This window comes from Engystomops pustulosus, chromosome 2 (assembly GCF_040894005.1).
Source record: "Engystomops pustulosus chromosome 2, aEngPut4.maternal, whole genome shotgun sequence".
In the NCBI taxonomy this organism is placed as follows: domain Eukaryota; kingdom Metazoa; phylum Chordata; class Amphibia; order Anura; family Leptodactylidae; genus Engystomops; species Engystomops pustulosus.
The window spans coordinates 176,126,413-176,247,174 of NC_092412.1; the positions used below are offsets into that span (position 1 = coordinate 176,126,413).

Genomic DNA, 120,762 nt, shown 5'->3' on the forward strand with positions numbered 1-120,762 from the left:
GTCTGATGTGGCGTGCGGCCTGCAGCCTCTCCTCCGGCTTCTCTGGCGCCGCTGCAAATATACCCAGGCTCCTTATGCGTTTTGTCGATATTTCTCAGGGGATTTAGCGGTATAACTCCCTCAGCTCTTCACCTTCACTGGAGGGCTAAGATATGAACAAGAATGTCAGTCCACACTAATGGCCGGAGACCAGCATTGTTGTTCCCCTGGTCAAACATGGGGGGACAGGTTAATATATTTGCGTCAGGGACAGAATAGCCACCTACAGGGACAGATTCTGGGTACTTTTAAGGGCAGGAGTCATTGGGTCTGTAAGGGCACAGAAAATAAGGGATAGAGACAGAGCTCACTGGTATACACCTTCTCCCTGAGACTCCTAACCAAGTGGCTTTACGAGGCTGTGGTAAGACCAATCCTTTTTTACCATGCACAGGTATTAAGGGTACACAGACTTTTTAAACACATTTTTGTTTGTATATGATGCATATGCAAAATTTTAATGATCAGAAGTAAACGTTAAGTTTTATTAATGGAAGTACTGTGCTTCACATATATGATATGATCGAAGATGCTGAGAACAGGGGAAGGAGAAACAATATTCAGGTACGGGGAATTCCGGTATCAGTTGGGCCTAACCAGCTGGATACCACCCTCCGGCATGCGTTTAAAGGAAACCTACCACTTGTAGTGGCAGGTTTCCGATGGCAATACCGAGCACCAGCTCAGGGTGAGCTGGTGCCGGAGCTTATTTTAGTTAGTGTTTTAAACCGCGGTATCGCGGTTTAAAACACTTTTTAAACTTTATAGCCGGCGCATGGAGGTACGCGCTCGGCGCTTACCATGCGCGCGGCTCTCATTCACTTCCTATGTAGCCGCGCGCACGGTAAGCGCCAAGCGCGTACCTGCCTGCGCCGGCTATAAAGTTTAAAAAGTGTTTTAAACCGTGATACAGCGGTTTAAAACACTAACTAAAATAAGCTCCGGCACCAGCTCACCCTGAGCTGGTGCTCGGTATTGCCATCGGAAACCTGCCACTACAAGTGGTAGGTTTCCTTTAACAACATCCTGGAAGTGGCTGCAGACTCCCTCCTGGAGCTGGATTGTGCTCACAGGTTATTAGGTACCAAAACACCTGACTCAGGCCCACCACCAAGAACTGTAATATGCAGGGTGCACAGGTACCAGCATAAAGATACCATTTTGCACAGGACATGGTACAGGGGCCCAATACCTTTTTGGGGCAGCTTCCTTGAGCTCCTTCCACATTTCCAGACTTACTGTAATGGCAGGACACAAACAAGGACAGTGAGCCCTGACACTGAGACACCCAATCTGTCCCTACCTACTTATTGGGTCCCCCCTAAATGGAGGCCAATAACTGAGCGACGTTCCCTCCCTGGGTAAGGTGTGAACACGTAACAATACAGACAAACAAACACAATAAGGCGAGGTAAACAATCCAAGTTGGCAACAGCGGGGAATAACAATAACCAATTCACAATCCAAATAGACTAGTCAATAAAGAGGCAAGAATTCAGAAATCAGAAATACAAGAGAGCTAGAAACACAGCAAGATAGCAGTTTGACCAGCAAGGAGTCAAAGCAACACTGGACACTTATAGGGAACTCGATCAATAAACGCTACCTACGGTAGCGCAAAGAGATGCCCATATCCGGACAGAAAATTGTAAAACGTCACTTTTATTAGTAATAGAAAATAAAAAGTGGTAGTCCAATAGATATAACTACTTCACTTGAGAAACTGTGCATTAAAAGTACAGGTGCCTGTGGCTCTTAGAAAGTCTATAGTAGGCTGTGGCGAACACATGTAGGGAAGGAAATGCGCTTGTAGTTGGGAGAATATGTGCGCTCCACAAAGTGTAAAAGAAACTAAGGGTACCCCAAGTGGCTAGAGGGACTAGTACAGTACATTCCTTGTGTAGAGGGTTATTATATTTAAACCCAATACAGCAGGTTCAGTAGTGGGGGGATCAGTTGAGATCCCTTCACCTACCGACCAAAGCTAAATCCCTCGAATCGAGGTGTAACTGTGCTCACACAGGGCTAAGTGCCAAGCCTCTATTATTGTAGCTTAGTTCTCACGGAAGTACCAGTATAGTCTCTAGCTGGACCCTATATTTGACCTGTCCTACATACTCGCTAAATAGCAGAAGGAGTAATAAGAAGAGCCTAGGTGATCCTGATATTAAAAACAACAAAGAATTAGCCCCCCTTTATAGGGAACTCAGCCCTGCCACAGGTGGAATGAGCAAGGAATTACAGATCCACAGTGATAACCCTTGCAAGACAGAATCAGTGAGGGGAGTGGCAGACATTAGGTCAGACAGCCATAGAACCTAGTTCACACTGCAGGATGATGAAAAATTCAGTGTCTCCTAATCCTACCAGCACGGTTAGAGGACAGCAGGCGCAGACGTGACACTTACCCTCCAGAAGCAGAGAGCCCTCCGTCCACTAGTGGAGCTCCTACAACAGCTCAACATCCCTTACACCTGGAGCTTTACCTTTCGCCTCCAAATTCGCTGGGCCAGGACATCCTGGAGAGGTCCCGACTGTTACCCAAGCCTTGGATCTACCACCTATAGAGATCACAGAATAGCCGACTCTCCCAGCTGCTGCCTCCGATATGCAGTGGAGACAACTGCCTCGTCCCCAGAGAGGTCCTCTGAACTTAAACAGGAACAGAGGGTGCCTGAGACCAGAGAGGGACCCCCTCAGATCCAGACCCACAGCCATGAGATTACCTTTGTTTCATCTGGTGACTATCTTGTGTTGTTCCCTGCAAGGGACTTATTGGGACACATTTACTTACCCTTACGAGTCTCGATCCCCGATCCGGACTGTCCGTTGATGATGCACTGTGCCGCAATCCACGTAGATCGTGCACCCAATATCCTGCATGCGTCGCTCCGCGCTCAGGTCCGCCGGAGTTCACCGTCTTCTACTCGGTGTATGTAAGTGCATGTCTTGCAACACAATTTAAAAGTTAATTCTTAATCACTTAACAACCCAGCCTTTCCCCCGGGGATAGGCAGACAATGAAGTTAGGATGGGCCGGGTAGTCGTTGATGCACAGCTCCTCTCCTAGGACTAGCTAAGGACCTCAAATCCTGACATGACTCTGTCCTGGATGGAGTATCAGCAATTGGCCTCCTTTGTAAGGACTGACCCTTGTGCCTGACAGTTTGGCTCCTCCATGGAGTTTGAAGGCTTTCTTAGTCTCCCAACCCCACCAGAACATGCTCTCTCCAGATTGTATAACATCCTACTGGAAGACTCTTCCCCAGGAAAGCCAGGATTTGTGGGAGCGAGGGAATCCGACTTGTCTCTTACTGGTGGGGCTGCTCTGTGCTCCAGCCTTTCATGACTAAGAGCGACCAGTTCGCTCGAAACGCGTAGGAACTATGGATTAACACTGTGGATAAATGAAATTTGACAAAATAAAAGTCTGAAAGATCACCACAGTTGGCTGGACCATCAAATTTATTTTACACAGTTTTTGACACCTATAGGTCCAGTCTCTACACAGTTGGCACTTCTCTTGGTTACGCCTGACACCATCACCTCCACCATTGCCTTTCATGATCCGCATCAGTAAAACATACATACAAATCTCTTTGTATCAACCCATCCTGTGTACTCTTCCCATCTGTTATTCAGCAAACACCAGGTACCAAGCTAAAGGCTTCTTTGCACTCCCACTGTTGAATGTCCTTAGCAGTTCTTGATTTGACAAGAAATGCAGAGAGTGAGCTCAGATAAAATATAAGAGTTTAAGTTGAATAAAAATGGTTTAATTAGTACCAAAAGAGAAAAAATATTACAAAGTATTAAAAGGATAAAATAACACAGCAAAAAATAAGAGACAATAAGAAATTCAAAAACAAAATAAAATAAAGTTTCCCAAAATACAAAAATGTATGAGTGATGTGTGAAGAGAGCTCAGTGTGTGCAAGGTAAAGCTCTCTCGACCCTTTGAATAGGACCCCTTTTTAACCCCTGAACTCACATAGACTTGTATTGTATGCCACATTCCTCCATTAGACTTGCTCACATGTCTATATGGTAACATCCTTTGGTAATTTCCTTTATGGCTGCTAACACAAAGAGAACTTCATATGGTAAAGGCTACCTCTTGTCATGTGAATGTGGTATGATGTGGATATGGTCAGATGCTAACACAAAGAATACTGTATATGGTAAAGACCAATTCCTGTCATGTGAATGTGACATGATGTGGATGTGGTAGGGTGTTTGTTATTTCCATTATTCTTTATATATGTCAAGAATGTACATACAACTCGAGTGCTGGCCATATATGATCCTGATCTTTCACTCAATCTATATGATTAGTATTTTAAAGTATTAATATATTATTTTACATTTCCCTCTGGTTATGATTTGAAATATGGATTTTCAATCATAACCTTCTAGTTTGACACATTTACTCACCATTCGTATCACATTCATATCACACGCACTCATGGACCATTATGTAGCACTTTTGTTGTTTGATCAATTCTTGAGTCAGTATTCAGAGCCGAATTAGAATACTGCAATCTTTTTAACATTTCTTTTACAATTTTGTCACCCTTGTTAATTTCTGATTTAGTATTTCTATACATCTTTCTTAATTTATACATAACAAACACTTGATATATAATGCAAAAAAGTATAATAATGAATATAATAATGATAGGATTAGATAAAATATTTTGCATCGCTATTTGAGTAGAAGATTTTGACCACATGTTTATAGATCTTTTTAAGTTTCCCCACCAAGATGTTCCCGACATTTCATTCCATTCATGTTGTATTTCAGCTAATTTCCCTTGTTCATGTTTGAACACAATTTCTGCCTTCTTTATTTGTTCACTTAATACTTTTAACCCCTTAACGCTCTGCGCCGTAGCTCTACGGCGCAGAGGTATAAGGGATGTATGAAGAGGGCTCACGGGCTGAGTCCTCTTCATACAGAGGTGGGGGTTTTTGCATTTTGCACAAAACCCCCACCGCTAATAACCGCGGTCGGTGCTTGCACCGATCGCGGCTATTAACCCTCTAAACGCCGCCCGCAAAGTCGCGGGCGGCGTTTAAAAGACGGCGGCGCGCGGGCGGCGCCATCTTTTTTTCGATCGCCACGCCCCCGAACGTCATCGGGGGGCGGCGATCGGTTACCATGGTAGCCTCGGGTCTTCTCTTGACACGAGGCTACATGGTTTATGCAGGTTCGTTACAATGAGCCAGTGGCTCATTGTAATGTAAGACCTGCAAAAACGCCATATATTGCAATACTGTAGTATTGAAGTATATGGTAGGAGCGATCTGATCATCTAGGGTTATTGTACCCTAGATGGTCTAAAAAATAGTGAAAAAAAAAAGAAAAAAAAAAGTTTAAAAAATAAAAAAAATTAATAAAATATTAAAAGTTCAAATCACCCCCCTTTCCCTAGAACGGATATAAAACATAACAAACAGTAAAAATCACAGACATATTAGGTATCGCCGCGTCCCAAAATGCCCGATCTATCAAAATATAAAAACGGTTACGGCCGGCGGTGACCTCCGAGGCGGGAAATGGCGCCCAAATGTCCGAAATGCGACTTTTACACCTTTTTACATAACATAAAAAATGAAATAAAAAATGATCAAAATGTCGCACAGACCTCAAAATGGTAGCAATGAAAACGTCGCCTCATTTCGCAAAAAATGACCCCTCACACATTTCCGTGCGCCAAAGTATGAAAAAGTTATTAGCGTCAGAAGATGGCAAAAAAATTTTTTTCTTTTTTGTACACATTCGTTTAATTTTTGAAAATGTATTAAAACACAATAAAACCTATATAAATTTGGTATCACCGCGATCGCACCGAACCAAAGAATAAAGTAGGCGTGTTATTTGGAGCGAAGAGTGAAAGTCGTAAAAACTGAGCCCACAAGAACGTGACGCACGTGCGTTTTTTTTTCAATTTTTCCACATTTGGAATTTTTTTTCAGCTTCGCAGTACACGGCATGTTAAAATTAATAACATTACGGGAAAGTAAAATTTGTTACGCACAAAATAAGCCCTCACACAGGTCTGTACACGTAAAAATGAAAAAGTTATGGATTTTTGAAGTTGGAGAGCGAGAAATGAGCCGGAAAACCCTCCGTCCTTAAGGGGTTAAAAGACCTTGATCCTTTTTGATTTCTTCTGTCCACATATTCCAAGGAAATTTATCAATCTGTGTAAGATTATATTGTATGGGAAGGATTTCCAAATGATTTGTCCCTATGGAAGAAAAATTAAGTCTTCCCATAGCCATGACGAGAGCCTTTACATCTCCTTCCATGCAATATAATCCTCTTGTCAACATTTCTGAATGTACACAAGTAGGAAAGAACACTGACACCATTTCTTCCTTGGCCATTGCTTGTAAGCAAATTTTGTTTTGACCCACTTGTGTTACCAAATCATGGATTGAATTTACATTTTCAATCCGTGCATGACAAGATGTCTGATTATGAAAACATGAATGATAAATCACCTTATCTTGTTGTGGTAAACAGATTATTTTGGAAACAAAATGTAGACATGAAGAAAGATCCAATTGTTCGATATGGGAACCATCATATGCAAATTCAACATATTCTAATTGATAATGAATAAGTTGAGTTTTGCTGACTGGAACCCCCAAAACAGTCACTGGAACAGCCATTTGTTCTCTCCCGGCTACTGGAATCATTGAAGTGGCTATACACATGTTCTCATTACACCCTAACCACTTATTTACCCACAAATCTATATGTCTACTGTAATTATATTTTTTGGGTAAATTTTCCAGTAGACCGAGTGGAGTAACTCCACTTTGTAAAGCCTGAGCCATAATTTTTAGATTGGTAGAATATTCTATCTGAATTTCCATGCAGGCTCTGGCTACTTGTGACTCTTGCTCACTTTCAATCAATCCCAGTGCACTGTCTTGGAGATGCGATACAGATGATCCTAATACAATTACTGAATTTACAATCATACTTTCTAGGAGTTGATTAAGACTCTTTTGAACTTTAATTCCCTTTTTACCAAGGTAACCTATAGTTTTTAGATCTGATTGTAATGAATTAACGTTCATTGTATTAATCAAACTTCCTAAAGTCCCAATTCCTCCTAAAATACCCTCTGCAATTCCTCTCTTAGCTCTTGATTTAGTTGCAATACTCTTCCTAAACCACCGTTCTAGACCTTCTTCCATGTTAACAAGATGTTTTCCACACTCGGGATACCTAGAGGATATTTTCCAGTCTGAGATATTATAAGTCCACATTATTGTTACAAATTTTCCATCTCTTAAAAGAGGCTTAGATTGGAAGTGGTTAATCTGGAAAGGACTAGATGGATTAAATGTAACCCCTGTACAAGCTCTATCTGTGGATGACCACACAGTGACATTCACAGATGCACATTGCTTGTTATTATTCATAATTAATATGCAACACTGATATATCCCTGAATCACTGGGAGATGGTTGATCTTGATAAAATATAAACTTTTTATCAAGCCATTTAACATTCCCATTTTGACCTTTATGGATCACCTTTGTTGGACCATTAGAAAAACTACCCAAAAATACATTTCCTTTGGTCCAAGTTAGAATTGATTCAGAAGGTATATCTAACCTTGTGTTGCATTTTAAATATAAATTATCTGTTCCTTCCTGCATATTAACCACTTTAGGGACAACTTGTACTTCTGGCCTAATTGTATTGGAAACTGTAAAACTTATGGATATATCAACTTTGACAGGTTCTCTTATAATTTGAAATTTCCAACTTGTTACCCAATCTTCCTCATCCTTTCCTGTAATTGGAAGAATTAATGGATCCATAATTTTTACATAATTTTGAGTATAGAACCAAATTTCATTACGAGATCTTCCCACTTTTCCTGGAGAAATCATATTATTTGTGATGTCTCCATTCCATATAGCTGATTCATTCCCTCTTATCAGTATACTCCATGATAAAACATCTGTTAACGTACATTCCCATGTACCAGTCCTATTGTTGTGTATAAATGTTCCCTGCAATTGTGTAAACATTGGTTTGGGACCTGCTTGTGCATTGAGTTGTATGTGTGTATCATGTACAAAATGTATCTCAACACAACATTTTGCCCCAAAACCCATACAAAGACTGCCGGAAATGTCTCTAGTATCATCTGGGGTTCGTTCTTCGATAAAATCTTCCAAATTGTATCCTCTTCTTTCTCTTTTTATCAATGAAGTGTCCTGATTGTAATTGATGAAATTAGTCTTGAAAAGTTCCATGTGGACAGCAACAGTGAAACACATCAGCAGTAGCGATGATCCAATTATGAAACAACTTCTTTTCCGGACCCATCTTTGGATGATACAGATTTCGGGTTCCATGAAGAGTTTCATTCCCTGCAAAGACAAGCAGTATCATTATTTAGGCACATACAATTTACATTGATCAACATGTACCCACAATTTCTGCTGCCTGCGAGTATTTTTCACTGCATTTGGAGCTCTTTGTACTAGAATCATTACATGACCCATGGTATCGATGATTTCAAAAGGACCTTCCCAATTACTTTGCCAAGGTCCACTCTTCCTGAAAGTCTTAATCATCACTGAAGCACCTCTTACAAATTTGGAAGAGTGAGGTGGTACCATGCGTTGCATTTTGGATGCTGCATGAGGAAGAATTGTGTTTAAATTCTCCTGCAACAATTGTAACCACCTGGACCTGGTTATTGCATCCTTTTGAGGGGTGGACAAAAATGGTTCATTTGGGAAAATCAATGGCATTTTCATCCCAGTCATTAGTTCAAATGGAGTGTATTGGGTTGTTGAAGAAATGGATCCCCTTATGCTCATCAGAACAAAGGGTACTGCATCAACCCAAGTATTCCCTTTATCTAACAACAACTTTGTAATTCTTGTTTTTATAGTTCTATTCATTCTCTCCACAATTCCCGCAGATTGTGGATGATAGGGCACATGAAACTGCTGTTGTACCCCTAGAATAGAACAAACAGTTTGAAAAATCTTCCCTGTGAAATGAGTCCCCCTGTCTGAAGTTATAATTTTGGGGATACCCCAAGTACAAAATACATGATTCACCAACGCCCTAGCTGTAGAAAGAGCGTCATCTTTCCTTACAGGAAGAATCTCCACCCACTTGGTAAACACATCAACCACCACCAATGCATATCTGAGTCCATGTTTACCTGTAGGTAAAGGACCTATATAATCAATTTGCAATGTAGACCATGGCCCATCTGCAGGTGCAATCCGTAAGAGTGGAGGCTTCTGCCCTTTAGGTCGTGGGTTCACTTGTGCACAAATAAGACATGACTGAACAACATCCTGTACAGTCTTTTCCATTTTTTCCCTTCCCAGTAAAACTTCTCTTTGAGAATGTCCAACAACTTTTGCTGACCCAAATGACCCAAACTCTCATGATTGTATTTGGTGAATTCCATTTGTAAATGTTTTGGTACAACAGGACGCAAATCCCCATTAAAGTCATGACACAAAACCCCGTTTTCACAAACAAAGGGAGGTTTTGGATCAACCTGAGAAGCAGCAAGGGATGGATCCTTTGCTTGTTCTTCTGCAAAAGAAGGCAAGTGCGTATCTGTTTTCCTAACGGGTAATGCCTGCAAGGAGTCGGTCTCTTCAATCAATTGTCCTGTTCTAGCTGCTTCTTTCGCCAATTCGTCTGCAATGTTGTTTCCTATTGTTAGTTCATTTGTACCTTTCTTGTGTGCTGGGACTTTCACTACAGCATAGGTGTTGGGATTCTTTTCTGCTAACTCAAATATTGTTTTGAGTGTGTCACTGTGAACTAACACTTTGTTAGAGGAATCTACAAAACCTCTTTTCTCCCACACTTGTAAGTAGTCTGTGAGGGATCTCACCACATATGAACTGTCGCTGTAAATGACCAAAGGACTTTTGTTTTCTTTCTCATCAATCATCAAAACAGCCTTGACAGCTTCAAGCTCTGCCCTCTGTGCTGAGTAATGTCCTGGTAATCTATGCTGAACTGCATACCCTCTTTCTGGAAACCAAATTGCATAACCTGAGTAGCACTTTCCCTCAGCATAGTACCTGGAACCATCCACAAAAACTGGCTCATCTGTGTTCTCTGCCTCTCTCCTAAAGAGAGAAGGACAAGGCTCATGAAATGTGTCCAGACATTCATGCTTCTCTCCCTCATATTGCATCAGTTGAGGAAGGACGTATTTAGCCTTGTGGTCAATCTCAATCTGTTTTGATGACAATGACAATAACCAATGTGCAAATCTCTGATGAGACACACCCGGGACATTTTTCTCAAGGAGAATTTTTAGTGTGGAATGAGGAGTCTGCAAAATGATTTTGCTAAAACCAACAATATGTTCAGTGGCCTTAACAGCAAAATGCACTCCCACCAAATGTCTTGCACAAATTTCAAAACCCTTCTCAACAGGTGTGAGGATCTTGGAAAAATATCCCAAAATTCTCCACTCTCCCCCTTGCAACTGCAAAAGGACTGCTGTCACTGCTGTCTCAGAAGTATGCACTTGAATCGCAAATGGAGCCGACCTTTCAACAGTAGCAAGTGCTGGTGCTGATTGTAAATCTCTTTTCATGGTATCAAAAGCTTTTTGTTGTGCCTCTTCCCATGGTCCAAAAGAATCATCATGATTTGTTTTCAAGAGATCATAAAGAGGTTTGGCTTTTTCTGCAAAACCTTCAATGAATTCTCTGGAAAAGTTGACAAGACCCAAGAAATGTCTTAAAGCCTTGTGTGATGTTGGAATTGGAAGGGAAGTCAAAGCTGAAATTCTTTCCTGCAGGGGGCTCCTCTTTCCTGGGCTAATAAGCACACCAAGATATCTCACTTCAGTTTGCAATAGCTTCACCTTTTTGGTGTTCAATTTCAGTCCTGCTTCATGCAACAATGTGAACAACTCTGCCAACAAAGACAAATGCAATTCTCGATCCTCAGTTGCTAACAAAATATCATCCACATATTGCAGTAAACAATCTGGTCGTGAAAATTTTGATAAAACCTTCGATAATGCTTGATGGAATATCGATGGTGACAAATGAGCCCCCTGGGGTAGTCTACAAAATGCGTATTGCTCATCCAGGTGAATAAAAGAAAACTTGTATTGACAACTCTTTGCCAGACAAATGCTGAAAAACCCATTGCTGATGTCTAACACAGAAAAAAACTTTGCCTTAGCATTCAGTCTTGCCATCATGTCATGTGTATCTGCCACAATAGGTGTCACATTTGGCGTATACTTATTCAACATCCTCAAATCCAATAACATTCGGTATGAGCCATCAGGCTTCTTCACACACCAAAGAGGGTTGTTTGTCACAGAATTAGTTTTTCTTATAACACCTTGTTCCAGCAATTCCTGGATAATTTTCGACATGGCATCAACTGATTCAGGTGGTAACTTGTATTGCCTTTGTGGAGGAGGGTCTCTCCCTTCAATATTTACAAGTACATCCTTCATTGTGCCCACTTCATTCCTGAATTGCGCCCACAAAGAAGGAGTACGCTGTACAATTTCTTTCAAAACCTCATCACCACCAGTATCAGGCCACAAACGTTCAGAGGGTACTGCTTCTGTCAAACAAATTGTTCCAACCTTACTGTAATCAGTGGGATCAATGACTACAGGATTAGATCCATTAACATCTTTCCAAATCACTTTATTTCCCAAGTCAATGACCCAACCCCATTGTTTCATTAGGTCAGTCCCTATAATGTTCTCAGAGTTAGTACAATGCCAAATATCAATTTTAGTTTTCAGAAAACCTGGAATTTCAAAGTCAACATTCTGAGCTAAAGAAGCTTTTGTGCCACCTTTCCCACTAAAACCAATAATTGTACAAACTGGTGCATTAGTCAATAAAGGCAAATCCTGATTAGTTACACTCAATTGGGCTCCTGTGTCAATGAGGAATGTAACCTCTTGACCTTGTAAGGATCCCCTTACAAACGGTCGTCCACAGTCATCTGAAAAAACACAAGTCACCAATTCCAAGGAGCGAGAGGTCAATTTCTTTTCTAGTCATGGAGAAGCTAGCAAACCCGCTGCCCCATCAATTTTATCACCATGTGTTCTTCCTTTGTAAGATGTGTTGCTATGTGTTAATTCTCTAATTTGTAGTATTAGAGGTGCATATGGTGATTGTGACTGATTGTGTTCTGGTGGAGGAGCTGTAGGCACAAACCCATTTTCTTTCCCTAGATTTTGTCCCTTATCAAGAAATTTTCGACACTGCCACTTCAGATGTCCTGCCTTATTGCAATAATAGCAATTTACAGGTTTCCTCTGAAATGTAACTTTCCCTTTTTGCTTTGTGACATTTTCCTTCTGACTATCTTGATTAGATAAACTTGCCTGTTTTTCCTTACCTTCTTGGACAACAGCAACTTTTCCTTTTGTGTGTGTCTGCTTCATTGATCTTCTTATGTGATCAATGAAGGTTGCTGCTTCCTCCAAAGTAGGTTTCTCTGCAGCTATCTCCTTTGAGACAGGTTCTAAGTATTTGAAACGTTTAACAAAATCCCTAATCATAGCTTTGGTTTCTCCATCTGGGACATTTAAAATCATTCTATAAGCCTGCTCAAATTTAATCAAGAATGCAAAAGGGTCATCTTGTAAGGTAGGCTTCAACATATCAAGAAGTTCAACAGTAGGTTCAGATTCCCCAGTTGTGAACTGTATTAACTGTCTCAACCTATCTCCCTCGTTGCTATGAATAATCTCACCATCTTTCACTGTAGGGGTAACTTGCAATCTCTTCCCCATAAATGATGGTAAAAAGACTTTAAATATTTTATTTTTCTGTTCATTGTTAAGATTGAACTTATCTGTATTTGATTCAAAGATATCAGCATTGTGAAATGCATCCATCTTATCGTTATAAGCTGGAATATCTTTGGCTATCTTCATGAGCTGATCATGTATTTTTAAATTTAATTTGGCTGCTCTATCATGTAACTTCCTCCGCCTTATCTCTGTAGCCTCTATGTCTTCATCTATATCAACAGACGTAGGGTCTGGGACATAAGATGCTTCTGTATCTACACCACTCTTTGTAATAACAGAAACCTTTTTCATGTTGTGGCGCAAAGTTGATATAAGTCGCCCTGGTTTCCAAATTCTCCTCCATCTCCTCCATGTGTTGTGCCAGGATTTCACAATTAGGACAATTGTTAAAATCCTCTTCTTCTTCATGTTCGTGTGTATGTGTGCTATGTGTGTCTTTGTTATTTACACATATACTATGTGTCTGAATGTGTGTTTGTCTGTCTTCAATAATTAATGTGTTATAAAGCTTAACCATGTGTAATACATTCCTTAGCTTCTTCTGTAATTTATCCATACACATCAATTTCTTATCAATTTTCTTATTCTCCTCTTCACATTGACTATACAAACTAGCCCAGAGCTGTGCATTGGTATGACTACTCACAACATTAAACTCTAATTTACATTTATCTGAATAAGAATTAATAAATTCCATGACTTACTCAGTTACAACGTCCTCTTCACTTCTCAATCCCAGTCGGTAACAGGATCCTTGTGCCTTTGTCTTTCACAGGCCGCCGTCTGTAGTACGTCTGGGAAAGAACACGTGTAACCAGAGTGTATGGCTCACTCTTTCTTCCAATTAAGCTCTTCTTTTGTTTATTTCTGACACTTGCAGAAAACAAGAGTGTCAACTGGATAACCCCCCTTTGCAAGTGTTTGAGAGAAAAAAAAAAAACAAAATCGTAGGCTGGCTCGCCAATATGTTGAATGTCCTTAGCAGTTCTTGATTTGACAAGAAATGCAGAGAGTGAGCTCAGATAAAATATAAGAGTTTAAGTTGAATAAAAATGGTTTAATTAGTACCAAAAGAGAAAAAATATTACAAAGTATTAAAAGGATAAAATAACACAGCAAAAAATAAGAGACAATAAGAAATTCAAAAACAAAATAAAATAAAGTTTCCCAAAATACAAAAATGTATGAGTGATGTGTGAAGAGAGCTCAGTGTGTGCAAGGTAAAGCTCTCTCGACCCTTTGAATAGGACCCCTTTTTAACCCCTGAACTCACATAGACTTGTATTGTATGCCACATTCCTCCATTAGACTTGCTCACATGTCTATATGGTAACATCCTTTGGTAATTTCCTTTATGGCTGCTAACACAAAGAGAACTTCATATGGTAAAGGCTACCTCTTGTCATGTGAATGTGGTATGATGTGGATATGGTCAGATGCTAACACAAAGAATACTGTATATGGTAAAGACCAATTCCTGTCATGTGAATGTGACATGATGTGGATGTGGTAGGGTGTTGGTTATTTCCATTATTCTTTATATATGTCAAGAATGTACATACAACTCGAGTGCTGGCCATATATGATCCTGATCTTTCACTCAATCTATATGATTAGTATTTTAAAGTATTAATATATTATTTTACACCCACTAAGCTTGGACTCTGTATGTAAGATAGCGGCTGATGGCTGGTTCAAGCAGCAGCATTTTATTTAATTATTTTTAGTCCATTCCCTTATGAAGAATGGCTGGTCCATTATACAAGCTCTTATTCCTCTTGTGTCACCCCTTCATCCTCATAGACTGTAAGCTCTTGCGAGTAGGACCCTCACTCCTATTATTTTATAGGACTCTGTAATGGCTTATTTTAGTTGTATATGTTTTCCATAATCTGTAAAGCGCTACAGAATCACTAAAGGTCATTATAGAAGTACAATTTTCACCTCTAACTGGGTAGATGTCAAATCCAGAATGGAAATTAAGTAATTGCAGGTGCCGGAGCTATTTAGATTTGTTCAGGTATGTTTACCAAATCACAATTGCAAGCAGGGCCATCACTTCTATTGTTTCATATGAATATTTATTACTGTGATGTCTTATTTATTTGTTTGTGTACCCGATGATTTGTAAAGTGCTGCGGAATACAATGCTGCTAGAGGAATATATTATTATTTGTAGGCTGTTTCTATTAACCCCTTCATGTTCTGCAACGGATATATCCGCCGCAGAGCTATGAAGGGTGTATGAAAAAGGCTCACGGGCTGAGCCCTCTTCATACAGAGATGGGCTTTGCTGCATATTGATTGCACCAATCGCGGGTGCTAACCTCGACTTTGCTGGCGGCACTTAAAACGTTTTTCCTCCGATCGTTGCTCCCCTGAACGTCATTGGGGGGCGGCGATCGGTTGCTATGACAGCCTCGGGTCAGTGGTTCATTGTAACGAATACTGTGCAGAAATGCCATATACTGCAATACAGTACATCAAAAAAAGAATGCGTTTTTTGAAAACGCATGCGTTTTTGACCAGTTTCAATTAAGATAATTGGTCAAACCTGTCAAAAATGGATGCGTTTCCAAAAAAACTGCTTAAAAACAGGCTAAAAATGTGTTCAAAACTCCACGTGTGCCATCACCCTTACTTTGTGGCCCTAGTCAAAAGCCTGTTAAGGTGCGTCCACATGTTGTGTATTTAAACGCATTTGTTATGTTATTGAAATGGAAAACGTGTTGCTCATTCCATACCCATGTGTTTCAGTGGATTTGTGCCAAGCTATTCCCACTCGCATTTTGAAAACGTTTAAAAACGTATCAGAAATGTAATGTGTGTTCCCTATACTTTACTGAACATATGGAACCACATCAAAACAGTGCTGTCTACACTTGAGAATTATTTCCTTTGGTTTTAATCCCACATCATGTCATTAGGCTTCCTGAAAGTCATGCATGGTGTTTAGAGGGCTGCCTAAGGCCGACGGCACACGTGGCGTTTTGAACCCGTTTTTAAGTAGTCCGTTAAAAAAAACACATGCATTTTTTGAAAATGCATCTGTTTTTGTCCGGTTTTGCCACCTAATTTAAACGGGTCAAAAACGGATGCGTTTTCAAAAAACGCTTGCCTTTTTAAAAACGCATTTGGTTTTTAACTGACTGCTTAAAAACTGCTCATAAACTGGTTCAAAACGCCACGTGTTCTGCCGGCCTTAGGCTGCGGTCACACGTGGCGGTTTGAACCTGTTTTGGGCCCGTTTTTGTTATCAGTCCGTTAAAAAAATGCATCTTTTAATTAAGATAATTGGGAAAAATGGTCAAAAACGGATGCGTTTTTCAAAAACGCATGTGTTTTGTAACGGACTGCTTAAAAACGGGTTCAAAACACCACGTGTGATCGCAGCCTTAGGGCTCTTTCACATAGCCATTGATGTTCAGCTTCAGTTGCGCATCCATTGCATTTCGTCTCCGTTGTTTCTCAGTTTTTCTTCCGTTGGCTTTGTTTTTCATGTTCGTCGTTCAGTGATTTCCACAGATGCTTCACAAATCCGTTGATTTCTATGGGTGTTTTCACATTGGCTTGTATTTTCACTGATCTGTTGGATCAATATGTTTGACACTGGAACTCTTGGAACTGGAACTCTTGATGTTGGAACGGAAATATGATATAGTGGGTATCAGCGAGACATGGCTGGACAGTAGCTATGACTGGGCTGTTACTATAGATGGTTATAGTCTTTTTAGAAAGGATCGTATAAATAAAAAAGGGGGAGGGGTTTGTTTATATGTGAATTCTTGCCTCAAGCCCGTCTTGCGAGATGACATCAGTAACGCAAATGTGGAGTCCCTATGGGTGGAGATAAGAGGAGGGAAAAATAAAAATAAAATATTACTAGGGGCTTGTTATAAGGCTCCAAATATAATGGAGGCAGCAGAGGAAATGCTGATAAGTAAAATGGATGCGGCTTCAAAGCATGGTGAAGTACTTATCATGGGGGACTTCAATTACCCAGATATTGACTGGGGGGCAGAAACCTGCAGGTCCTTCAAAGGTAGCAGGTTCTTGTCAACAACAAAAGACAATTACCTGTCGCAACTAGTCCTGGAGCCAACAAGAGGGGGGGCAATGCTGGACCTTATCCTTACCAACAGACCTGATAGGGTATCAAAACTACAGGTTGGGGGGAACCTGGGGAATAGTGATCATAATATCATTGATTTTGTATTACGCTTTACTAAGCACGTTAGTGAAGGGGCAACCAACACTCCAAACTTCAGGAGGGCAAATTTTCATCAACTAAGGGAAGACCTTAAAGGCATAGACTGGGATAATGCTCTCAAAGACAAAAGCCCCCCCCAAAAATGGGACTTTTTCTCATATATTCTGAAAAAGTCCTGTGAGAAACACATACCTTATGGGAAAAAGCATAAAAGGAACAAGAAAAAGCCTATGTGGCTAACTAGTCTTGTAAGGAAAGCAATAAGCGAGAAAGATAAAGCGTTTAAGGTGCTAAAACGTGAAGGTAGCGATGAGGCATTACAGGATTATAGAGAGAAAAATAAATCCTGTAAAAAACAGATAAAGGCCGCAAAAATAGAGACTGAAAGAAATATTGCCAGGGAGAGCAAAAATAATCCCAAATTATTTTTCAAGTATATAAATGATAAGAAACTAAAAACAGAGAGTGTGGGACCCCTTAGAAATAACATGGGGGTCATGGTGGAAGGAGATGATGAAAGGGCCAATCTACTGAATGTCGCCTTCTCAATTGTCTTTACCCAGGAAAATCCCCTGGTGGAAGACACAATGAGGAATAATGTAAATTCTTTTTATGTCAACAGTTTAACCCAGGAAGAGGTACGGCGCCGCCTCGCAACCACTAAGATAGATAAATCACCTGGGCCAGATGGCATACACCCCCGGGTTCTGCATGAATTATGTACGGTGATAGACAGACGGTTATTTTTAATATTTGAAGATTCACTGAGGACTGGTTATGTTCCACAGGAATGGCGCATAGCAAATGTGGTACCAATATACAAAAAAGGATCAAATAGCGATCCTGGAAACTACAGACCCGTAAGTCTAACTGCTGTGGTGGGGAAAATATTTGAGGGGTTTATTAGAGATGCTATCCTGGAGTATCTCACTGTGCACAACCTTATAACCCAGCGTCAGCATGGGTTTATGAGAGATCGGTCCTGTCAGACTAATCTGATTGGTTTCTACGAGGAGGTAAGTTCAAGACTGGATCTGGGGGACGCTGTGGATGTTGTATATCTGGACTTTTCAAAGGCATTTGACACTGTGCCACATAAAAGGTTGGTATATAAAATGAGACTGCTGGGAATAGGAGAAAATCTGTGTATCTGGGTAAGTAATTGGCTTAGTGATAGAAAACAGAGGGTGGTCATTAATGGCACATTCTCAGATTGGGTTGATGTTACCAGTGGAGTGCCACAGGGGTCAGTATTGGGGCCACTTCTTTTTAATATTTTTATTAATGACCTTGTAGTGGGTTTACACAGTCAAGTTTCAATATTTGCAGATGATACTAAGCTGTGTAAAGTAATAAATACTGAGGTCGATAGTTTAGCATTACAGAGGGATTTGTGGAAGCTTGAGGGATGGGCAGAGAAATGGTTGATGAGGTTTAATGTAGATAAATGTAAAGTTATGCACTTGGGCCATGGAAACAAAAAGTATAATTATGTTCTAAACGGTCAATTACTTAGTAAAACTGAAGCTGAAAAGGACTTGGGCGTATTGGTGGATGGTAAACTTAATTTTAGTGACCAGAGCCAGGCGGCTGCTGCTAAAGCAAATAAAATAATGGGATGTATCAAGAGAGGAATAGATTCTCATGATAAAGACATAGTTCTGCCCTTATACAAATCCCTGGTCAGACCACACATGGAATATTGTGTACAGTTTTGGGCACCAGTATATAAAAAGGATATAGTAGAGCTGGAACGGGTGCAGAGGAGAGCAACCAGGATTATTAGGGGAATGGGGGGACTAGAATACAATGACAGATTACAAAATTTGGGATTATTCAGTTTAGAAAAAAGAAGACTGAGGGGAGACCTCATTACAATGTACAAATACCTGAACGGACAGTACAAGGATCTCTCCAAAGATCTTTTTATACCTAGGCCTGTGACCAGGACAAGGGGGCATCCTCTACGCCTAGAGGAGAGGCGATTCTACCATCACCATAGACAAAGGTTCTTTACTGTAAGAGCAGTGAGACTATGGAACTCTCTGCCGCAGGAGGTTGTTATGGCCGACTCTATGTACATGTTCAAGAGAGGCCTGGATACCTTTCTGGAGAGAAAAAATATCACGGGTTATGGGGATAAAACATTTATTTAATTCTTGAAGGTTGGACTTGATGGACTTGCGTCTCCTTCCAGCCTTATATACTATGATACTATGATACTATGACACCATCAGAGGATCTCAAGGCTGGACTGTGTTTTCATATATCCAAGATAACTGGCATCACTTCCTGTTGGTCAACAGTGGGCGCTTTTGCCAAGGCTGAATGGTGTTTTGGTGAAGTGTGCAAATAAAACACTTTATTTGGACTGTGACCTGCATGTGTCCCTGCTTCCTGCACTTCCACATACGGTATCATCTGCCAGAGCAATTCCCCACAATATACATGGGAGATCAAATTAAGAGAACAAATACAAAATATTCAATTGGGTTCAGATCAGGACTTAGCTGGCCATTTCATTGTTTCAAAGAACTGCTTTACCCCTTTTGCTTTGTGACAGGGGCCTGTATGAAAATTAAGTGAAGAATGCAAGGAACCACGTGTTGTTGAAGGAGGTTCTAATACACACTTGCTATTACTCCATTTCTGCCATGTAGCTGCATGAAAGGTCCAACTCCACCTGTAGAAGGTTACTCAAACCATGACACTTTGTCCACCACCTTCACTGTCTTCTTTATACTTTAGGTTCAGTCTTTTTTCAGTTTGTTGACAAACATGTTTCCCATAATAGCCCACAAAAATTAAACTTGCTTTCAACACTAAAATAAACTGTGGACCACTTATCCTCTGTCAACACAACATGCTCCTCAGCAAAGGTGAGTCTAGCCTTTTGATTGTGTCTGCTAATGAGATGTTTGGTCACTGCAAAGTGCTTCCAGTCCAAATACTCTTAAGTCAAGACACTTATGACGAAATTTACTGTGTTCAATGTTGAAAGTTGAAATTATTACCCAGGGAGATTCTTCACATTTTCTGTCCTTTTGTCTTTTGAGTTCAACCAGCCTTCTTGTGCGACTTGAGTTTGTGATGTTATAAAGGTGCAATATTCTAGAAATCTCAGCCTTGGAACCACCAACTTCTCTGGCTATGGCTTCATTTGGACAACCTGCTTGTGGAGGGTTCAATTAACTTGTGAACGACGCACCATTTTGCTAAACCAATGGAAACTGGCTGGAAAGTTAGGCTGCCAGTTAAATAAAGTTTGTCAGATATTTAAGAAAATTAGCACCAGCTGCCGGATTAACATCAATAACTTGCAGGTATCTGAAAGTGTTCTTTGCATTTTTATTCTGTACTCTAGAATATATACAATTTATTAAAAATCCTATACGCTCGAGTATAAGCAGACCAGAATATAAACAGAGGTACCTAATTGTTTTTAAAAATAATTTTATTAGAACAGTGATGCAAAAAGTTGCAGCACATGAAGTTATCTTGCGCGAGTCAATAACATTTTGTGAAAATATAAACACCTTCTTCCTGCATTTACTTAGGGCAGTGTCACACGGGACGTTTTGGCTGCGTTTAAAGTAATGCAAAACACCGGCGGCTTGTTCCCGATCGCAAGGCGTTTTCATAGAAACACCGATGCGATCTGGCCGCCACCCGCCCCGGTGGGTGCGGTTTGGTCTCCGTTTGCAAATGCAGCCAAAGCATTCTGTGTGACCACGCCCTTAAAGTCTCTACCCCTTCCTCTTGTACAATACTTGCTTCTCAAAAGCCAATGCACAATGTATGTCTTACAATACAATAGGCTTGTATCATTATACAATGCAACATAAATTACCGTATATATTCGAGTATAAGCCGACCCGGGTATAAGCCAAGACCCCCAATTTTAACACAAAAAAACTGGAAAAACCTATTAACTCAAGTATAAGCCGAGGGTGGGAAATGCATTGGTCACAGCCTCCCCTGTATATAGCCTGCCAGCCCCCAGTTGTATACAGCCTGCCCACAGTAGTAAATAGCCTGCCAGCCCTTAAAAATAATAAACTCAGTACTCACTATTCCGACAGCCCGGGCAGCTCCGCTTCCATCTTCATGTCTGCGGCAGGTCCACGGCAGTGCCTCTTCTTCTTCAGGCCGGTTTTAGGACCGCGACATCTCCTGCGCACAGCCTGGCCAGGACACAACTGTGACATCACAGTTGCTGACGTCACAGTTGTGTGCCGACTGGGCCGTGCGCACGGAGATGTTGCAGTCCTAGCGCCGGCCTGAAGAAGAAGAGGCGCTGCAGACTGAGCTGCCGGGGAGCTGCCACGGACATGAAGATGGAAGCGGAGCTGCCGGGCTGTCGGAATGGTGAGTATTGAGGTTTTTTTTATATACCCGAGTATAAGCCGAGTGGGGAATTTTCAGCACAAAAATTGTGCTGAAAAACTCGACTCATACTCGAGTATATACGGTACATAGAAATCAAAACGAGTGAAGTGATTCAAGAAACTTTGGTTCTGCAGGTGCTATTCAAAGAACATTAATATGTATCAAAACATCTAGCCTACTATGTGTCATGCTGTTAAGCTAAGGTCCTGGTACCTTTCCCCTGTATCTGAGGATCCTCTCATGTGAGAGACCTAGCCGTTTACACTGTAAAGATGTGACCTGTCATGGGTCTATATCAAGCTGCGGACAGTTCCTGTGTCTATATTTCATTGCTTCATATGGAAGCATTTAATTAACTTATGCCTTCCACATTTGAAATGTTGACAAGTTTGAATCATACCACTATAGTGCTATACATTTTCTTACTATGAATAATGCGACTTGTAGGAAAATGCTGTGGTAATGAGTCCATTCCTCCTCCAACAAGATCTCCAGGAGGCATACCTCAGGTACACATGGGATGGGCAGTGCAATGGGTCTAGTGAGGAAATCTGTTACACTCTTCCAGAACTGTACTATTGGCTTTGAACTTCATAGCCAGGTGTATCCAATCATGAGAAAAGGTATTTAAGGTGGCCACTTGCAAGTTGTTCTCCTATTTGAATCTCCTCCGAGGAGCGGCATCATGGGCTCCTCAAAACTCTCAGATGATCTGAAAACAAAGATTGTTCAACATAGTTGTTCAGGGGAAGGATACAAAAAGTTGTCTCAGAGATGTAACCTGTCAGTTTCCACTGTGAAAAACATAGTAAGGAAATGGAAGACCACAGGGACAGTTCTTGTTAAGCCCAGAAGTGGCAGGCCAATATCAGAAAGACAGAGAAGAAGAATGGTGAGAACAGTCAAGGACAATCCACAGACCTCCTCCAAAGATCTGCAGCATCATCCTGCTGCAGATGGCGTCACTGTGCACCAGTCAACAATACAGCGCACTTTGCAAAAGGAGAATCTGTAAAGGAGAGTGATGGGAAAGAAGCCATTTTTGCACGCCAAAACAGTCACGTGAGGTATGCAAAAGCGCTTTTGGACAAGCCAGTTTCCTTTTGGAAGAAGGTCCTGTGGACTGATGAAACAAAGATTGAGTTTGGTCATACAAAAAGGCATTATGCATGGCGGCCAAAAAACAAAGCATTCCAAGAAAAACACTTGCTACCCACTGTAAAATTTGGTGGAGGTTCCATCATGTGTGTTGCCAATGCTTGTTAACCCCTTCCAGACGGGTCCGGGTGCATGGAGAGGGCTCGCGGGCCGAGCCCTCTCCATAGCCGGTAAGTCTTTGCTGCATATTGCAGCAAAGGCTTACCGGTAACACCCGCGATCGGGTGCTTTCACTACGATCGCCGCCGCCGGAGGCTTCAGAAAGATGGCGTCACGGGGAGCGATGATCCGTTGCCATGATCCGTTGCCTCACGGAGGCCCGAAGCGGTCTCGTTTTAACCCATTCATTACAATGTGCTATCATTACATTGTAATGAATGAGGAGTAAAATCCCCATATACTGCCATATTGCAGTATGGCAGTATATGGTAGGATCCATCAGACAACCTAGGGTTAAAGTACCCTAGGGAGTCTGAAAAATAGTAAAAGTAAAAGTAAAAAAAAAGTTAAAAAAAAGAAAAATTATAATAAAAAAACCCCTAAAAATTCAAATCACCCCCCTTTCCCTAGAACTGATATTAATATTAATAAACAGTAAAAATCATAAACACATTAGGTATCGCCGCGTCCGAAAATGTCCGATCTATCAAAATATAATAACGGTTTTTCGCTGCGTTTAACCCCGTAACGGAAAATAGTGTCCAAAGTCAAAAATGAAATTTTTTTGCCATTTTGGAAAATATAAAAAAATTAATAAAAAGTGATCAAAAGGTCGCACAGTCCTAAAAATGATAGCAATGAAAACACCATCAAAAGTCGCAAAAAATGACACCACCCACAGCTCCGTACACCAAAGTATGAAAAAGTTATTGCCGCCAGAAGATGGCAAAATAGAAAAAAAGAAAACAGGTTTTAATTTTTTTAAATGTATGAAAACATTATAAAACCTATACAAATTTGGTATCCACATAATCGTAGCAACCCAAAGAATAAAGTAGACATGTCATTTGGGGCACACAGTGAAAGCTGTAAAATCCAAGCCCACAAGAAAACGTCGCAAATGTGTTTTTTCACTGCATTTGGAATTTTTTTCCTGCTTCCCAGTACGCACCATGGAATATTAAATACGGTCACTACGAAGTGCAATTTGTTACGCAGAAAATAAGCCATAACACAGCTCTTTATGTGGAAAAATAAAAAAGTTATAGATTTTTGAAGGTGGGGAGTGAAAAATGGAAGTGAAAAAACTAAAAAAGGCCAAGTCGTTAAGGGGTTAAAGTTGAGGGTTGCATGGATTCCTTTCAGCATCAGCCGATTCTTGAGAATAACGTTCAAGAATCAGTGACAAAGTTGAAGTTACGCCAGGGATGGATATTTCAGCAAGACAATGATTCAAAACACAGCTCCAAATCTACCCAGGCAATCATGCAGAGGAATAATTATAATGTTCTGGAATGGCCATCCCAGTCCCCAGACCTGAATATTATTCAACTGTGGGATGATTTGAAGCGGGCTGTCCATCAAACTTAACTGAAATGGAATTGTTTTGTAAAGCGGAATGGTCAAAAATACCTTCATCCAGGAACTCATTAACCCCTTCACGCTCCGTGGCGGATATATCCGCCACGGAGTGCAGTGACTTAGCGCTCAGTGGCGGATATATCTGCCACGGCGCTTATGCCGGCTCGGCTCTGGATCAGAGCCGAACCGGCATCGGGAAACACGGGGTGCCGGCTGTAACTAATAGCCGGCACCCCAGTGTAACACCCGCGATCGGAGTTGTCTCCGATCGCGGGTGCTTAACCCGTTAAATGCCGCGGTCAGCGCGACCGCGGCATCTAACATGCATCTGGGGGGTCTTTCCCCCACGATCGGCCCCCCCGAACCGTTTTCGGGGGGCGCAGGTCGTTGCTATAGCAACTCTGGGGTCCGATCTGGACCCCAGAGTTACTTGCAAGAATTGCCAGTAAGATGGCGTCTGTGACGTCATCTTACTGGCACAGTGCCAGCCTATGCAAGTGTATAGGCTGACACTGATAATACTCTGCAATACATCAGTATTGCAGAATATTATCATGAAGAAGCAATCAGAAGATTGCTTGTTCATGTCCCATAGTATAAAAGTGAAAAAGTAAAAAAAAAAAAAGTTATTCAATAAAAAAATAAAGTCATAAATCACTAAAAATGCCCCAAACTCCCAAAACATATAAAGAGACATATAACTCAAAAAAAGTCTAAATCATAACACAAACCCCACATATATAGTATCACCGCGTCCGTAACAACCCGTAGAATAAAAGTAAATCATTATTGAACCCCCACGATAAACGCCGTAAAAAAAAACTGCTATAAACCCTCCCAAAATTATGATTTTTACCTTTTCAATCCCACAAAAAATGCTATAAAATGCGATCAAAAAACCATATGTACTCAGACATGATACTGGTGCAAAGTACAACATGTCCCGCAAAAAACAAGCCATCAACCAGCTCCGTAGCCAAAAAAGTAACAGTGTTATGCCACTTGGAAGACGGCAATACATAAATGATAGATTTTTCCCCACATTAGGGTTTTGTTTGACAAATTTAGTAAAACGTAAGAAAATATATTCATGTCTGGTATCCCCGTAATCGTATCAACCCATAGAATAAAGATAACATGATTATTAGTCTATACGGTGAACACCAAAAAAAAAAAAAGTAAAAAATCCAGTACAGAATTGATGCTTTTCTACTTCTGCCCTCAAAAAAAGTTCCTAAATTTTCAACAATAGGTGATACCAACCCCAAAATGGTAACAATGGAAAAAGCATCTCATCCCGCAAAAATAATGCCGTCACATGGCCCCAATAACGAAAAAGCGAAAATTTTATAGCCTTCAAAAGGGGCCAATGAGGAAACTAAAATCCTGGCAGCTGCAGCGCCCTCCTTCCCTTCTGCACCTCGCTGTGCCCCCATAAAACAAGTAACGGCCACATGTGGGGGGTCTTTGTACTCAGGAGAAATTGCAGAACAAATTGTATGGTGGGTTTTCTCTTTTTATATTTTGGAAATGTGTAAATTTTAGGGCTAAATGAACGTATAATGGAACAATTTGACCATTCTAAATTTCACCCCCATTTTGATTCAATTACTATGAAGATCTCAAGGGGTTAACAATCTTCGTAAAAGCTGTTCCTGATAGCTTGAGGGGTGCAGATTTGAAAATGGGTTGGTTATATAGGGGGTTTTGATGCTAAATATGTAAAATTTCATTCAAAACTGTATTTATCCCCAAAATAGTCAATTCTGAAAATCCGGAAAAGCGATATTCGATTTGTAGGCCGCGTGACATCAAAATAAATTATCCAGACATTTCAGAAATTATGAAAATGTAAAGTAGACAAATGGGAAATGTTATTCGGCAAGTTATTTAGGTGGTAAATCGATCTGCCTGAAAACGCAATGATTTAGAATTTCAAAAATTTTTCAAAAAATTTATCATATTTTCTTTTTTTTTGTAAATAAACGCAAAACTTATCTGCCAAAATTTACCACTAAAATGAAGTACAACATGTGGGGAAAAAACAATCTCAGAATCGTTTTGATAAGTAACAGTGTTCAAAAGTTATAACCATATAAAGCGAAGCAAGTCCGAATCCAAAAAATCGGGCTGAGCCTTAAGCTACAAAATGGCTGCGTCCTTAAGGGGTTAAAAGCTACAGGAAGCGACTAAAAGCAAAAGGCGGATCTACTAAACATTAATGTCACTTTTCTGTTGAGATCCCTATACCTTTGCACCTGTCAAATTTTTTTTAATTTTGCACATTTTCTGTTCGTACAATAAACCTAATTTCAATCCTGAAATATTACTGTGTCCATCAGTTATCAGATATATCAAACTGAAATAGCTGTTGCAAAAACCCAAATTTTGATAGCTAAAATGATTAAGATTAATAGGGGTGCCCAAACTTTTTCATATGACTGTATATGCTGTATGTATATGCAGGAATGGTGATATTCATCAGGGCTTCTGTGCCATGGCAATTTTAGTTTTATATTACATGACGGCAAGCTGTACGCATTTTACACTACATGGCGGCATGCTGTACGCATTTTATTCTACATGGCGACACGCTGTACGCATTTTACAATACATGGCGGCACGCTGTACGCATTTCATTCTACATGGCGGCACGCTGTACACATTTCATTCTACATGGCGGTACGCTACATATATGGGGGGGGGGTCTCTCTATGGCTAGCCTCAGGCAGCAGAAGACTTGGTTCACCCCTGGGGACCAGGAGACTTTCCCTCCTTCTTGACAGGGAATTTTGGTGGGCATCCCCAAGTATAGAAACAGGATACCACCTGTCCTGAAATCTTATTCTCAAATCATAGGCTGCGGACAGGTATTCAGAAAGATCCAAGAAGTTCCTCCTGACTCTGCGATACTGCCCATTTATAATGACATGCTTGAGTGGCCTAGGATGCAAACTCCTCCATTCCAGCAGACTGTTCGTACCCATGGACTTTCTGAAAATCTTGATTTTAAGCCCACCCTGTACCGATTTCTCCATCAACACATCGAGGAATGACATTTTGTTAGAGTGAATCTCTGACGTCAAAAAAAGTCCTATAGTATTGGTATTGAGGACTGTAACAAATTCCTTGAATAAATAAATTCTCCAAAGGATCAGGACATTGCAATGTATAACACTCCAACTGATCATTAACCCCTTAAGGACGGAGGGTTTTCCGGCTCATTTCTCACTCTCCAACTTCAAAAATCCATAACTTTTTCATTTTTACGTGTACAGACCTGTGTGAGGGCTTATTTTGTGCGTAACAAATTTTACTTTCCCGTAATGTTATTTATTTTAACATGCCGTGTACTGCGAAGCTGAAAAAAAATTCCAAATGTGGAAAAATTGAAAAAAAACCGCACGTGCGTCACGTTCTTGTGGGCTCAGTTTTTACGACTTTCACTCTTCGCTCCAAATAACATGCCTACTTTATTCTTTGGTTCGGTGCGATCGCGGTGATACCAAATTTATATAGGTTTTATTGTGTTTTAATACATTTTCAAAAATTAAACGAATGTGTACAAAAAAGAAAAAAAAATTTTTGCCATCTTCTGACGCTAATAACTTTTTCATACTTTGGCGCACGGAAATGTGTGAGGGGTCATTTTTTGCGAAATGAGGCGACGTTTTCATTGCTACCATTTTGAGGTCTGTGCGACATTTTGATCATTTTTTATTTCATTTTTTATGTTATGTAAAAAGGTGTAAAAGTCGCATTTCGGACATTTGGGCGCCATTTCCCGCCTCGGAGGTCACCGCCGGCCGTAACCGTTTTTATATTTTGATAGATCGGGCATTTTGGGACGCGGCGATACCTAATATGTCTGTGATTTTTACTGTTTGTTATGTTTTATATCCGTTCTAGGGAAAGGGGGGTGATTTGAACTTTTAATATTTTATTAATTTTTTTTATTTTTTAAACTTTTTTTTTTCACTATTTTTTAGACCATCTAGGGTACATTAACCCTAGATGGTCAGATCGCTCCTACCATATACTTCAATACTACAGTATTGCAATATATGGCGTTTTTGCAGGTCTTACATTACAATGAGCCACTGGCTCATTGTAACGAACCTGCATAAACCATGTAGCCTCGTGTCAAGAGAAGACCCGAGGCTACCATGGTAACCGATCGCCGCCCCCCGATGACGTTCGGGGGCGTGGCGATCGAAAAAAAGATGGCGGCGCCCGCGCGCCGCCGTCTTTTAAACGCCGCCCGCGACTTTGCGGGCGGCGTTTAGAGGGTTAATAGCCGCGATCGGTGCAAGCACCGACCGCGGTTATTAGCGGTGGGGGTTTTGTGCAAAATGCAAAAACCCCCACCTCTGTATGAAGAGGACTCAGCCCGTGAGCCCTCTTCATACATCCCTTATACCTCTGCGCCGTAGAGCTACGGCGCAGAGCGTTAAGGGGTTAAAGACCAGTTCTTTCTCCCCCCCAGCCCAGGACGAGGTTAACATATGCGGGAACACGAGTGCTCCCCATAGTAACCCCCTGAGCTGGTGGTAGAATTTGCCGTCAAAGGTAAAGGAGTAATGTTCCAGCACAAAGTGTATCAAACTGATGGTAAATTCGCTGTGTTTCTCAAGAGTACCCCTTGTACGCAAAAAGGATGCGACAGCATTGCAACCCACACCATGAGGTATGCAGTTATACAAGGCCTCCACATCCAGACTGGCCAGGTAAGTATCCCGGTCAACCTAGATCCCCCCGATCCTCTTCAAAAGCCTTCAACCCCTTAACGACCTGGCCCTTTTCTGTTTTTTCATTTGCATTTTTCACTCCCCACCTTCAAAAATCTAACACTCCTCTTTATATTTTTACATGTAAAGAGCTCTGTGAGGGCTTGTTTTTTGCATAAAAAAATTGCATTTCATAGTGACGGTATCTATTTTTTCACACCGTGTACTGGGAAGCAGTTTGAAAAAAAACCAAATGCAGTGAAAATGGTGAAAAAACGCATTGCAGCGTTTTCTTGTGGGCTTGAATTTTAGGTCTTTCACCAAATGACATGTCTACTTTATTCTTTGGGTTGGTGCGATTACGGGGATAAAAAAAAATTGTATAGGTTTTATAATGTTTTCATACATTTAAAAAAATTAAAACCTCCTGTACAAAATATTTTTTTTTTTATTTTGCCATCTTCTGGGGCCAATAACTTTTTCATACTTTGGTGTACGGAGCTATGGATAGTGTCATTTTTTGCGAATTTTGATGCCGTTTTCATTACTATAATTTTTGGGACTGTGCGACCTTTTGATCACTTTTTATTAATTTTTTTACATTTTTCAAAATGGCAAAAAAATGCCATTTTCGACTTTGGACGCTATTTTCCGTTACGGGGTTAAACATAGTGAAAAAACATTATCATATTTTAATAGATCGGGCATTTTCGGACGCGGCGATACCTAATGTGTTTATGATTTTTACTGTTTATTTATTTTTATATCAGTTCTAGGGAAAGGGGGGTGATTTGAATTTTTAGGTTTTTTTATTATAATTTTTTTTTTTTTTAACTTTTTTTTATTTTTACTTTTACTATTTTTCAGACTCCCTAGGGTACTCTAACCCTAGGTAGTCTGATCGATCCTATCATATACTGCCATACTACAGTATGGCAGTATATGTGGATTTTACTCCCCATGCATTACAATGTGCAATTAGCACATTGTAATGCATGGGTTAAAACGAGGTAGCCTCGGGTGTTCGGAACACCCGAGGTTACCATGGCGACGGATCGCCGCTCCCCGTGACGTCATCGGGGAGCAGCGATCCACGACAAGATGGCGGCGCCCATGCGGCGCCATCTCTTTGAAGCCGCCGGCAGCATTGCCGGCGGCGATCGCGGAGAAAACACCCGCGATCGGTGCTAGCACCGATCGCGGGTGTTACCGGTAAGCCTTTGCTGCAATATGCAGCAAAGACTTACCGGCTATGGAGAGGGCTCGGCCCGCGAGCCCTCTCCATGCACCGGGACCCGGCGCGCGCCGTACTAGTACGGCGCGCATCGGGAAGGGGTTAATCCTAGGTTGTCTGATTGATCTTACCATATACTGCCATACTACTGTATGGGGATTTTCCAACTCATTAATTACAATGTGCAAATCGCACATTGAAATTAAATGGTTAAAAAGGGAAGGGAAAAGGTTAAATGATTGCTAAAAATTCTATAATTTTTTTGTTCGAAATATTTTTTTCAAGTTTTATAAATAATTTCCACAAACCACATTTACAACTTTACCATTGCAGAATTTGGAAAAGTATTCTGTATCTAAATTGGTATGTCAAAACCAGAAGTGCGTCAAAAGTAACAGCAGAGGTGTAAATGCTTCCATTACATTCTCTCCCAGTAATTTTACTGCAGGATCTGTCCAACATACAAAGTACTGATCAAAATACCATTGTGTTAAAGGGCTTGGCAACGCAACATTCTGGAAAACCTTAAGAAGTCCGGTGCATACATCAAGACTTCTTTTCACATCACAGGTGGAGGTGCCGAAGTAACAATGCTATGAGCCACATTGTTTCTTTTCGACACCTCTGCCCCCACAGTGTTTTCCACAATAACTTTAAATCACCAATGCCTCTTAAACTACAGTGCTTCACTTTTGTTAAGCCTTGAAGCATATGAAGTGGAATTAATAGACGACAAGTAAAAGTGAAATAAAATGAAAATTTTATTGTATTTATTCTGCAATAAATTACCATGAAACTTTATGAACAAATTAGAAATATGTTTTATGTGCACAGGATAAAAAGTTTTAAAAATACCACCTTCAGCCCCACCCCAGTTGAGTTCAGTGCGCACTGCTATGTATTATTAACAAATTTATAAAGCTCCATTAATCCAGTGAAGGCCAAAAGAGTGCAGACATCACCCTTTCCCGTAAAGGGTGCCAACCACAAGTTATTAAACATTTATTTGTTACTGTTGGACTTCATGTGTGGACATGTTGTAGACAAAAGTTTCCATGAAAGAAAGCACTGGGTCCTAAAAGAGTTGTCCAGTTTCAGAAATAAATTGGGAGGATTTACAAGACCAACATACAGGGGGAGATTTATCAGAAGTGTCTGGGAGCAAAACTTCTAGTTGCTCATGACAACCAGAGCTCAAATTTCATTCTCTCACCAATAAATCTCCCCAGTTGAATCCCTCAATGCTGCACTACATGGTGCCCAATGTTGGTTAACGTGCACAAGTCAGCAGCACATGACATCAACATCTGCAGCCCAGTTGACTTGACCTCACTTATTCAGCAGGTAAATATTGTTTGTTTGTTTTTTGTTTCAGGTATAAAACAGGTGCAGGCAGTAAATAGAAAAAAAAACAAAGAATCCCTTTAATGATGAAAAAAAAAAATCATCCAATGCTCATCTTGAGTATTTATGTAAAATATTAAAAAATGGTATTTTATAAATATGCAATTATAATTTTAAATACTGGTAAAGAAGGGAGAAAGTTTCATTTCATTTATATATGTGTGCGTGTGTATGTTTTATGTACCAGCTTACTTTACTTGTTCTACCAAAACACTGGTTATACAGCTTATTCACAAGTGAAATCAGAGTTGAACTAAGTAGGATTTGAAGGGAACCGGTCACCATGAAAAGCAATCTGCATATGGCATGTAAAAGAGCAGGAGGAGCTGAGCAGTTTTATGGGAAAAGAATTATGATAACTTGTCACTTAAAAGCTTGGAGGTGGTTCCATCAGTGATTAACAGCCATCTTTATAAATACAGCCACACAGGTCCTCTCATCACTGACAAAAGCACCTGCTTAATTTCGCAACATAACAAAAAGCAAATATATAAAATCAATATATCTTCCCACAAGAGTATATTGACCATCTGCACAGCTTTCTTCTGTTCTATAACATGCTGCAAATTATAAGTGTTGTTCTGCTGGCACAATTTCATTCATACATTGGACTACTATGTAACTATTAACATCATCCAGCTTTTATAAGCATTGTGGCTTTTGTAGAAACCGAAATGGGAAGACGTTAACAAACATAACATGGTATATTTTGCAACAATTAGCACAGTAATTTACATAATTGGCTGTTCTGTAAAGTCACATGCTTACTTTTTAAGTGCTATATTTGTACATAGAACTCCTGACCACAAAAAGGGGCATTGCTTTCAACAAACAAAAAAATCTAAAAGAAAAAAAATAATTTATTCAAAAAAATGTAGGTGATCATTGATTAATGCCCCACAGTGCATATTTATCAGAACAGTTCATGTTTGTAAGAAAATAAAGGCTTTTATGTGACCTGAGCCAGAAATTAGTGCATTAAATATGTTGGAATAAAAGCAGCTGGATATTACCACACCATATACTATACAATTTTTTTTTCTTATCCACCAAATAACAGTTACAGAAGTATGTTGCAAAAGAGAAGGAAAAATAAGATATAATACACTGCTAAAGTCAAGGTAAGCCCAGAACTTTAGAACCCAAGCAAGTTCTACATTTCCCAGTATTTTACTGCGATTATTGTGCAGAACACAACTTCACTGACATCTGTTTACCCAGCAGTGGATGGAACATGGAGGATCCTTAATTTGTACTGTAACAGTAGAGTCAGTAAGCCTATTCAGGAATAACTGATTGGAAACATGTACATGGTACAATTATTTTTCAGCATCACTCCAAAAGATCCTAGAAAATAAGAAAAGAAAAAAAGGCAAATGTGACACTTCTCAAAACAGTCACTAGGATACAAAAATTAATGATCGGACAACATATACAGTGAGATTAAAGGAAATGTCCACATTCTCCAATACATAAAAGCTCTGAATAATAGAGGGAAAAAAGGTGCATGTGTTCTGAGAAATTATGGCTTAAAAAGTACCGTATATTCCGGCGTATAAGACGACCTGGTGTATAAGACGACCCCCCTACTTTCCTGTTTAAAATATAGAGTTTAAGATATATTCGCCGTATAAGACTACCCCTTTTCCAACGCATACAGTAGTATACAGCACAGCCCCCAGTAGTATACAGCACAGGCCCCAGTAGTATACAGCACAGGCCCCAGTAGTATACAGCACAGGCCCCAGTAGTATACAGCACAGGCCCCAGTAGTATACAGCACAGGCCCCAGTAGTATACAGCCCAGCCCAGCATTAAAAAAAAAATAAATAAACTTATATACTCACCCCGATGCTCCCCCGATGTCCGCGCCGTCTTCTTTCTTCTGCCGGGCGCCGCCATTGATCTTCCCCGGCAGGCGCCTAGTATGACGCGCCGCTGCTGACGTCATACTAGGCGCCGACTCGGGGAAAGACATGGCGGCGCCCAGCAGAAGAAAGAAGACGGCGCGGAAGACTGAAGACAGCACAGCGCGGACATCGGGGCCAACGGAGGGCGAGTATGCGCCCCGATGCCTTTTTGAGGCTGCCGGCAGCTTTTTGAGGCTGCCGGCAGCCATCGCTGTGCAAACACCCGCGATCGGTGCTAGCACCGATCGCGGGTGTTACCGGTAAGCCTTTGCTGCAACATGCAGCAAAGACTTACCGGCTATGGAGAGGGCTCAGCCCGTGAGCCCTCTCCATGCACCGGGACCCGCCGTATAAGACGATTACCGGCGTATAAGACGACCCCAGAGAAGACAGAAGATTTTTCTGTCTTCAAAAGTCGTCTTATACGCCGGTATATACGGTATTTAAAACTTTAACACATGTTTTTGTAATGTGCGTGTAAGTGTGGGCAGTACATTAGGCCATTTACCAAAATACATCCAATAAAAATTCTGCACTGTTTTCCTGTAATAAAATTTAATGTAAACCCCCCTGGTTCAGAAAAGTCTTTTACCTCATCAGCCACCATTCCGGTCTACAATATATGCACATAAATGTCATGTGATCTCTTACCGTCTGTTACAGGGGAACACTGTTCCTAACTGGACACCCTGCTCTATAATTACATATATTTCCTATAGGGTAAATGGATACCATATACACTAACCGCAGTCACTGATATTCTGTGGTGAGATGTCAGGGTGTAGGGAGGCCATTTGGTCATTAACATATCAAAAGGCTTTGAACAGGAAAAAGCCACCATGAACCAGGTGTGAGATTCTCTTTCTACACACACTGGGGTCTATCTTAGGGAGGAGTTATGGGGGTAGGCAGGAATATTCACCCCACAGGGATATTTAGGCTGGCGAAACCAGAAATCTTGCTCTTTTTTTGTTTCCTGGCGTGCTGGATAGAAAGAAAGCGGGATTCAAAAACGCACTTCTCAAATCGGACAACTTGTTTATTTCAAATGGACAACAATATAGGATGGAACGACATAAATGGTTGGACTATGGGTTTCGGGGCGAATTGCACCAGGTGAGGTCTGTATGCGATGCGAGAGATCAGAAGATCTATCCTTACGTATAGTTTGGGTGTAAAACCTGTAGGTCTGCATATTTATCCCTGAGCTCAGTAACTTCAAATATCTAGGCCTGATTAGTAGTAGTCCATGTGGAAGATCGTACAGACCTCAAATATAAAAAGGATTTTACATTGCATTTGAAAGGCTTAAAACAAAGCCCGCTTGAAAATGCCTCTTCTTACCTCATCAGAATCATCATGGTAACCATTTCTTCTGCCAGGTTCCCCAATGTTGGTATCCAGGCGTTCATCACCGTGTGTATCTGCATGCTGCCTCAGAACAGAATATCTGTGTACAAGGAACCTGCACAAGAAAAGAATTTCAACTTAAAACGTAATCAAAATTACATGAATTTACCCACTGAAGTAAAAGGACTTAAAGGACACCTGTCATCATGTCTCTATTATCAATTCTGTCACTACTACCTGTTGGAGCAGCTCACAAGGATTCCACAAGGAGCCTTTATCTAGTCAATTCATACATTAATCAAAAATATTTTCTTTATTATGTAAATGAGGCTGGGCACATGGAGAGAGAACATTACCCCTCCCCCTGCTCATGTCTGTGTGTAATGTATAGTAAAGCATTGCTAGTGCATGTGCTTTATCTTCTGCCTGATAGAGACACAGACATCAGCTACAGGTAGTGTATAGGAGTTGCAGGGGGCACCAGCACCTGGAGTGTCACATCATTATACAGGCTGTCAGTCAAGCACTGGGGCTGTGCCACACACTCATGAATAAGCTAGACCGCCAAATATGAACATGGCTCAATGGACCCATCTGAGGTCATTTGCATACAGCTTTAGGACCTGAATGTTTAAGTTTATAGGCATGTTGAGAGACAATGCAGGGGGATAGGGAAATAGTTTCTAAGGGCAGTTTATGAGAATATATTTAGCTATGGGTGGTTAATTTGTCCAACACGATCTCCAACATCAAAAACAGTGAATGTTTGTGCATTTTCTATTTTATTAGGCCAATTAATTGGTTATCATGTTCATGGCTCTATTGTATCCTGCCAAAAAATTAGCTGAGAGTTCTAGAGAATGCACCTGTTGATCTGAAAATATGTCACATGTTAAACCATTTGGCCAGGAATTATTTTTGCAGTGAAAACACCAGGCAAAAAGCAAATAGAATTGCAGGACAAGGGACAAAAAACAAACTGTGTGTGGCCCTGTGATCTGTGTTTTCATGGCAATGAACAGCTGATTGGTAAAAGAGTAGGGTGTCTGCCCCCCCCCCCCCCCACGACAAACCATTGATGGCCCATTATAAACACAGGCCGTAAATCTTGCCCAAATTGTAAAAAAAAATGAATAGAAGAAAGAGTAGTGCATAAAATAAACATGAATCCGAACAACTGTAAGCCACATACACACGTTACACTTTTTTTCTTTTTGGAAGGTGGAGGGGCTCAGCTCTATCATATATGCGTTTCAACTTGATAATGAGTACCCAGTGTTTTGCATTGTTTACATGTCATTAATGATCGCATGGGTTTCAGTTGAAACATTTGTGCAATAAGACCAAGCCCCTCCCTGATCTATCTGAACTGCGTTTTGAAATGCGGAATGAGTAAAGTGCTTTTACAGCCTCGGTTTGCACTTGAGTAGGGCTAGTGAAATTGGTATTTCTATGCTGTGGTGGTTGTGAGGCATGTGAACCTCTCTACATACACTTTCATGGAGGTTACAAGAATAGTCAAACTATCCTCAGGAACCCCATAAAAGTTATTGATGAAAGCTACACATACATGACCATCCCTAGGATTCATAGAAATTTCTCAAACAGGGGCCACACTCAAACATTCCTTATGTATCTTGTGCATACACTATAAAAGGTCTGAATATGTATTTAATGGGTGTATTCACTGTTATGACTATTCGGGCATCACACCTATGTACATATTTAAGAGATTTATCATGACATGCTCTTACCTTCCGCCACAAACATATTTCTTTATAATCATGATTGCCGCAGCTACAGCAACTAGAAGCACCACTACTACAGATAGGATCAGTGGGACTGAGGAGCTTGTTGGCTTGTTCTCCTAGAAAAATAAATAAGAAAAGGCAGTCAGTACTCCTTGGTCCATTCATTTTAAAATGGAAATTTAATGAGAAGTCTTATAGCAAAAAGGTCAATAACTGTCAATGTAGCAATATTGTGTGCTTTGTTAAGCATTTTTAACCCCTCAAAATTGATGCCATGTCCCAGAGGCTGCGTTGAGACCATGCATTTTGAAACGCATTGCAAATCAATCAGGATGCGTTCACAAGTAGCGTTTTGAAGCACAGAATCACAATCACAAATATTTCAGTTGAAACTTCTCTAGCCCCTACCTGCAGCCTTTGAATTGGGCTTTTCAAACATTGGGTGTGAACACCAAATGAATACCCGATTTGCCTCAAATGCAAACGTTTGTTAAAGGACAGCTGTCATCAGCAGCTCACAAGGATCCATCCCAGCCTTTATCTAGACAATTTATCCATTAATCATTATAAAATAATCTTTTATTTATTATGTAAATGAGGCTGCTCACATGGTCAGAGGCAGTGATGTCACAGCTGTTAAACCTCTCCTCTCCTCCCCCTGCTCATGTCTGTGTGTAATGTATAGTAAAGCATTGCTAGTGCCTATGCTTTATCTGATGACATGCTCTCCCTCCTATACACATGTGTGATCAGCTACACAAGTACCTGACATGTTCTGCTATAACATGGCTGCCTGGAGATGTTATATCTCTCCTACACATATACACAGGCTGCAGGGGGTGTGGCCGCCAGCACCAGGAAGCATATGGATACATCATTATACAGGCTGTCCTTCAAGCACTGGGGGGGGCGTGGCTATGCCTCCCACTTATGAATAAGCTGTACAGCTGACTCATTGGACATCAATCAGGGCATTTGCATAAAGCTTTAGGAGCTGATTGCTTAAGTTTACAGGCATGTAGAAGGACAATTAAGGGATAGGGGCATTGCAGTTTATAAAAATATATTTAGTTTTGTGGGTTAATTTGCCTAATTTTTTCTCTTTAAGTATCAACATTTGTTTTGCATTGTTAACCATTATCATTTATTAATGATGTTACTTGCAAAACTTGTGTATTTAGGTAAAAACACATATGCATATTACAGTATTATTAAGTTCAACCTATAAATTCTAATTTTGATCCAAAGGAAGGCAAAAAAACCCCCAAAAAAACAACATACAAGGTTGATGCCAATTTGTCCAAGTTGGTGATTAATTCCTTCCTCATGGCAGTAACGCCCAGGATCAACATCAAACTAACAAAATGCTTTGTTCCTGTTTAAGAGAGGCCTGGATGCCTTTCCTAAGGGCAAGAATAACATATGCAATGGGAATGAAGTATATGCCTACACATTATTCTGCGGCAGAGAGTTACAAAGTCGCACAGTAAAGAATCTTTGTCTATGACAATGATAGAATCACCTCTCCTCTGGATGTAGAGGATGCCCCCTTGTCTTGGACACGGGCCTCCTAATGCAGTTTAAAACACAAATGCAAATGCCTCATGTCTGCATATCTATGCAGCCCCATAACCCAATTTATATACAACTAAGAAACATCTTTAGATCCCATTAAAAAAAAAAAATAAGCTGTTCATAATCAAACTATTTACAGTATATGGTATTACCTCCCACATTTCCCCAAGCAAGTTATAAGTGACAACAAAACCATGCATAGCATGGAACCTCATATTCCTTTACCAGATGCCAGCAGTGAAGGAATTACAGAAACTGTCTGTAAATGTGCTATGACCATGTAACTTTAATTTTTATTTAACTAAAAGTAAAACATTTTGCACTCCCCACCTCCTTCAAAAGTAGATGGGAAGGCCTCAGCATTCAGATGATGATATGCACTGTAATTATAATGGCCCATTAATATTAGTTACACTCTGGAAGCACCCACATGACTACAGAAGGCCATCATATCATTAAAATTTCTGTACTGTACTGAACAGAAGTTGTTATTGTAATTACCTGGGGTTTTGGAGAACTTTCAGAAAGGTCATTTGTACATTTTTTTTTCAGGTCCACTTCTTCTCGAACAGGATTAATTCCTCCAGTGCATTTATCTCCAGGAATCTTACGGTACCTGTCAGCAAGTAGCATAGTAATAATTATTGCTAGGTTTACATTATGATGCCTCCCTACTCGAAACAGGTTTTCTCCTACGCATATCCAGGCTGGCAGGCTGCACACATATAATAATGCTTCAAGAGAAGCCAGATCTGAATCATTTATCTGTTTGCAGAGTGAATGTTTGAAGTCCCATAGTGAGCCCACCAATCTTAAAGCATTGTATGATTGTGTGAGTTTCATCTTCAGCCCAGAGTGCTTCCTGGTCTGGTGAATGAGCCCTAAAGAAACTTATTTTTACTTACATTACTTTCCCATCTATTCTGCCTTGGGTGCATGAAGAAAAGAAAATGAGCAGCACCCATCAGATACTGATGATACTGCAGCGCCTGCCATGCATTACAAATAGTAGCAGTCATAGAAAATTATTATTACTAGATGACGTATAGTAAGATCTTTATTGTAAATCAAAAACAAATCATCAATTAATATCTTATCACTTCATTAGGGGATGATCACTTATAATTACAGTAAAAAAAATATGAAACTGCACTACTGAGAGGTTTCGGTCTATCTCTCTCAGTGATGTGGCTACCAAGACCCTCCCACATATTTTTGAATTGCATTTCTACATGGTGTGAAGGAGAGAAACACTTTTCTACTAGAATGTAATTTTATGACACCACATGTAAAGGTATGACACCACATACAGCTGGCTTAAATTGTGCAATGCAATGTGAGAACATGGGGTTTGGGAATTTTTTTTTGAAAAGACAGAATAAAAATATTGTCATCATACACTCTACAATAGGGCTACCAACAACTATAATACTCTATATAAAATATTTAAAGCACTTTGCACATTTTCTATGTACTGTACACAAATGTTTTACATTTTACTGCAAGTCTCCATTAAGTAAAGTAATCGTGGCAGCTGCTCTGCACAATAATACTAACCCATTTGTGTTAAGTTTCTCCTCTTCTCCATTTATGCACAGATCAAGCTCATGTCCCCGGAGTTCAGGCTGCTCCTCACATGTCGACTCATTTTCCTTACGAAAATATCCAAAGTCACTACAATAGAAAGCATAGTCATAATCATTCATCCATCATCATCATCATGTTTTTGATCTTCATCAGGCAAAAAACACAAAATGCCAGCATATGGAGATATTAGTGGATTGTTGACATTACCACATATAGTCATCCAAAGTGCATACACAGTTCACCGATTCCCGGCTCACTAGAAAATCCCTGCCATTCTGGCACATTGACAGTTTCCGAAGGCGTTGATAATGTTCTTTATAACCCAAGACACAACCATCAGATGTGGCTCCTGGGTCTGTAGAGTGTGCCAACCATGTGATATAATCCTTATCTTCACCTAAAAAAAAAAAGGCAAAAACACAAAACATATAACGAATGTAAAAATTCTTGGAAAGATAAGAATATTGTAAACAACAGGGGCTATGCCATGATCCCACTTACTTTACAAAGCACCTACACTAGCTTAAATATTTACAAATGGTTCATAATGGTTTCTTGAATAAAAATGCCATTTTTCTTGATGCTTCTTCAGCCTCTATTCTGAGCTACACAAGAACAAAACTGGCAGGGGCCTTGAGACGAATGCACAGCACAGAAAGAGGCAGGTTTACCACAGGTCCCACAATGCTTTGCAGGTGCATTTCTCTCATTGGTCCTCTAACAGCTCTACGTCACGGCTTTCAAAAGTCTCCTTCCACCGAGCGGTGTTCAAACAGTCCCTGCTCTTTCAGCGCGACTGAGGCATTTAACATGCCTTCCGGGGGTCTTTCCCCCACGATTTATTGTTGATCCTTGCTGATGGTCAGCCCCAAGCACAGGTAACCATTAGAAAACAAGACAAGGCATGACACTCAAGATATGATGCAAACCAGTAATTTTACTAGTAAACAACTCCAAAACGTAGTCATAGAAATGCGACCATGCCACAATTACCTGTAACACTTCAGTGACAGGACCTTAAAAGGGGTATTCCCACAAAGAAAAGTTTCTTAAATGTACTCAGGACAACAAAAAAAATAACACATTCTCTATTAACAAAAATACAGCATTTCTCAGATAATTCCAACCTATCAGTTCTGGTGTATACAATTTTGGTTGTCCCTGGTCTACGACCCTGGATCTTCTGACTAAGGGCACATTTACACGAACGAATGTCTGCCGTGCCGTAGTCGAGCGAACATTTATCCAGATCGATGGAGAGGAGGAAGGTTGACTCCTCCCCTCCATGTAGAGATACACAGTGCCATAACACGGGGAAAGATGAGACATGTCCAATCTCTCACCACTTCTTATCAAAAATGATGTAAATGTTATCGATCACAAATAAACCAGTTGCTGGAATGTTGTATCAAATAGGAACCCACAAAATATCAGTAAAATAGAACTTCCATAGATCAGTAGAGACATTTCTAAATTTCTGCTTGACCATTGACAATACACATATTATTTAGACTTACAGCTTTGGCTGAGAAGAGCAGCAAAGTCTATCGTATAGGACATCCATATGCGATGTAATAAGCCAGGCTCATAGCCCCAAACAGTCACATTTAGAGAACGGGCACCTGGCTCCGAGGCCAAACCAGTGAACATCAGAGGGTTTTTAGTGAAGTTATAGGAGAGCCAACATTGGCCTTCATCTGTTGAAAACCTGGAGGAATTAAACAGATTTGGTCATGCTATATGTTAAAATGTAGGCATTTGTGAACAAGGAAAAAAAAAGTTCCTTTGCAAATGCATGTGTAAGAAAGATAGATAAAGAGCAGTGGCTAAGCAATATGGTTTCTGGGGAATCTTACAGACATCGATTTTCATGATTGCTGAAAAACCCCAACAATAAGGAATCAATCCCTTACCATTTTAAAACGCTTTTAATATGTTGTTACTTTTCCTGAAATAATAGATTTTTTTTACAGGGCAAATTGTGTACTGCTTCAATGAATGCGAGTAAGTGATCTCAAGTGCAGAGTGTAGGAAGTTTGTCATCCACCTGTGGGATTTTTTTTTTTGAGCAGTATATTAAATGGAAATTCCAGCAAATAATTGATTGTTTGTGAACTGAAAAGTTTACTTCCTGTGGATAAACATAACTTCTGTATTTTTCTGTTGACAGATCTGGTTAACGGTTAATTTTTTGAGAAGAGTTCTTTTCAGTCGTATCATATTAAAGTTTTTTGAGCTCTTTTTAGAACATTTTGTGTGATGGTATTTCATGAAAAATGGTATATTATGGGAAGTTTTTCGTGTTTTTTTTTTTTTTTTTTTTTTTTTTACTTTGCTTGAACGAGCATTCATCCAATCGCTTGTTACACTTGTATTGCAGTGTAGTTTGCAAGTAATTGAGCATGCTGCGCAAGCTCAGTTACTTACAGCCGAGTCCTGCCAGGAGGAGGAACCCGATGTGAAGAGGAGCCGGAAGTCTTGGGTCACTCACCAGACCCAGAGGCTGTGACAGGAGCAGGGCCTGTTTCTAGGTGCTATGGATCCAGAGATATTCAGGTTTAAAGTGAGAATATTAGGTGCCATTTTTATATATAAAAATCACTCCCAACGGCAGTTCAACAGTTATTATCTCCATTTTCTTAAAACTTAGAAACACAAATTTAGATTCATATAAAAGAGGAGACTCTTCTTTCATAGGAAAAAAGAAGTAAGGTTCTACGTGTCACAGAGCCAGAGATACAGCCCCCTGAAATTAAACCACCCAAATCCAGATTCTTAGCCATCAGGCTGCAGGGAGCATTTGCTGGACACAGGAGCTGCTGCACCTCACAGATAATGCAAATATTCACTTTATATGTTACTACATTTTGAGAAGGGATAATATCAACTAATATTAATGTTTTTAACCATTCTCTATGCAAAACTATCTAAGAACACACTTTCTCTCTTATTCCCTTTGATTTTGTGATAGTTTTTTTGTTGTTGGGAAAATTGACTGATACAATGAACATTCAAACCCAGAACATGTCCATAAAGTTATATGTAACACCAAAAACACCCACATGTCCTGGAATAAAGTTTTTATTTCACACCATCCTCCATTATTACACCTATGTTATGATGTTTTCACTCTCATTCTTATGAAGCGCGGAGGGTTCTGTTATTGTGCAACTAATACAATGGCGCACATCTAAACATGACTTTATTATCTCAATAGCTTGGTTTATGGATATATAGTTATTTATTTGGGTGACCATTATGTAAGGAACATACAATGATGGATTTGTGTGAATTTTCTAGCTGAAAAGATGATATCCAGTTATTACAGTTTTAGTGATTATGTGGATTTATTTATTTATGTGAACATATGAATATGGGACATTTGTGAACTCTACACATGTCTATCTATTACATTTAGGAGATGTGAAGGTAAATAGTTTCTGTTTGGAGCACATTTTTTGCCATCAAAGTCAAATTTTAAGTATTTTTTTGTAAAATGTTTCATTTCGAATCAAAGTTGCATGAAGGCGCCTATGTCTATAAACTCTTTGATGCTATTTTGAAAATGGGGCAAGTGTCTGCTTTCAGAAAATATCGGTCCCTCTTCCCAATGGGCCTCACAAGTCTAATCAGCCTACCAGTAATTTTTTGGAGTGTGGGAGGAAACCGGAGGACCCGGAGGAAACCCACGCAGATGTTGACCAGCGCTGCAAGGCTGTAGTGCTAACCACTGAGCCACCGTGCTGCCCATCAATCTCCCTATCAGCTATCTATCTCCTATAAAATTCTCCTAAATTACAGTTTGTTTTACCATACTAAAGGGCGCCTCTTGCTGACCGTGACTGGTCATAAAATACTTTTATTTTGGGGCCCCACTTTTAGTTTTGCCCAGGGCCCCACTTTGTCTAGAACCGGCCCTGGACAAGAGGGATCCGATCCCCCGCTAAGCTCACCGGGGTGGGGCGGGAATTGGGATGTTTCCACAGGGACAAACTTACACGTCGTGGTCATGCTTGACCGCAGGCTGTAACGGGTTAAACACCCGGGATCTGAGTTTTCCCGGGTGTTCGTGTCGAGTCTGGGCTGTGATATCACAGCCCAACACCGGCACTTGCAGGACCCGATGTCCCAAAATCTTCTTCTGACACGCCGCCATGGAAAGGCATCAACAATTTTATCCCATGAATTCTTCTCCCATGTCACAACTTTTTGCAAATCTATGAATGCAAATATATGATGTGGGGGTAGCTGTAGCAAGGACTGCCGCTAGATCTTATTTTCATGGGAGGCCTTACATTTCTAAATGTGGAAAAAAAATAAAATAAATGAATAAAATTGTACTAGGTCTAATTTCCATGGAGGAAGGAGCAGTGGTGGTGAATGTTGTATTTTAGGGGAAACCGGGTATACATTACATGTAGCATTCCAGCTACTCATTAGAGCTGGACAACCTATAGATAAAAAGGATGTAACCTAAAGTGTCTCTACCATAATTTTTTTTTCCCCAGAAATAAATACATCTTGTCACATTGTACAACTATTATTTTGTCATTATTTGTAAGCACCAATTCATTTGCTATACTCCCCCATGTAATTTATCAGAGCACCAGTCTGATTTTTTTTTTCTCCTCATCCTGTGCCGATTATCTGCTTTGAAGCTCCTTCTGTACAAAGATATGGATACTGTATCTATGGTGTCAATGTGGAGGTGCTGAGGAAGATTTTTTACAAGTAGCTTTAGAACAGAAAACATGCCATAACATTGAAAAGTAAAACGTAAGCAAAACAATATAGGCATCATTCTGTTTGTTTTGAAAGGGGGAATCAGACACATCCTGTTTTGAAACAAATTTACGTAACTGAAAGTACACTTTTATTCCTAGTTTCTTCTGTGGACATCTAGGGGCCAACAATATAGAAGGTTACATGTATAGATTTAAAACATATTACAATAATCTCTTATGTACTTTCTAATTTACATATTGAATCAAAACAGTTAAAACCATTTGTTCTTACTTGATGGTGTTGACAGGCATATCATAGCTTTGTTGTATTGCCACAATAAGTCCTCCAGAATCCAAAATTGCATAATGGTGAGGACCATCCAGCACCCGGGTCCACGAATAACCACCATCATCTGAGAGGTACACACTCGGTCTAGCGACAGACACAGCATCTCCGACACTGCCTGTGACAAGGTAATAAAAGGGATTTTAAAACCCAAAGCAAAACATTTAGGGTATACCTTACCTATCCAATAATCTTACTCAATACAGTGCAGTGTATTTAAGGAGCTATAGCAATTCTGGATACTACTGAAGGCATATATATTTTATGTACAGCAGATTTCCACTCTATAGGTCCTCTTTCTAAGGGTATGTTCACATAACTTTTGAAACAGATTTTCCCAACAGAAATCATTAAAGGGGTCTTCGCATCTGGGCATTCACTTTTAATTAAATTAATTTGCCATTTGTAAACATTTCTTCAATTGGATGTTAATTAAAAAAAAAAAAATTTCCTGTGCGAAGATAATTTCTCATAAAATGTAGTCATTTATGCTTCCTCGGATAAGACCACCTCACATTTTGGCAGTGCAGTGTTTTTTTTTCTCATGGAGGCGGATCATGAAAGTCAATAGAAGTGTAAAGGTCCGCAAAAAAACAAAAACTGTTGACAGGGTTTTTTTTGTTTTTTTTTTTAAACTAATGAGGCAGCGAAATCAGGTGTTGTGTTTTGTAACCAATGTTAAACCTTCATTTTTTTTTTTGCGGATGCAGAAACAGAGACCACATGCAATGGACATGCAACACACATGCCAATGTGAATCTGCCCTAGGTTTGAAGGGGGGAGGGGTGTTATATTCTCAATTCAATTGACTCTTTATTAAGCTTTCTTATAGTCACTTGTACTATCAATTTATGCAAAGTTTGTTGAAAGGCTAAATTATTTGTTTTTGTAAAAGGTACTTACCGTGAGCAATAACTATCCCTATAGCATTTGGCTCAGACATTGGTGGTAGTGGGACTGCAAGATTCTGTGACATGCTGTACTGGGCATGTATATGCAAACTACACTGTGGCACAGACAAAAAAAAATTAATTTAAATAAAAGGAAATTGCAGCCAAGTGTCATTACCAAGCACAGTTATTCCTGACATCTAACATAAAAGCAAGCATCAATTAGCATTAATGTAATAGTGGGTGCAGTTCACAAAAACATTAACTACAACACATCATGAACGTGGCATGTAAAGGGCTTTTTCCTGCTTTGCCCTATGATTAGAAACCCTTGTGCAACTTTTAGGGGATCCCAGGTAAGGCCTCTTATTCCATGTGTGTATGTCACATATATCCTGCTTCTGGCTTTTGCCACTGTATGTGCGCTATTAAAACTACGTCAAAGTTTTATTTGGGTTATTAGATCTATGAACAGAGGAGAAGGGATGGGCCGAGAAGGAGAGACATGGACACAGGGAAGTGCTGCATCAGAAAACAAATGTTTTTCAGATTTCAAGCATTTCTGCAGTAAAATTCTAGCAGGTTTTAACAGTGCAGTAAGCAGGGCCACATCTGTCATAAAACACTACGCCTCAGGCGGCAAATGGCAGAGCCCTAAGGGTGGCAGCCGTGGTGGAGGTAGAGAAGGCAGAAGTAGTCTCCGTAGCAGAAGTTCAGTTGCGTTAGGTTGCCTTAATAGGAATGTGTTGTGAGCTTCCTGCAGGCATCAGTGCTGTCTGACTAGGCTCCTACCTGCCCATTGCCCTGCTCCATTCTGCTTCCTGGATTGCTGATGATGAGGTGTCTTGGGACAGCAATACGTTTAGATGAGGATGGGCAACATCCCCAAAAGCTCAGCATCCTTCAGCTGTCGGAGACGATCAGAGAAGAGGTGGGGGAGGTGAAACTGCTTGGAGACTGAGCAGCATGTGGAAAGCCGGAAGCTATGATCCTGTGTGTGCTTTCTCTGCTGTCAGAAGTGCTACCAAGTCCTGAACCCGACCATTGCTGCAAGTACTGGATGTCTGTAAAGTGAAGACCTCCCTGACAGACCATAGGAGAGAAGGTAAGTATATGTATAATTGTGTTACATATACTTACTGCATTACTGTTGGTTTATAAGTGCATGCTAGTGCACAAACATTTCCATGCTAGAATACATGATTGTATACAGTTGTGTTCCCTATGTGTATATTTCAATGATTCAAAATGCATATGAGAGTTTACTCCTAAATTGGATTTCTGACATACATTTAATATAAAAACACAGCTACAAATAAAGGGTTTGTCCAGTCACAACAAGTTACTCCCTATCCACAGAATAAGGGATAACTTGCCAACACTGGGACCACCAAGGACGGTACATTACAAAGTTTCATATAGTAAGCTAATCAAAACAGTATCCCTCATGTATGTAGAAAACCACCAAATACAACAATAAATTGAACTTTACATAACCAGCAATAATTCTGTAAAAAAGGGCAAAATTGCAGGGCTTTTTTAACTATTAAAATGCTCAACACCATGAGGAAAAAAAAAAAAAAAAGAGTGCATTTACTAAGGTGCTTACACCAGTTTTCTGTCAGACTTTGAATGTTATTTTCAGTGCAAACTGCTTGCACATATATTTAAGAAGTGACTGTGCCACATAAGTGTCGCACAGGACACTTTTGTGTCGCGGCTACACAGAATTGCAGTCCGGGAGAATTGTGTTGCACGCTCCTTGTTAAAGGTGCACCAAAAAAAAAAAAAAAAAAGGTGATGCACTCTGTCGGGACAGTGCAGGGAGCGCCAGATTAATGAAGAAAGTGCGCCAAAAATCCCAAACCTGTCGCACCCTGCACACTTCAAAGGTAACTACACATAATGCAGTTTTGCCCACATTTACTAAAATACTGCAGAGTCTTTTTAGTCAATTGAGTCCGTCATGATCAATCCAGCATTTGAGGAATCCGCTCCCATCAGGGCTGTAATTTTCTGGCTTCTACAATAGGAACAGAATAAAGGAAATCCTAACTAAATCAGAACCTACCTTTGCCTTATCTTTAGCCGTTGAGTCACAGTCTGCATTTTCAGGCTTATTGAGGCGGCTCCATTCCCCTCCTTGATCAAACGTGGTAACAGAATAGATGGAGTTGTCTAGAAAAGTCAATTATGGAATCCATTATACTTATACACAAAAAACATTGACCGGCAAACATGTAAACTTGATAGACTTCGAACCTTCAGAGAGCACACTGGTAATATAAACACCACGCAGGGATGTTACATTAGTGAAATCTGTCTCGCCTCCCGTCTTTGTGTACAGATGTCTCTCCAGAGATTTAGAATAAACAATACCTCGATCGTCAGATGTGTAAATGGTTCCACATCCCGTGTCTACAGAAGATTATTAAAAAAAAAAAAAGATAAATTATAGCTTTTATTCTAAACAACTGTATAAAATTATCCATTAAGGTTGTACACTATTAATGAGCCTTTGTTGTCACAGTACAGGCAGTCCCAGGGTTATGTACAAGATAGGTTCTATAGGTTTGTTCTCAAGTCGAGTTTGTATGTAAGTCGGAACTGTATACTTTATTATTGTAACCCCAGGCAAACTTTTTTTTGGTCTCTGTGACAATTGGATTTTAAAAATGTTGGGTTGTCATAAGAACCAGGATTAACAATAAATCTTCATTACAGACACCATTGATAACTGCTATAGCTGTTTATTGTAGCCTAGAACAACCAAAGTACAGTAAATTACCAACATCCAGAGGTCCGTTTGTAACTAGGGGTCGTATGTAAATCAGGTGTTCTTAATTAGGGGACCGCCTGTATATGAAAACTAAAGTGCTATATCATCTTTATGGACAGTGACAACATTTTTCTACTTTTGCTTCTGTCCATTACCTCAATGAATTGTGAATAAAATAATTCAGATGCAGTTGAAGTTCAGCATTTCAGCTTTCATTCAGTGGATTGAACAAAATGACTGCATAAAAATGTGAGGAATAAAGAATTTTTTTTAAACACAATCCCTTCATTTCAGGGGCTCAAAAGTAATTGGATAAATTAAATTGTAAATAAAATGTTAGTCTGTTTGTGGGTCAGAAGTTTTGTCTTTAAAGGTAATCAACCACATGGATTTAGTAGTTTTTAACCCAAGCGTACGTACACGACGGCTGGTGCCAGGAGTTTCGACAGCACAAAGCTGGTGGGTAGCAAGCCCTGGAGATCTGTGTACTCAAACCATTATGTTGGCTACCCAACACTCACTGCATTTTGCAAAGTTACAGCGACTTTAACAGTTTTGATCATACAAAGCTGCATATACCCACCTCCTTCATCATCCACATGTATAAACACCATGTCATCACTGGCTGCCAATACAGAGTAAAACTGCTCATGTGTAACAGACGGGAGCTGAGCAACGTTCCATGTGTCTCCTTGGTCCCGAGATACATGGATTCTTCTCTTAACTCTGTCCTACAATATCATTAAACACATTGAAAACAAAATGTTATAATTCCCTTTCATAAATGCAGTGCCCTTAAATAATACAATCGTAACAACAATAAAGAGGAGTCTACCAGCAGTTTTGACCATACAAAGCTGCAGACTGTTAGGTAGCAGCCCATTAGAGTTATGTACTTTATATATTCGAGAATAAGCCGACCAGAGGAAAAGCAGTCTTTAGTAAAAGCCAAGGTACCCAATTTTACTACCAAAAACTGTGAAAACCTATTGACTGAGTATAGGAAGAGGGTGGGAAATGCATTGGTGACAGCCCCTTGTAATATCTAGCCAGCCAGGCCCATCCATGCACACTATGACATAACCGCATCTTAGCGTGCACCAGCCGGAAGAGCACATGGAAGCGCCTGTGCAAGATTATACAGCAGAGAGAAGAAAGAAGAGGAGCAGCGGGGAGTCACACGGAGCATCAGGGAGCCATGCCGAGCATCGGGAGTGCCAGGTGGAAGGTATTAAGTTTTTTTTTTTTTATAGACTTCCGTTTAAGCCAGGGTGGGGTTTTTCAGCACATTTTTTTGTGCTGAAAAACTCTGCTTACACAAGACTATATACGGAAACCATACATTTGTGTATGTTGTTATTAGAAGGAGAATAGATTAAAATGCATTCATATCCCAGCATTGTATATTTATTTACCGCATTCCTATGCAAGATCTCTTTCATGAGCAAAGCAAAGCCCAGCCCCTTCCCTATGCTATGAATAAGAGCAGTAGCAGGCATCCTGTTAGATATTACAGCAGAGGGAGGAGCTGTGGAGAAATTTAAATGACTAAATTCCAGCTCCTGAAATAAAAGTAATTTTTTCAAAGTCCTGCTGCTACTAGCACAAAGAAAGGTATCAATCAAAATGAATAGACAAATATAATTCACAGTAATTTCATTTACTGGTGACTAATGCATATGTTTGCAGCAATCTTACCTCTTCCATCACAGATGCCAGTAGAAATTGACCCCATAAGCCAAAAGAATGGACATGTTCCTTTAGCACCTTGAATGTTTTACCAAAATCTGATGTCCTTTTCATGGTTAATGAGGAGGCCAATCCAGACCAGTCCGCTTTAATTGGTCAAACACAGTTACAAAAGCAAAATATCAGATGATACAAGCAAATAACAAAAAGCCACTCCCATTGAACCCTACTTACAACACGTTTCATTAGACGTTGTTGCTGTGAGTAAAATCATGTTCCTGGGTCCCCTAAAACAAAATCACAGCAGTTTAACAAGCATTTCTAAAAGCAAAGGACAATTGTTGCCTCTTTGTAATCGGTTTACCATTTGGATGAACACACAGATTTATGTATCATCGTCCACGTTTCTCCAAAGTCTTTGGAAATCCACAGTTCGTACTGCGTGAATAAGAAGCAAAGTTAGTTTTATTGCCAAGGTTATTCTTGAGTAATACCTGTTGCACTCTAACAGAAATAGGTACTAGATGTAGAAATTTTACATGAAAATGTTCATTAACAACCACACCTGCGGCAGTGTCAAAATGTGATTTTATTGGGACATTCTTAATAGGAATGGGATCTGTGCATCGGTTCTTATGAAGTCAGAGCTAATGTAGAAATCCTGACAATTCACTTCAAAGCTTTAGTTACACTCACGTGTGGTTGATGACCAGCATGAAAATGTTTGCATTCTGGTTTGGGGGATCTCTAAGGGAGATGGAGTAAACCCGAGAACAAGGATGTGGAGGAAGGAACATTTTATCATGTTATCATCCAGGGCGTTTTCACAATGTACCGGGTGTCATCTTTCAGAAAGCATATGTGTAGTATTTGTTGTTTTTCTTTAAAGGAAATCTACCATTTGTTTTTATGCATTGGGAACCAAACATACCCTGAGAATGCTGTAGCTATACTTATGCAGAAACATATCTTGTTTAATCCATTATCCAAATGGTTTTGCTCAAAAACAACAATAAAATGCAGGACCTTTGGAAAGCTGGGTGCACACTGGCTGCAGTGTTTCATGGAGTTTCCTGAACTGTCTGGACAGGACTAATCAACCTGAGCTAGATGACTCAATCACTGCACCATCCCCTAGCTCAGGGGTAGGGAACCTATGGCTCGGGAGCCAGATATGGCTCTTTTGTTGGCTGCATCTGGCTCTCAGACAGATCTTTAATAAATAGTGATGGCTGCTGTGTGTCTTAGACTGATCACTATAGCCCCGGTACCCCTGAGGACGCCACGTGTAGTGGCGAAACATGTTCGGGGGGGCTGTTTTGTACTTTTTAGATTCCGCAGTGTGTTAAGCGCCTCGCAATCTAGCGACTGCATAAGTTATATGCTTGTATGTGATGGAATGATTGGAGATTAAGCATCAGGGCAAGATATAGGAATTTTACTCCCCCTTCCCCTCTGCCCCTTAGCTGGTTGAGGCTATGTAATAGGAGTAGTGTTGGGCTTTGAATGTGCCGTACCATAGCTTACATATTGGAGGTTTGAGAGTCACACTGGAGTGAGACTACCCAGCTGAGAAACAAACTGAGGACCCGGATGGTTCATATATAGACCTCTACCTAGACCCTATTGCCATTTGCCCTATATGCTCCATCCGCTGAGCACGACTGTTTGTTAGTTTTAAATTTCACGTATAGTCAAATGATCTCTGATCCATCCCTTTACTTTTTAAGATAATTAGTAATAAAAGTTAAATTTTATGTGACAAATGGGTGGTATTGTCCCCATAGGACAAACCTTTTTCTCTGCAGGGAGTAAGTGAATATTCTTTTTTTTTGCTGTGACTGCCTATCTACTTAGGGGTATGTGCTGTGGCTACCTATCTCCTGGGAAGCATGTGCTGTGGCTACCTATTTACAGGGAGTATGTGCTGTAGCTACCTGTCTACTGGGAGGCATGTGGTGGGTGTCAGGATTTGGTGTAGTGAACCCCCTGGACCACTGCAGATGATGATGATGATGATGTAAGCAGACACCTGGGACCGGACTCTAAGTGGCAACCAGTCTTCACCAGAGCCCGCCGCAAAGCAGGATGGTCTTGGTGCAGCGTGGTACCACCGTCGTTCCACAGGTGCGACTTATCCACGGTGGCAGCCAAAGTCGAGGTACAGGATCACTAGGCAGTCTCATGGTCAGGGACAGGTAGACGGTCAAGGTCAGCGAAGGAGCAGAATAAGGAACAGGTCCAGGGTCACAACGGGAGGTCAACACTTGGGAATGCTGAGAGCTGCCGGTCTTCATAGGAACCGGGGACGTAAGCAGCGAGAAGCAGCAGCGCACTGGCTCATCAAATCTGCGAGTGCCAGCGCGGGAGCAGGAACGTAGAGAGGTGAGGGAGCTTGGAAAGGGGCACCGCCACGGATAGGGGCACTGGTGTGCCTGCGATCCAATGCGTAGATCGCAGGGGCACCCGTGACGCTGGGACTACCCATCTACTGGGGGGCATGTGCATATGGTACGGCTCTTACAGAATAACATTTTAAAATATGTGGCTTCATGGCTCTCTCAGCCAAAAAGGTTCCGGACCCCTGCCCTAGCTGCTGTGTATAAGTACTTCTGCCTGTCAGGGACAACACAGTGAATACAGCATTCTCTGAAGAAGTGCAAAATTAGGGTAAGAGGAGAAGTCCCAGAATAGCCACAGGAGTGACAGAGCCTCATCATAATTGTATCGTTTTTTTTAACAAAACCACTCAGTTCAGGGATTAAACAAGATAGATTTCTGCATCAGTGTAGCTACGACAGTCTCAAGGCAAGTTTAGTTCAGAATGCATAAAAGCAAATGGTAGGTTTCCTTTAAAAGGAGAGAAATAAAAAAAACCATTGCTCCTGCAAGCCTCTGCCCTTGTACCCCATGAATCTGCGCTAGCTGCTTTACCCAATTCTGACCAAACAAGGTGGGACTACGCACAGCCATCACACTACTACTCCACATGTAAATCCCACTTAATTCCTTTTGTGCATCGCCTCCCCTACCCTACACCTAGACCAATCTTAGCCATATACTCTCTTTACCTAGACATTTGAGCTGAATGTGAGATGCAATATGTGAAGGCATAGGAGCAGGAATTTGACAAAGGCAATTTCATGCAAAGCCCAAGAAACTAATATTAAAATCTTATCTAGGAGGTACTGCGTCACTGCAAGATTACACACCATCTACCCAACCTGCCTTTCCGAGTGCTGAAAGTGAAGGCTGCTGGTACCACACTGATCAGGACCTTGACTGGTCATGCCCTCGCCAATGATCCCATGGTTTTACTACTTTCTCTACTCTCGGATCCCCTTCATCACTGACCTCTTCAGGGAGCTGCTACACCTTCAGACAATAGTGAAACTCAACAAAGATGGGAACCGTCCTGGTGAGAACAACCTTGTGATGTTAGGACCTTGAATTGACTTCAAACAGTCCCCAGCCTACGCTACTTTTGACTAAAGGTGGTGATGTGCTGTCCACTTATATCCGCTCAGAGCTCATCTTTCCCCGTTTGATATCCCCCTTCCATTGAGCTTGTTGCCCATTACCAACCTTCTACCCTTTACCTGGTATGATTTGTGTGTTTTTTATGTTGAGGTTACCGATGGTAAACCCATCTTCTCTACAACACATGCTTACCCCGTCTAGGTGCCAGTTCTTTTAGCCGTATCAGAGTACATTTAAATTACTTTGTGTAGACCGTAACTCAAGACATGGACTGCTCTGTTCTCTCTCAATCGTCGCGACCGAGCACTTGGGCTACGCTGTAAACCCTGGACTTTCGCTACTGATTTTGTACTGTGTAATGTACAATTGTGCTTTCTTTCTACAATCTTGAATAAAGAATATAGAAATCAGGGGCCACTGGAAAGACATTTCATAAGAAATAAAAGGAGCTGCTGATCTGTCAGAAACTGGCATAATGCAGTTAAAATCATATGAGGCATAATGATTAATTACTATGGAATTCTTATAGGTTATGTTATGTTAAGTCGTTTGTTCTGGGGGACATTTTTTTTCCATCACTCTTATTATCATGTGATCCTTTCCCCTGCCTACCTCCTGTAAGGCTACATTCACACACATACAGCCGATATACGTCCCCAATACACTTCTATGGGATCACGGTACTGTACAGCTCCCTAGCCCTATCTTTTCCCGTGTTACGGCGCCGTGCGCCATATGTTCCTATGGAGAGGGGCGGGGGTGAGCGGCGCTCACCACCGCCTCCTCCTCCTCCCGCGCGCTGCCGTGTGCCCGCCGTGCTACGGTGCGGCGGGCAACGGCAGTGTGCATGTAGCTTTAGATAGGATACACCCTATCAACATGTGAATAACATACTCCAATGACTGAATAACTATAGTGGATGTTACTAAAATTATCTATTTTCCCTAATTCTTCCCTTTTCTGTCCCCCCTCTAGCAAAAGTAGAAAATAGATAAACCATTTAAAAAAAATTAGCCCCAGGCTAATTTACATATTTTAATAAACATCTTTTTTTGCAACACTGGAGTAGCAGGATTCAGTGGAAAGATGTCCCATCATCCCCTAGAGGTAACAATCACCCTTATTAGGACAGTCTATAGGTTTTTTCTTAAGTTGAAGTTGCATGTAAGTTGGAACTGGTATATTTTGTAAATGTAACTCCAGACAATTTTTTTTTGTCCCCATCACAGTTGGATTTTAAAAATTTGCATTGACAAGGCAACAAGAATTAACAATAAAGCTTCACTGCAGACACCTTGCAGTTGATAATTGCAGCTTCTTTTTTAATTTGGGTGTTCTTAAGTCGGGGACTGCCTTTATATTTTTAATCTACATATTTTGCATAGAAAACAAAATAACTCACATGAATGCTGATGAGCATCAGGCAGTACGGATTGTCAGGATTGTATGATATAGGCCTCAAAGGGTGAAAGGGTAAATCTGTCTGCACAAAAGTCTTTGCAAAATCAGATGATCTAAAAATACGACCTCCAGTGCTCCCTCCTGACACATCTGCTACCAGAACAACCTAGGAAAAATGTAAAAGAAAACAATCAAACGATCTACAGTTGAAACTATAACTCAATAATTCCTAACTCCAATAATGATTAGAAGAACCCAGGTAACCAGGGCCGGCTCCAGGTTTCAGTGGGCCCCTGGGCGAAAGAGCCTCAGTGGGCCCCTAAGCAGTGAAATGTGGTGGCATTAAAAACGCGGAATTTTAATATACAAATATTGATATACAACACCCCTACATCCCCCACGGCTCCATTAATTAAGTATATACAGCAACCAGGCTCCATTAATTACGTATATACAGCCCCTGGTCCATTAATTACGTATATACAGCCCCTGGTCCATTAATTACGTATATACAGCCCCCTGGTCCATTAATTACGTATATACAGCCCCCCCCAGGGTCCATTAGTATACAGCACCCCAGGCTTCATTAATTAAGTATATAAAGCCCTCCAGGCTCCATTAATTAATATACACCCCCCAAGCTCCATTAATTAATATACACCCCGCAGGCTCCATTAATTGATTAATATACACCCCCGGGCTCCATTAATCAATGAGTATATATACCCCCCAGGTTCAATTCATTAATATATACCCCCCGGGCTCCATTAATTAATATATACCCCCCCCCCAGGGTCCATTGAGTAATATATACCCCCTTGAGGCTTCATTAATTAATATATATACCCCCTTGAGGCTTCATTAATTAATATATACCCCCCAGGGTCCATGAATTAATATATAACCCCCCCCCCCAGGGTCCCTTAATTAATATATACATCTTTGAGGCTTCATTAATTAATATATACCCCCAGAGTCCATTAATTAATATATACCCCCCCCAGGGTCCATTAATTAATATATAACCCCCCCCCCCCCCCGCAGGGTCCATTAATTAATATATACCCCCCAGGGTCCATTCATTAATATATAACCCCCCCTCCCCAGGGTTCCTTAATTAATATATACCCCCCTCCCCGGGTTCCTTAATTAATATATACCCCCCCCCCCCCCCGGGTCCATTAATTAATATATACCCCCCCCCCGGGTCCATTAATTAATATATACCCCCCCCCCCCGGGTCCATTAATTAATATATACCCCCCCCAGGGTCCATTAATTAATATATACCCCCTTGAGGCTTCATTAATTAATATATACCCACAGGGTCCATAAATTAATATATACCCACAGGGTCCATAAATTAATATATACCCCCCAGGCTCCATTTATTAATATACCCCCCCCCCACAGGGTCCATTAATTAATATATACCCCCTTGAGGCTTCATTAATTAATATATACCCCAGGGTCCATTAATTAATATATAACCCCCCCAGGGTCCATTAATTAATATATACCCCCTTGAGGCTTCATTAATTAATATATACCCCAGGGTCCATTAATTAATATATAACCCCCCCAGGGTCCATTAATTAATATATACCCCCTTGAGGCTTCATTAATTAATATATACCCCAGGGTCCATTAATTAATATATAACCCCCACAGGGTCCATTAATTAATATATACCTCCTTGAGGCTTCATTAATTAATATATACTCCCAGGGTCCATTAATTAATATATAACCCCCCCAGGGTCCATTAATTAATATATACCTCCTTGAGGCTTCATTAATTAATATATACTCCCAGGGTACATTAAATTAATATATACCCTCCCCCAGGGTCCATTAATTAATATATAACCCCCCCCCCAGGGTCCATTAATTAATATATACCCCCCTTCCCAGCCTCCATTAATTAATTAAATACACATTATTAGTGGCCAGAAAAAAAAAAAATAAACGCCAACTTACCTCAAGGGCTGCATGCGATTTCTTCTTCATCTCTTCTGGGGCTCGCCGCTCTTCTGCTACATGTTCAGCACAGCGACTACTGTGCAGCAGCAGGCACGCTGGCGGCGTGAAGTCATCACGTCCAGCGTCCTGCACAGCAATAGGCGCTGTGCAGCAGAAATACATTGGTGACGCCGATGCACCTATGTTCTGTGACTGCCCGCTTGCGGGGCCGCCCCCTGTCAGCCGCGCCGCCAGTGTGAATGAAGCGCTTCTCACGCTTCTCTCAATTACATCGGCAACAAGCATGCCGATGTAATTGAGTATGCTTGAATTGGCAGTGTGTGGTGTGGGCCCCTCTGAGACCTCTGGGGCCCCGGCACTTGCCCGGGTAAGCCGGGTGCTGGCGTCGGCCATGCAGGTGACTTCACCTGCATCTCACACAATGTGGTCTATCCATTTGTGTGTTCCAGATGTTCTTCTGGAGGTCTCTATGTTGGTGAAACGGCAACAACTGAGAACAAGTATGAACACTCAAAACAGGGATGAATGTCTCAGGTGGGTATATGTCATTTTACAACTCTTAAAAGGGTATTCCAGGAATCGGTATATTTCATATACAAATGCGTCCTTCAAATATAAGCTAATATGTAATTGGTTATAATTTAAAATGTTACTCCCCTTATGCTGATGAAATGCACTGTAATGGAGAATTAAAATGCTGCTGGCCCTTTAATCAGTCCGTTGATTTCCTCAGCGAGGAGCAGACAAAGGACAGAAGATGGCTGCTGGTCACATGTCCACATCACATATCCTGCTTGCCTGGGCAGGTCATGTGATCATCACTAGGTTTGGATGTAGTCTGTTGGTTGCAGTGCATCCAGTATGGCCAGAAGTCATCTCTGTGAGGTATTGTGCATTGATGGCAGTTACACATTACTATGGTAACAGAACAAGACAGTCTGTTACATCATCACTCGGAGCAGAGCATAAAAAGGAAGGAGTTACTGAGAACTAAAGGATCATGGGACTTGTTTCCAGTGGTGGCAATCTTGGTGATAACTTCACCTACTTTACAGAGGCCATAAAATTTAGTGACCCAAATTTAAACCACTTGTGCTCCAGTTTGTGACTAATGACATGGAGCTTGGTTATATTAATTTATTTATAGCAATATGGGTTTTGGTACCAGAAGTTTATATTCCCGGAATACCCCTTTAAGGAATCTGCTGCTCAAACCTGGTCTGGTAAAAGCCAAGGACCACATCTCAATCAAGGGACAATAAAATCGTTTCACTCTGTAAGTGCTTCAATATTTACGGCTATTAGTGTGTAGTGAGAGAGACTTTTGCATGGTAGTAGTAGCAGAATCCGTAAGACCCTAACTTCGAGACTTTCGGGGCGGCGCCCGATGGTGGTGCACGGCTAGTGCGTGCGCTCGAAATTCCCTTCTTCCGACACCAGGGAAGAGAATGCCGGGAGCCGATGTTCTGAGGCGTTGTTGGTGTGGGGCTACTTTGTAGTGGTATGCGGAGGATGGAAAACGTTCAGCGTACCCTGCGATAGAGGACTATATTGAGCAGCTGTAACGTGGTGGTTCTGGATCCTGACGGGATCAGCGCTGCAGAGAAGATTGTGGAGCGCTGATCAGCTGTTTGCTTTTGCCGGCCGGCTTGTGATGAAAGCAGTACGCGGGAGACGCTAGGGCAGCGGCACATGGTTCAGCTGCTTTGTTGCTGACCCTGTAAGCTGGGAGCCCTTGGGGGAGAGGAGCACTGCAAGGGTCGCAGGAAGACCCCCTAAACGGGGCTTGGATGGAAGGAGAGCATAGGGGGATGTTAGAGGAGGAGAAGCTCGAGGATGCGCCGAAGGAGGTCAGATAAGCTACGCGTGACCTGCGATAGCTCGGGTGGCAGTCGAGCCGGGCTCTATAGTGTGGAAGTAGCATGAATCGGGATGTCCCCAATGGCAAGCAGCAAGTATCAGCTTAAGAAGAACAGCTGCAGGAGGAATTTAAAAGCCCACCACACAGATCTTGGAACAGGTCGTATGATTCTATAGTATTTATTGCCTGTAATTTTTATTGTAACAAACTTAAAGACTTCCACTTGCATTAGTGTTTTGTTTTTTGCTTTTTTTTTTTTTTTCCCTCTCCCTTCTTCCTTCTCCTTCACCCATCTGCAAGGTATGAAGATATGCTGGGTTCATTAACCGACTTTCTAACAACAGTATACAGCCTATTAGGGGGACATTGAAAGAAGTAACCATTCTAACAACCTACTAAACCTTTGATAAATTTGGACAAATTAGACTTTGGGAGAGAAGAGGAATTTGCAAAAAAGGAGGAAAAAAAAAAGAATTTTTTTTTTGGGGTGTTTTTTTTCCCCCCTCTCTTCTTCTCTTTACTCTCCCTCCTTTGCTTCTTTTCCTATTTCTATCTGCAGGAAATAATTACTGATCACTGGAATCACTGAATTGACTTTCTAACAACAGTATATAGGTGGTGAGGAGGATACTCTGTTTGTTTAACCTAGAATCACGCTAATAACTTACTAACTCTCCGATGAACTTGGACAAACCAAAATCTGGAAGAGGAGGAGAATATGTGTTTTCTTTTGATGGACTTACTAACCCTCTAAAAGATTGTTTTTTTTTTGTTTTGTTTTTGTGTATTAGGACTAGGGAAGGACTATTAACACTCTAAATGATTTGTGATAATATTTGCTGTTTTCTCCAATACGTCCTTTTATCTCCAGAATAAGGCATAAGAGTGGTATTCTGAATAACAAAAAACGGTTTTCCTTTTTTTGTAATATCTAGGACTTTTCATGTGGGGTGTGTTGTTTATATGCTAAACCGGACTAGCTAGCTGGGAGGTGGATACGGAGTCCGAGGGGGAAGGGGAGAAATCAGAGGCAGGAAAAAGAGTGCTTTAGTGGTTTTTTTGTTTTGTTTTTTTTTCCTTCCCCTCTCCTTCTCGCTTTCCCTCTATCTCCCTCCTGGGAGCTCCCCGCAGACAAACATGCCTGGTAAAGAAGGTACCATAAATAGAAAACTGGATACTTCCAGACGGGAATCAACAAAGATTACACCGGAGAAAAAAAACGGACCCTCCTAAGAAGAGCAGTAATGGAGCCCAGAATGAGGAGAGTTTCCAGAATATAGATGTTAAGGAATTAGCAGAGGCAGTGGCTAAGGAAATTTTACCAACCCTGTATTCTGCAATTGATTCCGCTGTAAAGAAAACTATGCAAAGGGGGAATTCGGAATTGGATCAACATAATGAGAGAATAGAATACCTAGTAGACAGTTTCTGTTCTATGGAGGATGAAGTAGAAAGTCTCCATTCTCAACTAAGCGAAATGCATAAAGAGAAGGAGCAAATTCAAGAAAAGTTAATAGACCTTGAAAACCGTTCAAGACTGAAGGTTGGTGAGAATTCCGGAATCAGTACCCTCTGAGGATTTAAAGAAAATTATTTCTAAGGACATTCCAGAGCAACTGGGCTTGGGGAGAACTATTAAAGTTGAAAGAGCACATCGACTGAGACCGAGGAATGAGACAAGACAAAGGCCGAGAGTCGTCATAGCAAGGATTCTGGATTGTGATGACAAAATGGACATAATGAGATTGTATAGACAAAAAAAAAAAAAAAGAATTGAAGGTAGAAGAATGTAAAATTCTACTGTTTCCCGATTATTCTGCAGATACAAGCTCAAAGAGAAAATTATTTTCTCCCCTATGCTCGAAACTATTTAGTAAAGGGATTAAATTTAGACTACAAGTTCCAGCAACATTAAAAGATCTTTCAAGAAGACAATGAAGTAAAATTTTTCACGAACCCTAAAGAAGCAGAGGAGTACTGCAAGAAACATCTTAAGGTGGAATGATTCGGCATCAGCGATGAGAGCAGCAGATGAAGGCGGGGAGGGGATGGGGGGGGGGGCGGGGAGAGAAGGAAGTTCATTTTTTTTTTTCTCTTCTCTTTTTTTATGTCGTGAGGGAGAGAGGTGGGTTAGAAAGGTGATGAGGAAGATAAGGAGACCATTAGGGAAAAAAGGAAGTCTTTATGGAAGTAAGAGGGTAGTGGGATGGGAGGGAGGGGGGAGGGAATCTGCTCTGGTGTCGGAAATCTTATATATGGAAAGTTAGTATAGAATGGGTTTATCAAGGTTGAAAGTGACATCTTGGAATGTGAGAGGCATAACCACTCCATCCAAAAGGCAAAAAATTTTGAACCACTTAAAGAGGCTAGATTCCGATACACCACTATTCCAGGAGACCTACTTAGATGGTAAAGAAATCCAGAAACTGGAAGGGGGATGGGTAGGAAAGGCTATAGGACAAGGAGTTAGGAAAAGGAAACCGGGGGTGATAATTTTTTTTTTTTTAATTTGCTTTTATTGGCAGTAAGAGTATAAATAAAAAGCAGGAGCGCAGTCCTTGTAACATTGCTTACATATAATCAAGTATAAATAATTATAAATGACAAAATATATCAGAACATAACCTTTGGTGCGCTTTTCCGTGTACACGCCCCAGCTCACTTTACACTCTCACCTATTTTTATGTAATTTCAGAAAACAATAACAAAAACAAAACCATTAGGGAGACCTTAGACTCAATTAAGCGCCTATAAGGAACTCCCCATATAAACATATGGAGGGGAACAATAGGGAGTAATAGGATAAGAGAAGTAAGGGAAAGGGATAGGGCTAGAAGGGTAGTCAAGTAGATGAATAGAAGGATTAAAGGGAGGCGCCTAGGCCGGGGGGCAGAAGGATAACTGAAGCAGTCCGGCGAGGGGGATCACCTCAGGGCCTTATAAAAGTTGTCTGTACTCAGCCGATAGCTGGAAGAGGATCCAAGGTTGCCAGGTTTTGCTGAATTTCACCTGGGTACCGTGCAAGGAAGATGTAAGGTCCTCCATACGCATGATGTCATTTACTTTGTTAACCCACATAGTCGTTGTTGGAGTATTGGTTTGCTTCCACAGTGTTGGAATGCAGGAACGAGCAACCTCGGACATGTAAAACCAGTTTACTCTATCAAAGGCCTTTTCCGCATCCGTAGATAGGAGCATAAGAGGGATTTGTTCCATTTGGGCCTTGTATATCAAATTTATGGTTTTTGTGGTATTATCCCTTGCTTCCCTTCCCAAGAGGAAGCCAGCCTGATCCGAGTGAATGAAGCTCAGGAGTAGGGGAGCAAGTCTCATTGCTATAACTTTCGCAAACAGCTTGAGATCCTGGTTTAGCAGCGAAATTGGTCGATAATTTGAACATTGGGTAGTGTCTTTTCCTGGTTTAGGTATGACAGCTATGGTCGCTCTTACCGCATCCCTAGGCAGGGAGGTTCCCAAAGCTATCTCATTGAAAGCCTTTGTCCAGTGTGGTTCAAGGAGGCCCGAAAACTTCTTGTAGTACGGTAAAGAGAAGCCGTCAGGCCGCGGGGCTTTACCTGTTTGAGTCTCCTTGAGGGCCAGTTGGAACTTTAAGTCTGTAATGGGGGCTTCTACCTCCTCCTCAGAAAGAGACGGTAGAGAAGAGTCAGATAGGTAGGTTTGGATTCTATTTCGTAATGCAATTCGAGCTGAGGCTGTGTGCGGTTGGTCAAGGTTGTATAGGGAATGATAATAATCCCGGAAGGTTGTCACTATGTCCGAGTTTAAGTGTTTAGGGAGTCCCGAGTGTGTCATGATTTTCGGAATGTATGTACGCAAGCGTTGGGCACGTAATGCTCTGGCTAGGGATCTGCCGCATTTGTCGCTATACTCATAGAAGTGTCGACGACACTTCGCCATGACTCCCTTTGCTTTACCAACTAACAATGTTTTAAGGGAGTCACGCGCTTCAAACAGGGAGGTTCGAAGATCGTCGGTAGGCGTACGCTTGTGTGACGTCTCTAGTTCCCTAATTTTATCTAATAGGGTAGTTATCTCTTTAGCCCTTTCTCGTTTTCGCCAGGAACCGTGTGTAATGAGTAAGCTGCGGATGTTATGCTTATGGCCTTCCCATGCAACACACGGGTCGATCCCCTCTTCTGTGGTCCTAGTAAAATGCGTCTGTAGGGAATCTCGGATTTCGTCTGTGATCACACTGTCATCTAAGAGGGATATATTCAATTTCCACTGCCATTGGATGTCAGATATGTCCGGAAGGTTAAGTACCGTAGAGACCAATGCATGATCCGAAAAGGTGATTGTCGATTTCCGCTTTCTGGATGAGGCCCATGTCGCTATAGCGAATTAGAAGTAATCCAGCCGGGAATACACATTATGCACTGGAGAGTAGAACGTGTAATCTTTATCTCTCGGATGCATTAGTCTCCAGGTATCAATCAATTGATGGTCATGTAATAAACCTCTCAGTCTGCGTAGACTATGTTGCGACAAGGAGGAGGAGCCTGAGGAAGTGTCAATGCTGGGGTCAAGAGCAACATTGAAATCTCCACCTACTACCAGATGTCCCTCGGCAAAATCCCCTATGAGGTCCAAGAAGGAGGTCATAGCTTGGGCTTGTCCTGTGTTTGGAAGATACAGTTAGACAAATGTGTACATACTGTCCGCAATTTTGCCCTTAACCATAATCATCCTCCCCACTGAGTCGCAACATGAGTCCACATATGACCACTGCACTGAAGCCGCTATAAAAATTGAGGTGCCTCTCGCTCTTGGGTCAGTAGTATAGCTATGATAGGCATTCGGGTATCTCCTGTCCGTAAAATTATACGGTCTAGCCTCACTAAGATGGGTTTCCTGCAAAAAGGCAACCTGGATTTTCCTTCCTTTCAACATGTTGAACAAGATGGACCTCTTTTCGGGGCTGTGCAGTCCCTTTACATTAAGGGAACCAAGCGTTAGTTTGTCTCGTCTGTTCTCTGGCCTAGACGCCGCCATGGTGGGAAGAGGGGGGGAGAGTAGGGCAGAAAGGTTAAGAAGTAAGAGAAGAAAAAAGGAATAAAGACTACTGGGATAGGGGAGGTGAGTTGGGTGGAGTGGGAGCGACCTGCGGTCCCAAGGTTCAGCGGGGGTTAAAGGGTTGAGAAAAAAAAAAAGGGGAAGCAAAAAAGGGTCAAACCCTAAGTCCCTGGAAAATAAAGCCAGGGAAACAACTCCTCCTATCAGAAGTAGAAAGAGTGGGGAACGTAGGAACGTAGAAGGCAATAGCGCATGGCTCCATTACCAACAGGCATAAATAAACAATTGCAATCTTAGAGCGATCGACTTCTCTCACCCGTCTTCAGGTGAAATATTAGGTCCAAAGGCCGGTGAGAGAGGCTCAGTGCCATAACAATTATAACACCTACTATCTTTCATGTAACAGAGAGGTATAGTTGTTGTACACTCTGGGAGGTATTTTGCCCAAAACCCGGTTCTAATTGACTACTTCTACTTATAGGGTACCTTTATTGAATCTATACGGATATCGCCGCGACGGTGTAAAGGCATAAACAATATCTTTTTACATATGGCGTTGTACGTTAAATTGTAACAGACAACCTCCCAGGGTGAACAAAATTCACAAGCAGTATAAACAATTTGACAAAGGTTAGCTTGTAGTCAATGGCTGGCTTCTGGGGCAAGTTATAACCAATCATACTGTATAGGTAATTAAGATGGCTACGTAGCTTCAAGTGTCCCAGTAACAATGTCTATCAGACCTTGAGGAAAACTTAAATGTGAATATAATTTAGGCAAAACTCAGACAACATCTCTATTCACAAAAGCATAGAAGGAAAATAAAATAAGCATAGGCTGTATTTAAATATACATGAGGACATAAGTCCAATGTGTGGCACCAAGTGCCAATACCTGAGTACTATGCATGGAGGAAGTTCGGAGAACGTCAGGCTTCCGGAGGTAGGCCCACAGATAAGTCCGGGCCCAATGAGGCAGCTCCAGTAGGTTGGGAAGATAGAAGTGGCGGTATGGCAGCCCCAGACGGTTGGGAAGGTAGAAGTGGCGGTATGGCAGCTCCAGAAGGTTGGGAAGATAGAAGTGGTGGTATGGTGTCCTCTGAGGGACGTCTCCCACGTCTTGACGCACTCCTTCGTCGAGATTGCAGCGAAGGCACTCTGGGCATATCCGTTCCAAGCCAATTAGGAATAGAAATTGAGGGTATATTCAGGAAGCAAAAAAGGTCAGGGAGGTCATCAGGGCTCCTTAAGAAGAACGGGGTCCCATTATGTCAAACAATGAGGTGAAAAGGGTGGCCCCATCTGTAAGATGCGCCAGCTTCTTTTATACTATGTAGGGGAGGTTGCAGTAAGCGTCTCATGCTCAGGGTGCGGGCCGAAACATCAGGGTAGATACGTATATCCGAACCATCTACTTGCACATTTTCCCTGCCCCAGGCTGCGCGCATTATTTTCTCCTTATCCGTGTAGTAGTGCAGGCGGCATAATACATCTCTGGGTATCCCATTACCTGCAGCAGACATTCTGGAGACTCTGTGAATCCTATCAAACAGGAGAGCCGAGTCTACAGGGCGGTCCAGGATATCATTAAAGATTTGCGTTACTCTCTCAGACAAATTGTCTACTGTTTGAAGCTCGGGCAGGCCCTTTATACGTATGTTATTTCGTCTGCTGCGGTTTTCTTGATCATCTAACAAGAGGGTCAAGTGCTGGATATGTGCTCTAGATTGATTCATCTCTGTCTCAAGGGCAGTGACATGAGCATTCAGCGCAGAGGCCGCGTTCTCAACATTCGTAGTACACAAAGAGACCTCCTCAAGCTCCTCTTTGACCTCCTCTAAGGCCCGATTGTGTGAAAGCTCAAGCCTCTGAACTGCAGAGTGTAGGTCTTGCCTAGTGGGGAGGGCTTGTATCAGCTCCTTCAGTAGTTGAAATTCTGCTTGCATGGGGTTAATCCCTGGGTTTTCCAAGGCCATGGACACATGAGGCACATTTCCCCCCAGTGTGGAGGCCTGTGATGATGAAGGTAATCCCAAAGAGTCATTGGGGTGTAATGGGGTCAGGGCCATAAGCTCCCCTGAGGATGGTATTGGCAGGGGCTGCTGGGCTGTTTTGTACCTGTGGCTGGGATAGGGCATCCCAGCCTTGTTCCCCAGGCTGCTCGGACTGCTGATCCTGCGGCGCCGGCTGTGTGGTAGCAGATCGGAGGCTGTGTCCGGGCGCCATATTAGGCGCATATGGCGCTGCTGGGGGAGAGGAGGCCGCGCTCTGCAGCTGCAAGAAACGCTCCATTCCCGGACCGGAGGCCGCCAAACGGGAGCTGACGGGGGGTCACCAGCTTCCCCGTGTTCCTTCCTCTCCTGGAGGACATGTTTGGCCGCGGGTAAGTCCCTCGATCTCTGGTAATGGTGCCTGAAGGACGGAAGCTCGTGCAGGGCACGTCTTCACGCCGTCATTACCAAGCCACGCCCCCAGTGGGGGTGATAATTTTGATGAATAAACATTTAAGAGCTGAGATTGTCTCTATAGAATACGGTATAGAAGGTAGAGCTATGAGAATTTTATTAAACTATGAGTCCCACGCCATTATGATCTATAACATCTATGCCCCTAATGATAAGAAAGAGAATGAAAATTTTATATTATAGCTATTAAACTGGATTGAGGAGACTTCAATAGAGTTATCAATTGTATGTTAGATAGAACGGAAGGGTTAAAAAAGAAGAAGGGGAATTATCTGGAAGATCCTGTAATGCTAAATTTGTTACAACTCACTGGAGTAATTGACTCATGGAGATTTAACCCCTTATCACCGACACTAGTTTTCAGCTCAATGACCAGACTCGATTTTTCAAATCTGACATGTCTTACGATTATTGGTTATAACTTCGGAAACGCTTTAACATATCCTGGTGATTTTGAGAATGTTTTCTCGTGACACATTGTACTTCATGTTAGTTATAAAATTTAAGTGATAAGTTTTGCATTTTCCAAGTTTGAATTGTTCTGCTTTCCAGACAGGAAGTAAAACTACCCAAAAAGCTTGATAATTAACATTTATGGAATGTCTGCTTTATGCTGAGATGATATTTTATGCATCCTCTCATTTTTCTAGAATGTTATGAGGTGCAGAACTTTAGGTGTGATTTTTCTAATTTTCATGAAAATTGCCAAAACTCACATTTTGAGGGACCACTCCGTTTTCAAGTGACTTTGAAAGGCCTAAATTATAGTAAAACCACATAAATTACCCCACTATAGAAACTTCGCCCCTCAACGTATGTAAAACAACTTCTATTAAAGTCCATTAACCCTTTAAGTGTTTCACATGGGTTAAAACAATATGGACCTGCGATTTAGAAACTATGGAATTTTTTTGGAAAATACATTCATTTAGGCCAAATTGACAGTTTCAGAATAAATTAAATGATGAAACGCACTGCAACATTTGATGCCCAATTCCTCCCGAGTGTAGCGATACCCCATATGTGGTGGTAAACTGCTGTACGGGCACACGGCCAAGTATAGAATGAATGGAGGCGCCATTCACAGCAGATTTGTATTGTCACATTGTACGACCTATACATTTTTATTTTTTTTGGTAATGCAAATATATGATGGCTTACTTTTTACGGGATGAGATACAATGTATAGATAATTCATTTTGGGGGTCTATAGCTTATTCATGAGATTTTATTAACTATTTAAAGGGGGACACAAACAAAATCATCAATTTTTATTTTGGATTTTTAGCATTCCCCCCCCCCCCCCCCCCGCTCACCGTAACATAAAAATAATATTTTATCTTTATTCTCTGGTTCACTACGATTGCGGTGAAACCTCATTTATATAGTTTTTCTTATCTTTGCTCAATTTTCCTGAGCAAAACCAATATTGGTGAATATCGCATTGTTTTTACTATGGACAACTTTTTAGGGCCATAACTTTTGTATTGTTCTGTTGTCAGACCTCGTTGAGGGCTTATTTTTTGCGAAAAGAGTTGTTCTTTTCAGTCGTATCATATTAGGGAACGTAACTTTTTTTGATCACTTTTTAGAACATTTTTTGTGATGGTGTTTGATGAAAAATTGTATATTACGGGAAGCTTTTCGAGGTTTTTTTTTTACGTTGTTCACCGAGCGGGTTCAAGATTGATACGGACGCGGTGATACCAAATATGTACGTGTTTTTGTGTTTTATATACTTTATTTGCATTTCATGTGTAATTGGGGAGATTATGGGACTTTTATTTTATTTATTTAATTATATAATAAAATGATTTCATTTTTTTTTTTTTTTTTTAAACTTTTTTACATTTTCTACTTCTTGGCTTGAACAAGCGATCGTCCGATCACTTATTCAAGCCTTTACACTGCAATACACTTGTACACATGCGCATGCTTACTTACAGCCGGGTCCTGCCAGGAAGGCAGAACCCGGCGGGTAGAGGAGCCAGAAGCCCCGGGTCACTCGTTGGAACCCGGGGCTGCGGCAGGAGGGATCGGATCCCCCAGTAAGCACACCGGGGGGTCAGATCCACGCGGGACACGCTTACACGCCGCGGTCATGCTTGACCGCAGCGTGTAAGGGGTTAAACACCTGGGACCGGAGTTTTTCCGATCCCGGGTGTTGGTGCCGGGTCTGGGCTGTAAGATCACAGCCCGACAACGGCACCAGCGAGACCCAGTGTCCCGAAATCTTCTTCTGACACGCCGCCGTAGAAAGGCGTACGCGTCAGAAGAAGTACCCTTAATGGCCTCCGTAAAAAGCCGATAGGGCGGTCATTAAGGGGTTAAGAACCCCACAGGAGAGGAATATACGTATTTCTCAGGGGTACATAATGTATGGTCAAGGATAGATTACTTGCTTGTTACTGCTTCTTTGGGGAAAGAAATTCTACATACAAAAATAACAAATATTGTGATATCTGACCATGCACCCATACAACCGTCATTGCAGTTTCTGGGAAGGAAACAAGGATGGGGGCTTTGGAAATTTCCCTGGGGGGTTAGTGGTGATAAAGAATTTAAACAAATGCTGATAAAAGAGTGGGAACATTATTGCCAGGACAATGCAGAACAGAAAGCAGACCCAATTTTATATTGGGAAGCAGCCAAAGCAGTGATTAGGGGAAAAATTAGATCATATGTGGCAGCAGTAAGGAAAAAAAGATGGAACAAAACAAAAAGATCTAGAAAAAGAGTATAGAGAAGCAATGCTAGCCTTCAGGGCAGCTCCCAATAATGGCAATCGCAAAATAATGTTTGAAAAAAAAATTTTCAGAGAGCTAAGGAGAGAAATCTGTTTAATAATGGCAACAAAACAGGGAAAATGCTGTCTAATCTGATAAAAAAAAAAAAAAGGAAAGAGGGAGAGATTATATTGATACAATTCGAGATGGTTAGGGAGAACTGACAAGTGACAGGAACAGGATAAACCAGATAATGGCAGAGTATTATGGTAAACTATATAAAGAAAGGAGGGAGGATGAACAACAGATGGATAATTTTTTGGAAGAGGTGGAGCTGAATGTAATAACTCTCGAACAACAAGAAAAGTTATCACTACCTATACATTTAGACGAAGTTATTAAAGTAATCAGACATCTGGCCAAAAATAAAGCGTCAGGGCCAGACGGATATTCCTCGGACTTTTACAAAATGATGCATCCTCCAACTAGCTCCCCTGTTAACGAAGGTGTATAATAAAATTGTTTTGGAGAGGGCAGAATTTAAGACAGGCAATTTGGCCCATATTAAAATTATACCAAAAAATAAAGGGGACCCTAAAGACCCAGGTTCGTATAGACCTATTTCTCTGATAAATATAGACATGAAAATATACACTAGAATTTTGGCAAACAGGCTAGCTGAAATAATTCCAGGATTAGTCCATCCCTGCCAAAACGGCTTTGTGAAGGGTCTCCATGGAGTAAAAAACGTGCGCACAGTTATGGCGGTACTGGACTGGGCCAGGGCAAGGCCAACAGAAAAGAATAACAAAGCAATTATTTCAGTCGATGCTGAAAAAGCATTCGATAGTGTGGCCTTGCCCTGGCTCAAGAAAGTTATGCTTAAAATGGGGATAGGTGGTTATTTTTATAGGGCTATTGAAATGATGTATAGTAAACCACTAGCACAAGTTATAGCACAGAGGGTTATGTCACAAGAATTTTCATTAGGGAGAGGTACACGTCAAGGTTGTCCCCTTTTGCCACTATTATTTAATTTAGCTTTAGAACCACTAGCTAGGAAGATCCACAATGACACAAATGTAATGGGGATAAAGTTGGGTGGTAAAGAAGTTAAAATGACTTTATTTGCTGACGATTTATTGTTATTTATAGGCAATGTACAGTGTGATATATACAAGATGATTAATTTGTTAAAAAGATATGAGGAGATTTCGGGATAAAAAATTAACATTCACAAAACAGAAGTGTTATTATTGGATAGGGGAGAAGAGGTGTCTTGGAATAGGGAATGGGGGTTAAAAATTGTGAAGGATAATTTTAGGTATTTAGGGATTAAACTAGATCGAGATATCACTAAAGTGTAGGAGTTGAATTACACATAGTTGTTTGAAAATACTGTATAGCGCACGATTTAAAGAGATGGATGGAACTCCCGCTCTCACTTTTTGGTAGGAAGAATTTAATTAAGATGGTTATCTTTCCAAGGTTGCTATATACAACGCAGATGCTCCCTTTACTACTTAAACACAAGGATATAAATAAGTTAAATGCTATGTTCCAAAAATTTTTTTGGCGGAACAAGAGAAGTAGAGTATCCATTAAACATTTGCAAAAGCCGCAAGGTTGGTGGGCTGTCACTTCCTGATTTAAGAACATACAATATATCCTGTATTATGATGTTTGCAGCACAATGGGTAAATAAACAGAACAAGTTTGTAGACCGGGAGTTGGAAGAAGGGTTGATTCAACAGTTTACATTAGGAAGGTTTTTGCATGAAAAGAGTGTAAACTTGAAGATGCCAGGTAAAGCTTCTATCCTCCTAAGAGATACAAGAGCTGTTTGGAGAACGCAGAGGAGAAAATATCAGTTACCAACGGACATATCGGGATATCGGTCCCTGGATGATTTTCTTAGTATGTGTAAATGGAAAGGAAAGAATGGGTGGCTTGGTGTTTGGGAAAGGAAGGGTATATTTAAAATACATGATTTAGTGGATAACGGGGCAGTGTCCAGCAGTGACGAATTTATGGGTTATGGCGGAACAACACTTAACCTATATCTTGAGAGAACCAATCAAACTGGATGTATGGCGTTGTATATTTCACTACTATAGTTCTAAATACATTAAACAGAAGGAAGAACTAATAAATTTGATGATATTAGCAGTGAAGAGAGTCCTTATGATGGATTGGTTATCTATGTACATACTGACAATGATACAAGTTAAGAGGAGGAAATGGATGGAATATCTGTACTTTCAATGGTTGAGTAAAAATAAGAAATATAAAAAAAGAAAATGAGATCAAGTGGAAACGTAACTGGCTGCCAATCATAAACCATATTTTTTTTCCCAGGGAGAAAAGGTTGCTTTCTTCGATATATTGTAGCTTAAAAGAACGGAGTGAAATGATCAGTGGGTTTTAGACACCAGAGCAGAATTTAAAGAAGGGAGAGGGAGGGGGGTGGAAAGGGATAAAATGAAGGAACAAGAAATTCTTTTGATTATTGTTTTATGTATTGGATGTCAAACTTTGTATATCTTATTAGACACCCAAGAGGGGTCGAATGTACGCGTTTATGAAATTTTCTATAATAAACGGAAAAAAAAAAAAAAAGATCCTAACTTCTCAATGTTTGCCTTTTGACAGCCATGCTGTTAGAGGCAACCATTTTGTGAATCTGATGTCGACTCCATCAAAAGTACACTCCATGTACCCCCGTCTGTTTATATAAGCGACAGTCTGTCATGACTTTGAACTGATCAGGTGTAAAGATACCCTTAGGGATTTTGGCACTGCAAACAGTTCCTTGTAGTTTGAGGATTGGGCTGCCTCTGATGCATCCCATCTCCCCTGGAAAATTTGATCGAGAAGATGCATGTCCCAACCTTTTGGTCCTGCATTACATTAGAATCATGGCCTCTGGATAGAAACGCACGGTCCGTCCACCAGATTTGCAAGTCCATGACCTTGTGAGTAAGGGAGATCCTGTACATAAAGGAGGATTTCCTATCCCAAATCTGCATAAGAAAAAGCTGGAGCAGAGAGGTGTGATCATGTGCCCATGGGACTGCCAGGATGGTTGCCACTAACTGCTCTAGAAGAGACATGTCTTTCCTTACAGGCAGTCTTGCAGAATCAAAAACTCCTTGTATTATGACCCCAATCTTTTTTTTTTTTTTTTAATTTCCGCTAGTGGTAGCAATGATTTTTGAATCTTGGAATCCAGTCATATCTTTTAAAAGATTTTTTCCTGTGCAGTGAAGATTTTCTATACCCCAACTGAGATTAACTAAAATGAACTAAGATTTTGAGACTGAGGTAATCTGGCTTCTGACCAATTCTTCTGAACTCCCTACCAAGAACAAATCGTCCAAACGGGACAAACAACCCCTGACCTCCACTTATAGTAGCCATTTCAGATACAATCTATGTAGCCCAAAGAGCATTTTCTAAGGGAAGGGACCTGAATTGCAAATGTAGAATGTTTTCATCCACTGGAAGTGCTATCCTGAGGAATTTCTGAAATAACAGATATATAGGCAGTATATGGTAGTGCGAGTCAATCAAATCGATAGATGCCATGAAGCAGTCCTGGCAAAGACTGTGGATTTTAATGTCTCCATCTTGAACTTTGGTACAATTAGAAATTTGTTCAAAGGTTTTAGGTTGATGATTGTTCATAAAAAAAAAACCCTGCTAAAAGTTACGAAGAACAGGATTGAATAGAAGACCTACTTTTTTGATAAAAGTATAGAAACCTCTGCTAACATAGCTTCTCTCTATCAAGTGATTTTGGTAATCTTAATAGACCTGAAACAGGAAAGGTTTATTCCGATTTCATGTCAAATATTGAGAAAAAAAAAAAAAAGTATTTTTTATATAGTATGTGTAAACTTCTAATTTCAACTGCATAATTATTCCAGATCTAAATGTTGAGCTGCAATATGAAGAACATGAAGGTGAATCCTCCTTTAAGGTCATTGAAGATTACTTGAAAGAAATCTACCATCAAAATCAAACATGGATAAACCAGGAGCACTTACTAATAGATCTGGGCACTGTGACTGTGGTAATCTTCTTATATTTGGTTTCCTTCCTTCTAGGAAAGGTGGCCATGGCTAACGAATAGGAGAAGATTGCCACAGTCAATGGCAAAAAAAAAAAAATCTACCAAGTACATTACAAAAAAATGCAATTAACATAAGGTAACCACTATTAAGTACCCCAAAACTCACCCTTCCAGAGTTCTCAGGACCAAGACCCATACCAAACTCTGTGCGAATGTATGTGTTTTTTATGTGGGAAGTTATATCTTCAAATGACTTTCCGTAATTCTCGCTAGAAGGAAAAAAAAAAATTGTAATGAACTAAGAAATCTGAGAAAATGAAAAAAAAAAAAAACACAACTGTATAGTTCTGTATGGTCCTAAAAAATGTAATGTCTATAATATGCAACTTATTTATATCAGATATGAATAGGAGTTGGGAGCTGATTGTTTTTTTATGACAACCATTTATATTCCATATGCATTGTTACAGTCATTGTTATGCATTGCAACAGTCTATTGTTTGAGTGATCAGTCCACTTATTTTATTATTTATTTGCTAAACAAACACAATCATGAACATGTTTGATCAATCATTTTGGGGACCGGGGATACCAATAAAAATGCATGTCCAAATCAATGTTTTTGAGCCATTTTGTCACCCATAACATCTGAATGAATGGTGATCAAAAGGTTACACAAGCTGGTATCAATGAAACCATTAGCTTATCTGGAAAAAGGAATAATGCCCTGGAGTCGGCCCATTACCAAGTTAAACAACTTAGGTGTGTTTCTACATACCCATACTCAACACAGTACACCTCCATCCCTCTAGTGAAACTGCATGGTCATCCCCATATCGTATGTTAGTCTACCATATGTAATGTGATTGACTGCCTATAACAATTTCCCATGTTCTTAAAGGGGTTTTCCCATGAAGACCTTTCTCTATCAGTCCTGGTGTTTACGATTTTAGTTGCCCCTGGTTCAGACCGTGAACCCCTTAGTAACCAAGGCCTATTTTTCAAAACCAGCATGTGTCGCTTTATCCAGTTTAAAAGTTTAGAAGGCTTTAAAGGAAACCTACCACTTACAAGTGGTAGGTTTAGACACATATACATGGCACCAGCTCAGCGTGAGCTGGTGCCAGAGCATATTTTTGTTAGGGAAACAAAGCCCCTATCGCCGTTTTATAAGTTATATTAACTTATAACTCGGCGCACCGCACTTGGACACGGCGCACCAAGCGCGTGCCCGTGCATGCGCCGGATTCTAACGTGCTGGAGAGCCGGTGACGTCACCGAGCTCTCTGGCACACGCGCGCCTGCGCAACTTAGCACGGCCTGTTTCCCCGTGCTAAGTTGCGCAGGCGCGCATGTCCCAGAGAGCTCGGTGACGTCACCGGCTCTCCAGCACGTTAGAATCCGGCGCACGCACGGGCACGCCTAACAAAAATATGCTCTGGCACCAGCTCACCCTGAGCTGGTGCCATGTATATGTGTCTAAACCTACCACTTTTAAGTGGTAGGTTTCCTTTAACTTACTTAAGTGTACAAAATGTAACAGAAAAACAAAATAGTGGGAAATTTTGGTTGATATATTTAACATTTATTTATGAAAAAAGGTGAATTTGGTTAACATTTTGAAAAAAATTGCTATTTTCAAACTTCAAAATAAATCAGTTTTTCAAACTGATAGTCTTACAACCCAAATTGGTTACTAACTTACATGTACCATATCTCAGCTTTGTGTTGGGCGTCATTTTATAAGTGTCTTTTTATTAGCACCCCATTCTATTAACTTCACCCTTCAAACTATTCAAAACAGCAGGTAGGAAGCTTGTTAACTCTTTATGTATATTTCAGTATAAACATTTAAACAAAATGAAGGTTTGATTTGGAATTCACCAATATTTATCATTAATACATTCATTTAGCTGCAAAATTTCCCAAATTAACTGAACAAAAGTAGAAAAAAAAAAAAAAAAAAAAAAAAGACAAAAACGGCACAATATATTCTAAGTAAGAGGACACCCCTGTGAATGTAACCCGCTGTCAGGTCAAGAAGCCATTGAGCTTTTGTAGGGCAGATTAGTTTTCAGGTGCCATGACATGTTTGTAGAGCCCCTGAGGCCACGTTCACGCATGCAATTTTGGTTGCAGGCTGCACCTGCGATCGCACGTTGTAAAAAGATTGTATTTACTTTGCGTTTAGTTAACATGTAACACAATGTTACCAAAATATGTTATCACGAGTGGAGCCTTTGGATTGAACGTGTGAACGTGGTCTCCGGTACCACAAACCCTTATCCCATCCCTTATTGCTACCCACTTTCAAAAATCAATAACTATTTTTTTCCTGTACAGAGCGGTTTGAGGGCTTGTTTTCTGCATAACAAATTGTACTTCCTAGTGACGGTATTTTATATTCCACCCATTGTACTGGGAAGTGAAAATACAATTCAAAATGTGGTAAATTTGACACAAAAATTAAAATTGTACCCCCCAAAAATTATTACCTCTATCCATATTCTCCAATAACTTTTTCATACTCAGGAGTACGGAGTTGGCTAGGGTATCATTTTTTCATTGCTACCATTTTGTGGACTGTGCAACCTTTAGATCACTTTCTATTATGTTTTTCTCTGTGTTGCGAAGCGGCAAAAAAGTGTCAATTCGGACATTTGAGCGCATTTTTCCGTTACGGGGTTCACCGCCGGAAATACCCATTTTTATATCTTTATATATTGGGCATGTTGTGTTTTTTTTTATTTTTTCCCACTTTATTATTTATTGTTTTATATGTGTCTTTTATTTTTGTTTTTTTTTTTTAACTTTCACATTACTTGTATATGAACTAGTAATCAAGTGTAAAAACCATGTATTGCAGTGCATTAGAAGTGTCGACAGGTAGCTACTTGGTCTAAACAGGGGCTTGACCGAGCAGGCAGATTTCGAAGGCAGACCCGGGGAGCTTCATTAGGTCCCTGGCTGTTCGGCACCGAAGATGCGATTGCGGGGTGCCGGGAGGAGAGGGAGGGATTAACAGCCCTGATTGTTAGAGCAGGATACCGGCTGTCATAAGACAGACAGGGCACCACTCTTCCCTGCACATGGGGACTATGCAGTCCTTGGGTTAAGCCGACAGAGAAACCCGCCGGCCTAGCCTAAGGCCCCTTAGTGACCGACGGAGAAATACGTATGGGTGGTCACTAAGGGTTAATCCTCTGAGTTTATGGTTGGCAGACATATTGCTCTTCTGTCTGACAGTGACAAGCTCCTCTCTTCCTCTAGCCCCCACCCTTGTATTCCAAGACACAGACACACACAATGACTTCCTGCTGGCAAACAACAGCAGCATGGTGAGGAGAGTAAAGTTACAGGCAGATAAGATGTTTCTGCAGAGCTGTGTAAGTTAGAGCAGTGGTGCACAACCCGCAGCCTGCTGACCCTCAAGTTGCGGCCCCCACCCTGCTTCCAATGCAGCAGCAGGTCCGCAACTTGAGGCAAAAACTGAATAAAACAAGTAAGCACACACTCCTTGAGGACCTGTCCAGCTCCTGTACAGAGGGGAAGCTGAAGGATATGTGTTGATGTCATCATCACATGACCCTCTGGATTCTCCTATATACAGCCTTCTGCGGAACAGGGCTGCAGTGCTCACAGTGAGGAGAATCTATAACTGATGGGGGCAGCACAGAGGGGGAACTAGAACTGGCTGCACAAGGGAATCTTTGGATTGGGTACTGTGGATACTTTGTAAGTCTAGAAAGTCGGGTGGGCAGTTTCATTATCCCACTATTTGTTCAGTATTATAGTAGTTATTTTCCTGAACAAAGGGGACAGTATTATAATAGTTATATTCTTGTACATAGGGGGCATTATTATAGTAGTTATACTCCTGTGCGTAGTGGACAGTATTATAGTAGTTAGATTCTTTTCACCTCAGGCAGCAAAAAGCCTACAATCGGCCTAGCAGATCAAAAGGATTAATACCTGGTCGGCTGCAGGTAGGGCAGAGTACTGGGTACTATCAGAACCCCTGCGTGCAGCCAGTTATTCACAATTACCTGCTGCGTGGGTTCAGACAATTTCCACCATCATTATTATTGTCTTGTTTGTGCGCTGTATTGTAGTCTGCTCTGAGGTCTAAGAAACTTATTATACAAATGTAATATTCTGCAGTAGTGGTCTCTGGGGAGCATTTACTCTGTTTTGGTTAATAGTGCAGTCCACAGCGGTATGACAATGGGGCTCTTGGGCTGAAAAAGGTTGTGCACCCCTGGACTTGAGGAATCATGAAGTGTCTGCTTAGAGAGCACACTCTGGGATTTTATACTGACCAGCCTAGGAAGCGATAGGAGCTAAAAAAGCAATTAAAAAAACCATTAAAATTAATCTTTATTGTGTAAACATCCCTAGGGGACTGAATTTGAGAATTTTCTTTCATGGGCAAACCCCTTTAAATACTGTTTTCCCCATTTGTAATACGATAGTACCACCAAGTGGTGGAAACCAGTATTGTCCTTATGCACTATTCTTGTTAAAATACCTGCTGTTTGAAATCTGTCAGTGGTTACATTATGGGAACAACCAGTCTGAATGCTTAAGATAGGTCCTTTCTGTGATTCTGCATTATTGTTCTTTTCCACCCACCACCTGCCAGGGAGCAGATCCCTCACAAGGGCCTTTATGGGTATGCACTCACTGAAATTTGAACTGTTGTCATGATCCTTTAAGGATTTTGATGAATTTTTATTCAGATGGTCTCACTGCACAAATGCTGAGGAAGCAGGAGGGAGGCCGAGACAGTTTAACAGCCTGTAAAGCCAGATCACAGAGGGGCTAAGGCTACTTAACATAATTTTAAAGGTTGATTTTAGTAGGAAGGAGGCCATGGATAACAAATATAAGAAGATTACCACAGTCACAGTAAGTGCCCTTGGTTTATCCATGCTTGAATTTGATGGTAGATTTCTTTTAATTTTTTATGCAGCGATAAGCTGTATTCACCATGCTATTACTCCCTTTGTATTCCCCCCTTCTCTTTGATGCCTCTTAATATACTCATGTTTAATAAAGGGTATATTTTTTTATACATTGGAGTTTTTGCGTCCTTCAAATAATTGTTGATTGAATTCTAAGTAATGGTCATTTAGGTCCCCCCCAAAAAACACCCCATAATGTGTATGTCACATATACATAATGTTAAGTTAAGCAATTTGAAAAATGTTGAAAAATTATGCAAAACTTTATTTTACATTGTGTATTTACCTCCTGTATAGCTTTGACTGCCCATAGGATATAATAATCAAAGGAATCCGAAAAGTTGTTAGCAAGAGTATGACCTGGTAGAGGGAAAATAACAATTACAATTCAACTATTATAATGATTTTTTAACACTCATTAAGGTCCCTTGATGTTTGGTAAGTAGAAACTAATCTTTTTCTTAATGCAGGTAAACTTGGTAACAGTCCATGAAAACTGCACCCTCTTTAACAGCAGTGAAGGTGAAATGTGCATCAAAATCCATAGGAAGTTTACATTTCTGAAAACAGTATGTATTGTATGGTATTGCATTACTTTTACTTCCTTTGCCATGATAACATGGGTTAGATTTTATTAAATGTCTTAGGTAAGGCTATATTTCTATGACATTGTCTATTGTGATTCTGCATGGAACACGGTATTTTGAATTGAGGGTTTCAAACAGGTCTGCTATTACAATAAATGTCGAGCTTCAATAACTTACGCCTGTTCCATCTCCAACCCACACCAACGATAGCTCTGCACTTTGATCAAATATGCCCTGGATTAGAAAAGAAAAAAAAATAGATGTGAGAGATACATATGCTTGTACATCAATACTTGTTTCATTCACTTTATAGGATTCACATTTAAGGTTTGGTCATACCACATTTTACAAATATCTTGGATGTTCAACGGTGCTCAAATGTGATGTAATAAATAATAATAATAATAATAATAATAATAATAACAATAATAAATTGTCCACCAAAAAAGGGGAAGAGAAGAAGTCACAAACCAGTTTAAAAGTACAAACAGACTTAAAATACAATACCATAAAAACATTAACAATACAATTACCGTATATACTCGAGTATAAGCCGAGACCCCTAATTTTACCACAAAAAAAAAATGGGAAAACCTATTGACTCGAGTATAAGCCGAGGGTGTAGTATACAATCAGCCTGCCCCCATAAAGTATACAGCCTGCCCCCATAAAGTATACAGCCTGCCCCCATAAAGTATACAGCCTGCCCCCAAAAAGTATACAGCCTGCCCCCAAAAAGTATACAGCCTGCCCCCAAAAAGTATACAGCCTGCCCCCAAAAAGTATACAGCCTGCCCTCAGTATAATAAAAAAATAAACTTTATACTCACCCTCCGACGATACTCACCTTTGATTTGAAGTGGCGGATCCCGGTCCTGGGCGGCGGCGGCTCCCGGTCCTCGGCGGCGGCTCCCGGTCCTCGGCGGCGGCTCCTCTCTTCGATCTTCACGTGCCGGCAGTCGCGTCCATGCGACTTGCCAGCGGGCGCACAGTGCGATGCGGCGGTACCGCTACATCATATTGTGCGCCCGCCGGCAAGTCGCATGGACGCGACTGCCGGCACGTGAAGATCGAAGAGAGAAGCCGCCGCAGAGGATCGGGAGCTGCCGCCGAGGACCGGGAGCCGGAGGGTGAGTATTAATTTTTTTTTAACTCATGTTTTTTTTTTTTTTTTATTAACTCGTGTATAAGCCGAGATTAGGTTTTTCAGCACATTTTTTGTGCTGAAAAACTCGGCTTATACACGAGTATATACGAGTATTTACATGAAGTAAAATGCCAAGAAAGACATTAAAAAGATATTATCTCCTATTTCCATGTAAATGTCTGTATCACAAGCTACTTGGGGAGAATTAAAAGCATTGCAGTAAAAGGAAGAGTAAAAGAGTGCAGCGTTAGAATAGACAGTCTTGGGCTATATTCATACCATAGTAGGGCGGGCATACATTGGCGCTGCAGAGAGTCTCTCTCCATAGGAATATACAGAGCACGCCGCCGTATTCCGTAGAAAGATAGAAAGATGGGATATGTCCTACGGGCTACGGAATGGTAGGGTGCCGCACCGTACCGCTCCCATACGGTGCCATGAGGCCATAGAAGTGTATGGGGGACATAAATACGTCCCCCATACGTTCATGTGAATGTAGCCTTATACTGGAACAGGTTTAGAACACTGTATTAGCGCATCATCTAGTTTACTACAGAAAAGTGCATTAAAATATTTGGTACATTTGAATAATTTTTGGTGTAAGTATGGATATAAATAGTTGCGCTACATTTCAGACTGCATTATTTACCATGTCCTTGATGCATTTGTAGAACCCTAACAAAAGATTTGCAAACTACTCAGTTTCAGTCATTGCCCAGAAATACATGCCCTCAAAAGCATTGAAATGAGTAGTATATCTTAATTCCTGCACGGCTTCCACTTTCTACAGCCTTTGAGAGTACTCACATCCCCTGCAGACTCCCATGTGTGCTCTACTCCTACCTGTAATCGAATTACATCCTATAGATTGTAGTTTACCTCATCCATGCCCAGCATCACCCTCTTAAAAGGAAATCTACATCTGGATTCTAACTTCATTGACATTGCTCGTAGCTCCCATTAGCGTGAATACATGCATATGGTTATCAGGACCTTTCATTCAGTACTTAAAAATATATAAAAGTTAATTTTATAAACACCTTAACACTCCATGACATAATTGTACGTCATGGAGCCATTAAAGGGAACCTGTCACTAGGGACCTCATTTTCACTAAAGACAGATTGCAAAAGCCCATTATACCTGCAGTCCAAAAATGCTTCTCTGCCTTTTCTAAGCATTGGTATTACAATATAATTGTGTGTTATAACTGACTCTTGCATCTTGACAAAATCCCGGGGTAGTCACAGGGGCTGGGCTTTGGTTTGGCTTGTGACTTGTCTGAGCTACAGGCTGCCTCCATCTCTGTGCTCCTGTGCAGCCCCAGGCTGTGACCTCTGAGAAGGAGCAGGAGGAGGAGCTGTGCAGGAGCACAAAGGTGGGGGCTAAGATATGAGGAGCGAGTAACGCAGACAAGTCACATGTTGCTTTTTGAAATGCATCCAAACCAAAGCCCATCCCCTGGGACTACAACAGGATTTTGTCAGTCTGCCAGGTAAGTTATAACATACAATTATATTGTAATGCAAATGCTTAGAAAAGGCAGAAAGGCAGATTTGCACTGAAGGTGTCATGGGCTTCTGCAACCTGTCTTTAATGAAAATGACAGGTTCCCTTTAACCCTTTCAGGACCTGGCCCTTTTTTGTTTTTTCATTTTCATTTTTTACTCCCCATGATCAAAAATCCATAACTTTTTTATTTTTCCATGTACAGAGCTGTGTGATGGCTTATTTTCTGCGTAACAAATTGCACTTCATAGAGATGGTATTGAATATTCCATGCCGTGTACTAGGAAGCGGGAAAAAAATTCCAAATGCAGTGAAATTGGTAAAAAAAACGCATTTGTGCCGTCTTCTTGTGGGCTTGGATCTTACGGATTTCACTGTGCGCCCCAAATGACATGTCTACTTTATTCTTTGGGTCTGTGCGATTACGGGGATACCAAATTTATATAGGTTTTATAATGTTTTCATACATTTAAAAAAATTAAAACCTCCTGCACAAAAATTTTTTGGGGGATTTTGCCATCTTCTGGCGCTAATAACTTTTTTATACTTTGGTGTACTGAGCTGTAGGTGGTGTCGTTTTTTGCGGATTTTGATGACGTTTAAGATGTTATCAATTTTAGGACTGTTCGACCTTGTGATCACTTTTTATAGAATTTTTTAATTTTTTTAAATTACAAAAAAAGTGCCATTTTCGACTTTGGGCGCGATTTTCCGTTACGGGATTAAACGCGGTGAAAAAACGTTATCATATTTTGATAGATCGGGCATTTTCGGACGCGGCGATACCTAATGTGTTTGATTTTTACTGTTTATTTATATTTATATCAGTTCTAGGGAAAGGGGGGTGATTTGAGTTTTTAGGGTTTTTTATTATAATTTTTTTTTTTTTTAACTTTTTTTTATTTTTAGTACTTTTCAGACTCCCTAGGGTACTTTAACCCTAGGGTGTCTGCACGATCCTATCATATACTGCCATACTACAGTATGGCAGTATATGGGGATTTTACTACTCATACATTAAAATGTGCTGATAGCACATTGTAATGCATGGGTCAACCCGAAGTAGCCTCGGGTCTTCGTGAGACCCGAGGTTACCATGGCGACGGATCGCCGCTCCCCGATGACGTCACGGGGAGCGGCGATCCTCGAAAAGATGGCGGCGCCGGCAGCGTTGCAATATGCAACAAAGACTTACCGGCTATGGAGAGGGCTCAGCGCATGAGCTCTCTCCATGCACCCGCGGCCGACCTGTGACGTGCTATTACGTCACGGGTCGTGAAAGGGTTAACGACGTAAGAAGTGAAAAAAAAAAAAAAAACTATAATTTAAAATGTTGCCCTTATCCTTTAGTGATCCCTTTCCATGGCTGCAATGACATTAATGGGGTTCTGCATATGCAGTGTTTACTGCACTGTCTTGCCTTCTTAGTCCCGATTGACAGGTCTCACTGCTACTAGTACTTGGGGACCATCTGCCAATATTAAACTAAAGACATATACAGCTGTGTAAGATATACGTGGGAAGATTTATCAGAAGAAGTGCCTGAGAGCAGGACTGTTCTAATTGCCCAATTACCACCAATCAGGGCTCAGCTTTCATATTCCCCAAAGCTGGTTATAAAATTAAAACTAAAACTGAGCTTTGATTGGTTTCCATGAACAACTAGAATTGTTTTACCCCAGTCACTTCTAATAAATCTCCCCCACTGTGTCAAATGTTTAACACTGTGCCTTGCTGGAAAGTTGAGAGAGAGATCTGTTAAGGTCATGTGAGCAGGGTGATGTCATCCAAGGTCCTTTACTCCACAAAATTTGCAACGCCTACCCCATGTATGCATCAGATGCAATAAAATAACATCATTCCTCCATGGACTTCTAGTTCTCCCTATGTCTCCAGCATATATTAAGACCCCATTCATGTTGTTGGCCCCCTTCATATTGCGCCCCACCCCCATCCTGCAGTCTGCAACTTGTTTCAGTGTATTTAAAAATAACAACCAAGTACTCACCTTTCGCCGTTCCCCAGTAGCTCACCTACTCTTATTCTTCCTCTGCTGCTACTACGTACAGTGAAGGTAGCAGATGGGGTGATGTCATCCTCATCACATTACGCCTGTGGGCCTCTGCTGCATGTAGCTGCAGCAGGGGAACAGTGATGCACCGTCATCATATTAAACTCCATCTCTGTTCAGAAAGTGCAGAGTTGAAGTCCCCGGCGGCCTGGGGGCAGAGTCAGTGGCCGTCAGGATGTTGCGCCAAAAGATTTTGGGTTTCACGGTGGGCCAGTGCGACCCTCTGCATATTTTGCTGAGGCCACTGCTGAGGTCCATCATTGGCTGATGTTAGAGGATACAAATAGTCACAATAAACATCTGCGGCCAGCAGGAAAAAAAAAAAAAAAAAAAGACTGAAAATTTTGACTGTCATATGGCTACACGTATATGTGCAGAGAATAAAAAAAAGTCACCTAGGACAGGTTTCATAATACAAAGGTTTCTTTCAGGAGCTATAAATAGATAGTTGCATTCACACGCCTCAAGTATAAAAGCAAAACATAACTAAAAATTGCACAATAGTTTCTCAGATATATATATACACCCCCGATACCCATCTTAACTCATATTTTGCACTGTGTATGCAGAAATAAAATATGAGCATGTAGTCACATAGGGGTAAGTGCTGCAGGGAAGGTCACTTGGCACTAGTCTGGTTATATAACACTTGTAAAACCAGATATGCAGGTTGCAGAGCACGACAATCTCTATGGTTGGTTAAAAACAAACACAGAGGCAGCTGAAAAGTCTAACATTCCATTAGATAAGTATTAAGATACGGAGACTTGACCCTTTCATTCATACTTAAAGGACAGATTTACTGATGGTAGATTATTAGTACATGCCTCTCTGTCCCATCCATCTGTGCTGGAATCTTATTTTCTTCTTCGCTGGAATGGCCACATTTTTAAGAAAATCTCTTTAGTATGATATTCAAATCAGGGTGAAGGGCTCTGCAGAGTCCCTAAGGGCAATGGTAGGATTTAATTTATTCACGCCCCTGGTACTATGAAGGAAAACATACTATTAAAGAGGACCTGTCAGCCATAACAAAAGCACTAGGAGCTGCTTACTAAAGACCACGCTCAAAGCGGTATGGCGTATTCATGAGGGGGAGATCCAAGGCGTAGCCTCTACCCCGGACCGCCCCGCCCACTCCGTAGGCTGGTGGTGACTCCTGAGCTTCATGCCGCGATTTGCCAGTGGCGATCAAAGGGTTAACACCTGCGATCAGTGCTAGCACCGAAGGCGGGTGTTTGCTGCATTGTGAGCCCTCTTCATACTCCTCCCCCTTCCGCTACAGGACGTTCAGGAACGTCCTAATGTGGTAAGGGGTTAAAATCTTTCTATTAAGTGTTGAACTACATAATAGAAATGTGTCCAAATGCCCAAAACACAATTTTGTAACATATAAAAATGTAATAAGTGATCAAAAGGTTGTACATTCTCAAAAATGGTAGCCATGAATACCTCATCTCACAAACAATGATATCTTACACATCTTTCCGTATACCAAAGTTTGAGAAAATTATTAGCGTCAGAGGATCTCGAAACGAAGAAATCTTTTTATGTACAGGTTTTTAAAATGTATTAAAACACAATAAAACTTGTGTGAATTTGGGATCTACATGATCGTACCAACCCAAAGAATAAAGTAGACGTGTCATTTCCAGTTCACAGTGAAAGACAGAAAAACGGTGCAATAAGATGTGCAAGTGAGTTTTTTTTCCCCCCAAAAAAATGGGAACAAAAAGGGGTAAAGGGGTTAAACAACAAAAGACCCTTGCAATTCAAGCAAGATGTCCCTTGCAAAGAACAACCCATTAGGGGTGTTTTAAAGCCACTATCACAAAATAACAAACCAGCTGATGAATATCCATGACAGGCACAGCCTAAAACACACTGGTAGAAGAATAACAGCAATGCAGAAAAGATTGCACCATCCAACACTGCTGGGACTTTGGTTCATTGTGAAGTCTCAGCTGAATACATCACATACGATACAGTAAATACTTGCATTATATTTTGCAGTCTGACGCTGGGCACAAGTCACAGGGATCTGGTATCCAATGCTATCAGATCAGACATGTGCTACTTATCCATAACTTTTTTAGTTATTTTCTCAGGCCTCATGCACACAGGCATATACATAGCCCCACTGCAAGAGAGCTGTATCCACGAAAAAATATGATGGACAGGCATCCACGTGACCTGTTCTCCTGGGCAAACTAGTGCAAAACTGGGTCGCACATGGTGCATATCTTCGTTTGCAGACAGTTCTTTTTGCATTGCCATAGACTTCTACGGAGAGACAGTGATACAAAATGGCAAAAAATAGGACATGGTCTCACGGGCAGTTCACACAGGAGAGAAATACGATTATCTTATAGATTGCCGTATTTCCAATTAAAGTCAACGGGGCCTAGTTTTCAAAACCAAAAAAATTGGGGTGGCCTTTTTTGTGTCTAAGAAGTAAACAGCTGTGGGCATGAGGCCAAAGTCATGTAGGGCGAATTATCAAGGCTTGTAGAATCGTATAATTCATTGCATACGCCTTCATATAGCTGCAATTCACATCTTTGAATATTTTTGCCTTATGCCAACTGTAACCTGCAGGCATTCCTGACAGGCAGGGATTGGAGTAGAATTGGCTGGCTGCACAGGACCAAAGGGCCATCCCTAACATCCACCAACCAAAGAAAACCCGTCAGGCATAATAACCCCCTAAACTAAATATATTTTCATAAAGTGCCATTAGAAAGCATTGCCTCTATCCCTTCATTGTCCCTCTACATGCCTGTAAACTCAAGCAATGAGGTCCTAAAGCTGTATGCAAATGACCTGTGAAATGTCCAATGAGTCATTAGCATATTCAAACTGTCCAGCTTATTCATGAGTGTGTGTGTGTGTGTGTATACGAGATATTACCATATACATGAGTGACAGCCTGTATAATGATGTGGGGTGTAATGTCTCCTCCATGTGCTTCCTAGTGCTGGTGGCCACGACCCCTGCAGCCTGTGTCTGTATAAGATACAACCGCTCCAGGTAGCCATGTTATAGCAGAACATGTCAGATTCATGTGTAGCTGATATCTGTGTCTCTCACATATGTCTATTAGGAGGGAGAGCATGTCAGCAGATAAAGCACAGACACTAGCGATGCTTTACTATACATTACACACAGACATGAGCAGGGGGAGGAGAGGGGAGGGGTAACAGGGGTGACATCACTGCCTCTGACCATGTGACCAGCCTCATTTACATAACAAAGAATAGATGATTTTAAAACGATTAATGTATGACTTGACTAGATAAAGGCTGTTATGGAATCCTTGTGAACTGCTCCAACAGGTAGTAGTGACAGGACTACTGACAGAAACCTGATGACAGGTGTCCTTTAAGATCTTAATTAAAAAAAAGCTATTGTCAGAAGTGTCTCCGCAAACTACAGATGATACAAAAACCACAGATGTGTAGTCACCAAGCAGTCCAAGAAAATACATACTGATGAAGACTGTTATAAAAATGTGAACCATCTGCATAGTTTCACATTTTTGTCACAATCCGTTTGGCCAACAGCCAGGGACTCCATGCATTATACATCTTTGTGATGCAAGGACTCCACTGCGCTCGGTCCATGAGATCTGACCAGCACAAATGTGCTGTATGATATTAGTCGGTCGTAGGATTTTCTGCTTGTCACTAGAAATGTTAAACTGTTTTGTGCCTCTCATGGATTCGTAAAGCTTGCAACACTGCACACCTAGTCTGCCCACCCTGTTAGGGTCAGTTTAAACCTACGTTCACACCTTCACCGTTACCTTCCATTACTAAACGATAACGGAAGTCTAATTAATCAATGATCATTGATTTCAATTGGGGTTCTCCAGCAACATACAAATTAGCAGGATATTAGGGGCTAACTTGCTTGCATGGGATCCCTATGGATGACGAAAAAAAATGGCTGGTACCCCGGCTCTGTTCATCTCTATGGCACTGATGGAGATTGCCAAGGACAGCGTTCGGAAATCTCCATCAGCACCACAATGATGAATAGAGCAGTTGGCGCATCTGGGGCTGGGATGCAACGGACCGCTGTTCTTGTGATCCTTAGGGGTGCCATCACAGAGACCCCACCAAACAGCTTGTTAGCCCCTATTATTCTGTGGATAGGGGATAATTTGTATGTCACTAGAGAACCCCTTTAAAGACAATTGAAATCAAAGACCTTTAGACTGATAGACTGATGACCTTTAGACTTCTGTTTTGTAGGTCTCGGACACTAACGGAAGCAGCGACATACATGTGCACCACTTCCGTTAGCGGTTCCGTTATTTGAGTAGAAAATTGGATGAAAGCATCAGGACTATTTTTTTCAGCCTACTTAAGCCTAAAGAAAGTGGTGCAAATGGACATTAATAAAAGCCATTAAAAGACTGTGGTTACCATTTTAAGGCTGCATTCACACTGATGTAGCACACGTCAGCCGCACTGGAGATGAGAAGTGGTCAACCGTCACTTCTCCATTGCAATGCATTACGTACAGGCCGTAAAACGGGGAAAGATGGGGAGAAACATAGAACATATCCTGTGTATGGAGCGGTTCGGTGCTGCACATCTGTGGTAGCCCCAGGGACCGGCATGTGCCCTGAGGCTACTGGCTTCTCTTCGTGCCGGGTTCCGCCTCCAGGCAGGACCCGGCTGTCAGTAACTGAGCATACGTAGAATGTTACTCACACTGTACACTGCAATACAAGTGTATTGCAGTGTAAGGTCTTGAACAAGCGATCGGATCAAGGCTTCAAGCCCAAGTCTATACAATAAATCTAAAACCATATTGAATCCGCTCGGTGAATGAGGTAAAAGAAAAAAAACACAAAAATCAAATCCCCTCACAAAAAAAAAAAAAGTTCTAAAAAGTGATCAAAAACAAGTTACGTACTAATATAATACGACTGTTTTCGCAAAAAATAAGCCCCCAACTGAACCCATCAGGTCTATACAGAAGTTATGCCTCTGAAAATATTGGTTTTGCTCAGTAAAATTGAGCAAAGATAAGAAAAACTATATAAATTGCACCATAATCGTAGTGACCCAGAGAATACTGATAAATTATTATTTTTATATTATGGCGAGCGGAAAAAAAAGTGCTAAAAATCAAAAATAAAAATTGATCATTTTGTTTTTGTCCCCTTGAAATATTCTCATGAATAAGCTATAGACCCCCTAAATGAATTATCTATACATTGTATCTCACCCCGCAAATAAGAAGCCCACATATGTTCACATTAACAAAAAATAAATTACATTTTATAGCATCTACATTCTGACAATACAAATCTGCTGTGAATGGCGCAGCTTCTATTCTATGCCCGGCCGTGTGCCCATACAGCAGGTTACCACCACAAATGGGGAATCGGTACACTTGGGAGAAATTGGACATCAAACTTTGCAGAGCATTTCATCATTTTATTATGAAAGTGTCATTTTTGCCCTAAAAGAATGTATTTTCCAAAAAAAAAATCTAAAGTTTCTAAATGGCACTTCCATTTTGATTTAACCCATGTGAAATACAAAGGGTTAATAGACTTACCAAGTTTTTTTTTACATATGTTGAGGAGTGTAGTTTCTAAAGTGGGGTAATTTATGGGGCTTTACCATTATTTAGGCCGTGAAATCTGAGTTATCCCTCAAAATGTGAGTTTTGGTAATTTTCATGAAAATTTGAATAATTGCACCTAAAGTTCTAAGCCTCATAACATCCTAGAAAAATTTGAGAGCCATAAAATACAATTCCAACATAAAGCAGATATTCCGGAAATGTTGGTTAGCAAGCTTTTTGGGTAGTTTAACTATCTGCCTGGAAAGCAAAACATTTCAAACTTAAAAAATGAAGAATTTTTTCTGAAATTTTGCAAAATTTTCATTTTTTTTCAGAATGAAACGCAAAACTTATCACTTAAATTTTACAACTATCATGAAGTATGATGTGTCTCGAGAAAACAAACAGTCTCAAAATCACCTGGATATGTTAAAGTGTTCCAAAGCTATAACCAATTATCGCGACAAATGTCAGATTAGAAAAATTTGGTAATTGAGCTGAAAACAATCGTCAGTGATAAGAGGTTAATAAAATGATAACTCAAATAAATGTACTTATACATACAATGGCCTTTATATAACTATTCCTTGGCATAAACTTGAAAAAATAGTGGAACACACTGGACTCCCTGATTTGTCCAGAAACATCAATATGTAGAAAAAGACGAACCACAGAGTAATTTTCTTATAAAATATTTCGCTTTATATAATTCTTGTTAACACATTAGTTACAAAAATACAATACGTAGAAAAAAGTTTTTTCTTTATAAATAACTTCTGAGGGTATACCTCTAAATGCAGTCCTTTGTCATTAAACGGGTTGCAAGAATGCAAGTTTCACTGTACCGTGGCCAGGGCCAATTCTAGACTTTTTGCTGCCTGAGGCGATAACTGAAATGCCGCCCCCCACCCCATATTAATACATCACTCTCTTCATCAATTGAAGTGTACAGCAACCCTCATTTAAGTATTATGCTCTTCAAAGGTTGTGAAGGACCTTTCCTGATGCAGTGAGGTACGGAACAAACACTGTGCACCACTATGAACACGCCAGTCTTTTTGAGACTCACACACCGCTTTCAAAACTATCAAAGTAGTGCAAGACTAATACATCCCGTACACAGATAGTGATTGCCAGCAGATAAACCTTCATTAAGCTATTTCTTCCAATACCCATATACACATGCATGATCGGCTTGTTTTAGCATGCAGGTGTAATAAATGGAGAAAAAGCAGAAGAGCATCAGAACATAACACTGAGCCCCATATGTATGTTGGCAAGCCAGACCTAATTGTGGCGAACATTCATTAAACTGAGTGACCAGAAAAGAAACTGCTGCGCTCAGTTTATATGAGTTTTGCCCATGCAGGGAGCGCCACATTTTTTCTTCCAGTCTTCATTTATCTGGTGCACTTTGCCTTATAGTGAGTGCCATGGGCCATTAAATGCACATTTACATCACACTAAAAATGTACACATTCCCCAGACACTCTTACTACATGCATATACACATTCCATATATATTCATATTATACACAGATACATGCAATACACTCAGATCAAAAATAACTACTTACATTTTTTCTAGATCTTGCAGATGATGCAGCAGCTGGGGGTGTCATAAGATAAGACGGGGCCACTGATGAGGAAGGGAGCAGCTGAGGTGGGACACAAGTTTGGGCTGCTGGAAGGATCAGCTTCAGGGAAGGAGTTGGGCATCTGTTGCATTACTTTCCTGTCCTCCTGTTCGACTTCCTGTGTCCCTGTTAATTCTTCCCCTTCCCTCCTGTCACTGCCGACTACACAGTAAACTACCAGAACAGTGCAGGAGAGGGAGGGGAGACAGCAGCAGCAGCACACAGGACAAGTCTGCTGAAGCTCCGAGCTGGTGGGCGGGGCTTACTCTCCCTACACTGCAGAGCACAGGAGGATCAGCTGTATGTGGAACCGCTGCGCCCTGCAGCACAATCCCTCCCGGACATCACAGGCAGCCAGCAGGGGCATCCAGGAAGCCAGTGCCGCCCATATGCTACGCTGAGAGAACTGATTACAGTGCCTGGGCAGCGCTGGTGCTAGAAGCAGCAGTACACATGCAGGTACACAGTGGTTGGGCTGTGCACCGCCGCCTCCCTCAGAGCTATGTCATCTGCCGCCTGAGGCAGGATTTTCATCCTGCCTCATGGCAGATGCGGCCCTGACCGTGGCTTGTAGAGACATCTCACAGGTATTGATTCAGCAGAAGATCAGGTCATATCGTCAGTCACTTCTTAGCAGAGACGGCGCTTGCATGATTACTGTGACGTTTCGGAGGTCACGCCTCCTTCCTCAGACATGCGCATCTCTGTCTGTCTTTCTCATTTATACAAAAAACGCCGGAAGCGTAACTGCATATAGGTATGTATACATTCTTTTGTTAATATAAGGTCACCATAACGCATAATTATTTAACATACATAGTAACACATTAATGCATACAGAAAAACCTTTTTTTTTTTCTTTTTTGCACGAAAAAAAAGTTCAAAAGTGAACGTTCTCCGTACAAACAAGGAAGGCTGACAGCAATCAGAAAAACACATTAAAATTGCATTCTTCATTTATTAAATCCTAACGGAATAAATGAAGAATGCAATTTTAATGTGTTTCTCTGATTGCTGTCAGCCTTCTTTGTTTCTACGGAGAACGTTCACTTTTGAACTTTTCTTCGTGCAAAAAAGAAAAAAAAAAAAAGGTTTTTCTGTATGCATTAATGTGTTACTATGTATGTTAAATAATTATGCGTTATGGTGACCTTATATTAACAAAAGAATGTATACATACCTATATGTAGTTACGCTTCCGGCGTTTTTTGTATAAAATGAGAAAGTGCGCATGTCTGAGGAAGGAGGCGTGACCTCCGAAACGTCACAGTAATCATACGAGCGCCGTCTCTGCTAAGAAGTGACTGACGATATGACCTGATCTTCTGCTGAATCAATACCTGTGAGATGTCTCTACAAGCCACGGTACAGTGAAACTCAAAAGTGGAAATTGCATTCTTGCAACCCGTTTAATGACAAAGGACTGCATTTATAAATAACTTCTGAGGGTATACCTCTAAAGAAAACTATTATTTTTGTAACTAATGTGTTAACAAGAATTATATAAAGCAAAATATTTTATAAGAAAATTACTCTCAGTGGTTCGTCTCTTTCTACATACAATGGCCCACATTTATTAAAGCCCCTGTACCAGTTCTTTTCAGTGGAAACTGCTTGCACATGTATTTTTAAACTGCACAAGACACATTTGCGAAGCGAATGGGCCCTCAGATGCACAGTCAGACCATGCGCCACATTTATCATGCAGAGTCCGACAGAGTTGTGTCACACAACCTATGTCAAAGGTGCACCAAAAAAAGTTGGTTCATTTTGCCGCAGCAGTCCAGGGGGGCGTCAGATTCAGGAAAAACATGTGCCACAATTTATGAATCTGGTGCCGCCTGCACACTCCACAGGTGAAGTTTGTACTATTTCTGATAAATGGGGGCCAATATACAGGCGGTCCCCAGGTTACGTACAAGATAGGTTCTGTAGGTTTGTTCTTAAGTTGAATTTGTATGCAAGTCGGAACTTTATATTTTAGAATTTTAACGCCAGACAAAAATTTTTTGTCTCTGTGACAATTGGATTTTAAAAATGTTGAACCAGCATTAACAATAAAGCTTGATTGCAGACACCTCTCATAACTGTTACAGCTGTTTATTGTAGCATGGGGCCAAAGTACAGTTAATTACCAGAGGTCCGTTTGTAACTAGGGGTCGTCTGTAAGTCGGGTGTTCTTAAGTAGGGGACTGCTTGTATACATTTTTTTAGACTTCTTTTTCTACACAGCGACAAAATCCTGACATTGGGTGCTTGATCGATTCAGTGCCACATCAATAAATCAATATGACCTAGTAAACACCTTTATGTTTGGAAGCAGCATATTTTCTGTGTTTGTAAGAAAGCCAGTATCTTACAGCTCCTGGATAAGTCTCCAGTTATGAGTAATAGGTGACCATTACACTGCTTTCTTCCTCACAAAGCCTGAATGTGAATGTAGCCCCAGCCTTTACCCCCTGGTGAATAGGGTCACACGCTGCCCTGCTCTCCAGCCCTCAGTGTGCGCACCCCCTGCACAGGTAACAGCTCTGGGGCTGGACAATTTCCATTGTTCATCATGAGGAAGAAGCATTGTGACAACACACAGCAGTCGCAGCCTGTCACCAGGACACACAGCACGGCTGCTGCCGGGAGGAACTTGTCTCATCACAGATGGAACTCAGCGCCCCGTGCCCCGCTCTGAGGGGAACTTCACAACCTGCCCCTGAATGTCTCACCCGGTGCGTTTCGTTCCCCAGGATGTCCAAGGCCACGGACTGGTTGCAGTTCCCTTCGGTGCGGGGCGATGCATCAGGCACTGCACTCGCACGTCGCACCCGGGATAGCAATGGCGCATCGCGCCGCAACATAACGGAGCGTCCATCCAGCTGCTGGGCAGGGAGCAGAGTCCGCACTGAACACAACACGAGCAGAAACACAAGGGCTCGCAGCCTTGTCCCTCCAAGGAAAGCCATCCCTAGGCGAGCTTTCCCGAGCCGCAGCCAGCACACTGACAGGTACAACACGGCTAGCCGCCGATTGGCGAAGGAAGACGTCACTCCTCCTGCGTCTCTTCTTCTATTGGTCGGTGAGCTTACAGCGCCCTGCTGCACTCCTCCCACAGTCAACATCCTTGCTAAGCAGGTGTCACCTCGGAAGCTTGTCCCTGATTGGTTCTTTCAGTAATGGTCACTTGTGATTGGGAGACTGTGCAGGGATAATATTTATGTGCGGTTCACGTGCAAGGTGTGTTCTTCTAGCGCTATGAGGTAAGTTCTACCCAGTGAGCGGCAGTAAAAGTTCCTACCTACAGCACGAACTAGCAGCAGTGACCTTTATGGTCACACATGAAGCTTTCCAGATGCAGCTTACCATGTCAAAGTCAGGAGTGGAGGAGAAGCTCCTCTCAGTGATGTGTTCTCGCCCATTATCATCCACAGCTGCTTCTGGCTTTAAAAACATATGCATATGAAAAACTGAAAGTGTACGTCCATTTTACTGATGCAGTTTTTTAGCCATAAGAATAATCATAAAAACACATAACAGAGAGGGGTTAATCCTCCCCTTCTTGACCCATAGGGATTATGTGCAGGGCCTCCCTCACGGAGGGTGTAGTGGGGCCGTGTTCAGGAGCGCCGTTTTTATATCGAAGGGGAGCCCGAGGGTCTCACAGTACCCACTAAACCCCCCATTCCCGGGCCCTACATGAGAAACATAAAAAAATCCGTACTGACCTTCCGGCTTCTCCCCAGCCCTGCACAGCAGCTCCATCTTCTGCAGGCGTTGTCGAGGCCACTTTATGTCATATTGTATGCGCCATGCTGGTCCTTACACTATGACATCCCGCTGCCGTGACATCGCTGTGTCATAGTGATGCGCCCGGGCCTGAAGAGCAGAAGACAGAGATGCAAGGAAAAGACGGAGCCACGAAGAGAAGACGGAGCCGGGGAGAAGAAGCCGAAAGGTCAGTATAAAGGGGGCGCCCGGTAGGACATTTCATTAAAGGGGGTGTCTGGCAGGACATTTCATAAAAAGGGGGCATCTAGCAGGACAACTCATTAAAGGGAGCATCTAGCAGGACATTTTTATTAAAGGGGGCGTCTGGCTGGACATTTCATTAAACGGGGCATCTGGGTGGACATTTTATTAAAAGGGGCATCTGGGGTGGATATTTCATTAAAGGGGGCATCTGTGCCATAGCTTGCATTTGCACATAATCAGTGTTATAATAATTCACAACTGGACAAGTTGACTGGTTCAAGTTCACAGAACTGTGTTTGACTTGGAGTTAAATGGTGTTTAAGTGTTCCCTATATTTTTTATAATATATATATATATATAGGGAACTAATATATATATTAGTATAAACTATACACTATAAGTTATAATATATTATCATATACTGCATATACTTGAATAAGCCTCGGTATCTAATTTTACCACAAAAAACTGAGAAAATGTATTGGCTTGAGAATAAGCCTAGGGCGGGTAATGCAGCTGCTACTATCTAATAAAATGTCCAGTAGTCTCCCCTCATCACTAAAATGTCCAGTAGTTCCTCCTCATCAATAAAATGTCCAGTAGTCTCCCCTCATCACTAAAATGTCCAGTAGTCTCCCCTCATCACTAAAATGTCCAGTAGTTCCTCCTCATCAATAAAATGTCCAGTAGTCTCCATCATCAATAAAATGTCCACAGCAGAGTGCCTCCCTCAGTGTAAGGTCCACAGCAGAGTGCCCCCTTTAGTGTAATCACAGATGATAATGCTTTACAAAGGTGAGGGGGCTAGCCCAGGTGGCTACACAGAAAATGTGATCTATTGAAGCACCCCCTCTTCCCACGCAGGAGGCCGCCGTTGCTCTATTAGAGTGAACTGTAATATTCTATGGCACTGAGAGATTCTTGACAGCATAACTGATTTTTATAGCTGTACACAATCATCTAGCGATGGAAGATTTTCAAGGGGATTTCCCTTTATTTTTCCCTGAAAAGAATACAATTAATTGCCATGAATCCTCCAAGCGGCCGTAGCTTCTATGTATTGGAGGACTGCACGTCTGACGTCTTCAGAATGCCAGCTTTCCTCTCTAGACAAGCATGGAGTATTACAGAGAGATGGGAAAATAATTTAATGAGACTACCTTAATTTCAGAGACTACCTTCGGGAGGAAGTAGGGATCCAACCTGAGGGTGATTCTGTTAACTGTAAGATACGGTTCTCTGATAAATAAAGCTTTCGATTCTCCTAACCTACAAGCAGATGTAATGGCTACCAGGAATACCACTTTTAAGGTTAGAAACCTTATATTTAACAGGTTTAGGGGCTTGAAAGGGGGGCCTGATAGACTACACTGTGGACATGTCCCACTGAGGAAAATGTACTCTCAGGAATGGTCTCATTTTAGCTGCTGCCCTAAATAAAATTTTGCAATCCATCTATGAATAACCAGAGAGCAAAAAATGTGCTTAGGGTGGAGACTAGACTCTTTAAAGTGTTAGGTTTATGACCCATATCTAGACCCTCCTGAAGGAAGTCGAGCATCTGAGGAATATTCGGGTGGTTTTGATAAGGGGTAGAATCACCTGCCCAGGGAACAAATTTTGTCCAGATCTTTCTTTATATTGCCATTGTGAAAGGCTTCTGACTCTTCTCTAATGTCTCCATACCTCTGGCTATCAAAATCTTCCTCTCAAATTCCACAGTAAAATGTACTGAAAGGCTGGATCTGAATTAAGAACCAAACTCTGTTGAAGAAGGTTCGATATCTGTGGCAGGAGAATAGGGTCCTCTATTGCTAATTTTTGGAGGATCGAGAACCAAATATTTGGCCACCAAGGAAATATATGGATAATTCTGCAATCTTCCATCATCAACTTCTGAAAAGTTCCTGAAATCAGAGAGAGAGGTGGGAAAGCATACCCCAGCTAGAAGTTCCATATCTGACTAGAGTGCGTCTATACCATGAGAGTTGTTGTCTGTTTTTAGGGAGAAGAAGGAATCCGCTTTTGTGTTTTGGCAGGAGGCCAAAAGATCTGGAGAATTCACCATTTTTCTATGTTATCTATATAGATCTTCTGCTTCAGTGACCATTCATTCAGGTCTATTCGATGTTAGGTCAAGAAGTTCACTGTTCTTTTCTCTTCTCCCATGAGGTAAAAAGCTGAGATGGACAGAACATTCTTCTCGGCCTACCTGAAAATTTGCTGTGAGATTTGAAGCTTCCCTAATCTGGTGCCTCCTTGTTTTTTTGTGGTAGGCCATGGTGGTGAGGTTGTCCACATATATCATTAGGTGATTTTGACAAAACTGATGCTTTGCTGCCTTGAAGACCTTCCATACAGTTGCAAGTTTATGAAGATTTTATAGATCTTTATTCGCGGACAGGCCCCAACAGCTCTGTAAAAACCTGGTAGTTTTGCCCCCCAGTCTTGGAGACTCACATCTGTTTGAATACATATCACTGGCCATTGTCTCCAATGGACACCTCTGTTTAGGGGGCTTTCCTTCTTGCACCAATTGAAGTAACTCTTTAAATCTGGAGGGCTTCTAACCCTTTTGTTTAGAGACTGTTATCTTAAATTTATTATTAACCTGTAGATCTCGTTGGGCTTTTTTTAATCAAGAATAATGGGGAGTAATGATCTCTTTGATAATGCGAAGGAGGGACTTCTTTTACAACCCCTAAAGAGAGTAAATCCTGAACTTTTGACCAGATTAGAGAAGTTAGATTGGGGGAATTTTGTCTGGAAATTAGGAATCTCGATCGAGGGGGGATAATAACTCTATTTGGTAACCCTGTTGGATGATGTTTAATATCCACTTTCTGATGGGGATAAAAGCGTAGAAGCCTCCACCCCACCCAGGAGTCATTTTCTTGGCTCTAATTTATTTAAGTCAGGGTGGCCCCTCTTGGGGTACCTCCATCTACCAGATTTTCCTTTTCCCCTATATGAGGGGGCTTGCTAGCCGCAACACGGGAGCAGAGCCCGCCGCAAAGCGGGATGGTCTTGCTGCGGTGGGGAGCCACCAGGTCGCTCCACGGGTGCGGCTAGGCATGGCAGGCAGGACCACGGGAAGGCAGGACCACAGGAAGACAGGACCACGGGAAGGCAGGACCTCAGATGGACGGCTGGCAGGACCTCGGATGGACGGCTGGCAGGACCTCGGATGGACAGCTGGCAGGACCTCGGATGGACGGCTGGCAGGACCTCGGATGGACGGCTGGCAGGACCTTGGACCACCACAGGATAACTGGACCGCCACAGGATCACGGGAACGCCACAGGATCACGGGAACACCACAGGAACACGGGAACGCCACAGGAACACGGGAACGCCACAGGAACACGGGAACGCCACAGGAAACGCTCAGGAATCACAGGGGCGTCTGGAAACGCTCAGGAGGCTTTCTCTTCAGCAGAATGAAGATCCGGCAGGGGATGCTGGGAGCTGCCAGGCTATATAGCAGAGCCAGGATGCTAGCGCCAATAATGAGGACGCTGGCCCTTTATATTCTTGGAGATTCTGGGGCGCGCGCCCTAGTGAGCGGGTATGCGCATGGGCTCGTCCAACAGCAGTAGCGCCGGCAGACAGGCTGGAGCCAGGAACCGGGAGATGTAAGTATCGAGCAGCTTAGCACGGGAATGAAAAATGCAAAAAAACAAACATTACCCGGTCCTCAAGTGGTTAAGATTTTGCAGCAATATGTCAGATGAAAGGAGGTTAAGAAAACTAGCAACTCAGCAGCTGGGGGATGGGGCAGCGATTGATTACTTCTGCCTGTCAATGACAACATAGTGATGACTATTTTCGGCTTATGCTGGGCAGAACAAGGCTGGAGCAGTGCATAATTAGGGTGAGGAGAGCGCACAGGCAGCCACATTATCATCATTTTATGATTGTTCAGCAAAACCACTCAGTTCAGGGGTTAAACAAGATATGTTTCTGCATCTGTGTAGCCACAGCATTCTCAAGGTATGTTTGGTTCATAATACAATGTCATACCATTGCATGTATTTCTAATGAATATAGAGAACACTTGATTCATTGGATCACAATGGAGAGCTGATGCTGTTTCTTCCTAGATTATATCCACTAGTCATTTGTATTGTTCTGCTTCTCCACAGGAGCAGAACAATGCAAATAATAGAAGTCCTGGTGCTGTCCAGTGTCACCATGCCCAGCATCAGTTTCAGGCTCCTTTTGCTCCTCTACTGATGGCATCTACGCTATGAGCTGACATAAAACCAATAACTCTGTCACTGGAATGACAGGTCAAAGTGGAACTTTTAACCACTGTAGTCCACCAATTCAGCAACCTGCGAAATCTTCATATAACAGTATCACAGATTCACAGTATAACATATTCATTGTATTGTATTTATAAAACTTATATAATGCAGTAAAGATAGAACAATAATGCTGTCTTTCAGTTGAGCTGTCTCTTAGGCAACTAAACAGCTTATTTACCAGAAGGGGAACGCATGTTTACCCCTTCAAAATGTGTATAATACTTGTAAGGTACTTGTCAGCACACAACATGTGTGTATGAGTGGGTGGCACACAAAGCCCTTACTGGGTTAAATGCCCTGGTTGGGCTTTGCTGTGTCGCATAGCCAGCTGTTTATTTTTGTGATTACATGCTGGTTCTGTGATGTCACCGTACAACCTTCTATTTTAATGATGGTAATTATACCTTCATTAACTCTGGCTCTACAGCAATAACTATTGCAAAAAAAAGAGTTGTAGTTGATGTTTTCTCTATGCAAGAGCTCACTCTTGTATTTTTGCAGCTTATTTTAACTGTTTAATGACCAAGTATGTTTATTTGCCATGTATGTTTATTTTGTACTGTACACAGTATGCAAGTGCACAATTTTTATTGTAGATAACCTTTAAGTAGTGCTGACGTAATTAATATATAATTAATAATTCCTTTATTTATATGCAACACCCTCGCCGATGCAATGGCGAGGTAGGGTTTGCGAATACGTCCCACTTGCATGTAATCACCTTACACTACATGGTCCTGATAGGACATAGGGGTATTGCAGTGGTGAATCCTGCCTGGCAAGGCAGAGGTTAAGTATTTTGTATGATGCAAGATGCTATTGTCCAATGGAGGAGCAGCCACCACCTGACCAAAGGGAGGTAATAAAACCTCTGGCCAGGAATGTTCTGGAGACTAGATTATTCTAGTGTGGAATCCTAGAGATCAGTGAGTGAGTGAGTAATCTCAGTCTAGCCCATACCAGAGCAGGAAAAGCCTAGCCCCTGCCTCTGAAGAGTGGAGCATTAGACTAGAGTTAGTGTAGTGAGGAAAAAGGGGTATCATCTTACCTTTAAAGGTGATACCTGAAGCCCTACAGGACAAGCTGAAGCTTCCGACCAGGATAGAGCTGCCCCCCAGCCTGCCCTCTACATCCAGGCTGGTGAACTATCTCCTGAGGCTCCCTCCAATTCACATCTCAGCACTCCATCTACCTGTTAAAGGCACGTTGCTGCGGTTCCTGCCGGTTCAAATAAAGAACTGTAAGTTGTTTTCTTCAACTTCTGTCTCCGTCTGGTCCCTGCTAATACGGCTGCCTTCATCACCGGCACCCTGTCCATCACCCAGACTCACACTCGGGACATTAAGGGGTTGCCCCAGGGAGATCCGCTATAGCAGCCGCTCCCTCATCTTTTCTTGCCAACACCACCCTGCTGGAGACCTGCCAGGCTGTAGGACAGCCCTCCGGTTACCCCGTACCAAGCACCGTGACAATAGCGTGCTTAGGCCGCAACCGCCAGCCACTCCGGTACTGCGGGCCCCGGCTGACTCCAGGCCTCACATCAAGGGCTAGGCCCCGGTGGGGGATGTTGCAAGTGGCGTCACGAACAGGATTGGATACTTCTGTGCCTTATTACGGCATTAAAGACTTTCCTTTATTAAAAAGACTGTGCTGCCTAACCCTGCTGCCATCCGGGTTTAGGCCCAAGTATTTGTGTGTTTCTACATTGAACTTTATACTGCTGCCACGTGCTGTCGAGCGCCGCTCCAGCACTCAAGAGGTTAATTCCTGCAAGAACTGTGTCAGCTCTGCTACATCCGGCGCTGCTGCGCCTGAAGCGTTTACCTCAGAGGCGTGTGGCGCAGCAAGTATTTTCAGCCCGCCAAATCCTCACTGGCGGGAACTCCAGAGGCGTCACTAGGCTCCGCCCCCGGCGCGAGTGGCGCGAAGCACCGTGGAGGAGGAGTTGGAGCGAGTGCGGCCGGCAACGAAGAGGGTTAATCGGCCATCTTGGATTTCGGCGCAGGCCGCGCCTGAAGCCTGCCAGCAGTGTGCGCCTCATCCGGAGTTCCGGCGCACGTGTCCTGCGACTGGAGGAGAACACCGCTGAGCATCCCCGAGCCCCTGCTGCCTGTCGGACATCGGGAACGGAGACCTTCGTGCACCGTAGCTGTCCTGCCACCGCGGCTGATCCTGAGTGAGTACCGCTGGGGAAGTTAAAGGGGGGTAGAGATTGTTTCCGACGCTAGGTTATTGGCTCACCTCCCAGGGAATAGTGACTGTGTCTTAAAGTGCCCACGTCCCATTCTAGCCATCGCCCCTAGCAACGGACATTGTGTAACCCTACAGGCTTCCCTCAGCTAGGCCAGTCATGTCCGCCCAGGACGAAGATACGGGACTGGAGCAAGTCCCATCCCCTGGTCCCTCCTCAGGGTACCGGAGCATGTTAAGTCCTCCAGAGAGTCCCTTCAGCCCTGCTACAGCTAGTGCCCCTGGGACTCCCACCATGATGCCTCTGACTATGCCCTACTATCTGGGGGCCCCCTGGTTACCCTACTACGAGGGAGAATCACATACTCTCCCTGAATTCAGGGACAAGTTGTTAGCCACCTTCGCCTTGCTCCCATTCACAGAGGAACAGAAAGTGGGCATCCTCATCGGGCAGTTGAAAGGACCCGCTCTCCGGGAAGTCAAGTTTTGGCCCCGAGAACAGTGTCAGAACGTGGTCCAGATTCTTGATAGGCTACGCAACACCTTTGACAAGTGTACTGTCTCCGAGTTGAAGCAGAAATTCTTCGGGAAAAGACAGAAGCCCCAAGAGTCCCTCCGAGACTTTGCCCTCTCCCTACAGGAGACATGGAAGGCCATCACCTGCCTTGAGCCCAAAGACGCTGAAACCTCTGATCAAACCTTAAGGGAACAATTTATTAATGGACTTGTTGATAGAAATCAAAGGTGTCAACTAAAGATCATCTCTTCCCAACATGCCCAGGCCTCTTTCCTGGAGTTTAAGGAAATTGCCATTGACATATTAGGAGACCGACCACCTACTGGGCCGCAGAAAGAGTCTGAATCCGTGGAAATGGAAGAATCTGCTCTCGCTTGCCATCCCATGCAGTCAGCCTCACCTACTCCTGTGGCTATGGAAGTTACTGGCATAACAGGACCGGTCCCTAATCTGGCGGACACCCTGCATCAAATCCTCGATCGGTTGACCCAGTTGGAAGTAACTGTCTCCGCTATGAGGAGGAAACCTCCAGAGAACCCGGAACGGTCAGCTACTCCTCGTGACTCTCCGACTAAACAGCGCCCAAAAGAAGCGAAGTCGTTAAGCACCTGGAGTCAGAAGAAACCCCGTCAGCGGTGCAGCTACTGCCATAAATATGGGCATGAAGAGAATGACTGTCGTCAGTTAAACGACAAACCCTTGGAGCTAAGGGATGACCTCCAAGGGAAGAACTTGTAAGTCCCCGAGATGCTAACTGGATGCCCAGGTTCGTGGGGACTCGCCCCATGGTTCATGTAACCATCAACGGAGTTACCCTACCGGCCTTAATTGATACCGGCTCTCAAGTGACCACCCTCCGGAGTGCTGCCTTCGAGAAATGCAGAGGAAGAGCATCCTTAGTCCAGCCTCCAAAGGCTTACTTGAACATCATTGCTACGAACGGAAAACCCGTACCCATCCGCGGCTACTGGGAACCCACGCTAACCATTGGAGACACGGAGTTAACCAGACAGGGCGTAGTGGTGACACGTGTGCCCGAAAACGGTAACTTCTCCCTGGTACTGGGTACCAATGTCCTCCGCAACTGCTACCCTGAAGTGCTGAAGGCTCTCCACGACTCCCTGCCAACAGTGCCCAACGGTTCCCGGAAGGTAATTCAGGAGACTATGCAGGTTCTAGCGGCGCAACAGAAGTTTGCTGGCCCTAATGGAGAAATCTGCAGAGCCCGGATCAAGGATCCACAACCTGTCCGCCTTCAACCTGGGACTGAGACGTTAGTATGGTGTCGAGCCTGCATGGGCGTCCAAGGTCAAGACTACCAGGCGATAGTAGAACCTCTACCAGCTGATGAAGACCTGCCCATTCTAGCCGCCAGGAGCCTAGTCACTGTATCCCGAGGACAAGTACCCATTCGATTACTAAATGTGGGAGACTCCCCAGTGGATCTGAGAAAGTACCAAGCCGTAGCCACTCTCTTCAGTGTTCATCCTGAAGACTTGGTGGAAACCTCTCTGTCTGCCTCCCAACAGTTGGAAGTGAAGCAAGGTGCTGAAGATGAGCCTGCCGAGCAATCCTGGTGGCTTGAGCTCAATATTGGAGATGACGATTTTACTCCTGCAGACCAAGTACAAGGTGTCCTGGATGTCGTTATGAAGCACCACCGGGCCTTCAGCAAACACCCACTGGATTTTGGGCAGACTACTCTGATCCAACATACCATCCCTACTGGCTCTCATCCTCCTATCAAGGAACGATACCGGCCCATACCTCCAGCCCGCTACCAAGAGGTGAAAAAGCTGGTACAAGAGATGAAGACAGCCAACGTTATCCGGGAGAGCCACAGCCCATGGGCTGCCCCGCTGGTCCTTGTGAAGAAGAAGGATGGAACCCTTCGATTCTGTGTTGACTATAGGAAAATCAACAATATCACCCACAAGGACGCCTATCCTCTGCCTCGAATCGAGGAATCCCTCGCAGCCCTAGGGTCAGCTGCCTACTTCTCTACCCTGGACCTGACCAGTGGCTACTGGCAAGTGGCCATGGCGCCGGAAGACAGAGAGAAGACGGCTTTCACCACCCCAATGGGCTTGTTCGAGTTCAACAACATGCCGTTCTGGCTATGCAACGCCCCAGGCACATTTCAATGGCTGATGGAGAGATGTTTGGGTCATCGCAACTTCGAGACCGTCCTGCTATATTTGGACGACATCATCATCTACTCCAAGACTTATGAAGACCACCTCCACCATCTGGCTGAAGTCTTCCAAATCCTGACCCAACATGGGTTGAAGGTCAAGCCATCCAAGTGCCACCTGCTACAACCTAGCGTCAAGTACCTGGGACATGTGGTGAGCGCTCATGGAATTGAGCCAGATCCAGAGAAGATTGCAGCTGTCTACGACTGGCCTACCCCATCAACCGTACGGGACATCAAAAGCTTCCTGGGATTTGCCAGTTATTACAGGCGTTTCATCCCGAAGTTTGCCCAGCTGGCGGCTCCCTTGCAAGAACTTCTAAGGGGCCTGCCAAAAGAGAGCCAACGTTCCCGAGTAGCCATTGAGTGGACGGCCGAACGAGAAGCTGCCTTCCAGATGCTCAAGCAACGGTTGACTGAGCCCCCGGTGTTGGGATATCCAGACTATAGTCTGCCTTTCACCCTATACACTGATGCCAGCAAGCAAGGTCTAGGGGCGGTATTATCCCAGCTCCAAAACGGAACTGAAAGGGTCATAGCCTACGCCAGCCGTTCCCTCCGAGAACCGGAGCAAAACGACCAGAACTATAGTTCCTTCAAGTTGGAGTTTCTGGCGTTAGTCTGGGCTGTGACCGAAAAGTTCAAGGACTACCTGGCTGCATCATTCTTCACTGTCTTCACAGACAATAATCCATTGGCGCATCTGAACACCGCTCGTCTTGGAGCACTGGAACAACGGTGGGCCTCCAGACTTGCCAATTTCAACTTTACCATCAAGTACCGGGCTGGTAAGACCAATGACAACGCCGACGCTCTGTCCCGTCTCCCTGACCAGTGGGAGGGACCCTCCACGGATGCTCAGTGGGAAGATGTCGAGATGCCAGCATTCTATGCCCGGTTTGTGCGTCAAGATGCCCAGAGAGTTTACTCCCTACCGACAGAGGCAGCGCCAGCTACTCCTCAAGAAGAGTCAGAGCCCCCTGCGGAAAAGGACCTCTGGATGAGTCTTCAGGCTGATAGCCGTGCCATAGGAGAAGTAATGGACTATCTCTCTAGTGGGCGAGTGCCTGAAAGAATCCGGCGCAGAAGAGCTGATGGAGAACTGTCTCAATTGTGGCGCCAGAGAAAGACTCTGAGCATGCACCAGGGTCTGCTAAAGAGAAGAACTCTGGACCCTATCACTTATGACCGGCTATACCAGGTTGTGATTCCTAGGAGGGACGCCAAGATAGTACTGGAAATGTACCATGACCAGTCCAGACACTTTGGCGCTCAGAAGACTGAGGCCACCCTCCGAAGGCGATTCTTCTGGGTCAACATGAAGTCCGACATTGAAGCCTGGTGTCGAGAATGCCCAGCCTGCGCCATCGCTCGAGGAGAGCGACACAATCAAAGGGCCCCTCTACGTCCCATTGTGAGCCAACGGCCCTTGGAGATCCTGGCATTGGACCACGTGAAGTTGGAGCCCAGCAGATCCGGTCACAGTTATGCTCTTACGATCATCGACCACTATACCAAATTTGTGGTTGCAGTACCCGTCAGAGATCTGTCTGCAAGGACCACCGCAGCGGCCCTGTGGAAGAGCTTCATCCTCCCCTATGGCTGTCCGGACCAGATCCTTACAGACCAAGGAACAGCATTTGAGTCCCAAGTCTTCCAGGAGCTGTGCACTCTTTATGGCTGCAAGAAGCTGAGGACCACAGCCTATCATCCCCAAGGCAACGGGCTTTGTGAAAAGATGAATCAGACTCTAATCAATATGCTGAGGACTCTGACCCCTGCAAAAAGGGCTGACTGGCCAAAACTGTTACCCGAATTAGTGTACCTGTACAACAATACCAATCATTGCTCCACAGGGTACACCCCGTACTATCTGATGTTCGGGAGACACGGACATCTCCCTGCTGATATGACCTGGGACATGGAGTCCCCTGATTCCCAGTCTTTACTCCCCCAGACTGACTGGGTTCACGAACACCAGAGGCGCCTGGCGGATGCCAGAGAAGTTGCGGATCTGCGTTTGGAAGAGGCCCGAGAGAAACAAAAAAGGGACTTCGATCGTAATGCCTGTGCTGAGCCTTTTGCCCCAGGAGATCGAGTGTGGCTGCGCAACAATCATCCCACCAGTAAGCTAGATGGGCGTTGGGAGCGTGAGCCATACCTAGTTAGGGACAGTCTCTCCCCTGAAGTCTACGAGATTTCAAGAGGAGACCGTCCACCACTCCGGGTACATAGGAACCGGCTGAAGAGATGTCTTCGTCCTTTTGCCCCTATGTCTACACCTCTCACCTCGACCCCCAACTTACAGACCTCCTTGTGTTCGCCTACCCCCAGTTTCTTGGAACTTGTGACTGTGCCTCAATTCTGTTTTGTTTCCACTCCAGTAAGAGGTACCTCGGAGAGACCATCATCCCCACCGCAGTCTCCAATACTGCTGCCTGTGGAGGATGATCCGGCTCCAGAGTCTGCAACCCCTGAAGCATCAGAGGCAGCTGAGACTTCGACTCCAGCGCCTGACTCAGAGGAGGACGATGAGGAGGTTATCTTCTCCAGGCCGGAACTTCGGAGGTCTCAAAGGGAGACAAAAGGTAAAGCTCCTGCGTACCTGCAGGAGTACCAGCTGGTGTCACGCAGAAGGAGGAGGCAGGTACGTTTTTCTGACACCGAAGTACTTACCACCGAAGAAGATGCAGAGTAACCCCTGAAGGGCTGTAGCCCACTTCAGGTACTGTACTATGTACATATTGTATTTATCTCCATTTTCCCTAAAGAGCCAGAGACTTTCCTGAGACTCTCACCCTTATTTATCTCAGTCAAGAGACATACCTTGAACTGATTATTGTCCTGTGCTATGATAGCACCCTTCCTCTGCAACAGCAGAGATTTCTTCAAAGGACCCTGTCCCTCTCCAAATAGAGGAGACCCTTTGCATCTCAGTGCACTTTTCCCCACATCAAGGGCTGTACCCAGAAGATGGACTTTGTCATTAGAGACCTTCTGAGAGACTTTTGCCAGATACTCCAGGGAAAAGTTGCTATTGCTATTGATTATCATTTTGCACTTAATGCCTTCCTTTTTAGGTACGGACATTATGTTTGCACTCCCATGCCTTTTCTTTGCAGGAAAGAGACATTTGCTATCGCGCTACCCTGAGTAGCCTTTGTTCAAAATGTGTACCCATTGGGCTCCTAAGCCAATGTGATCTTAACCTGTTTGCACACTGTCAGAAGATATGCCAGTAGTCTGCATTAACCCTTTCATAGGCTTTTCAGGTTGTAGTGTGGCTGTGTCGGACCGTCTTTCTATGTAAAACACTGACCGCTACCTGATTCCTCAAACTGAGGTTTGCACGTGGGGGTAGTCCGTAAACTGCGGGTCCTAAGGGGACCGGGGGTGTTACAGAGTTAGCACCTGGATGCCACCCATACATGGGTAAGGATGCCAGTCAGGAGGTACTCGTGTCGCATATGCTAACGCAATGCAGATATACACATTATATAATTGCCGCCAGGGAAGAAGCGTTGATAAAACAAATATACAGGCCTTGGTGCAAGGAGTGGATTACAGGACATGACACCACACCTTTCCTACTGTACAGTTTGGTTTAATGGCGTCAGCGACCAACTGTCATACAGCTATATGTTTTGTCTTAGTCCGACACCAACCCAGGTGCCTGTCTCCAGGACCATGGGCGGTTTGTCCCTACACCTCACATAGCCTGCACTTCCTAGAAGTGCCCTTAGCCCCCTCTGTGCCCCAAACCATCTGTAGTCGAGCCGAGGGCGGCTCTTTCAATTGCCCCCGGGGTATGCAACACCCTCGCCGATGCAATGGCGAGGTAGGGTTTGCGAATACGTCCCACTTGCATGTAATCACCTTACACTACATGGTCCTGATAGGACATAGGGGTATTGCAGTGGTGAATCCTGCCTGGCAAGGCAGAGGTTAAGTATTTTGTATGATGCAAGATGCTATTGTCCAATGATATGTGTTACATCCTGTGCTTTGTAAGCTGAGATGTGATTGGAGGAGCAGCCACCACCTGACCAAAGGGAGGTAATAAAACCTCTGGCCAGGAATGTTCTGGAGACTAGATTATTCTAGTGTGGAATCCTAGAGATCAGTGAGTGAGTGAGTAATCTCAGTCTAGCCCATACCAGAGCAGGAAGAGCCTAGCCCCTGCCTCTGAAGAGTGGAGCAAGAGTGGGCCTAACTTTCCTTCCTGGGAAATCCCCTTTAAGTTAGTTTGGTAGTATGACTATCTGAGTGACAAGCAAAAAATTTTTAACACTTAAAACTGAATTTATCTAATTTTTCACAAATTTTCATTTTTTTCATAACTAAATGCAAATGACATTGCCCAAATTTTTCAACTACGGTAACTTATAAGAACAATGTGTGACAAGAAGGCTCTCACAATCACCAGGATATGTGTAACAAATTATACAAATTTATAACCACTTTTAGTGACACGTGTGATTCTAAAACTAGGTGGTGTTAGGAAGATGAAAAGTGGCTTCGGAGGCAAAGGGTTAATATAACTTGAGGTATTTAAATGAAAATTTGTGTAATACTCAATATTTGCCAAAACTATTTTGGTAAGGCATAGGAAATAAAGTCATATGGATATCAAAATGCTTTGGCGGTCATTGGGTGCAATGGCTACATGTAGAGAAAATGGGGTGGGGGACAAAAAAAGGTGTTAAGAAAATCACTGTAACAACATATTCCTATGTAAGAGACATAGCCATAATCCTAGATCTTGTTGTGCTGCAGCGCAAACACCTATTATATAGCTTTTTAGCTTTCAGAAAGCTTTTCTTCAGGGAAGTAGATACATCACTACATCAAAGTGGATTATTATGCATGACATGTATAGGGAGATAAATAAGTTAGGTAACAGTATGTAAATTATCCAAAATAAACACAGAACTAGCAGAGCTTCGGGAAGTTTATAAGCTCAAGTAAGTCTCACTTCTAATCTAACACCCTATCCTGCCACACCTACAACTAACATGAACCCATAGTAAACTAGTACAAAAATGAGAAAAGAAAAAGAGTCTCACATACCCTGGCTTGTTTGTGAGGTGGAGCCTTCCACGGCTTCTGGCATGTAGAGCAGTTCCAAGAAATATTGAAAAATGTCCGGAGCACATCCAAGTACAATCCAACAATTCTTTATTACATATCCATTAAAAGAGACACACAATCTGTGTGCATGGTCGGTGTAGTATTACCAGAGCACCCAGGGTTGAACCACAGAAGACCAAACGTTTTGTCCAAAAGATAAGTCATAATCTAAAGGAAAATCGGTGAAATGTACAGCAGCAACCTCCACTCAATAAATTGACCAGCAGCAGCCTCCCCTCAGGCCCGTTCCACACTTGCGAGTGTGATGCGATGAACTCGCATCACACTCGCAATGCAAGCTTCCGGGAACGCACGTTGTGCAGCGTTCGGGCCTCACTCAGTACTTACCTTGCGTGCTCTGGCCTCTTCTCCCCGTGGTTTCCCATGCAATAGAATGGACAGAGACAATTCTATGCCTCTGCCCGTGCACACTGTATGATGTCACACAGCATGCACGGATAGAACTCAGACATGCCTCTGCCCATTTGCTCTGATAATCAATTGTATGCTTGTCTGACATACATACAACTGATTATCTTCCCGCCATGCCTATAAAATGCCTATAAAATGTACAATTTCAAATATTTTCAAAAATACAATTTCATATTTCAAATACTTTGTGATTATTTCATAAACGTTACTGATTCACAGGGCCGGCGCTATGGGTAGGCAAAGTGGGCAATTCCCTGAAAGAGGAGAATCTCTTCTTTCAAATGAATCTTGAATTTTGTTTCTAGGTGACAGGGATCCAGAGATATTCATGTTTAAAGTGAGAATATCAGGTGCCATTTGTATATAGAAAAATTACCTCTGACGGCAGTTTAAAGGAAACCTACCGCTGCCCGCATGATGAAATCATGCGAGCAGACCACCCGGTAGGCTACTTAATGCTGATGCCGGCACATAGTTTTGTTAGGCTCGGCAAACTTTACTTTAGCTAAAAAAACTATTTTCTTACATATTTAAATGAGCCCTCCGGTGCCATCTTCGGGCTGGCGGTGGCTTCCGATGTTTAATTATTCCTCCTTCAGGTGCCGAGAGCCGTGATGTCACCAAGCTCTCGGCACCTATCGCGCATGCGCAGACACTAAGTCTCGCACAGCCGGCCGGCGATAGGTGCCAAGAGCTTGGTGACGTCACGGCTCTCGGCACCTGAAGGAGGAATAATTAAACATCGGAAGCCACCGCCAGCCCGAAGATGGCGCAGGGTAGCACCGGAGGGCTCATTTAAATATGTAAGAAAATTGTTTTTTTGTCTAAAGTAAAGTTTGCCGAGCCTAACAAAACTATGTGCCGGCATCAGCATTAAGTAGCCTACCTGGTGGTCTGCTCGCATGATTTCATCATGCAGGCAGTGGTAGGTTTCCTTTAACAGTTAATAGTGCCATTTTCCTGACCCTTAGAAACACACATTCAGATTCATATAAAAGAGGAGACTCTATTCTCTCATAGGAAAAAAGAATAGAAAGTAAGGTTCTATGTGTCACAGAGCCAGAGATATAGCCTTCTGAAGTGTAGCCCCCTCCAGATTCTTAGGTGCTGCACACAGGAGCTGCTGCACCTCACAGGAACTGAAAATATTCAATTATATGTTACTACATTCTGATAAGGAATAAAATCAACTAATGTTTATGTTTTAACCCTCTCCTATCCAGAAGTATCTAAGAACACACTTTCTCTCTTATTGCCTTTTATTTCGTGATTGTTTGTTTTTTTTTTGTTTTTTTTTGAGAAAATTGACTGATACGATGAACATTCGAATCTCTTCACTTAATGTGCCGACACATTAACAACGCGATCCAGAACATCTCCATAAAGTTATATGTAACGCCAAAAACGCCCACATGTTCTGGAATAAAGTTATTATTTCCCACCATCCTCCATTATTACACCTATATTATGACGTTCTCACTCTCATTCTTATGAAGCGCGGAGGGTTCTGTTATTGTGCGGCTAATACAATGGTGCACATCTAAAGGTGACTTTTATTATCTCATTAGCTTGGTTTATGGATATATATAGTTATTCATTTGGGTTACCATTGTGTAAGGGAGCATACAATGATAGATCTGTGTGAAGCTCCGTGCAATTTTCTGCAAAAATTGTCTGGTGTCCCCTGTGGATATAACGTTCCCTTTGCTGCATATTTTGGTGAATATACACGTGTGGGGTTTGTATGATCTCCTCACATCTTACTGGTTTAGGAAAGTATATTTTCTTTATACAAGTACCTGGATTTGTACATATTTTTGAGGAAATTTTGAATGTTAATTGCCAAAAGCATCGCCTGGTTGTCTGCTTTCAAAATTCTATAGGTTTTATGGCGCCTTTACTTTTTATTCTGTTTTATTGCTATATTTTTCAGATCTTGACTGTCTTAAAATTTCTAGCTGAAAAGCAGATATTTAGTTATTTCAGTTTTAGTGATATTATGTGGATTTATTTATGTGAACATATCAATATGAGGCATTTGTGAACTCTACACATGTCCATCTATCACATTTAGTTGATGTGGAGGTAAATATTTTCTGCTTGGAGCACATTTTTGCCATCAAAGTCAAATTTTAAGTATTTTTTATAAAATGTTTCAGTTTGAATCAAAATTGCATGAAGGCGAAGGTTTGTTGGCTTTACTTTTATTCTTTTTGCTGTAATTTCGATTTTATTTTTAAACCTCAAAATTGTAAAAATTGCTCTGGTCAATAACGCGGTAAAATATCCAGAAATGCCGGGCGGTGAAAAGGTTAATACCCCTTGGTTTAATTCCCGGGTGAAGATGCTTATCATCTATCTGCTGTCTATATATCTATGTGTCTAGTTATCTATCTCATATAATCTGACCATTTATATATCTCCTTTTTTCTCTGTCTTCTATTGCTCTTCTACTGTATTTCTCTCATATCCATCTACTGTATGTATCAGCAGCTTTATAGTTAGCCATCTATAAATCTCTATCATCTTTCATAATTATCTTCTATCATAATAATTATAATGAATAATTCTTTATTTATATAGTGCACACAGATAAAGCAGCGCTGCACAGAGCTTGCCCGGTCCCCAATGGGGCTCACAATCTATTCAACCTACCAGTCATTTTTTAGAGTGTGGGAGGAAGCCGGAAGACCCGGAGGAAACCCACGCAAACACTTAGAGAACATGCAAACTCTATTCAGATGTTGACAAGGGCTGCAAGGCTGTAGTGGTAACCACTGAGCCACGGTGCTGCCCATCATCCATCTCCTATAAAATTTGCCCATATTACAGTTTTTTTTTACCATACTAAAGGAGCCTCTTACTGGCTGTGACTGGTCATAAAATAGTTTTATTTTGGGGCCCCACCTTTAGTTTTGCCCAGGGCCCCACTTTGTCTAGAACCGGCCCTGCTGATTCATAGCGGTGAGTGCAGCAAGCCATGAACCTTAGTGATTACTGCGAGGAGAGCGAGCAGGCAAGGGTACATTCCTCATGGAGTCGGTTTGTAATGGTTTGTGCAGACACATGCACATTCGTGGCCTGCCAGAGGTCATTTTGTAGGGTTTTGGCAGTGCTCCTCCTGTTCCTCCTTACACAAAGGTGGTGGTAGCGGTCCTGCTACTGGGCTGTTACCCTCCTATGACCCCCTCCACATCTCTTGGTTTACAGTCATGGCCATATGTTTTGAGAATGATACAAATATTTTCACATGATCTGCTGCCCTCTGGTATTTATGTGTGTTTGTCAGTTTTTATCACATACAGAAATACAAGTGCAATCATATTATGAGTAACAAAAGCTTTTATTGACAGTTAGAATGAGTTAATGCAGCAAGTCAATATTTGCAGTGTTGACCCTTCTTCTTCAGGACCTCTACAATTCTCCCTGGCTGCATTTTTTTACAATTTGTTGGTTTTTGTTTGTCCAAACGTCTCTTGATGATTGACCACAAGATCTCAATGGGATTAAAGAGGACCTGTCACCCCATTTATCGGCACTAGGAGCTGCTTACTAAAGTAAGCAGCTCCTAGTGCTTGAACAAACACCGCAGGAAACCTCCGGTAACGCTATCTAACACTGCGGCAGGGTATAGTGTAATTGCCGGACAGCTTGCAAAGCTGTCCGTCGTATTCATGAGGGGGCGGGGTTGGGGCGTGACTAGGGGCGGTGACTGTCGCCTAGCGCACAGCAGTCAATGCCGGCCTATGGAGCGAGCGGGGCGGTCCGGGGTAGAGGCAGCGCCTCTGACCGCCCCCTCATTAATACATCGGACAGCTTTGCAGGCTGTCCGATGATTACACTATACCCCGCCGCAGTGTTAGATAGCATTACCGGAGGTTTCCGGTAACGCTATCACTCTAACACTGCGGCGTTTGATCAAGCACTAGGAGCTGCTTACTTTAGTAAGCAGCTCATAGTGCCGATAAATGGGGTGACAGGTCCTCTTTAAGATCTGGGGAGTTTCCAGGCCATGAATCCAAAATCTCTATGTTTTGTTCCCTGAGCCATTTAGTTATCACCTTTGCTTTCTTTCACCATCACCATTCTTTATTCATGGATGTGTTTTTAGGCTGTGAGAATGCCGATTCCCTTGGCTGAGAAGCAACCCCACACATGAATGGTTGCAGGATGCTTTACAGTTGGCACGAGACAAGACTGGTGGTATCGCTCACCTTGTCTTCTCCGTACAAGCTGTTTTCCAGATGTTCCAAACATCGGAAAGGGGATTCATCAGAGAAAATGACTGTACCCCAGTCCTCAGCAGTCCTTTTGCAGAATATCAGTCTGTCCCTGATGTTTTTTCTGGAGAGAAGTGGCTTCTTTGCTGCCCTTATTGACACTAGGCCTTGCTCCAAGAGTCTCCGCCTCACAGTGCGTGCAGATGCACTCACACCTGCCTGTTGGTAGCCCGATCCCAAAGCTGAAAGACTTTTAAGAGAGACGGTCCTGGCGCTTGCTGGTCCTTCTTGGCGCTCTGGAGCCTGGACCTTTCTCCTTGAATACCTTCATGATGCGATAGGTGCAATCTTTCTAGCTGCAATACTCTTCCCTGTAAGGCCAGTTTTGCAATGATGGCTGCACATGTTTCTTTAGAGATAACCATGGTTAACAGAAGAGAAACAATGATGCCAAGCACCAGGCTCCTTTTAAGGTGTCCAGTAGTGTGATTCTTACTTAATCATGACAGATTGCTCCATTAACAGGGCTGGAGATCAATCACTGAAACGATGTTAGCTGCTCCTTTTAAGGGTGCTGTCACACGTCGCGTTTAAAAACGCATTGCAATAGCTGAATAGTGATTACAAAACACAGCCATTAAAGCAATGTTAACACATGCATTAAAACCACGGTTAACACATGCATTTGTTAACAATGTTAACAGGGGCTTAACATTAGCATTTTGTAAATGCAAGCGTTAACAGCTGTTTAATTAGGCAAATCACTCTTCAGCTATTGCAATGCGTTTTTAAACGCATGTGTTAAACGCAACGTGTGACCACACCCTAAGGCAGGCCTGCAATGAAGTTGAAATGTGTTTTGGGGCAAATATTGACATTGCAATTAATTGTTGTTGCGGATCACTCTTTATAACATTCTGGAGTATATTCAAATTGCCATTATAAAACTTGCTGCAGTAGACTTTGTAAAAATTCATATTTGTATAATTCTCAAAACTTAAGTGTAGTGTCCAAAGGCTGGACAATACAGTCATGTCCAGCCTTTGGACACTACACTTCTTTCAACAGCTCGCACTGATCTGCCATCCTGTATGAGCTGCATTACCCGAGACACTTGTGTGATTTGTAGAGTCCACGACTGTAAAAGCACCACCAACATTCAAAAATAACAAAAACATTAGACAAAGCATTGGTACTGAGAAGTGATCTGTGGTCCCCACCTACAGAACCCCTTCTTTATTGAGTGTCATGCTAATTTCCACCTGTTGTCTATTTCATTTGCACAACAGCATGTCAAATGGATTGTCAATCAGTGTTGCTTCCTAAGTGGACAGTTTTATGTCACAGAAGTTTGATTTACTTGGAGTTAGTGTTCCCTTTATTTTTTGAGCAGTTTATATGGACATGTACACATGCTGTGATGTTGCCATGTGCCTTTTTCCAGTACATTTTGTCACACTTTATAAAAGATATGGCTTGTGAATCTTACATTTACAAAGGAGGGGAGTGAAAAATGGAAACACAAATATCCATAAATACCTAGTCTTGACAAAGTTAAAATATGGCTGAAGAAGGATGTTTTTATTATATGTGAGGGAGGAAGGCAGAATGACACTTATATATGGGGAAGAACATGCTAATGGAACCAAATTATAAATGAGGAGGCACAGATGTAAAATTTTTTTAGCTTAGAAATAAAGAGTAAAATATATAAACTGTGTAGTGTATTTTGGTTTCTCAAAATCCTTTACATATGCGAGGCATTTTAGGGGATTTCTCTTTCACAAGCCCTTTACCACAATGTTTTGCACAAGTTTCTGTCATATTGAACACCTACCAATTAAGGAGAATGTATCAAAAGACCACGGTCGGCCCCTCCCAGCCCACTTGGCATGTAGAAGACATGAGGAAAGGGGTGGGGGCGATTCCTGGCAACACATGATCATGCATGAAACTTAAGAATGCTCTACATGCACATTAACACATGCTCATGCAAGTTAGGTGTATGAAAAACAATCATTTATGTAAATGCATTGACAAATGCATTGCAGTCAAATGCACAGGCACTCAGTTTTAACCTGATCCATACAATCTACAGAAAACGCATTTATCATTTGTTTTGCACATGAAAATAGTGTAAACTGATCAATAGCGCAAGTGCACAACTGACAGAAAACTGAAATGAAATTAGAAATAGTTTCTGCAGCACTCATACGTTCCTTTTATATTCCCTTCCACACCACAGCCAGTGTTACCCTATAAGATGTCATATTTCATTACAAGCTATAGAGTTAAAATTATTCTGTTAATGCAAGGGCTTATTTGTTTTTCCAGGCGTTCACCATAGCATACCTGGTGTAACCTCTATTATATTGACTAGTATAAATTAATGCATTTATTAGCATTTTAGTAATTTTGAGGAATTAAACATAGTTTGGGTGAAAAAAAAAATGATTCTGTCTATTCTGTGATTGGAAGTGAATTCACTTCATGTTCACAGGGTCCCTATAAATACAAGATATATAGATAATATAAGACATCTCTGAAGAATAAGAAAAGTGTTTATTTGAGACAAGTGGAACCAGTATCTATATACAGATACAATTATATTTATAAAAAAAAGAAAATTGACTCAGGAACTGGTAGCTGTGGTCCAATCAGTTCGGATTATTTTAGTAGAGATGATGCTCAAATGTCCTTGATTACGTCTTCCAGCTCCTCCTTGCAGTACATGTGAAACTTCTTCCCAGGCTCTATTGTGGCGAGCTAGAGGAAGAAGAAGAAAAAAAAAAAAAGTTAAGAATGATGGTGGTAGGTAGAAGACCAGCAGAAGATGGACTGAACAGCTGCTGCAAGTGTGATTGATGTCAACTAAGAATCTCTGCCACTGCAATACCCCAAATATAGTCACTGCCAACCAAAATAGCATTCTGCTCTCTATAGTGGCTGAGTAATTAGAGCTGAGGTTTTTACATCAGTAAAGCAATCCATGTTCACTTCCTGAAGACAGGGTGGTAAAACATAGAAGACAACACATACACATGACAAAACTAAAATGTACTACACCACCGAGTTTTATTTAGTTATTGCAAACAAAAAACACAGCACCCTACCTCAATGTTTGTGGCATTCAGCTTCTCTTCCATCACCTGCTTTAGGATTGTAAGTGATGATTTGATGGCTTCTTTCAGTGTCATTGACTTCATGAAAAAAAAAAAAAAAAAAAAAAAAAAAAAACGCATAGTGAACAGAGTGCATTTACTTATAATAATATATAAACTATAAAAGCTCTGTATTTTACTAAACATTTGCAGTTTTAGGACACAGAGATAACCAAACCTTAACATATTGGGTATTTCATTTCCATAGTGAAGAGGATTTGGATTTTTTTTTGTATTAAATTTTGAAAACTTACTTTAGATTTTCTAATAAACCACTTTTATAGGCCCCATTGGGAATTCGAATCCTAGGGGGTCTGATCATTCACAATATATTGCTGATCTATAACAGGTCAGTCTTTTTGACAAGCCTGGGAGTGTGAAATGTCATGCCCATGTGCCCTATGCTGTGCTGTAAAGGGGAGCAGCACCCATTGTTAAAGGGAATCTGTCGGGCACATCTAAATCCCTGTACTGAAGGTATGATAGCGAAATGAGTCAAGGGAATTATAAAATGACCCCCCCCCCCCATACTTTCTAATCCACAAAATTGTGTCAGCTGGCTGTTCCTGCAACACCATCTTCCTACTCTGTCCTCTTGTAAACAAGCCCCCTGCACATTCATGCGCCTTTCTGTGCTGCAGCTTAGCAGGAGGTGTGTGCAGGAAGCGTAAGGACAGAGGAGTAAGGGGATGTACCAGCCGACTACAGACAGCTCAGGAACAACCGGCTGACTCAGTTCACAGGATTACAGTGCAGAATGAGGCAGGGTTCATTTTATAATTCACAGTAACTGCTAACTCATTTCCCCAACATGCAGAGCAACTCCCTACAGAAAATAGGTAGGACATTCGGTTTGATGGTCGAGATATGCCCGACATGTTCCCTTTAGGGGGTTAATAAGCCCAAATGATCAGACAAGTCTGTTTTAGTAAGTACTTGGGATCTCCCATAAATTCAGGATCAGGACCTCAATTTTAAAGAAAATCTATCATTACACATTTATGTGTATTAACCTTCCAACCGAGGTCCTTTTTTCGATTTCGCGCTTTACTTATTTGCTCCTCGCATTCAAAAATCTATTACTTTTTTATTTTTCAAAGTAAAGAGCTGCGAGATGTGTGAGGGATTGTTTTCTGCATAACAAATTGCACTTCTTCGTTACGGTATTCAATATTCCACGCTGGGTACTGGGAAGTGAGGCAAAGAAATTCTAAATGCATTGAAATGTGTGAAAAAAAATGAATATGCATCATTTTCTTGTGGGCTTAGTTTTTATGGCTTTCATTGTGCACCCCAAATGAAACGTCTCCTTTATTCTTTAGGTCGGTATGATCATGGGGATTCTAAATTTATATAGGTTTTATAATGTTTTCATACATTTAGAAAAATCAAAACCTTCTGTACAAAAATGTTCATTTCATGTACGGAGCTGTGTGTGGTGTCATTTTTTGCAAGAGGAGATGATGTTTTCAATGCTAACAATTTGAGGATGGTACGTCCTTTTGATCACTTTGCAAAAGTGGCATTTTCGACTTTGGGGCGCTATTTTCTATTACAGGGTCAAACGCAGGGAATAACCGTTATTATATATATATATATTTTTTTTTAAATAGTACATTTTGGGATGCCGCGATACCATGCATATTTATTTTTATATCAGTTCTAGGGAAAGGTGGGCAATTAGAATTTTTAGGTTTTTCCTATTTATTTAATTTTACTATTTTTCAGACTAACACCCCCCCTCCCCCCCCCCTGCCCCCAAGAGAACTTTAACTCTAGGTTAGCCCAATTTATCCTACCATATAATGCCATACTGCAGTATGGCAGTATATGGGGATTTTACTGACCATTGTAACAAATGGCCAAAAACGATACAGCCTCGAGTCTTACAATGACCCAAGGCTGTCATGGAAACAGATTGTTGCTCCCCGATGACATCACAGGTTACCGATCGTGGGTGTTTGCTTGGGGTATCAGGGGTTTTCCCATGAAAGTAAATTCTCAAATTTCAATTCACAAGTAATGTTTACACAATAAAGATAATTTTTATTTTACAATTTTATTCAGTTTATTGCTGTTTTAGCTCCTTAGGCTGATCAGTGTAAAATTCCAGAGTGTGGCGGGAGATTTTAACCAGACACTCCATGATTCCTCTAGTTCTGTGTGCTGACACGGTGGTTAGATTATCAGGGTACAGGTTTATCTACACTTTCATTTAGCTTCTAAACATTCTACTACTATCTGACACTTGGAAAGAGAGAGGAGACAGATCAGAGATGAGAGATTATTAGATGCATACTACACAACATTCTCCCCTCTGCTATCACAGCCATTACATACCATCAGCTCTACTATAGACCTCCCTCTCCTCTGGATAAAGATCTTATCTGCCTGTAGCTTTACTCTCCTCAAGATGCTGCTATTTGCTGGCAGGAAGTCAGTGTGTGTGTGTGACCTCATCTTGGATTTCATGGGTGGGGGCCACTGCAGAGAGGAGCTCAGTGCAGCGTCAGACAGAAGATAGATGTCTGCCGACCCTAAAGTCAGAAGATTCAGGGTCCAGTCAAGGGGCAACCAAAATTGTAAACACCAGGGTAGAGAGACAGGTTGGAATTATATCTGTGAAATGTTGTATTTTTATTAACATTAGAGAATGTTTTATTTTGTTATCCTGAGTACATTTAAGAATCTTGACTTCGTGGTTAAACCCCTTTAATGGTGCTGGGAAGATCACATAATTATGATTGCAGCCATAGGATAATTTGAAGCTTTAATCCGGTACTTTAGTTATGAAATACAGTGAGAAATATGGAGAAAAATCTGAGTACCGTATATACTCGAGTATAAGCCGAGGCCCCTAATTTTACCACCAAAAACTGGGAAAACCTATTGACTCGAGTATAAGCCGAGGGTGGAAAATGCATTGGTCTCAACCTCCCCGCCTGCCTGCCCCCTTGAAGTACACAGCCAGCTTGCCTGCCTGCCCCCTTGAAGTATACAGCCGGCCAGCCCTTAGTATACTGCCAGCCCCATTCGCCAAGCACATAAAAAAAAAACAAAAAAAAAACTTCCATACTCACCTACAGACGGCTTCCTGATGCTCCGTTCCCCACGGCTGGTCTCCAGTCTTCTCTGTGTTGTATCAGCCGGCAGATACGCATGCACGCGATCTGCCGGCTGGCGCACAATATAATATAACAGTCCAAAAAAACGGGACATGGTGCATCCCCCTGCCTGGTGCGGACTCCTCTCTATACTTCCTGATGCTGGCCTCCACATCCCCTGCAGCCTGTATGAGTAATCAATGCTCCAGGATGCAGCCATGTGTATAGCAGAACATGTCAGGTACATGTGTAGCTGATGTCTGTGTCTCACATATGTGTATAGGAGGGAGAGCATGTCAGCAGATGCAGCACAGACACTAGCAATGCTTTACTATACATTACACACAGACATGAGCAGTGGGAGGGGTAACAGGGGTGACATCACTGCCTCTGACCAGCCTAATTTACATAATAAAGAAAAGAGGATTTTATAATGATTAATGTATGAATTGACTAGATAAAGGCTGGGGTGGATCCTTGTGAGCTGCTCCAACAGGTAGTAGTGACAGGACAAATGACACAGACCTGATGTCAGGTGTCCTTTCATCTAACAGAATGATGATTGACTTAGGGAACACTTTGGAGGTTGTAATTTAATATGTTAAATTTAAAAGTGTATATCATCCTGTAATGCACTGAAGTTATCTTTAGACTCACCTTATGATAGACTTCCTGCAATGAGCTCTGTGCACCTTCAGAAGCAGAGCCAATTGCACGAGCATCACACTGTACAAAAGTACCTGAAGGATCCATGTGGAAGCTGCAAGACATGAGGTGGACATGTAAAAAATAAATACATAAATTATATCAATAATTGTCCATAGCATAGGACATCAAAATCAGATTAGTGGGGTGGCTGACACTAAGGATCCAAACAATCGGCTGCTTAGCTGTGCTCAAG

The 120,762-nt window shown here is 41.9% G+C and overlaps 2 protein-coding genes across 4 annotated transcripts in view; both read right to left on the minus strand.

Moving 5' to 3' along the window:
* Positions 1-30,854: 30,854 nt before the first annotated feature.
* On the minus strand, positions 30,855-93,681 carry SORT1 (sortilin 1). 3 transcript variants are annotated; one of them, XM_072137372.1, is made up of 20 exons: positions 93,361-93,681; positions 78,868-78,924; positions 78,390-78,463; positions 73,306-73,408; positions 54,999-55,163; positions 50,481-50,554; positions 50,351-50,403; positions 50,126-50,262; positions 49,011-49,158; positions 47,911-48,066; positions 47,720-47,826; positions 45,662-45,764; positions 44,705-44,876; positions 41,206-41,396; positions 39,896-40,085; positions 39,659-39,775; positions 38,603-38,717; positions 36,530-36,642; positions 34,770-34,890; positions 30,855-32,862 (listed from the first exon to the last, which is right to left on the minus strand). In XM_072137372.1, the coding sequence occupies exons 1-20, from the start codon at positions 93,595-93,597 to the stop codon at positions 32,848-32,850; spliced, it is 2,448 nt and encodes an 815-aa protein (XP_071993473.1). In that variant the 5' UTR covers positions 93,598-93,681; the 3' UTR covers positions 30,855-32,847. The 3 variants fall into 3 exon arrangements, with proteins under 3 accessions (XP_071993473.1, XP_071993474.1, XP_071993475.1); XM_072137373.1 differs by lacking the exon at positions 93,361-93,681 and adding an exon at positions 90,581-90,737; XM_072137374.1 differs by lacking the exons at positions 73,306-73,408; positions 78,390-78,463; positions 78,868-78,924; positions 93,361-93,681 and adding an exon at positions 57,387-57,407.
* Positions 93,682-116,139: 22,458 nt separating this feature from the next.
* PSMA5 (proteasome 20S subunit alpha 5) overlaps positions 116,140-120,762 on the minus strand; it is a 10,746-nt gene continuing 6,123 nt past the window's right edge. The window contains exons 7-9 of the mRNA XM_072137378.1: positions 120,519-120,621; positions 116,710-116,796; positions 116,140-116,362 (exon numbers count right to left, since the gene is read on the minus strand). Of these exons, the coding sequence (XP_071993479.1) occupies positions 116,285-116,362; positions 116,710-116,796; positions 120,519-120,621 (268 nt within the window). The 3' untranslated portion in view covers positions 116,140-116,284. The remainder of the gene's footprint in view (positions 116,363-116,709; positions 116,797-120,518; positions 120,622-120,762) is intronic.

Bases quoted from the DNA above. Each gene is read 5' to 3' on its own strand.
- SORT1 (XM_072137372.1), bottom strand. From the start codon at position 93,597: ATGGCTTTCCTTGGAGGGACAAGGCTGCGAGCCCTTGTGTTTCTGCTC. The intron at 78,925-93,360 runs GTGAGACATTCA...TTTCTAATCCAG, and splicing joins TGGGGAACGAAACGCACCGG to GGCATATTTGATCAAAGTGC. The intron at 50,555-54,998 runs GTGAGTTATTTT...TTATTCACGCAG, and splicing joins TGATGCTCATCAGCATTCAT to TACGAACTGTGGATTTCCAA.